General features: G+C 38.3%; 2 protein-coding genes across 2 annotated transcripts; one reads left to right on the forward strand and one right to left on the reverse strand.

Moving 5' to 3' along the window:
* The first annotated feature begins 9,687 nt into the window (after nt 1-9,687).
* LOC128860669 (brain-specific homeobox protein) lies at nt 9,688-76,631 on the forward strand. Its single transcript, XM_054098325.1, has 4 exons — nt 9,688-11,436; nt 20,073-20,258; nt 56,158-56,354; nt 76,424-76,631. Exons 1-4 carry the CDS (start codon nt 10,338-10,340, stop codon nt 76,625-76,627), a joined length of 1,686 nt encoding a protein of 561 aa, XP_053954300.1. The 5' UTR covers nt 9,688-10,337; the 3' UTR covers nt 76,628-76,631.
* Nucleotides 76,632-125,852: 49,221 nt separating this feature from the next.
* On the reverse strand, nt 125,853-136,084 carry LOC128860672 (glutactin-like). Its single transcript, XM_054098328.1, has 7 exons — nt 135,815-136,084; nt 129,351-129,503; nt 127,934-128,449; nt 127,703-127,838; nt 127,440-127,630; nt 127,058-127,382; nt 125,853-126,041 (listed from the first exon to the last, which is right to left on the reverse strand). Exons 1-7 carry the CDS (start codon nt 136,034-136,036, stop codon nt 125,917-125,919), a joined length of 1,668 nt encoding a protein of 555 aa, XP_053954303.1. The 5' UTR covers nt 136,037-136,084; the 3' UTR covers nt 125,853-125,916.
* Nucleotides 136,085-144,179: the final 8,095 nt, after the last annotated feature.

The following is a 144,179-nucleotide window of genomic DNA, read 5'->3' on the forward strand; positions in this document are numbered from 1 at the left end:
TGGAACCAGGGGAGGACGACCACTTCTCTTTCTGCCTGCCACTTCAGACGTTTGGGAAAAATGATTGATTGTGCGGTAAATAACCATTCTCGAAATATTAAGTTTTTTTCAGCAATTCGTAAATCTCACCTGGGCTTTTCGCTCACTTATGCAAGGCAACCACTGCAATGCGATTTCCCTTAGCTCCCCACTCCATTGTTAACAAGCGAAGTTTGCCACAAAACTGAGTATAGCTTATGAGTAGACAATGCATACCAACGAAAGCAAAAATAACGGCACTTTTTTCTGCGAATTCGTTCTCGCCGTACGCCCTGTAAAATTTGTCACAGAATTTATGGCAAGACTAAGTATATTAGAGGGTCTCAAAACATAGCCACTGAGCCGCCTTGAATTGTTATTGATGGGAAGTACTTTGAAGGCATTAATATCACTTTCGAGGAATAAACTTGTATTTTGCATCTTCTGAGTAAATTCCGGGAACCTTTTGATCAAATTGGAATTGTCGTTGACTATAACTAATATATAACTGTCCAAGTACCTAACTATGGCCCCATGCTACACACTGAAACTCTAGGAATTTATGATGATGATCTATCTATGGTATACCTACCATATACCTATACGCAACTATATATCTATACCCTTTACAAATAAGTTTAAAATACTTGCCTGCATATAAAAGCCCTTTTAACAAACTTTATGAGCCCGTAAATTTCATTTAAATGCACATAAATGTATAAGCATATTTTCATATCTAATAAATTTCCAAGCCAATGCTCGGCTTTCCTCAAACTGCCTTTTTTTGTTTGCTTGACTGATTTCCACAAAGGATTGACAGCTTAAACAACTGTATTAAGATGCTTATTTATTCTTAGATATGCGGGCATATAAATTTGTATAGTTCCACCGTATCTTTTAGGTATTAAAATAGTGGCCATTTTTTTGTACCTTTAAGTCTACTTCTTCAACTGTTTTTTTCTCTTCTCCTCTCTCAGCTCTTCAATGCATTTCATGCTTACCACTGCCACTGCTTTCATTATTTTTATAAAAAACGACTTTTTACACTTTTACACGCTATTCTCATATTATTTGAAATCCTCTTTCCACATTACATTCAGTTGTTACCCGCCATCATTAATTATGTTGAAAATTTCCTCATTAAATCTTTACTTAACTTTTACATGCCAGTACCTGTTCCCATTTCGCACACAATAAAGCAGATATGTGTCTATGTAGATGTGTATGTAGCCTTCATTGTTCGCGCGGTAGCTTCTTCAGTTGGCGATGTGCGGCTTAAATCTTTGAATGCGCTCCCTTTACGCGTCCGGTAGCTTTGCGTCCATTGTTGTCGGCCTTTCGTGCAAATCAGGTTAATTACCAATAACTATTGGCCAAGTGGATCGGAAGAGGAGCGACGTTATTTTTATTCTTAATTATGCGCAATTGTAAACCAACGAATAGTGATTTTTTTTCTGATTATTTTGCTGACTGCAGAAAACCATCAAAAGCGCCGCCATGTAAAGCGAAGAATGCTAAGAACTGAGTTCTGCAGACGTAAAATGCTTCTTATAAATAATTGTATTTCTCTATACATACAAATCATGAAGGCACGAAGGAGTATGGCACGTATAACAAATGCAACCTCTGCTAAGGGGCTCGGAAATGTGTTTGTATCCTGGAAAATGGTAATCTTTTGACGTCGTTAAATGTAGAAAAGTGATGAATATTTGCACCTGCCTTCATTTCTATACCGCCAATGAAATCGAAGTTAAACGCTGCAAGCCAACTGCAGCATCAATGGCGGAAGTTGAAGCTATAAAATAGTAAAACAAAACAAAAATCCTTTTAGCTGCCACCGATTCATGTTTGACATGAATAAACACTCTCTAACCGACGCTAACAAGAAAGCATTAGCACTCTTTTCAATTTTGGTGTAAACACCACAAAGCGGAAATTAAAAACTCAAACAGCACACGACCAAATAAATGAAAGTATTCAAAAGGTTTAAGATGTCTGAAAGTATTCAAAATCACGCTAAAGACGGACGCACCTCCTTGATGATAAATAAAATCCACTCACGTTTTAGCTACTGGTTTTAATGTTTGCAGTGAAGTTGTATTATTTTGACCGCCTCCCGTCAAAATCTTGTATTTGCATAAATATGTACACGTATGTAGGTATAGTCAACTTATAAATACAGAAAAAGTCAGTTAATTAGTGTCTACTTGTTGGTGTTTTGGTGTTTATTCTGATGAAAAGTTATTGGTTGCCTTCGGTGCCATTAAATAGGCGCCTTAATGTTGAGTCATTTTGTAAAGTCCTCTGCGAATATTTCTACATGCATACATACATACATATGTGCTCGTTTATGCAGGAAAGAGTGTAGACTAAATCAAAAATTTGTTTTAGGCAGCATTCTGTAATTTTGAACTTACCTGGGACCAGAGTCTGCGTCCTGCATCTCAATCGGGATTCAGCCGTGGTAAAAGGGTATTATAGCTAATGTCTAAAGCCGGAGATTCCACACAATTCATTGGCAATACTGAGAGCGATTCCTGTGTGTTAAGGTACACAGTTACCTCCTTTATGGCTAAAACTTCTGCCTGGTAGACGCTTCAGGAGTCCGGTCTTTTGAAAAAACTCCATAGCCTACTTTATTTTCTAGATTGCATCCATCCGTGTAAAAATGCTTCTTCTCTATGGTCATTGAGTTTGCAACTCTCCTCTTGATGGGATGTTAGTCTTGAAGAGCCCGTCGAAGGTGTGAGTAGTCAATTTCTTGATTATAACTACTCATAGTTTGTAGTAGCAGCGTGGCCGAACTGCCGGGTCTTCCATAGCGCCATACTGTTAAGTCTAACTGCTGCGGCGGCGACGTGTTTTCCTACAAGATTTAGAGAGGGACCATATACTCTAAATACAAAACAAAATCGGTACTGTTTTTGGATGGAAACCATAAAATTTATTATATCCCAAGACTGCTGCCAAAATATTTCGAAAAATTAAGATTTACGTCAGCTAGAGTGATTTGATAGAACCTCCAAAAATTTATTTTTTTTTTAATTTAACTTTTGGAAGTTTTAAAAGTAAAGGCAATTTATGGGCGAATATTGAAAGTGTATAAAAACGTTTCGCCATCCATTAGTACTGTATTTAAACGTGGTCGTACACGCTTTGAAGGCGATCCACGGAAGGGACGTCCATAAACTGCAACAACAACAGAAATCGTAGTAAAAATATTGGAAATCGAATTGGAAATTCTTCAAGCGACTGAGAGAGATTTAGTAGAAGTCTTACACATCCCATTGGGCAGTGTGAGCCATATTTTAATTGAAGTATTGGGTTTCAGAAAACTGTGTGCACAATGGGTGCCGCATTCACTAATAATGAAAAAAAAAAAACAGATTCTAATGCGACTTTCTCAGCCACATTGGGAGAGTTTTGGATAGGATAAAGTGGATTTTGTGCGCCGATTCATCGCTATGGATCAGAATTGGGTCCATCACCATGATCTTAAATCAAAACAGGAGGCTAAATAATGGTGTGAACCTGGTTCTTCTGCTCTGAAACAAGCTTGTGTCCAGAAATTGGCCAAGAAGGTGTTGACAACAGTTTTTAGCGAGCGATGCGAATGAAATTTTATTTGTAAATTACTTCCCAACTGGTAAAACAATAAATTCTGAATATTCTTGTAGCCTTTTAGACCAGCTGAAGAAAAAAACTCATGAAAAAATTCCCAGTTTGCACAAGAAATCCATGAATGTTCCTCATGAAAAAGCTCCTCATAAAAAACCATTTGCCGTTCGGTGTCGGCTTAAAACTGTAGGTTCCTCCATTCGTGGAACAACATCAAGATGTACACCATGAATAGGAAGAAAAGCTCGACCAAATACCCAATTATATGGTCCCCATGTTAAGTGGAGATGGGTTTTTGCTAACTTCAATCATTTTCAAAACCTTTCATAGTGCACGAAGTTTGGTAAAGTTTGATTAAGTCAAAGCACAGATGCACATATGTACTTGACAGTAGGTGGTGCCAGATGGTACCATTCTGAATAAAAATTTAGCTTAGCTGATTACTGAAGCTCTGTATTGTTACGTTTTTTAACATTATATGGAAGATGAGCGCCTGCAATGCCAACCTACCTTTGTACAAGGGCAACGTATGCATGAAGCCGTCGTGTGTAGTCGTTGATAAACCTATTCCTCGTGTTATTTTCGAAACTATGGAATATTTATGCCTATACTCATATATGTATATCAATTTCAATTTCACAACAACAACCGTTTTGTGATCAAATTTATTGTCTCAAATTCTCTTGATCTTGTCTGAGGTGGCTGTTGTTAAGGCTTATTTCAGAATGAACTGCAATATTTTCACAAAATTTTAACACCTTCTGCAATGCAAGTGCCCAAAAATGTGTATCAACTTATATCCATACCTTGAATTTTGGGCCAATTGGAAGGATCGCCAAAAATGCAGGCTAGAAACGCTTTTTAAGCGCACATCGAATTTGAAAAATCAAGCTTCATAATTAAAAATACTTGAACTATGTTCATTCCTGAAATTAAAAAAATATCTAATATCATTATATCTCTAACTTTAACAGCCTCCTATAGATCCATCTCCAATTGCACCCAAAAAGAGATTTGTGTTCAAATTCTAAATTCCCCACACGGCAGGCATAAAACCGCTCAACCATTTGAGTAATGCGTTTTCACCACACTTTGCACTCTCACTCAACAAAAATCGGGCATGGAAAACGAGTTCCCAAAGCATATCGCAGCTTACTCACTCACTTCAACGTGCTATCTCTCTTTCCGCTTCTGCTCAACAATGGCGTCCAAGATGTCGGCGTCGACAGCGTAGCCATAGAGGTGTGGCCAAAGCATGTTTCAATTTTCATTTCTTCCGCACTGCTCAGAGATCCAATAAGAAGGCGATATGTGTGTTTGGGAGTGCACACGCATGCATTTACGCTTGGCAGCTACTTGAATGTTTGTGTGGGGGAATGTGTGTGCAGATTCGCTCCCGTGTATTGCCTGTTGATGTTTTTTGGTTGAGTAAATTAAAATTTTTTTGTATGTAGTTTATTATTAAATGGAGAGCCACACCATGCCGTGGCGTGGCGTGCCGTGCCGTGCTATGCCTTGCTGGCTATAGTGCAGCCATATATAAATTCCAGTGCGGCATCCTACACGCAGGGTCGATTGTTTTTTGCTTTCATTATCCATTCGTGTCTGCATACGCCAATGGGTAAAAATAATGTAATAATTATTATAGTTAAAATGAACTCATAAACAAGTTGCACATAAAAACTACAAAGGATAATAAACAGAGGCCACAAGCTGAGCGACATGCAGGGCGCAGAGAAAGAGCAATTCACTGGAAATGGTATGCGAATTTGAAAATTAAACAGGTATTATTATCCCTTTCTTCTCAATATTTAATTTTCATCAAAATTCGCATTTCGTGCAGAATTTGTTTGAATATTTCCAAAAAATCGCAACTCTCTGCCATTTTTTAACTTCCCTCTTGGCATAATTCTATTTGTGGAATTATTTTCAAAGCTGCCTGCGTAAATATTTATGTGTGCCCATTTGTTGTTAATCATTTTTAATGCAGCACTATAAAATACTAACAAAGCAAAAACCAGGGCAAACAATACAACTCGTTTATATCAACTTCATTAAAAACCAAGCAAATTGATTTTTTTCTGCCTTGTTTTTGTTGCTGCTTCCATTTGTATGCGTCGTGAAAAAATTGCACAATTCACTTAATATTTATTACATTTTAAACAAATAAACACACATGCCTTCTCGCTCACTCATATACCGTACCTTCTTTTGTTTTCGCTCACTGCTTGCTCTCATCGTTGCCACATTAGCAGGAAGAACAACAACAAATATTCAAAATATGCTCCTACTCGCACCACAAACCATTTGGGGCACTTCATTTAAGTCGAACGCCTAAGTTTGCAATGGTGTGCACAGTGTGTGCTGTAAAGTGAATGTGTGATAAAAAAATGTAACTACACTTAATTCTCTTATTACATGAATGGTTTCACTCGATTTGACTTAACATGCGTTAAAAAATCTTTTTTTACACGCATTGTGTTGTTTTAACACGATTTTTAATATTTTAAGAATTTTTCTTGGATCTCATAGAGGAAACAGATGAAGGTTTTTCAACGCATTTAACGTACGAAGCGCTTAAATTAATCTCAGGAAAGGTCTCTGAGACTCGGTAGATTTTGCTCTCGCCGTTTAATAATTTATTTCTTATAATATTTACATTTAATGAATTAAAATGTGTAACCACGAAATAAATTCTTAACTGGACTCTAAAAATAATTCTTTTATTGTTGTTTTCACCTAATTATCTTTTTACACGAATTTTTTCTACCCGAATTTTTGGGAACGTATTTAAAACGAGGGTTAGGCGTACCTAAAACCCGTGAGCTAAGTGAAGCAATATTCAGCGAAAAACTATTCAAAGTGTCATTTTCAATCCATTTCAATTTAAAATTGAAAATTCGAATAGCGGCACCATCGTGTTCAACAAAAATATATTGCTGCTGGTCTATTATATCACAGAAAGGACTTTGCTCGCGTAAACCGATTATCGCACAAAATATATGATATCAAGTAAACGATTTCGTGATCAGACTGCACAGCCCCCGACCTTAACTTTAAGAAAGGCTTTAAGGTACGCTTTCCAAAAAAAACAAAAAAACTACATCATCACACGAGATAGTGGTAATAAAACGGTGCTGGTCACTAATTAGGAGTATTTCAGTGGAAATGTTAAACCACCTTAACAACAACAAACGATTTCGTATGTATAGTTAACATATTACCGCATGCCATGAGATATGCTGGATTCAAGAAGCAAAGATGACCCGTAATTCATAGAAACATTCTACAATGTGCCTTAAATTAAAAGGATTCGATTCGTAAAAACATTTTTTAGGTCAATATTAGTCTCATTATTTTTTATGGGAGCTTTCGAGCTATCCGTTTGTGCGAAGCAATTCGCAGAAAAGGTCAGATTTGTGGCGAGAAAATTGTTCGTTTTTACATCACAATCAAAGTAGAGTGAAGTCATCATGAGAATTGAATACATTTTTGGAAATACAGATTTAACAATGATTTCAAATGAAATTGCATGCGATGAATGCATGCGAGAAATTATTGGTCAATATCGCTTGCATGCGGCAGCATCTACATAAGATATGAATTATTGCTGCCATTTTTATCGTTCGCCATTATTCATATCTTATGCAGATGCCGCCTCGTGCAAGCGATATTGACCAATAATTTCCCATGACAATGTGTAAAGCCACTGTTGACTTTTTTATTCCGATACTGCGAAAAATTGTTTATGACTTCAAGACAAGGAAGAACGTTTAAGCGAAGATCTCGAACTATATATTAGGTTTGGGAGCAAGAATTTTAATTTTATACCTTTTCTCGATAGATGGTGGTAGTAATCGATATCTCGTAAAGTGTTAATTAAACAGTTTAAAGTATATGCTCGTTGTCAAGGTGATATTTCACACTTAAAAAATGCGTTTGCCGTTTTTTGTTTGTTCCTTCCAGTTGCGAGTTCCCAGGTGTTAGCAATGGACGTCAACAAAGAGAAAATTCGGTAATGAAATTGTGAATGGTGTTTATGGTGTCGATACTATCGGTTTTATTCAGTTCAGGTAATTTTAGTGTTAAAGAAAATGTCGACAACGTTGATAAAATCACAAAAATAATCGAAGTTGATGGGCATGTGCGTAATGGTAGCATCACCCAGGAGCTAAAAATCGACTATAAAACAGTTTGAAACTATTTGCGTAATCATTTCACGCGAAAATTATGGATTTCTTTTTAGTTCATTCTAAATTAGTTTCGTTCGATGAACTTTAGGATATTTATTAATTTCACTTTTTTTAAATGCTTTCTGAGAACTTTTGTGATTATATAATAACATAAATATCGTCGCAATTTTCAGTGTATTGCATAAGTCGAAGTTTTAATGAATTTCTTGTGAGTCATGCGGCTATATGAAGTAATCGCACTATTTTTTAAGTAGTTGCAAATCGTATGGTGATAACAATCGTTCGAGTTTTTAAAACATGCCATAAAGTGCTTAAAATAAAAGTAAGAAGCCATTAATTAAAAAAAAAACCACGAATTTATCAATTTCTGTCGTATACCCGAATACTTTTTTGCGAGAGCTTCTAAATTTTTTTCTGTTTCTTAATTTGCGTCTTATTTGGTACTTTCATCAACCTCAAATACATTTTTTTTTTGTTATATTTTATTTGTTCGTCACTCGATTTTGTTTCACTGCCTCAACGCCTGACTTACAACCCGATTACGAGCCCCTTCGCCTCCTGACATGCCGACATTCCGTTTAGCTGCACCACACCGCCTCGCCTGCTCCTCCAATCCGAAATAGTACATTTTAATGACGTACATAATAAAATTCCCATTCGTTTTGTGCCAATTCCATATAATTCCAACTCAGCCAACTCGTTGTATGCCAATCTTATTATTGTTGCTGTTGTTGTTGTTGCTACTGCTGTTGATAGTGATTTTCAAACACTGATTTCTCCACTGATTTACTTACTCGAACTACATTCAAAAGCGAGTGTGGCAAGCCACCACCGTCGAAAGCCATAATAAACGTGGAACAACCCTTCAACATGAACAACACCAACAACAGCCATAAGAGCAGCAAATTGTATTAACTGCACTCAACAAAAAACAACATCAAGAAGTCTGTTTCTACGCTCTCACTCGCACTCACACATTCAATGTTTAATTGAGCCACACACACACGCATTGGCATTGCGCCAACAAAAACAACAATGCAACTGTAATGCTCTGACAGTGAGTCAATGCAGCTGAAATGGTTGGCAAGCAATAGAGCGGAAACGGAGGTGTAGGCAAAACGGATTTGAGGAAACAAAACGCCTTGTGCTTGCTTGCGAGTGCGAGTGTGTAAGTGTGGAGTGTTGTTGGCGCTGCTGTGTTGGGATTTCAATTTCTTGTGTAGCAGTGCTTGGCTTATTGGTCTCTTTGTTATTGTTGCCGAGGTTGCTGCTGTTGCGAACACCGATACAGCGACGGACAAACGGCCATCCAGCTCAGTCGGCACATCGACGGTAGTCAATTTTGAAATCATTCTGTAGTCTTAGGCCTAATCATTCGGACGGTTAATGGTAACGCGCACGGAAGTGTGAAAAAATCGCTCAAGTATTAATTGAAAAATATTTGAAAACAAAACGGGTTAGAAAATTATTCCAGATTATTTGATTTGTCACATCGTCGGTTGTGCTCGGATGTCGGTGATGGCGAACAAATGGATTCTCGCAGTGCGTGGAATTTTAATAAAATGTAAAGTGCAATTTTGAAGAAAAATTAAACTTACGGTTAGAAAACAAATATTGGAATACGAAATTAAAAATCAAATAAAGTGAATTGAGATCAATAAAAGGAATTTACGACTGTAGAAATTTTTAAAGAAATTAATTTGATGATGAAAAAAGTGAGAACCGAAAATTATGCGGAAACAATTTTCAGATTAATGGAAAATGAAACTTTGATATTTATTTGTAATTACTTTGTTAAAATTTCAGAGTTAAATGGTGGTTTATTAGAATAAAGTAAACACTTTAGTAAGTTAAAGATTGTAAATGAAAATAATTCAGAAGAAAATTAAAAAAATTTTAAAACGAAATATAAATGAATAAAAAGAATAAAGTCACAGAGATTAGAAAAAAATTATAAAAATACATTTTTTATTATATGTCGAAAAGTGAGCGAATTCTTTTGATTAGTAAAAGAGGAACAAGCAAATTAGAATAAAAACAAAAAACATTACGTACTTGGCTTCCAACGTAACAGGTCTCCCCACTTCCACGCTGGGTAGTCCTTACCTGTCATCAACGCCTGCGGGCTCCGAAAGCCCAAACGCAGCCGCCACCGCCGCCGCCGCACATATCACAACCGTGCAGCCGCTACCGCCTACAATTCATGCCTACAACCACAGCCACAACGACTTGTCGCACCATCAGCATCCGCTGCTGCCGCAAAAGCATTTCCAACTATCCGAGAACTCCGCTTTCAATTTAGCCGCTTTCCGTCACACACCCACCAGCGCTGCTTCAGCCATTGCGGCTGGTGCCGTTGGATTCTCGTCCACAGCTGCCGCTTTCTATCATCGCCTTAGCAGCTTTGCCGGCGCGAGTGAGAGTACAAGCACCTCATCAACGGACTTTTGTTTGCCGTCATACAGCAGCGAACAACCGCCACCGCTTCCTTCATCATCGGTCGATAACATGGACCTAATCAATCCCTATATGCGTCATCACAGCTTTGCCGCTAGCCAGAGCAACTCACCGTCGGCTATGGCCATGGCGTCGGTAGCGAATCGCAGTTCTCCGACTGGCGCCGCCGCCGCTGCTGCCTTGCATCATCATCTTCCAAATTCCGCAGGCTTGACGAACGGTTTCGCAGAAGCGGCCGCTGCTGCTGCTGCCGCACATCACGACTACCAAAATTTAGCTGCTGCGGCAGCTAGTCGGGATCATCTGCTCGATTATCATAGCGCGGCGGCAGCAGCTGCTTACGCTGCCAATAATAATAATCTTACCAGCCCGCTCATGCTATTGAAGGCCCCGCCCAAGCAGCTTCACAGCCTAGAAGCGAGTGGGACAAAGTCAGCGCGTTCCGCTGAAGATTCCTCCACACCACCGCCCTTGCTGTCGGCGAGTAGTGGTGGCGGCGCTGGAGCTGATCACTCTTCTATCGCCTCATCGTCCCGCCTGCAATCCGAATCACCAGACAACTGTGCTAATTCGCTGCATCAACGCAACCGCTATGACAACAACTCCAGTCCCGGTGTCGACAGTTCCAAATCGTATCCGGTCAGTCAGCGCAGCGGTAGTGGAGGTGAAGAAGCTGGTAACAACAGCGAATCGAGTCCGCCACCGCCTGACTACAGTCCCGAAAACCTATCCGCGAATCGCGCCAAATATGCATCCGCGCTGCAAGTATCGCATCACAACAATAACAACAACAATGGCATTGGAGGTGTTCACCCGTTGGGTGTTCACCACAATAACAATAACAATATGATGGAGCACAAGCTCCCATTGAGTTTTCTTGGACCGCCGTTGGCGGCGCTGCACTCAATGACTGAAATGAAGACTGGCGGAGGTGCGGCGGGCATGATGAATGGCTACGCGAATAGTCAGCATACGCACTTGATCGGCGACGGTCGGGGTGGTGGAGGTGTGGTGGGTAGTGGTATGTCGGGTTCCATCACAACCACAACAACAACGCATACGCAAGGTGCTGCTAATCCGCATGGAATAGATACAATTCTGTCGAAACCGCCGCCGGTATCATCGGCGGGCTTAAGTGCTTTAGCGGGAGGTGAGTTCGACTGGAAACTACTTTTTTTTCGTTTTACTTCAGAGTGGAATGTAAAGTTGAGAAACATTCATGAAGAGTTAAAACTCGGTTTCTTTTTTGGGAGTTTATTTATTTTGATTTCATTTAGCTTGCTAGAGTTAGAGTTGTTAGAGTGTTTTAGTTGGGGGATAATAAAATATTTTTTTCTACCTTCAAAGAAAGAGATAGTATTTGAAAAGTAAAATTGAAATTTACAGAAGAATAGGTAATTTATGAGAAAGATTGCTCTAAAAGAAGTAAGATGATCTTGTCTGGGCCCTGTTGTTATCTTATAATAAAGGGTGTTTTTTTTAGAGGTTAGGTTTTCAAGATGAAATAAAACGTATATAATTTAATGTTATGGCCAAGAATTCAGCTTTATTATAAAGGTAAGGGTTTGCCATTATGTTTTAAAAATGTTTTCGGGCAAGTGGCCGCCGCGGCTGGCTCGAATAAATTCCAGCCGAGAAGCCCAATTTTCGACCACTTTTTGCAGCAATTGGGGCCGTATGTCAGCAATAACGCGCCGAAAATTCTCTTCCAAGACGTCAATCGTCTCGGGCTTATCTGCGTAGACAAGCGACTTCACATAGCCCCACAAGAAATAGTCCAGCGGTGTTATATCGCACGATCTTGGAGGCCACGCCACAGGTCCACGGCGCGAGATAATGCGCTCACCAAAAGTTTTCTTCAATAAATCGATTGTTGCGTTGGCTGTATGGCATGTAGCGCCGTCTTGTTGGAACCAAACGTCGTCCACATCAACATCGTCCAATTCAGGCACGAAAAAGTCATTAATCATGGCTCTATAGCGCTCTCCATTGACTGTAACATTATGGCCGGCTTCATTTTTAAAGAAATATGGACCAATGATTCCCTCTGCCCATAGAGCACACCAAACAGTGACTTTTTGAGGATGTAACGGCGTCTCAGCAATGGCTTGTGGATTATGTTCACTCCAAATGCGACAATTTTGCTTATTGACATACCCATTCAACCAAAAGTGAGCTTCATCGCTGAACAAAATTTTCTTGTGAAAATCGGGATCGGTGGCCATCTCGTTTTGGGCCCAAATTTGCACGATTTGCAAACGTTGTTCAGGTATAAGTCTATTCATTATGAAATGGCAAACCAAACTGAGCATAAATCAAGTGACAGCTGTCAAAAAGACCATCTACGAAAAAAGTAGTGCCAACTTGAAAACCTAACCTCTAAAAAAACACCCTTTATAAAGGACCTTGAAAGTAATATTAGTGTAACAGCTCCCTAAGTCGCCATAAGAAAAATTTGGGTTCTATGCGTAGATCCATAGAAGGTTTTAGCGGAAAAACATAAAATTATATGAAGTGATTTACTTTAAGCACTTTTTTGCAATTTAGGTGTTTATTCTATAAAACTACACCACTACTACTGTCTCAATTTATAGCAATATACATATGTAATATGTAAGGGGACAGATACCTGTAAACGGCCATATTTTCCCTGATTTTTATTAAAATTATTTAAAATGAAGAAGTCGATATATTTTTTCAAAATTGGCATACCGTTTATCAATACATTAAAATAATATACATTTTTTTTTATTTTAATCATTTAAAATGTCGGATGTACACTCAATTCTTCCAGGAATACAAAAAACCAACAATTTTTTTGTATAGTAATGTCATTCGACTATATGAATTGAAAAAAATTGAAAAAAAATCGCGGAATAAAATGCTTCAAAAAGAAGTGAATTTTGGGGCGAATTTTCCTACTATTTTGGCTTCGAAAAAATTAAATATTTTTTCGAAAAATTTTCTAAAACTTATAAATTCACATAGAAAGTAATAGATAATAAAGATCCGTCAATAATTTTTCGAATTATCGTATAATCTTGTACGTCAATTCGAAAAATATAGTTTTGAGAAAAACGTGTCTAAATTCGGCAACGTAACTATACCTCTCCCAGCGCTCGAACGCAAAGAATAGAGTCGTCACGGTTGACGATCTATAATATAAGAAATACTTAAATTTACGGTAAAATTTTTTTTTTGACATATTTTTAAAGGATTATATTAACATTTTATGAAAAAAAAATGTTTTTTTTCGACATTTTACAGGTATTTGTCCCCTTAATATGCATTAATAAAAAATATACGAATTTAAGAAATTAATGAGTTTGATGAAAAGGCTTCTAAAAAAAGTTGAATAATTTTAAAAAATTTTAAGTTTTGAATTTTTTAATAAAAATATTTTTCTGTGATTTCATTAAACTGATTTTGTGATCTCAACAGTATTTCCAAAAATACATTATTGGTATTCTGCGCTTCGTTTGTAGCCACATGCGTGACGATGCGGACTCATTTTATTCTTTAATCCACTTTCATCTATGAATTTCGGCAATTTCAAGCTTACCGGAACATTGGCCATTATAGCCCGATTTCAAAGCTTTCTATTGTAACCAAACTTTCCGAAGAGATTATGAATGAAAATATGTATTTTTCTTTTGAATTCATGGGTAGGTCTCAGTTTCCAACCTAGCAGATTTTGGTGAATATTCTTTTTCAACATTTGCTGAAGGATTACATGGACCTTTCTAAAGCATTCTCATGCAATTATATTACGTACATTAATCTTGCTTGGTTTTCAATCTGTTTTCGTTCAATGGTTGAAATCTTATTTATTCAATAGACGATGTATGGTAATGGTTGAGGCAGAATATTTGAAACCTTTTACTGCATCTTCAGGGGGTGCCACAAAACAGTATTTATGACCTCTACTCTTCGTTCTATTCATTAAAGGGGAACGCCCCTGTGAAAATTCAAAGAAATCGATTTGTTTTTTGCATAAATTGTTAGTATAACTACTCAAGAAAATGTGGTAAAAATTTTAAAGCGAAATTCGCTTTATTCCCGATTCTGTGTGCACTTAAGTGAGCGCCCGTCGGCTCGGTCCCGTAGCGCTTACGATACGACGCTTTATTTCAACGACTTTTTATGATACGGTGACAACGATTTCTCGAAGACTAATGAACCGATTTTAATTTTCTTTCTTTCAAAATTTTTGTTATCGCATTGGCTATCGTTGTACGTAGCCGATTTTCAACTATTACTATAACTATGTTTTTGAGCCTAATTGAAAATTAAAAAAATGGTGAAAAAACAAATCAAACTTCAAATCACCACCATTTCTTAAAAAAAGGCTACGTACAACGATAGATTAATAAAATTTTTGGGTTTTTGATTTCAGATGATTATTCATTGCTGTATCAATGCCACCAGATGGCGTCATTTTTTTAACTCGTTACGTTAACTTACATAAATTTGTCAATTTTCAATATTTTTTAATAAAAATTTACATCAACATAATTAGTTTAATACATATATAATAAATTGCCGTTTGTCTGCGAATACTCATTCCTACTTACAAAAAAAAATTCCCAAAAATCGACTATTTTTTTACCCTTCACAGTGGCATCCCCCCTTAATCTATTAGTACCTGTGATTTATGAACATATGAAACTGAAAATTAGAAATTGAAGAAAATATTTTCTGCGATTAAAAATGCTGAGGATATTCCTATATTGCAATCGAAAATTAATGCGCTCCTTCGCTGGTGCAATGTGAAATAACTCTGTCATCTCTCTAAATATCAAGAAATGTTTTCATGTCACTTTCGCCGAAACTCAAAATGTGTTTCAATCACGAATTTAAAGACCTAGGTGTGATTTTTGGCTCTCATTTTTCAGTTCAAAGTCACATTAACTTTGCTGTATCCACGACTTACTTCATCTTAGCTTTTATACGGCCTAACAGGTTCTCCGAATCTTGCAATCTCGAATTACTTTTTACTTTCTTTGAGCGCTCTACATTAGAATGTGCAACAATTATTTGGGGCCTTGCCCTTAATTTGCAACTTAAAGAATTTAACGTGCACGTAAGGTGTTAAATATGCTCTCAAGTCGTTAAAATTCTCAACCTATCCTTACCCTATAGAGAGTAGAAAGTCTATACTCTCACTGCATTCGGTTTTTAGTATAAATCAAGGGGAATTGATTTTTTATCCCTATTACGGAGCATTAACTTTCATACCCTACTAGATCGGTCGCCAGCATTTCCCCATTTAATATTTGAGTGATTAACACGAATTATGCGCGTAATGCTCCTATTGCCTGCGCACTATGCGAATTCAATAAGATCTCGAGCTCTATTCCGCTTATCTTTTCGGTGCAAAGAATGAATTTTATGAATTTCGACACTTGTTTTTTAATTTATTTATTTAACTATCTGTAGTAAATTGCCCTTCGGAAACGGCTTAAAACTGTAGGTCCTTCCATTTGTGGAACAACATCAGGACGCACATCACAAATAGGAGGATGAGCTCGGCGAAACATCCAAAAAGGGTGTAAGCGCTAATAATTTATTTATTTTTAATAGTTCTACGTGGCCTGTAAAAACCCAGTATTATGTTTTAGACTCGAAATAAACGAAAAAGGAATAACGAGGGACACCTGTAAAATAAAAACACTAATGTAGCGTAAAGTTCTGTTGAGATATTCGGTGTTCTCAAACATTAAATGCAAGAAAATTAAAATTTTATATTTCTCATACAGTTTGCCAAAGAGGGCATAATGCACTTCAATATGGAATAAAATAAGGAATACAAAAAAACAATTCCTTTTAATATTTTTATAATGGCAAACTCATCGGCTGACTCTCGTTCGTACGCATATTCTCTCTCCTGCTCATAAGCTCGTAACAAAATATTTTTACCTTTGTACGTAGCGTGCTCAATCGAGTCCGGTTAGACAAGATTTCTTAAAATAATTTTAAAATTGAAAATGCCAAACAAAAAAGAAAAGAAAAATGACGCGATATTTATGCCCAATAATTTTAAATGTTCAATTACGACCATTTGTATTGCTGGCTTAAATGGTTTAATATTTTTTAATTTCTACCACAACTGCAAACCATTTTTGCTTTATTATTATCTAATATTTATTGTTGTCTACTTTTCATTTTTTTCATCACAATTACTAAATTATTGTGGCGTAATTAAGTGGAGTTATCGAGTGTCGCATAGAAGGTGCAAAGGAGGCAGGGAGTGGCACTAGCTTTTCTTTGCCTTTGCGCTTGGCTTTGTGTTCGTGCGACGGCTGCGTGACAATGCGTTGGCAATTTTCAATTCTGTTTTGATTACAACTCATAACTAATTAAATGAGTGACAACAAATCGAAATGGAGTAAATCAAATCGATTACATCAAGGTGTTGCCTATGCACACACAAGCAGACTTTATTGTATTGAGACCCCATTTGCGAGTCTCTGCATGCATTCCATCTTTCAAACACCTATACGTAAAATAATTTCACGAATGCTTATTTATGTATCTACACAAATTATTGTTGGAAAATAATTGCCTCGCCTCGAAATTAATTCGATTATAATGAAATGAATTTAGTAGTCGACCGAACGATAGTTGTTGTGCTTTATATTTATTGAGCTGAGTATTTTGTGTTTCGTTTAATAAATCAGCCCTCCTATTAAATAAAATTTTAACATTTTTTTTGCTCAGGCACGCCAATTTATTGTTCTGCCTAAATTGGGTAATATTTTAAATAATTTGATGGTAATGTTATCCACCGGTGTATACATGAATATGTAGGTATACGCGCAGGTACTACAAGTAGTATATAAAGAATAATGAATGAAATACGATATAAATTCATTTAATATCGGGAAGCATAGATGCATTGGTTATATATTCCCAAATTTATTATTGGCAAGTATATCATATGTATATTAGATGTTCTGCCGAGTTTCCCCTTCCCCTTTTCGTCCTACAGTTTTTTGAGAAGCTTTTTTCATGGCTGAAATGCATCAGATGGGTTACCATAGCTTACCGAGAGGCGACCGCGGTTAGAAAAACATTTTTCGACTTTTATAACTTGAGGTTTCATTCAGCAAGCTTGGAAATCGGACCAGCCGAATGCTTGTCATGGACAGACTCACTCGGTTGCGGGGAGTTAATAAATATGCGCCTGTGTCTAGAATATTCGCGTATTCATAAGTTATTTTTATATTTTAGGAACATTTCGAAAAGTTTTCGAAAGACTTATCCAAATTAAGTATTTATTTCCCATTATCGTAACACAACTCAGGAATATAAACGAAATTTTAATGCTTTCAGGTTTTGTTTTGAGAAGGCTGGGATCGGAAAAAACGATAAAGATAACGCGAAACGTTATTATAAACTTATGAGGAGACAGATTAACTCTAGTTCAATTAAATAATAGCAAATTCGATAGATCCCATCTAATAATTTTTGATTCAAATGTCCCTCTAAGCCCATAAACATAGTTTTGGTTGATATAATTGCGCGGTTTTAGGTTAGGTCAGGATAAATTGTTGCCCAAGCAGGGCCCACTTGGACAAAGAATCAAATGCGTATACCTGCATTGCGTACACCTTACAAGTATTTTTAAATTGATTATATTGTGTTTTTAATAAATTTATAGTTGAAAATAAATTTTATTTATTTATTCTTTCATTGCATTTTTAAGTTACAAAAGCAAAAGAAAATAGCAAGATTTCTCAATTCATTGTTTACATATCGGTAAGTAGATAATTGCAGCAGCATGTAAATATGGCAACCAGAAAGTCTGCATACAGTTTTAAGGCAAATAAAAAAAGCTTTATAAACAATATACAAAAACGAAAATTAAAACTTTGTTGGATAGCCACGATATTTTAGGATTTCACTCAATCACATTTGTATGTAACCTTCGCCCATTCTGCTCTCGTAACACTTCGCAAAGCCACCTTACTTTTTATTGCATGCTGTAGAATTATATTTTCCAGAGATCCCACAGATGCTCAATAGGAATGAGATTCGGCAACTGTGCGGGAATTTTGATCTATTTTGTAGGATTGTACGAGAGCCAAAAGTCTCGGCTGTGTGCTTCACTACCGCTATTTTGATCCGTTTGACTGTAAACAATGAAACAAGGAATATTGTTATTTTCTTTTGTAACTAATTCTGTCGCAAGACAAAACAGGCTTGTACTTATATGGGCTCCACGACACTCCAGTGTTCAAGGAAACGAAATTGCCGATGAATTGGCCAACCGTCGATAAGCGATTCCCCCCAAGGGCCAGAGCCAATAATCGGAATCAGTTCCGCGGGAATCATGAATTGGATCAGCGATTATGTAGGCAATCTACATAAAGAGCGATGGTCCGGTATAGAACGCTGCAGAACAGCCAAGTATTTTGTGACAAGTCCGAACAGAAAACTGTCAAAATTTCTATTAAAACTTGGAAGGAAAGACGTTTCGTTGATGGTCGGTATTATTACAGGACGCAACCCATGGGGTCAGCATATGACCACCATTGGAATCATTGAGGACCCAATGTGCCTGTCGTGCTTGGAGGAGGTGGATAGCACTGAGCGCTTTCTCTGTGAGTGTTCTGCGTATGGTATAGCACGGCTACGAGTTTTGGGTTCCGATGTCGTGAGAATGAGTAATATTCGTTTTCTAAAACTGGATGATATTTACAGATTTGTCAAAGAATCTGGAAAATTCTCTTAGGACTCTATCTCTGTCTCTATTATTTCCTATCTCTTTCTCTCATACTTTTCTCCTTCCCTTCTTGACTATCTAACCTCTTTCCAGAGCTCTAAATACAATGGGCTTTTTAGCCTGAGTGTTTTAGGATCCACCTGATATTCTGGTGCTCCTTGGCTCGACCTTTTCAAATTTCAATTTCAAAATTTTCAACTTATGTATGGAATGAAGGTATTTAAAATGTATTGTCAACTATAAATTTATGTTGTGCTTTTAATCAATTTAAAATATTTGTAAGGTGTATGCAGACTTTATGCGCTACATATGCAGGACATACCCGTCCTTCATGATTTTCGAAGACTAGTAAAGTTTTCGGATTTCACAAGAATTCACTCAAAAGTTCACTTTTTTCTAATATATGACAAAAAAAAAACAGTTTCTCTGTAAAATTAGAACATAATATTGTTTTTGCAATACTTCACCACTAAAGCAACACTTATTTAATACATAATTTAAATGTATGAAAAATATCACAACAACTTGCATGCCTCATTTCCGCAAGCAGCAAGATGACCATTAGAATGTCAAAAAATTGTGAAGTAGGAGTACTTCAACGATCGAAATAACGTATTGCAGATATAAAGAGAGGGAAGCATACAATAAATTAATATCGGAACCATTAATATTTTCATTCGTCCAAATTCAACAAACATTGCAATTCGTGTATCAGGGTCTGAAAGGGTTAGAGCATTTCACAATATGTGCACCTCTTTTTTGGTGTAATTGAAATTTGTTCGACTAACTTTTTTGAGGTTAAGTTTTGTTTTAAGTTCAGTATACTTTACATTTCAGTTTAACTTTTATTAAGCTGGAGACTAAAGCAACAGCGGCGAATGATTATTAGTTCAAAAATTGCATTAAAATCAGTAATTTAAATCTTTATTGGTAGTGAGTGCTAAGTCGATTTAAGAGGGTTAATTTGAGAACTGTTAATTTATTTGTAAAGGTTTTTAAAATTTTACCGAACTTTTTATATGAGCTTTCAATTAACCCATTATTTGCATTCCTTTCAGGTGGCATACCGCGTTTCTCCATTGCCGCCGCCGCTGCTGGAATGGCCCAGTATTTGTCGCAAAGTCAAGGTGCCCCTTTGAAAACGCACGCTGGCCATATTGTGGAGCGAACGCATTTGTACTGGCCGGGATTGCAGGGATTGGTAGCGAATCCTATAGCGTGGCGTGAACGGCTATCGAATACAAGTGAGTATTACATAAACTAGAAATAATAAGAGGCAATCATTAACATTAAGTACACCACATCGTAACATATAAGAGAAGAAGTATTGAAATGCTATAATCTGCGATCCTGTATGACTTCAAGGATCTGTGAGACGCATATGAAAAAATTTTTACATTAAAGCACTCATCTAATTGAGTGACGAAAATCTTGTTGACTAGTGTTTGGATTTTTGTTTGTTTTTCGTTATCAGCGAACTTATTTTTCTCGAGAATGTAACGAAGTAAAAAACTTGCGTTTACCTAATGAGCTTAAAATACAACCGTGAGTTCGAAGTGCACAACAACATTCATAATTCACTGAAAAAACATTCTTAAAGCAACAAACAAGCAAAAATATGCTGTTAATAAAATAAAAATGTGGATGATGTGACAACAACAACAATAATAAATCTCGTCCACAAATTAATGAAGTAACCATTGAATTGATTTTCAAAATCGCTTCTACACTTCTGGTGCTGCCGCTACCGCTGCGACGCGCAGTTCATTAACAACTGTGTTGTTGTTAGCATCGATATTCGATTGTTATATTCAGGGTAAAGATTCTTGTTGTTGATTTTTGCTTTTGTCATTACATTTAACAGCAGGAGTAAATTAATTTTTCATATGCCTGTCAATGCCTCCAATGTAAACGAAGTGGACTGCGAGCAAACGAGCGGAGAGTGAGTGAATGAGCGGATCGTGCATAAGTGCAGTTGGGAACAAGAAAAGCAAGAGCAGAAGCAGCAGCAGTACTGGCATAAGTTGATGAGCACAAAATGACAAACGGCAGCAGGAATGCATTGCGTACCACTGCTGGTGTTGCTAATGTTGAGTGGGGCATAACAGTGGGGGAAAGTGGCGAGATCAGTGATAGGTATCACCGTCAGTGGCTGTAGTTCGTATCACACACACAATTTCTGATGTTATTGTTGCTCTTGCTGTTGTTGATCTTGCCAGCGGCAATGCAAACAAATGCGCAATAATGATCTGCATAAATTCAAGCTGCTTGTTGTTGTTGCATTGGTTTTTTTGCTCGCGCATGTTTAAGTAGTTTTCAATGGCTGCATGCCAGCATTGCGTTTTTAATGAGTTTGACAAAACACAGAGGCACAAGCAGCTGCGGCGGGGGCAGCAGCAGCTCAGTGGTTGCTCTTGTTCCAACTGTTATTGTTTGTTGCTGTTTTTGTATTATTTATTTGATATTTATTGATTCATACGCACCGTGTTGAAAATTTTTAGGAGAATCAAATACTTGGCAACTCAAAGTCATCGCATCAGACACAGCTCGTCAACGCATTAACGAATCAATGTAAGGTGAATGCAGCAGAAGAAACAACAACATTTACAAAAATTATTAACACGAATTGAGTGTTGTTGGCAGGTGGTGGTCATTAGCAACATCAATTGTCACTTCACTGCGGCAGTACAACAACCTATATGCGTACCTATGCGTGCATGTATCAGTATGAATTTATATTAGGGTGGGTCGTTAAAAGTTAAACTATTAAAGTTAAATTATGCTATTTTGAAAATTAAAAGACACTTTTTTTATTTTGAAATCGATTCATAACTATTAGTGTTGCAGCCCGAATTCTTAGCACTCTTTTTTTAAAACCATGTAAAAAAAAATTACGACCTAATGCTACACCTTCGATATATCGGACCCGCTTTTTACCATCAAGAAAAATATACAATATTATATTCTCTTAATTAATTATTGCCGAGAGTATACTTCTAACTTTTTATTCATATGATTAATTTTTTCTCGACGTCATGTTAGTTTGGCAGAAGGAGGGCATAAGCTGAGTTTATTTTTGAAAAGTTAAACATGTTTCATTTACATAAATACGTGGGCCGATGTAAGTTCTATTTTGCAAATTTGATATCGAATAACTAAAAAATAATATATTTCAAAAGATAAGCGATATTGTTTTACAATAGTAATGAAACTATGAAATCTTAAATATTTTTTACAGGATCGCTAAGTGAGCCCAATAAATTTTCTTATTTGTTAGTTTTTGCTTATATGTAGTTTAAGAAGCTTCAATAAGATTAGAATTTCAAACTTTGACCATTAAAAAATAAATATTAATTTTTAGTAATATTTTTTACATAAAATTTGCAAAAGGTGCCCATTTATTATTGAAAATATAAGAAATATCATAGGCTCTATGGCACCAACAAATACTAACCTAAAAAATTACGTGCTTTTCTTTGTCACTAGAGAACAATTCCGGAGGGTGCCGTAGTAAATATTCACTACTACGACTTTTGGCGGCCGAGCCTAATGTATCTCCAAATATGTATACAATAATGTAAAGATATATATATATATGTGAATATATTTGTAAAGGGTTTTCCAATAACAGTTGTTAGGTGTTAAACAGGAGAGATGATTAACGATTTTTTATGGCCGGAATTGGATGGTATTGATCTGGACAACGTTTATTTTCAACAAGACGGCGCTACGTGCCACACAAGCAACGAAACCATTGATCTTTTACGGGAAAAGATTCCGCACCGTGTTATCTCTCAAAGAGGTGATCACAATTGGCCACTGTGATCTTGAGATTTAACACCTTGTGACTTTTTTCTTTGGGGCCACGTGAAAGAAAAGGTCTACACCAACAGCCCAGGGTCGATTCAAGACCTCAAAGATGGAATTCGTGAGGCTATCGAGTACAGATGGCAGCCACTTTGCAATTCGGTTATGACAAATTTCATGAAAATGATATTGTCCTGGTGGTCATTTGCCTGATGTTATTTTCCACTATTAACGGCATACCTTCCTCTTTATAATGAAATAAACATCCGATCATTTATATTAAAAAAAACCAATTTTCTTTGAATATCAAAATAACACCTCTTATTGGAAAACCCTTTATGTATGCTCTCAATATACTTTAAATGTTGGTTTTGTTGTGCAATGCATTAAACTTCATTGTTATTATTGTCAGTAATGTTATTATTATTTACCGTACTTTGTTGTTACTGCCGCTGCCATTCTTTGCTCTTGTCATCATTAACTAGTTCGCCGTTGCAATTGTGGCATAATTTTTAAACGGAAATGCCTTCAAACTTTCTCATTTATTCAGGTGCCACTGTGCCGTACATAGCCCTACGCACACATGCACAGGAATTTTTGTATGACTAGAGGATTAATGCATCACAAATGCATGACAAATGACCAAATTGTCATTTAATTGCACCAATTGTTAATGGATGTGATTTATATTGGACATTAATGAGTATTGCTTCGAAGAAGTGATGCAAAGGCTCAAGCGTTTTGAAAGCTAGTTTTGTGCCTTTAGGTGTTCTTGAAGAGATTCCAAAGGTGTAGTTTTGTTTAAAAGTTATTGTTTTGGATATACAATCGCCTCGGCTGTTTCTGACAGGCATATTTTTCACGACTTTTCCCATTCAATCAGCTCTTATTCATTCTGCTCATTCTAAGTTGGCCTTTAGTCATAAAATTTGTTTCTTAAAACCATATTTCGCTTATATGTAGCGAAAAACTTGCTGAATTTAGACGTGGTCGTTCATGCCTTCAAGACAACCCATGTTAAGGACGCAAAAAACAGCAACAACACAAAAAATCGGAATGGAAAATTGTCGAGTGACTGAAAGAGATTTAGTAGATGCTCGAGGCATCTCATTGGGAAGTGTAAGCAATATTTTAACTGAGGTATTGGGTTTCAGAAAAAAGAAAAAAAGAAAGCTGTGTCCACAATGAGTGCAGCATTCGCTAATAATGGAACAAAACCAGATTCGAATGCGACTTTCTCATCAACATTTAGAGAGTTTTCGAAAGGATAAAGTGGATTTTGTGAGCCAATTCATCACTATAGATCAGAATTGGGTCCATCACCACGATCCTAAATTAAAACAAGAGGCTAAAGAATGGTGTGAACCTAGTTCTTTGGCTCCGAAATGAGTTTGTACCCAGAAATCGGCCAAGAAGGTGTTAACAGCAATTTTTAGCAATGCGAATGGAATTCTGTTTGTACATTACTTCCAAACTGGTAAAACAATAAATTATAAATATTATTGTAACCTTTTAGACCAGCTGAAGGAAAAAACTCATGAAAAAAAGAGGTTGTCTGTAAAGTCGGTTTACTGACGATAGTTTAACGTGACAACTGAAACAACGTGAAACTTAGAACTTTTACTGTGAAATGTGTTATAAAAGCAAAATTTCCAAAATAATCATTGATCGTGAATTCCATGTAAACAAAACATTCTCATAAATTACCATACAAAACGAATGTTCAATAACTTCTGCGGTTCGATAAGAAAAACAAAATTTTATGGTTTGTAATAGGCTTTAGTGCTCAGTATAGTCTCCCTAAACATCAACACACTCGTTCCAACGAGATTCGAAAACATGAATTCCATCCCTGAAGTGAGAATCTAGAAGGACTAGAAAAAACGCTTCCACAGCTGTTTTTTTCTTTCGCAAACTGGGTCTTTTTGACGTGATAACGTCTTACAATTCGATTTAGCCGGCTGCACGGACGAAAAAATGTGTCGTTACCTTGCTCATTTGTCGTTACCTTGCTCATTTATCGTTACCTTGCTCATTTGTCGTTACCTTGCTCATTGCCGTTACCTTGAATGAACTGCAAGCGAAAGAGCGGAACGAACGACAAAGCAAACGAAAGGCAACGTTCGACATCTTGCTCTCTCCTACTTAAGTGAGCGTATATATGTATGTATATGCGCATATGTAGGTATATAAATTCACATACTTGTATTTGCATATGCCTTCTTGCTGTGTGCATGGTAATGAACCATTTCTCTGTTGAGAATAGGACGAGGATAGAAAAAGTAGGAAATGAAAGGGAGTGTTTCGAGTTTAAAGTGTCTTGAAAAAGGCAAATCGATGATGGTGCCTCTTAGTGTTGTTGACTTATTAACGTCTGATGCACAATCGAAATTGAACATATCTTTCATGAATTTGATAAATGTTTCGTCATTTTTCTCGTTTGTGTAAATGTAACTTGACCTATTCCATTGCAATTCCATTTACCTCCTCCTCTATATCCATACAAAATATCTATCAAACAAATAAAATTAAAATTTTGTTTTGAAAATTGCAACCATTCCATCAATATTTTCTTATGACGTTGTCACGTTAAACTATCGTCAGTAAACCGACTTTACAGACAACCTCTTTTCTCTAGTCCTTCTAGATTCTCACTTCAGGGATGGAATTCATGTATTCGAATCTCGTTGAAACGAGTGTGTTAATGTTTAGGGAGACTATACTGAGCACTAAAGCCTATTACAAACCATAAAATTTTGTTTTTCTTATCGAACCGCAGAAGTTATTGAACATTCGTTTTGTATGGTAATTTATGAGAATGTTTTGTTTACATGGAATTCACGATCAATGATTATTTTGGAAATTTTGCTTTTATAACACATTTCACAGTAAAAGTTCTAAGTTTCTCTACCACGAAATTTCACACTCGTAACTCAAAAACTCGCTAGTTTATGCTGCTCGAAGTTTATAGGCTATGGTTTTTGTTTTCTTAATTTTATAGCCAAAAAATGTCACGTTGTTTCAATTGGAATATAACCTTAGAGTTAAATGCTAATAACTTAATAAAAATATAAACACTAGTATGGACATCAGTCTTAATTACGGAGTTTTTTCCTTCTTTGAAATCCTTCATATAAGATCACTTGTTAATTTGCGCCTACCAGTTCTCTCTAAAGCAAGAATTAGTAGAATGAAATTTCATACTGGATTTGTGAGTTTCGTCGTGCAACACAAGATCTCTTTAAAATGTCAAACAAAATAAACCAATCAACCAAATCTAAATGACTATTTTTCAAGCTTTTATTAAGCGCCCCATTTTTCCGACTCGATTTGCTCCACTTTCCCACAAGAAAACATCCGCATCTGCAATATATTTATATTTAAACAATTTGATAAAACGCTTATGCGATGGTGTGTTAGTATCTTGTACAACATGACAAGCAACATGCGCATAAACAACGCCAACAGCAGCGAACAAATAACAGCACCCACCATGGCTGCTTCACTTATGTACATATGTAGATGTGTATGTATATGTAAATTGTAGGCACAATGTTTACCGTTTACGGATTTATTGTATGAAAATGGCATTAAGAATAAGGACTAACTGTCTGACTGACTGACAGACGGATAGACAAGAAAGGAAAAGCTGTAAGCTGGAAAGATTGTAACTAGGCGAGATGGGTGTGCGGCGAAGAAAGCTCATAGCAACCCCTAAAAGCAGGCTATAGATGAATGTGAAAATGTCTGCCGAATGGAGTACAAATACCCAAAAAGGGGGGATAACTACAGCAATAATAAAAAAATGCCGACTCTCACTTGTACACATGTTTGCACTTCCTTGAATGTATCTGTGTGTGTTTGTGAAAACATATGTATGAATATGTACCTATTTCTGCATAATAATGTGGCAGCAGATTTCACTTCATCGTAACGTCTGCCACGCCACACCGGCTACCTTAAGTATTCAAATGTGCGCTGTTGTTTTTGTGCTATTTTGACTTTTTTCAGCAGTTTTTGCTGGATGTTTCTGCTGCAGCTCAAGTCGCTGCGCTACCATAGCAACCGACGACTTTCGACTGGCGGGCTGGCTGGCAAATGAAAAATGCGAAAATAAAAGTAAATTGTGGCGATAAAGCGGAAATGGAGACAGAAGTCAATATGTAGTGGTGCATGCATGCCCACAAAGCCATACATACGTACATATGCATATATATACATATATACATTTAAAACTATATCACAATTCCAGACAAGCAAAACCTATCATGTTTCTATTGTTGTTGATGCCGTTAGCCTGTGTTGCGGTTAAATATTTTTCAAGCTGCTGTCTTTCTGCATTTATTTACATTTATTTTTAGGTTTTTGTTTATTAAAACGCCGAAATTTGGTGAAATAAAGTTGCAAGGCGAAACGTGTTTAGTAAAAACACAAAATAAGTTATGGAAAACCAAGTGTGTGGCGGCAGCAATAACATACTTAAACATACAAACATACATATAACGCCGCTGAGCTGCAAAAATATTACGGAAAGTTTCAGAAAATAGGTGCGCAGCCACATTGCGAATTTTGTGTGTATATATGAATTTCAAATTATTTATATACATACTTACATGCCCGTTTACAAAAAGATTTGCCTATAGCAGAGAAGTGTGCCAAATGTAGGTCGCCAATCGATTTGCTGCAAAATGATGCGGAAACAATGATGAAATATTGTAGCAGCAAATAAAAAATGTTGATTATTTTTTCAGACTGCTGGAATGGCAACATCGACAAATAACAGTCATATGCAATGATATGGAAAGTGAAGGTTTAAAAATACAATTTTTTATACAATTTTTGAAACGGGTAAATTGTATCCATTTTAAAGGCTTCATTTAATTTTGAATACAAATTTTATATAAACTAATAATAATTACGTAGTTAAATAGCGAAATAAATAAGTGAGGGAAATTGTAACACTTAAACTTTACCAGCTTCCTATTTACAGGTATCCCTCGTATAACGCGATAGTTACGTTCCAGAAGAATTGCGCGTTATGTAATTCAGCGTTATCTAAAACATAGTTTTCATATAAATTTGAGGGTTATGTTCCAATAGGTTTTTTTTAAATAAAATACATACAAAATAACAGATGCACATATATTTCAACTCAATACTAAAGTTCAGACTTTCTTATACAATTAAAAACACCAGATATGAATAATAATACATATGTACATACATATTTCAAAACTCAAAAAACAAAATTTAAATAATTATGTGCACATTAAAAAATTTAAAAACAAACTAAAACAAATTAAAGGTTTATTAAAAACTTTATCGTTATTCTTCAAACTTCTTATGGTAATTAATCTGTTTCACTGTCTTCAAAGATCTTTGCACGTGGGCGTTTTGGGGGAGCAATAGCTTCATCAGAAGATATTTCTTCAACATAGTTTTCGCTATTGGATAAGAAACTAGTTGTGGGACCTTGAGGTTCTTCTACTGGTTTTATAATTTCAAAATCTGTTATCAGTTTTTGGTGGGTGGTTTTTTAAGCTCCTTTTCTGGTATACTCACACATGTTGTGAGGACAAAAAAGGGTAATTCCCGGTTTATATTAAAAATGCATTACATATTATATATATGTGGTACGCAAATTAGTGTTACCAGATTTTATAATTATGTATTTTCCCCTTCGCGTTATATAAGCCTAAATTTCGCGTTGTACTGAAACCTAATTTTTCCAAATCGCGTTATATCGAAACCGCGTTGTATAAGACCGCGTTATACAAGGGATACCTGTATTTAAAATTTCGAGTTTTCGAACTTATTTATGCATATTAATGCGGCCGCCGTGGCCGAATGGGTTGGTGCATGACTACCATTCGAAATTCAGGAAAGAACGTCGGTTCGAATCTTGGTGAAAGATAAAAAATTAAGAAAACTGTTTTTTGAATAGCGGTCGCCCCTCGGCAGGCAATGACAAACCTTTGAGAGTATTTCTGCCATGGAAAAGCTCCTCATAAAAATATCTGCCGTTCGGAGTCGGCTTGAAACTGTAGGCCCCTCCATTTGTGGAACAACATCAAAACGCACACCACAAATAGGACGAGGAGCTCGGCCAAACACCCAAAAAGGGTGTACGCGCCAATTATATATATACAGTATGCAAAGTTCGTATTAGTACACATGTATTTTTAATGATTTAAAGAGTAAATAAAAGATAGAAAAAGACAGAAAATTAATATTTTGTAGGATACCCTCGTTGCCTTAGTACAGCAGACAATCTCTTCGGCATAGATTCCACCAATTTTTTTGTGAGATTTGGAGAAATCTTCTTCCACTCTGATTTGAGGACTTTTTTTAAATGTTCTCGGTTCCTTATTTGATGACGTTTCAGTTGCTTTTTGAAAATCGACCATAAATTTTCTATGGGATTAATATCCGGGCTTTGTGATGGTGTTTTGAGATAATTTGGACAGTTATAAAGGATCCATAACCTTGTATCCAACGTCGTGTGCTTAGGGTCGTTATCTTGTTGGAATATAAATTTTTTTTTGCAACCCAATTTTTTGGCACTTTTGCGTAGATTCTTTTTTAAAATATCAATATATTGCCTCGCAGTAATAATTCCATCAATAAAATGCAACTATCCTACTCCGTTTGCCCCGAAACATCCCCATACCATCAGAGAACCACCACCGTGCTTGAAAGAAGGCTGCAGATTTCGTTTTTGAAGGCTAGTATTACACTCTCTCCAAATTTGTATGCGTCCCTCGGACATTTTTATATTAAATTTACACTCGTCCGAAAAAATTACCCTTTTCCCAAACCGCATATTTTTGTTTAAATATTGCCTGGCGAATATAACACGCTTTCTTCTATTGACTGAGCTTACATAAGGTTTTCTAACCGCAGTTCTGCTTCTAAATCCCAATTTTTTTACATAATTGCGCACTGTTTGAGGTGTAACTTTGATAGAAACGTATTTTTCTAGTTCTGCAGCTAGTGAAACTCCACTGACGGTGGGACCTTTCTTGATAAGGCGTTTCAAATAAGTCTTGTGCCTCTGTCCAAGCTTTGCCCTGTTCACATTTCGAAGCTTTTTGTCAATCCTTCCACTGTTTCTATAAATTTTGACTACGTTTTTTCTGCAATGTTCTCACAATTTCGCGTAAAGACTTTCCGTTTTTGTTCATATTTATTATTAATCTCCTAGTTTCGTTTGATAATTCACTTTCTTTAGGCGACATTGCAAACTAACTCCGCGAACTTCAACAAATGGCTACTAAAACGCAACTGCCCAAGGTTAATCATTGAATGTTTAACACAATCGTTTCGAAAATAACGGTAAATACCAACAAATTGTTTACAAATTCAACGCATACTAAGTGTACTAATACGAATTTTGCCTGCAGTAGAAATAGCTACACTGCTACTAAAGCTATTTTTTTCAATTCTATGCAAATGTTTCTGAGTTTTTGTTATTATTCTATTTTTTTATGAATTATATAATACCGCACTACGATTGAAATCAATTGCTTTAAAGTAAATTTGAAAATATACGTGGTATTTTTATTTGTAAGAGGGTGTACTAATACGAACTTTGCATACTGTACCTATAATGTGGCAGCAGATTTCTCTTCATCGCTTGGTGTAACGTCTGTCATGCCGCACTGGCTACCTTAACCCTTTCGGTCCGAACGGGACTTATATGTCCCGGCACATGTTTGAAGATACCTAGCCTGGAAATTAAGCGAATTTAATGGACTTTATTTATCCCATTTCGTAGTTAATGCCATTCTTAACGGTATTTCCTTCCGTTATTTCAAGTTAAATGGTAAACACGTGTTCATTAGTCAAAAAACAATCGCAAAAGTGGACGCGAATTTTGCAAGTGGTAGGTTTTTTTTGCGATTTTTCGTGGTTTCTTCAAAGATTATTTTTTTTTTTTTTTTTTTTTTTTTTTAATTTTACATTGCGACTAGTTACAAAGAAAAAATTGTATTAACTAACGAGCAATTTGTTTAGAACTTAGAAAATAAGGTATATACAACAGTTAACGCTAAGGTGTGGTTAGTACATTAAGTCTTTGGGCTTTCTGCGTTTCAGTCTTCTTCTCCAATTAGCTGGATTAGCGAGAATAGTGGCTTCCCTATTGACGTGGTTTTTTAACCTTTCATCATGGGCTTTTGCTATCTTTTTTATCGTGTCTACCACCGAGTCAATATTTAGGTCGCGTTCAAGATCGGAGCTACGGATATACCACGGAGCACCGACTGCACATTTAATAATTTTGTTTTGGAGTATAGCTTGAATGTTACTTTGGCTGGAGCAACCCCATAACTGTGCGCCGTAGGACCATACAGGCTTCAGAATTTGTTTGTATACAATCATTTTATTATTGGTGGATAGTGCTGATTCCTTTCCCATAAGCCAATACATATTTCTGTATTTTAATTCCATTTCTTCTTTCTTTTTCTTTACATGGGCTTTCCATCTTAGCTTGGCGTCTAGAGTCATGCCCAGATACTTTGCAGTATTTGAGTATGGAACCTGTCTACCATTTAAATATATTGGAACATATTTGATTTTGTTTTGGGTGAAATTTATATGCACAGACTTGCTTTCATTTAATTTAATATGCCATTTATTGGTCCAGTCATATATTTCATTTATGGCTAATTGTAATTGTGATGTCGATGTGTTTTCCGTGTTTCCTATCGAAAGAATAGCTGTATCGTCGGCAAAAGTAGCTGTTACGCAGTTTGAATTGCATGGCAGATCGCATGTAAAGAGCAAATACAATAAAGGGCCAAGTACGCTTCCCTGGGGAACCCCTGCTTTGATTGGTTTGAGACATGAATATGAATCTTCTTGTTTTACTCTGAAGTAACGGTCGGATAAATACGAATGTAGGATGGTGGAGTACTGCTTGGGTAGCAACGCATTTATTTTCTTCTGTAGCCCATAGTGGCATACTTTGTCGAACGCCTTGGATATATCAAGGAATACCGCAGAGCAGGTTTTTCTTTCTTCAAAAGCATTTTCTATTATTCGCACTATCCTATGTACTTGATCGATAGTCGAATGCTTCGTGCGGAATCCAAATTGGTGCGTCGGTATAATTTTTTTGTTTTCTATTATTATGTTGACCCTTTTGATTAACAATTTTTCCACCATTTTCGATAGTATTGGAAGAAGGGAGATAGGCCTGTATGATGTTACATCGTGAGTATCTTTACCTGGCTTATTGAACATAACGACTTCCGCTGTTTTCCAATATATTGAAAAATATTTTAGCTTAAATGTGGTATTGACGATATTCGTCAATACAGCAATAATATTGTTCGGGAGCTGTTTCAATATTTCAGCAGTAATATTGATCGTCGTGATCATCAGCCATTACCGATCCATATGGTGTGAACGTCTCCTCGAGGTAGTTTGCGAATGTATCTACTTTTTGTTTATTTGTTTTGGCCCACTTATTGCCATGCATCTTGATGGGTGCGTTCTGAAATAACGGTTGTTTTAATTTTTTAGTACATTTCCACAGTGAATAATTTGTCTTCCGTTCATTTGTTAATTCTTGCAGGTATTTTGTGAATAAACTGTTTTTGTACGCTTTAATTTCGTCGCTAAGTGTTTTGGTTATTTTATTTAGCTGAGCTTTGTCAAGAGGTGATCTTGTTTGATGCCATCTTCTTCGTATTTTCCGTTTCTTCAATACCATTTCCTTTATTTCTTTGGTATACTTGTGACCTGAAATGGTTTTCCTTATAGTTGGTGTACTCTGCCAAGCTGCGCGTTGGATGTTATTTGTCAATCGAAGTACTTCGTCATCGAGTTGATCCTTTGTGCTGATTATCGGCAGGTGGTCATCTGGGCCTTCCAAAATGTGTTTAAAGTAATCCCAATCTGTAAGGTGGTTTAAATGGATGTTGTATTGTCGTTACATTTTCGTGCAGTGTTAGATAAATAGGAGAGTGATCTGATGACATATCCATGCCATTCTCAATGTTTACATAAGCGGTTGATACTTTTTTAGGGATGAAAAAATCAATTAAGTCCGGTGTTTTATGTGGATCTGTTGGCCTGTACGTTGGGCTGCTCGTCGATATAGCAATGCATCCTGTCTTCTTAAGTGCATCGTAAAGTTCTCCTCCTTTGGTTGTCGTGAGTCGCGATCCCCAGTGAGTATGCTTGGCATTGAAGTCGCCACCCATTATAAATCTATTCTTGTGGCTGTTTATCAGTTCAATATATTGGGCGCATTTGATTGTATGTCGTGGAGGGCTATATACCGCGGAAATTGATATTTCAGTTTTGGCGTATATCGTAACAGTTGTTACCTGGAATTCTTCCGTGAATATTTTTTGGTCTTCGTGATGTTTCAAGTTTCTTTTGATGATAATTGCACTCCCTCCTCTTGCCCGGTTGCTAGGGTGGATAGTGTGATAAACATTGTAATTTTTAATTTTTATTGATGACTCCTTTGTGAAGTGTGTCTCTGCAATCAAACATACATCCACTTTTTGAGAATCTAAAATAAATTCCAGCTCTTTTTGATGCTTTAAAAGCCCGTTTGCGTTCCAGAGCATTACTTTCAGGAAGTTTGGCATTATGACTTATTTTGCAGATATTTTTCGACGTTCTGCAGTCTTTTTTCGAGTACCAAATTGAATTCATGTTGTTTTGTTAGTTTCTCTAGGATCAGTTTCAAAATGTTATCTTCCTCAATTTTGTTAGCCTTCAATGCTTCTGCAAATGTAAGCACCTTTGGTGCCGTATCTGATGATAGCAGAGTTTGCTGTTTATTTTCTGTTTCTTTATTATCGGCTTCAGTTACTTCTTTGGTTGGGTGTAAAGTTCCGGTAGTAGCTTTATTTTTGTTAGTTTGCTTGTCACGTATCTTTTGTAGCTCTTTTGCTACAATGCAACCTCTGTAGCTAGCCGGATGGGCTTCTCCACAATTGCAACATTTCGGTTGATGTTCCTCCGGTTTTGTGCAGAGAGAAGTTTGGTGCTTGCCTGCGCACTTAACACATCTAGGTTGCTTTCCGCAGTAGTTATGGGTATGTCCGAAGGATTGACAGGACTTACATTGAGGTATAAACGTTGGTTGTCTAACTGGTTCAATATTGACTACTGAATGCAGTATGGTTTTTATATTATACATTTTATTAATGTCTTCCGAAGTTTCAAATGTAAGAAGGAACATATCAAGCGGTTGCTTAGTTTTCCATTTTAATTTGTTTATCGCGTTGGTTATTTTTAATCCCTGTTTATTCAAGACGGAAATTATATCCTTGGGGTCACATGAGTGGTGTAAATTTTTGGCTATGACTTTAATGGGTCTTGAATGCTTATAAGTGTACCATGAAATATTTTTGTTTTTCAGTGCTTTCGTAATTTTCCTATAATCATTTGGGTCCTTGGTAGATACTTTGTAATATTTGTTGCTAAGCAGTTTAGTTTGAAACTCTTCGCTTGCCTCAACTTTCGCTATGTTAAAAAGCTGTTGGTAATTACACTCTATCGAGACCATTATAGGTGGAGGTCGATGGGCCTTTTTTTTTACTTCCTTGGTTTCATGAGGATTTTGAATAATTGGTGAAGAAATCAATAGTTCGGGGGAAAGATTACTGAAAATATATTTATTTATTGTGCTAGTGCTTATATTGAGGTAAGTAAGTAAAAGTTTTTGTGTTATATAAAAAATTACTGGCATTTTTATCCTGGTGGGACGTATGTGTCCCATCAGTATTCTTGTTTGCTCCTTACCATAAGTAAAAACCAATTTTTTTATACTGTATTACTTGCTCATTGTTTTCTTCTTATCACTTTACTGAAACTAAATATATGTTGAATTCATAATAAAACAAACTTTTATATAAAACAATATTGGATCATAAAGTACTAAACGGGACAAATGCGTCCATAAAAATACTGAGGGGACATATATGTCCCAGCCCCTCCCACCGCCCCTTTTTAACCGAATACAATTTTGATGAGGCAAAAGACTTTTATTTCACCCATTCCGATTTCCACAAAGAAAAAAAGACTAAAGTCAATATGAATATTATACAACGAACTAGACGAAACATAATCAGAAAATTCAAAGTTTGACGGATTAAAATATATCTCAGCAGTTGGAAATTCGCAATAGAAATAGGTACCATAGGTAGTAATTCAAAACATATTACTAATATACTCCATCTGGTAACGCAGACAGATCAACCTAACCTAACCTATACTTGCGATTCACACGAATGATTGAAACAAAATGGAGCAAGAAAAGCATTAACAAAATTGCGAGACTGATTTGGCCCAACTATAAAAAGCTAATGCAGGAAAGAAAGCCAAAAGACTGCAGATCCTTGGTTTCTGATGATACTGATTCATTCAAGAATTGTCTGGCTAAAATAATAATTCTACGTCTGATCAGAGCGGGACAATGACATGGGAGGTGCGAGAACGTCACTTCCTCTTCCTCATCTCTACGGCTTCTGCTGAAGCTACATCACTTCGCTATCTTTCTTTTTGTCTTGGCGCCAAACATACACCACTCACTTGTGAGTTCTCAAATCAAAATTCAATGGATATATTCAAGTGCTCCTTGACACACACCAAAAGATTCGCCAGCTAGTTCAAACGGTTTGAAGTTGACTTTGGGTGGTGAAAACAGACGATATCGTGGTTTCCAGGAGGAAGCGTATCAAAATTTTGTTTAGATCCTGGCTTAGTTACTAAAACGACAGTATGATAAGCCAAACAACCTTGATTTTAATTAACATCTATTTGCCGCAACTACTGTGGATCTACCGTCAACTCCGTGCAACTCATCAAAATCCCTTTTACTTTTCTTCATTCACTTATTAAATATTTCTCCTCACCCCTTACCAGAAAAAAAATACAATATTCACTTCATGATGCTCATCATCAATATGTAACAAATGGGCTTTTAATATTTTCAATAATACGCCTGAGGAGTGTCCCAGCTGAAGAACGCGAGGTGTTAATCGACCACCCCCAGAAATGTACCATCTTTTATTGCACAATGCAGAGTTATAATTTCAGCCGCCGTAACATTGTTTATACGCATTAATAATATGCGCTTAAGTTTGTAGTATAAGCAAAAAAACATTTCAATAATTCACATGCATTTGAGACCCATTAAAAGACGAACTGAAAGGCGGAAAATTGTGAGTGCCGCATTTGTAGAGCAAAAGGTACAGCAACAACTGCGGAAGGAAGGTAATATTTGAGACAGTGGCGGCAGGGTGACTTATGTGATTATGACAGCCAACTGTGCAAATGGACAAACATAAGGCCAGACAAGCAACGGGACGGAGAGAACACGGTGAGCTAGAGCAGCATGCAGTGCAGCAGCAACTGGGCTAGGCATCATTGTCACCGCGTCCGCATCCTCTGAAGGGTGTGAGTGAGAAGGATGCGTAGTGCGCCGCTTAGGTGGTAAACACAAATAAACGCTTCATATTTGTGATAATTTATGAGGGCATTGGGACCTAGCCAAAGTCAGCGGCGTGCATACAAACATACGCATATAAGCTTCATGAAGTATCGCTCGCTGCGATGGCGTTAGGACTCAGCTGCGCTTTGCTTAATACATTTTTTCGTTCAGAAAAAATAATAAACGTGAACACAGCAGCAAAAAAGTAATAATAAAGAGCAAATAAGGCATGCTGCATGGCGCAGTGTCAATTTTTACATTTCCCTTTCTTCAGCCACTGAGTTGCCATAGGATTAGCTTTGTTACAGCGTTTATGAACAATTTTTTTTCTACGGTCGCGCTCAAAATAAAGTATCTCTCACCAGGACAATTGAGTGCTGCACTGACTGGCTCACTGTGCATGTATGGGTGTCTATTGATGAAGCGCTTGGCCGTTTGGCGACTTAGCGCCAGCTCATTTTGTCAATGCCACGGGCTTTTACACGATTCGTATAACATTTCCTGTTTTTTCTTTCATGCTTTTTTGCTTATTTTTGTATATGAAAAAATAATATCAGCGTTCTCGGTAAACGGCAGTGAGTTATTGATTTTTTTGTTGGCGTGTTGGTGGGCGTTTTGCCGCACTACGCTCGTGTATGAGCGCGGCATTTGCTTTATGTTTTTGTGCCTCTCTTCTTTATTGTTGGGCTGTTGTCGTGTAAATAGAATCATAAATTTTGTATCTTCACACTTTTATGAGCTGTTGAATATTGTAATTGAAATCTGCGTAATAGACAATAAGAATTTGTCGTAAAATAATGATGAGCCAATTGGCGTTTGAAAAAATTCTACTTTATATGAGAGCTACGAAATTTGAAATACATTTATGCAGTTGTTAGTAATAGATTTTATACCTATACAAATTTGTACTTAAGAACCTGCATTCTTTCAGCACAATTCGAAATTCTTTGTACCAGCTAATGAAGAATTTGCAAAAGACATAAAAAGATAAAATGTTTTTTAAGTTCTGTTCTCAATAAGTAGAAACGCTGGTATATTAAGAGTTAATTAGACAAGTCCTCATATACTTTTATTCATACATATTTCCATATACATACATATATAAAGTAATGGCTTGTAGCGTATTTCCACAGAGTTTAATGTAGGTTAAACATCGCATTTATTGCCCAAATTACCTTGAAATTGTTGTTGCATCAAATTTCTCCAACTCACTCTCAGAACATAATTAAGTTAACATTATTTGTCTAACAGTAAATGTTATGTTAATGTAAATTTGTTTAAACCTTTCGGGCGCAGATAGAGCCACAACTATGCAAACGAGTGGATTTTATTAATTGGTAAATATTGGTAAGATTCTCGTACAGAAATCTACCCTTTGTTTGTACAAGATTTATAAAAATTTGGTAAGTTTTTATCAAAATTTCAATTTTTTAATTAAAATTAGAAAAAACAAATTTGCTCACGAAATTTTATAGCCCATTACATTTTAGTACAAGGAAGTGCTAGCTTGAAGCAGCTCAAAATTCTTGTTGATTTTTTACAATTTTTTCCTTCATATAACGAATGTTCCTGTAAGAACAAATACGGCAATCTGGTGACTGGCGTCCAAAGTATATTCAAGTTATGGGTGGACAACTGCGTATGTCACAGAGAATGTGAAGATCCCGATACCACAATCGTTGAAGACGGAACTGTCGTTTCGCTACTTAACGTCGTCAGAATAGCGATGACGCGGCTAAAGAACAACAAAGTCGCGGGAGCCGGCAGACTGCCGGTTGAGTTATTCAAACATGATGGCGATAAGCTGGTAAGGCGCATGCATCAGCTTCTATGCAAAATATGGTCGGATGAAAGCAATCGAATGGAATTCAAGTGTGCTCTGCCAATTATCGCGGGATTAGTCTTCTAAGTATCGCGTATAATGTTCTAGCGAGCGTATTGTGTGAAAGGCTGAATCCTGGCTTAGACCTGGAAAATCCGCAGTCGACCAGATATTCAGAATACGCCAAGTCTTGAAAAATTCCCATTAAAGAAGAATCGGCACACACCACCTTTTTTTACAGCTGCATTCGACAGCACGAAAAGGAATTGCATATATGCCGCAAAGTCCGAATTTGATATCCCCGCAAAACTATGATGCAAGATGACATTTTTTAATACCAGCAGCGTCATCAGACTTGGGAAGGACCTCTGCGAACCGTTTGATACCAAACAAGGTTTCAGACAGGGTTATTCGCTGTCGTATAACTTTCTTAACCTGATGCTGGATAATATCGTGTGAATCGCAGAATTTAATCGTTCAGGCACAATTTTACAATTGTTGGCGTATACCGATGATATTGACAGCCTTAGCCACCGCGCTATTAGTGCTGTCTTTCCACACTGGATAAAGAAGCAAAGCAAATGGATCTGGCAGTGAACGAGGATAAAAGGAAGAGTTTTCTGTCTTCAAACAGGTAATCAGCGCACTCGCATATCGGCACCAACGTCACTGTTAGCAGTTATCATTCTGAGGGTGTATGAGACTTCGTTTAGCTAAGAACCGGCATTAACGCCGATAATAAGGCCAGCCAGCAAGTGCTACCTTGGACTAAGTAGGCGAATGAGTAGTAAAGTCCTCTTCCGAGGAACAAAATTAACATTGTACATATAAGGCTCTCATCATATCAGTCCTAACACATGGGCAGAAGCTTGGACGATAACAGCATCCGATGAGGAATCCCTTCGAGTCTTTGATAGCAAGATTCTGCGGAAAATTGCTCGTGACAGCGAATATTGTAGGAGATGGAAAAAAAAGTTAGCAGTTTCCATCATTAATATCATAAAACTATCTATCACTAGAAAAAAATTCTCATTTTCCTAACCCTTTGCAATTTCGAACCATTTAAAAAATAGCCTTCATAAGGGCACTAATGATTATAAGGTTTATCCCTGCTGTGTTAGGATCGAATAATTAAATAAATAAAATAAAAAGAATAAATAAAAAGGTTGATGAACATATGCCACAGATTTTTGCGGTAGCCAGCCATAATCCCTCCGACGCGTGCAACAATCGATGATAAAACTGATTGAATTACTCATATAATAATTGCATATTTATGTAGCGATAAGCGTATATGTGTTTGTAAATACATACATGCATCCATACACACATAAATTAATCGGAATGCAATTGAATGCAATGAAATATAAATTTCACGGCAATCACACTCCCATAGTCAAACATAAAAACAGTGAAAATTATCAGCTTGCATGATGAACAGAGCCAAAAGTAGCATACACACACACCTTTACACGAGCAGTAGTTGTTGGAAACTTGTAAATTTTCCCCAAGCTCATTGCACTTACATTTTATTAATAATGCATTTCTGCAATGGGATTAAGCAACAAATATCTGCATATTTACAAACAGACACGCATAAATGCACACACATACACATACATGTTGTAAATGTTTATGTGCGTATATAGGTGTGCACACGGAACAGCACGTGCCGACGCGTGCGTGCAATCTGAGAGGTCGTTACGGCGTTAAATTCCAGCCAATAACTGTTGAAGTAAATATTTGCGCATGTTTGTGTGCGTTGGCGTAGGTGTGAAAGTAAAAAAAATTGTTTTTATCAGCTTCGCCTGAGGCAGGTGGGAAAGTCAATCAAAGTGTTGGCTGGCAAAAAAGCAAAAATATGTGGAATAATAAACAGCCTTTATTATTATTATTATTATGCAATTTAATTGAATTTTATTATCAGCACTTTTGCAAAAATCGAGTAAATAAAATTATAATTATTGCGATAAAAAGATAAAAATTAATTGGCGCGACTTGGTTGCATTGAAATGAAAGTGCAGAAGAAGGATTAACGTAACAAATATAGATATAAAGCAATTAATAAAAATTCACAATAATAACAGTAAAGGTAACTTTAAGCCAGGAAAATCGGCCATCGTGCAACAAATCCAGAAAAAAGCCAAAAAAAAACAACTATCAGTTCAAATAGAATTGGGGATGACCGCTCGGCGCAAATCAGTACTAAGCAACAAAATGGGGTGTAAAGATACTTCCGCATGTGGTGGTTCTCTTCGACCAAACGTTTTATATTCAGCCAAGCACCTCCGAAGGCACTTGCATCTGCCAAAATAACTCCAAATTTGTAGCGGAATACAACAAATCTCTTAACGGGATGACCAACCAGCTTTCTTTTCATTTGGTATTAGTTCTCAGGGCATAGTAATACATATACTAGGAAACGAGGCGGGAGGCCTTTTACTTTCCAGAGCTTTGAATACAATGGGCTTCTTAGCCTGAGTGTTTTAGGAGTTGCCAATCTCTCGGTGCTTCTTGGCTCGCCTTTTTCAAATTTAAAGTTTTCAATTTCAAGATGGAAATACTGTGGCAACTAAACTCATGTGGTCGCAGGCAGGTGAACTTTTTATTCATAATATCAATAAGAGAGTGAAAGAGACACAGGAAGAATGAGAGTACGCTGAAATGGCTTCTGTAAAAACTGTAAGAATGAAGGAGATATACAAATAATAGAAAGAATACGCAAATTGAAGTGGAGGTTTTAGAGTCATTTTGCTAGGGCGGAGATTTAGATGATCCCCCTCACGGAACCGGGATGAAGTCGGCCAACTGGCGAACCTAGTGTAAACTAAAGCGTCAGAAAGATCAGGAGGAGAAGGAATTGGCTTCATTTGGTGTGTCCAACTTGCGCCGATTAGCACGAGAAAGAAACGACTGGCGCACCTTTTTACACTTGGCCAAAATCGCGTAAGCGAGATAGGAGAGAGGAAAGAAAGAAAAGAGTTGTTAAATGAAAAAAAATTTACAAAACTCTAAATTAAAGTCAACTCAGCAACTGATTGTGTCACTGCTCACTGAGAGCCGACCACCACAATAAGTGCAAACTTTTATATTCTCTCTACCCAGAATCTAAATGATGGATCTAAGCCAAGAATACGCAAATGTTCAGATTCGTCAACTGCACCCACGTTTTAAAAAACGAGGTGAAGGAGAAATGATCTAAGCGGTATTACAACTTATCCAATCACGAGATCTACTTATAGTGCGTCGGTATTACACATCGGCAACCAATTTAATATAACCAAACGTATTTACTGGTAATGGCAGAGGATGCAAGCGATTATCGCTTTGGAGTTAAAAAAAAACAAGTTGAAGTCATGTTTCTCCGTAAGTTTTAATCCGATTTCCTTGAAAATTTGGCACAGTATTTAGGAAGCCTTGTCCGTTAAGAGAAAGTAAAAAACCAAAATTCGATGTTTTGAAAATAAATCCATAAAATTGGCTATGCTTCGAATTTCCCCAATTAACTTACTATATTTTGCACATGAAATCTATTTTTGTGCAATATAATTAACATTATGTGCACACCCATGTATGTATATCTCATCGTTCATTACCGATGCCCAAGAATCATTATTAAATGCCACCCTACTTAAAAATGGAAAATTTCACATATTCATGAGTTCTTGTGCTCGTCGAAAAAAACATATGCACGAATTTATTTGCTTACCTCGCAGCTCATAAAAGTAGGAATTATAGAGGAGGCTCAAGGCAAGCCAATTATATATTTTGCGCCATTAAAATTTCCACAGCATTAAGGACCTTGTTTCCTCGCAATTCTCACAATTAATTTAAAACGTTTATGATATGCAAAACCAGCTTTATTAAGTATATGTACATGCACATTAATACACACATACAAACATTCGTACACGAAACCAAGCTAAACGAAAAACATAAGCCGTAAAACTGAAGTGCCTCGTGAAAATGAGCAAAAACGACCAACAACAAAAACATATGCGAATGCCATGAAAATATTCAAGTGTAGCTGTTGAAGTGATTTTATCTTTTTATTAGCCATGTTGGTGATAATAAAATTGCGAAAATTATAATGAAAGTGTAACACGTAAACCCAATAAAATTTTCAAATGCCGGTTAAAACGTTGCAGCTGAAGGAGTTCAATGTGCGACTGTGTTGCAGGTAGTTGAAGGTGGTGGCGAACGTCGCTAACGGTTGAGGAGCAACCAAATGAAAAAGCACCGCAGAATGTGTGCATATTTATATCAAGTGTGTATGTGTGTGCAAGTAGTAAACCCACGCCTCGCCAATGTAATCAGCCATTGGCGGAGTCAGTTACTTTCATACATACATATGTATGTATAATTAACCCCGTCTGCGCCATTGAGATACATTTTCCTAGTTTCCAAATATCAACCCATTTGACACACTGTTGCTTGCAGGCAACGTTATTCATTTGTGTGTATGTATATTTAGCACCCTTTTCTGCATATGGGTTGTGGGTGTTACAATTAAGGCATTACAGCTTCTCATTGTACAAAATGCCGTTATTATTTTTAGCAATTAATTTGAAAATTATACTTACATATGTTTGTATGTGCATTTTTACGCTCGCCTGTATGTGTGCACTCACCGAACGCATTCCCCGTAATGGTTTTTTGGCTCAATCAAACTGAAGAAAATCTCAGGGAGCCATATCAGGTGAATCCCATGGCTGTTGGATGGTATTCATTTCGTTCTTGGTAAAAAATTCACGGAAAGTTATGGAACTGGGGGAAGTTTCGTTGACATGGTGCAAAATCCCCGAGTTGTTTTCCTACAAACGCTTTCTTCTTTGGCGGATCGGTGGACCAAATATTAGTCTTTCTTAACTATCTGACCTTCTGGCAAAAATTCGTGGTGTACAATACAATCTGACGTAGTTTTTTGGTCTTGGTATATTCGGCGCTTTCCACTCACTCGTCGGATTCAGCCTTGGAAATCATTTGTCTGATAATAGCAACGCGGTCCCCTGTTTCCATGAAATTCAGGACCTTTAGAACCAACTTTGCAGCAACACAGCGCAAACCCAATTCATTAACAACAATATCCTCAACGGATTAATAAGCAATGTTCAAGTCCTCTGCCAGCTCTTTGATACTCTGATCGTAAATTTGCATTTATTATGTGCAGAGGATAATTAATTCAAGGTGATGTAACTTTTACAGATGTCAAACAATGGCGATAAAATTTTGGTAAGAATTATCACTGATGTGGCAACCTACCAAAAAAAACCGAACCCAAATCAGTTGATGGACGCGCAATGGGCGGTTGGTCCGAGAACTTTTTGATCAAAGTGTTATTTACACGTATATATGTTCATATATATGTACTCATTTTTATGTATGTCTGTATTATGTAAGTGGGCTAATAATTTTAATGAGCCTTTGCAAATGTGAGTCGCTGCGCCACATTCTTCGCTGAGTTGCTTGGCTTGTTTCTGCTGCAATGCTTTTTAATGATAGCGTTGTTGTTGTTCTTTTACAGGCACTTTTATAAGGGTTCACTCTCATGCAGACATATGCGTGTAAATATACCTTTGGAATTTTAATTAATCGCAAGGTCCCGTAGGCCTTAACTCCATTCTCGGCCTAATTTTAATCAGGTTGTTAGCCGAAAAGGTTTAAATTGTTTGTTTTCGTGCGTAAAACGTGATATTTAAGCATATTCTTCTTATGTTAATTATTTTTGTGTTGTAAGTGCTTTTAATATTGCTGATATGCTTTGCCAATTAAATTATAAATAATTATTTACAAACCCAAACCTTCACATAACCTTTTTCAAATTGCATGCGGTTAATGGGCTGATGAAGAATTACTTCATTTGTCACCAGTTCAATAACTCAAGACACGAGCAATAGGGTGGGTAAAGAAATGAAGTTTTCAAGAGAAAACTATTATTTTTTCTAACAGATATTAGACAAAGCTCAACGAATCTCAAAATAGTATTTTGGAATCTACTACTCAACTGTTTGGCCGCAAAGAGAAAATATGGACCCGAGCATTAGATCGACTTCGTTTCTAAGGAAATGTGTGTAATAATTTATGTGACTTCTCAATGCTCCCATAACTGTTTAAAAAAGTCAAATTCTTACATGAGCTCTCGTAACATTTTACCTGGATTTCGTTTAAAAAAAAGAGCAAGTTTGTCCGCTTATTTTATGCTAGAATAATTTTTGAAAATCCTTCAAAATGTATTGAAATAGGGAAAATATAACTTTATGCATTATAAACAGAGGCACCCGGGCTTATTCAAGAGCAGGGTTCTGGCACTTTCACCTGCATCTACCTACCAAGAGGCCCACAGTCTTATGTCATCTCGAAATGAGATATGGGTTTTTTATGACAAAAGCAAAAACAAAGTAATCAACGAATACTCTCGGTCAGGCCGATAAAAAACATTACAGTCGGAAGAAATTTGAAGAAGAAAGAAGAAGTTCTGCATTTTTTTATTTTACTATTTCTTTTTTTATTTTTTTTATTCAGAGCATTCATTGTCTACTATAGTATAGTACAATATAATTGTCGAAATACCGCAAGAGCTCTCATTCACGTTAATTACTCTACTAAAACTTTCACACTACGCTTCGGTTTCACGGCTCACCTCGTTGTACATATTCACCACTAATCGTTAATTGCATAGATTCAATACACTAAAATTGATTTTCGAAATCATTTCCTATAAATTCCATTTCGTTTACCTATAAAACTTTTTCAATTACACCTTTAACTTTTCTCGCTCATTGAACTTCTAGAACATTTGCCATTTCGGTTTGTTGCAGAACATTTTTAAGGGCTGTGTTTACAAGCTACTCAAAAACTTTCCAAAATTTTAACAATGCCATTATTTCATTATAAATTTTATTATGCGAAGTTTTACACAGCTTAAGCAGAACAGTGATGAGGTAAGCAGCCAAGCAAGGCAGCAGCCAAAACACCAACAGCAGCAACAAGCAAATGCCACCAAAAACTTTGTCGTTTGTTTTGTCATTTATTAATTGTTTATAAATGCGTTGCACAGCTGCTAATTTGCGCGAGGTGGTGGGTAAAATTTACATCCGCACACACTTACATATTATGTGAGGATATGGAGATGAGGAGAGTGAGCGCAAGTGCGTATGTAAATAATGTCGTCAAAATCTTTCCGGGATGACGAAGTTCAGAGCGACTACTCGGCGAAAACAACAAACGAACAATAAAGTTAAAAACAAGTTTGATTTGTCAGCCCCACACAGCGTTAGCCGGCGAGCAGTGATGAGAAGCAGACATTGAAAAACAAGAAGCAAACACTGAAACTGGTTGCCAGCATTTGGTTGTCTTCAAGAGTGTTATGCTAATAAGCCACAAGAGACAGCCATTTTAAAATTATGAAAATTAAGTAGAAATAGCGCTGGAGTGGTGAATTTAATGGTGTTTTTATGGAACATTAATGGCAGGCTGGCCGTTGAAAAAATCGAAAAGAGCTGATGATTTGATTATATCGCTTTTATTACCACGCATTATTTTATTTTTGTTTTTTGCAGGTATTTCCGTACACGTGCAAATATTTAGTTGAAAATGCTTCCATACAAACATACATCTAAGGCAATCTAGTCTTCAGCGCATTTTGCTCGCTTAACTGATCTTTTCAACGCTTTGACGTCAGCGTATTTTTTTTAGTCCTGTTAGTATAAGTAGAAGCTGTTTTAGGTAATCTCTCTATGCTTATTTTAGTAACTAATCTTGATAGTAGATAGGGCAACTAACGTATGGACTAATTTTTTTCTGATTACTTTATTAGAGCGATCCCATGTCAGGTGATCCAAGTACATATTTTAGACACTGTCATAAATTTTTCTGTAAGCTGGTTACTGGTGGCAAATAGGCAATGGTATAATGAGAAGAACCGTGAAATGTTTGTAAAAAATAATAATATTGAGGTATAGAGTTTCTCTACGTAAAATATCTTCGGTGCTTTTTAACATTAAAAAATTTTTGCTTAGTGTTTTTATGATAAAAAATACATCATAATATGTTTTTTGGAACAAAATTAAATTTATTACAATAAAAAATACTAATAAATATTTTTTTCCAAATATGAAAAAATAGGAAACAAATTCGAAGGGGGATATTTTTCATAAATCGCAAATTGCAAAACACTTTTTTTTAAATTAAATTTCATACTAACAAATTGAAAACAAAAATATTCAATACCAAGAATGATAGAAAGAAGATTGCGTCCGTCAAGAGTGCGTGACGTCACGTTTGCCGAGTTGTGCAGTGTTGCCAACCATTTGCTCTTCACAATAAATTTAATGCTTTTTTTACCCAAAATGCAACAATTTTTAAGTTTCGTGTTTGTTTCTTTTTTTTATTTAAAGCTACCGAAACTTAAAGTTAAAAAACAAACTATATTATTAAACAAAAAAAAGTTAAAAAGGTCACTCTGAGAAGATTTTAGTGCTAATGAACATTTTTTTACTCTTATAAAATTTGATAATTTGAAAGTGCAAATTTAATTTTTGGCTCCATTTAAGGTTATGCAAGAATATTAAATCTTCTTCTCTCAACTCATCTTAAGATTGAAAACATTTTTACACATTTTAAAAAGCGTTTGAATTTACTGAATTCGGATAAAACCATCCGGCCATCAATCCTTAATGGGACATAGGACATCAAGAGGTGTATTCATTGTAAAAATAAGCCACAAAATACCAGAAAATACTAAAGAAACCATACTGATATTTTTACAAAAAGAGTACCTTATCTAATAGGACTATCAATAAGTTCGTGCGGTTTTTTTTCGAAATTTGAAACTTTATTGACGTAAAATGGTTACAAATTTAATATTCAAAATATTGTCCATCGCTTACTACTACTTTTTCCCATCTTTCTGGCAATTCACGGATTCCCTTTGTGAAAAATTCGGTCGGTTTTGCCGCAATCCACGAATCGATCCATTTTTTGACTTCATCGTAATTACGGAAGTGCTGGTCAGCCAGGCCATGTTGCATCGATCGGAAGAGATAGTAATCGGATGGCGCAAGGTCTGGACTATACGGCGAGTGGGGTAGGATATCCCATTTGAGCGTTTCTAAGTATGTTTTGACCACTTGTGCAACATGTGGCCGAGCATTGTCATGTTGCAAAATAACTTTGTCGTGTCTATCGGCGTATTGCGGCCGTTTTTCTCGCAGTGCTCGGCTCAAACGCATCAATTGTCGTCGGTAGACATCCCCCGTAATCGTTTCATTCGGTTTCAGTAGCTCATAATACACAACACCCAGCTGGTCCCACCAGATACACAGCATAACCTTCAGGCCATGAATATTCTGCGCCGACGTCGATGTTGAAGCATGGCCAGGGTATCCATACGTTGCCCGACGTTTTGGATTGTCGTAATGGACCCACTTTTCATCGCCAGTCACAATTCGATGCAAAAAACCCTTTCTTTTGTGCCGTTGAAGCAGTTGTTCGCATGCCATAAAACGGCGTTCAACGTCTCTTGGCTTCAATTCATACGGCACCCAATGGCCTACCTTTCGGATCATTCCCATGGCTTTTAAACGTTTGGAAATGGTTGATTGATCAACTCCCAAAGTTTTTGCAACCTCTTCTTGCGTTTGAGCCGGATCTTGATCGAGCAATTCCTCCAATTCGGTATCCATGAACTTTGGCGGCGCACCCTCGCGTTCTTCGTCTTCCAAGCCAAAATCACCACTTTTAAAGCGTGCAAACCACTTCTGGCACGTTCGCTCAGATAGAGCATGCTCACCATAAACTTCCACCAAGATACGATGACTTTCGGCTGCTTTTTTCTTCATATTAGAATAATGAAGAAGAATTCCCCGCAAAAACACATTATTTGGCACGAAATTCGACATTTTCAAGTGTGGTAAAAATATTGTTGTTTACGCTTCAAATAAAAAACTTATACTGACGTTTGTGCCTTACGACAGTAGCTCTCCAATGAATGTTTGGAAATGTGGATCGATGGAATAATAATCAAGTTACGCCATCTGTTGTAAAACCGCACGAACTTATTGATAGTCCTATTAGTTACATAACTTCAAATATAGCAAAAAAGTCGTCCCCTTAACAAAAGAGTCTCGCTTAACAAAAAAAACACATAAATGAAATTGTGCATAAGCATAACACATTTATTTAAAAGAGAGTAAATAACAAAAAAAAGCTAAATCAAGTTACGAAAATGGTAATCTGGCCATACTGGAGCTAAAATCACGTAACTCATTGTCAAATTCGCTGAGAGCAAAGTAACGGGACCACGATAGACGCCATCTCATTATTCTTTCCATCATGATTCAATACAACCCTAATATGAAGATTTCAGAAAAATCTAAAGGGGAGTGATTTGCAAAAATAACCAATAATTTAGTTTTTCCAAATTGGAAAAATTAAGAAAAAAGTTGAAGGGGGTATATTTTTATAATTTATATTAGTTTAAAAAACTCTGTACCAAAATTTTAAACAATGAATAAATCTCAAAATTATTAAATTTTTTCAAACACCCTGTTTGGGTGTTGGCCGACCTCCCCCTCCTCTTTTTCTGTTAATTCTTAATATGCTTATCTCTAGAAATGATAATAGTAATAATAAACCAATTTTCAAAAAAAAAAGTGTGCTATACCAAAAATATTAGGATCACTTGACATGGAGTCAGTCACTCGTTAATTTTATTCCCAGGTTTTGATATTTTACTATCTTAACAGCTTTGCTTTCTTGCTTCTGGTTATGGTAAGAAGGTTGAAATTTAAATGCCAGAAATATTATCGAAGTTGACGTCACACCAGTGGTACTGGGGGCATGCTCCCACTAACACTACAACATTTCTCCTCCTCGGCTGATTTCCAACTTGAAAACTTTTGTTTAACCTTAGGATTCCTAAACATTTTGCACTTAAAAAAATTTATTAATCATTTCACTAAATTCAATAATCAAAATAATGAAAATTTAAATTCCCTTACCTTCTATTAAAGTTTCTACTCGAATATTTTTAAACGAATAAAAATATGCCTTAAACGCCAAAAATTGTCCAAAATGCCTATATAATTACATAAACATCCATTTGCCTACCAAATCGTTCGAAAACTGCCGCATATAAATTAATAAAAAAAGAAAATCGTTCGCTCTAGCCAAAACTAATAATTGCACACTAATTGGACGTTTAAAGTAAAAAATTACATGCAGTAAATCGAATCAATGCAAATGGAGCAGGCTCCTCCAACCGCAAACCAACAACAATTACCATAATGAGCCCCAAAAGTATGCATCCCTATTGGCGCTACAGCGCACAAAGCCCATTCATGGCCGCCCAATGGCTATCAAATTAACAAACGCAAATTGTCCGCAAATTAATTATAGTACGTTGCCCGCATAGAAAATATACATTTTACTAAACACGAGCCTAGTGCATATAGCATGCCAACAACATACAGCATTACAACAAAATATATATGCATGTTTATGTGTGTGTAGTAATTTGTTAAAGCGCCCTCTGGCGCCATTTCATTTTCTTGGAAAACATGAAAATCAATTAGCCAAACAGGCGACGAACAAATCCTCGCAACGAGGCAAGAATATTAAGGTGCGGGGGTGTCAGGAGTGTGGCAGGTGTAGTGGTGAGTGGTGCTTGAGTGGTATATCCGCCAGCCAGTCAGCAGCAGCAATTTGTTCACGTTTATATAAGCCAATAAAATAAGTATAAATAAAACGCCCGCCGTGCCTTTGCCAAGGCTATTCAACGACAATAGCCCAACCCTGCGCGGTAGTATAAATCCAACAATTCGTGCCCTTTCCTAAGGGAGGTAATCATTAGAAGTGGGCAGCAACTGTGGCGCTACCTTGTCAGCAAGTGTGAAAGCTCTTAGGTCGTGCGGATGGTTTTTGTGGCGCAGGGTGTAATGAGTACGGAAAAGGAATCACCCACCATGACACAATGAAATCTCGGAAGGCTGCTTTGACAGCCTTACAGCAACGTTGCCTAACCGCGCTAGTAAAATTCTGACAACGGGGGTTAGCCTACAATGCTTGACACAACATTCCTCACAACTGGTTAATTGTCCTTTTCATTGCAACGACTCTTTGCCTTTGCTGCTGTGCTTTGCTTTTATTCCGTGCTTTCAGCCAATTAATGTCAGCCCATTATTAAATGGGTCCTAATTATGTGAAATGACGTTAGTCACGAGTGAATGCTTAACGCAGTTATTTAAATTGACGGAGATTGGAAGTTGTGGGGGAGTGGGCCTTTTTTATTTATATGTGCCCCTTCTGAAGTTTCAAGCTTCATTAGTAAGTCAAAAATAAATTCTTACAATTGAAATAGGAAAGAAAGTGAAATAACTGGAAAATTGTGAAGGTGCCTTTCTAGGCGCTTTCCGTTGGTATTGAATTGAGCTTCAAGATACTTTAGCAGCCATATGACCTATGACCCATGTGACTAACCGTTAATTTTGGTAATTGCTGATTTTTGACTATACATCTAACGAGCTTCTATCGTTGGAAAGAGATTTGTCCATGCTATTATTGACTGTTTGAGTAGTTATCGAAGAGATGCGTTGAAACTGGCCTTATAGTAACAGATATCGGTATAGATTTTGAACGAGACTTATAGGTAGGTAGGTGAAATGGTTGAAATACCACTATGGCGCACCCCAAGTGGCACTAAAGGCAGACCTCTAATCTTGATGTAATGGAGAAGACTGATGTAATTCAAGTTGGCCCACTGCCACTTTATTCGTCCAGCTGCCAAGCTCGCACATTCACAGAGAAAGTACTCAACAGTCTCCTTCTCTGAAAAGTCCGCACAGCTCCTGCAATAGGGTTTAAATGATAAACTTTTCCGGTGTGTGTCGATCGTCCAATGGCCAGTAGACACAGCTACAAGCTTAGAAATTGCATGGTGTGGAGTTCCCAGAAGCTTCAGAGTGCTCAATCTATTGTACTCTATCCAAAGGGTTTTCGAAATAGCACACGAAGAAAGGGCAGAACAGATTTTTTAAGAAATGAGTTGTGCAGTTCCCCTTTAATAACAGTCAGGAGAATTCCGATGAAGTTATGGAAATGGTTTGCTATTGCGTAAAATTGTAGAAAGCAATCGCTAACTTAGTACTGGCGCTCCAAAAACAACCTGTTATTATCGACATCTTCAGTCTTCTAAGATATTACTACTTTATTAAGCAAAATTGGATCGGCTTTACAAGTTGCGACCCATCTCTCTAACTCTCGAAGGAATTGAGCTAGCGTTCTCCTAAAGGAGCAGTCATTTCATAAACATTTTAGGAATACCCACAAAAATCAACTGCAACTGAAAATGCGTGAGGGAACCTTAAAAAGAATTTTATTGAGCAGAGACGGACAATCTATTGAGCCCGCATACAAAACCCATTGGCCACAGAACACAACTAGACTCCAAGGACATGAGATTTATTAGTAAGCAACGAGAGCGATAGAACGGTATGGCTTCAATCAATTTCATCGAGCGCATAGCAAAGCGCACAAAAGCTCTCTGAACATTTAATAATATATTAACCCTTCGTAGGAGACCCGGGAGTGGCTTTTTTTCGTCCTATTCGAGGATCCTTTTTGAAAGCGCTAGAAAATTAATTTTTAGGAGGCTACCTGGAAGCTCGAGTCGTTAGGTATGATTATTATTATTAGAAGGCCATTACGCACTGCGACCAGAGCTGATCTATTGTGAAAGGCCTATTTTGTAACCCTAGAGTGTTAGGCTTTTTAGAAATTTTAGCACAGTTTTGGGTTTGTTGTTCCAAAGATTGCATGGAGATACTACGATACCACCAAGGTGGTGAAGTCTTTGTCTGCCCAACGCAGGACATTCACAAAGCACATGTTCTGAGCTTTCTATGTCCATTTCGCAGAAGCGGCAGACATTGGTCTCGGATAGACCAATATTGTTTAGATGGTACCTCAGGCTGCAGTGACCTGTAAGGTATCCGGTTAAAAGACGCAGATCTACTCTGTTTAGTGAGAGAAGTTTGTCAGATATTCCTTTGTTGGGACTTAGGAATAGTTTGGCTTGACGCTGACCGGCGCAGTTTAGCCAGTGTGCGGCAAGTTTTCTTTCCTCCCATTTCCTAAGGAATTCATTAATGTGGCCTTTTGTCAGTCCACAGAAAGGCTCAGGACCAGTAAGTTGCATATTTGCTCCTTGTTTTGCAAGGTCGTCAGCCATTTCATTTCCCTCTTGTCCTTCATGTCCCGGAATCCAACATAGTGTTACTGTGTTCAGGTTTCCTAACGTGTTTAGGAGGTTTAGGCAATCGTTTACCAATTTAGAGGTGATGGTTGTTGATAGAAGGGCTTTTAAAGCCGCTTGGCTATCTGAAAGTATGTAGATGTGAGTACCTCTCATTTTCCTTCTAAGGCATTCTCTCACACATATTTCAATGGCATGTATTTCTGCCTGGAATATTGTTGGGTAGGATCCCATCGGAATCGATTTTTTGAATTTGGGCCCATTGATTCCTGCCCCTGTTCTACCATTTTCCAATTTGGACCCATCAGTAAACCATAGCTGGGAGCCAGGTTTGAAAGTGATAGAGTTAGTTCTCCAGTCTGTTCGTTCATTGATTATAACTTGGAAGTTCCTGAAGAGTATTGGTTTGGGTGATAGTATATCATCCCTATGAAGAATGGGACTATGTAGGAAGTCTTCTAAGATCTTTAAATGTCCTTTCATATCCCCACTTTTAAGTTCAGATATACCTTTTAGTCTTAAGGCACTCGAGCGAGCTTCCCTTTCAATTAGAATTGGAAGCGGTGGTATGTTCAGGAGCACACCCAATGCATCCGTGGGACATGTTTTCATAGCCCCTGTAATACCAACACATACCAGGCGATGCAGTTTGCTTAATTCGTTTGCCGCCTTTCTTTGCTTGACCTTGGGCCACCATGCTAAGGATGCATAAGTGACTATGGGTTTTACAACTGTGGTGAATGTCCAGAAGGTCATTCTAGGGCTTAGTCCCCATGTCTTACCAAAAAGCCTTGTACAGGCAAAGAATGCCCTTGTGGCTTTTGAAGTAACTCTCTCAATATGGGAGTTCCACGTAAGCGTTTTGTCAAGACTAACGCCAAGATAGTTCGCTTCTGTCGAGAGTTCAAGTGTTGTTCTATTAAGGGTGGGACATTTGAGATTTATGTTCCTTCTCCTAGTAAACGGTACAAGTGTTGTTTTGGATGGGTTGATGGAGAGCCCTTTTTCCGTGCACCATTTGTTTATTATTGTAAGGGCTTGCTGCATGCGATCCGAAATGGTTTCCTCATGCCACCCTAATACATAAACTACTAGGTCATCAGCGTAACCCTGAGTGTGAAATCCTAGGTTATTCAGTTTGTGGAGAAGTTCATCTATAACTAGAGTCCACAGAAGAGGAGAGAGTACGCCACCTTGAGGGCAACCTCTTGTGGCTTTGATAGATTTGATTGTTCCTCCTAGTTCGGTGCTGATCGTCCTAGATTTCAGCATGAATATTATCCATCTAGTGATGGGTTCAGGTACCTCCTTTAGATATAGGGCATTATAGATTGCCTCATAGGAGGTGTTATCAAAAGCTCCTGATATGTCAATAAATGCACATAGAGCTATCTGTTTGGACTCAATAGCCTTTTCAATAACTGTTACTTTTGTTGATAGGCAAATTGAAGTCGATGCAGTGGGAATTTAGCTAGATTGTATTCCCTAATATACTGATCAATTATCTTTTCCATTGTTTTGAGGAAAAATGAGCTGAGACTAATTGGTCTGTATGATTTAGGCAATTGTTCGGGTTTTTTCCCTACCTTTGGAATAAATACGACCTTAACCTCAGCCCATTTTGTAGGCAAATACCTTGCAGTAAGCTTGCTTTGTATAGTCTGGTCAAATTAGGGATAATATGGTGTGCCCCCTGCTGTAAAAGACAGGGGAATATCCCATCAGGACCAGGAGATTTGTATGGGCTGAATGTTGATATCGCCCATTGTACCCGCTTTTCATGGAATAGCTTGTTTGCTAGTTTTAAGTTCTCAGCACCCGCAGATGTAGTAGTTTCTGCCGGTACAGAGATCTCGTCTAGCACAAGTGATCCAGGGAAGTGAGTGTCCAGCAGAAGTTGACTGGTTTCCTCTGGATTCCTTGTGTAGCTTCCGTCTGGCTTTTTCAGGGTACTAATGCCGTTTGAGTGATCTTTTAGTAGGGCTTTTTGGATACGAATAGCATCCGGAAGACTACAAATCTTTTCACAGTGATTCCTCCAAGTAGCCCTTTTAGATTTCCTCAATTCTTTATTGTAGTTGGTTAGGGCTGTTGAGTAGGAGGACCAGTCCCCCATTGCTTTAGCTCTATTCCATAGGGTTCTTGTTTCTTTACGCAGGTTGGAAAGTGTACTATTCCACCAAGGAACATTTCTTTGTGGCTTTTTCACTTTTACTGGGCAACTTTCGTGAAACGCAGATATTATGTTTGAATGTAGTTCGTTCGATTCGAACTCAAGCTCAGATATAAGCTGAATGTGACGCTTAGAGCAGTTGACACTTTGTTCTAAATAGAAGTGAAAGTAGTTCCAGTTAGTTTTTCTGGGGTTTCTGTAAATTGTCATTTGTGGTTTGGTTGCACCTACATCGAATCTAATATGTCTGTGATCCGACATAGATGTTTCCTCTGACACATGCCAATTTGAGACTTCGGACAAAACATTATGGCTAGAGAGAGTGATGTCAAGGACTTCACCTCTGATTGCATTAATGAATGTAGGTTCGTTGCCTCGGTTTAGGATAGATATATTATACCTAAGTAGAAATTCAATAAGGTACTCACCTCTTGGATTGATGTTTGTGCTTCCCCACGCTGTGTGGTGCGCATTTGCATCACAGCCGAGGATCCACCGGAGACGTTTTTGCTGACAATATTCCACCAGGGCTATAACCTCCCTTGTTGGAGCAGTGACCTCATCTCCTGGAAGGTAGGCGGAGGCAAGTACTACCTCATGTTCACCTTTGCTCGTTGGCACTTTTACCCAAATCGCCACCAGGTCTTCTGTAATGAACTGTTATATTGGGATAAAGGTTAGTTGATTATTTATTAACAACGCCGCTCTGGGACGGTCTTTGTTGGCAGCATATATCAAGGTATGATAGAAATATTTCAAATTCACGTCCAAAGTCGAAAAATCTGGTCAGACCTGGGTGCCCAAAGAGGGGTAATTCAATATAAACTGCATGAAACGGTGTTCAAACGAATACCGCGTATTCTATCCTGGACCGAACTAAGGACGAGTAAAACAGTTTGAGAGTAGAGGGATTAGAAATCGAAGAGCAACTTCGACGAATAAATACCAGCCTTGAGAAATATTTAGAAATAATATAATTTATGTTTGTGGTGAAGTTGAGCTTGGAAGCACTCAGACAATCAGGTATTTTAATTCACTTATTGTCTCTAGCGGCAAGTATGAGATGTAGTAAGTTAGTGGAACATTATTGAGAACTTTCGCGCAAGAAGTTCATTCCTTTTTCTCCTACAGCAGCGTCATAAGTTAGGGAAGACTCGCAATTATATCTTTAATATTTAATGAAAAATTAAATGTAATGGAAGTTATTTTTCTTCAACTATTAATAGTTTCAAATTCTTGAAATCAAAGCGTTAAAAATTACCATCTCCTTTTCATTTTCAGAAATGTGCGAGATATGGTGCAGAAATGATTTCGATGGCGCGACTTACTCGTATATGATAATTTAATCTAACTTAGTGTGAAAAGTTGGGAAGCAATAGAATAGGTTTGAATAAGCTTTTTCTGCTGAAAACGCAAGCCACAGGCGGCAGCGTCAGGTTGTTATTTTGGTTCATCCCATTTTGGTAGCCATTGATGAAAAAATAACTTCTAACTTTTTTAATATTTTTTATTTAAAAATCGTCGCTTTAACATTTCTGCATATTTCTCAAAAAATTTCAGTTTTTTATGCAGCTACATAAAAACATTCCTTTACCCCTGAATGACGTTTTCGTTCTTTCTCTTCCCACCAGTGTCAGCGAGTCTCTCACAGGCGCATCAACACCATCAAAGCAGCGATAAGGATGGCAAGAAGAAGCACACCCGCCCAACGTTTAGTGGTCAGCAAATATTCGCGCTGGAAAAGACATTCGAACAGACCAAATATCTGGCGGGACCAGAACGGGCGAAACTCGCCTATGCCTTAGGGATGACGGAGTCACAAGTGAAGGTAAGAACAAGCATGTATGTATGAATGTGCATATGTATATTTAAATAAAAAGTTGCATAAAAGTAAATAAATGGAAAATGAAACTCCAAGCGGAGAGGATGAAGATAGTGAGGAAAAGCGCTGGAAAATCATGCAATTCAAATTTGGGGGAAAAAATAAGTTTAGTCAGAGCGTTTTAGAAAACTCCAATTTAAAAAAGATAAGAACAAAACAAAAAAAAGAAAATAAAATAAAAAGTACTACTATAAAAAATCTAAACCTAAAAACTTCAAAGGTGTAGCAGCATAAAACTGATAAAAAGGACATGAAATGCAAGCGCAAAGAAAATGCGTGGAGGCGTTGAAAAATTTGCATTTTTATTGAAAGGCAAATCCGAGTGGATTTTCTCGAAAATAAACCAAATGAAGTATGGCTTGCAAAAGTTTTTAGGGTGAGCAGGGGAATTCGCGTGCACGAAGCGCAGTTAACTCACATTCCAAAATTAGATGGTGTAAAAATGGCGGCCGCAATAGCAGCAACCTATAAGTGTGTATGTATGTATATATGTATGTATGTATGTACGTGTGTATGTATGTATATGCCGAACTTCAATTTTTTTGTAGCAAGTGCCAGAACTGGTGGCTTCATCGTTTTCGAGCGCTTCATTTGCCATCCTTTTATGTGCATTTTATTACATCCTTCATTTTATTTTGTTGTTGATGTTTTCGTTGTTTTTGGTTTACCGCCGCCTGGGATTATGTGGGTTGCTGCTACGACGGCGGCTATTGGTGCTGCTGCTGTTGAGCGCTTTGTGCCCGTAATACCCCATAATACGCGTCGCATGTCTAACTCTTACAAATTCCTCGTTTTTTAATTTTAAATCGCACACTGAAAACTCAAAATCTAAAAATCCATGCAGGCATTACCGTCGGTTGGCACTTAATGTTGAAATCCACAGCATCAACTGATGAATGTGGAGTTTAAAATGTTTCAATGTTGTTGTTTTTTGGTTTTATTTGAAGGGGATATGTTGCTGTGACATTTCATACCGTTAAACACAAATCTCTTTGTCGTCGAATTTGTTTGGTGCAATTGTCTGAATGTTGAACGCTTTACAAATGTTGCTGATTTGTAAGCGTTGCAGGAGATATGTATTTGTATATGTATGTGTGCATGTGTAGGTTGCGGTGCACGTGCAAAGATTGCGTGCCCGTGGTTATTGCACACGCGGTTTGTTGTCAGTCGGTATGATCCACGCCTTTGCTCCACGCTGAAATATTACACATTTAAATTAGTTCTAATCCAGGCGATTAATTTGTCTTGGTTTCACTGCAAGTAGGTTAGGTACATATGTGTTTACATAGTTATAATAAGAGGCATAGTTGCATATGTATAGTATATGTTTGTGGAGGAATTCGTGCTTCAATTAAAGCGTGATAATGTAAATATTTATAAAGCAATTTCCGCTATTCTTGTCACAAACTGTATCCTTAACAAATTGCTAACCTGTTGTGTGAAAACTTCATGGACAAATCAGTAACAAATTGCACCGATCGTAGGCGTTCTAGGTACTTAAATTAAACGCCCACGTCAATCTATGCAATGTGCACGTACACTACATTAGGGTGGGCATTTCGTCAACCAAATTGTTTTTGAATAACATTTTTACTAAATAAAACAAACATGAATTTGGGTGATGGAGATCTTTATCTTGACCTTTACGCACTCCATTGCTTGTCTGTTTGTATATTGCAGCTGTCTAGATCACAAGTGTCAAATATAATATGATTTTTTTTTAATCCATTGCTCTAACTTAAAGCAATTTAATTAATTTAAGAGAACTAAAATATTTACGTAATAGACCTATCGTCTACTAATTTTATGATAAATAATAATTTAGACTAATTTATTATGATATTAGCAACCCGCCCAGCTTCGCACGGGTATAAAATATATACCCTATGTCACTCACTGAAAAAATGATTAAAATCGATCCAGTAGTTTTGGCTTATTCATTATTGCCCGTGGCCCGCACGCGTTAAATTTGGAGTAAAACAATTCCCCTTTCTTTATAGCATGAAGATTTCCTGCTATCTTTGGGATATCTAAATTCATACCCTACATTTTTGCATATTAACTTTTTGCATTTTTACATATATATTTATTTTATTTTTACAACAATTACTATATTACAGAATGTCTTTATATACAACGTTCATAGCCTTTTTGTCATTAGACAATACAAACATGTTTTCTCTAGAGGTTACTCTTGAAAGAGCGACATACAGTTGGCCATGTGAAAAACAGTCAACACTCAAATCTAAGCCTGCAACGTTGAAGGTTTGATCCTGAGATTTATTAATGGTCATTGCAAAAGATGTCTTTACCGGAAATTGTAAGCGTTTAAATTGGAATGGTAGATCCGATGGTATCAGAGGGATTCGGGGAATCAATACATCTTCTCCGGTACCACATCCTGTGAGTATTGTGCACTCTATTATGAAAGTTTTCAGTGATTTTACCAGCAAACGCGTGCCATTGCAAAGTTTAGGTGGACTTAGGTTTCTTAATAAAATAACAGGACAACCTATCTTCAGCTCCATTTTGTGAGGAGGGAGTCCAGACGGTTTCAAAGAATTTAGAAATTCTGTAGGAAATTGAACAGCTTCTTCCAAATCGAGAACAGTATCGACCGAGTAGTATATTTTCGTCGGCGCATCAATCTTTGAAATAATCAAGTTATTTACTTTATCTACTTGTTCGTTAGTTGGTGACAGAATAGCTCTTTCTTTAAACCAAGATATTGTCTTATAACTTATGTTATCAATGTCAGGATAGACATTGTTGACTAACTCTTGGATGTTGTCTATCAAAACACAAAGGTTTTCTAGGTTAATCCTTCCCTCACTTTGTGTTAATTCTCCATTGCCAACTTTTAGCAGCATCTCTGGAAATAGCCTGTTCTCACGTGAAGATGACGAAATCCTCATATTAGTTTTAAGCTCTAATTTATTGACATACGACTAAAGGTGGGATCTTTTTAGCGAAGCATTTATTTCGTCAGTACGTGTTCCTCGAGCCACAACTGGTAGGATTTGACGGAAATCTCCTGAGAACAGAATTGTACATCCACCCATAGGTGCATTTTTGTTGCGCAAATCGCGCATTGTCCTATCCAATGCTTCCACAGACGTCTTGTTTGACATGGTAGCTTCGTCCCAGACTATTAATGAGCAGTCACTAATTACTGTTGTAATATCTTGAAAAATATTGTTTTTAATTATATGCTGTAAAGAGCCATATACATAGATCTATATGAAAACAACAATGTATTTAAGGTATTTAATTGGATAAGGTTTAATGTTGTACCCATTTGTTGAAATCGCTTCGAAAATAAGCTATTAGTTGTCGTAAAAAGTAAATGACAAAAAATGTTATTGTATGGAATTGATAGCAAACTAAACGCGCTCCGAATCAATAAAAACTATTCAAAAACTGTATTTTAATTATGTGCGATTTACTAATATAGAACCTGAAAATAGCGTTTTATTTCGCTGTAAAATTGTATGTACATATAATTACATGGAATTCAGTACATACATAGATACATATGTACATATGTCCGAAATGAAATAATGCGAGCGATTCGTAAATACATACATACATACGTCACCATATGATGTAATTCAACATTAATGAGGTGTGGTGAGATTATCGCTTAACGCCTATTGCTTCATTCGGTTGACAGCGAACACACACACAAACAGCTTTTTTTGGAAAAAGAGCTGCTTTTGTTTAAACAATTTTGGTTAAATAACAAATAAATCAATTTTTTTTTTGATGCAGAACGAAAGTAAATATTTCAAAGTTAAACTTCAAGAAAGTTTCATTTTAATTGGTTGATTCGTTTATGATTTATGGCCGTGAAAACAAAAAAATTATGTTTTTTTGCCACATTTTGACCGATTGCCACGCCCCCTTTATATATTTCTTCACATTATATAGATATAAACCTTCCTCTTCAATCAATCTATCTTTAAAAAAAAACCGCATCAAAATCCGTTGCGTAGTTTTAAAGATTTAAGCGTATAAGGGGACATAGGGACAGAAAAAGCGACTTTGGTTTATAATATGTAGTGATGAGGTATTTTGTAGACTTTCTCTGGAGTCCGGTGAAGGTTATGGGATTTGCAATTATTTCTGTGGCAAGAAGGTTTGAGTGCGATTGGGGTCGTGTGTAGTGTGATGTGGCCTGTTTTCTTATTTCTTCAATTATTTTGGGTACTTTGATAGATTTGTGAATTTGTGATATAAAAAGGGGCGATTGGGATCATTCTGAGGGTTTTCGACTCGAATCTTTAAAGGATTCCTATGTCGGAGTTCTCTGCATTGCCCCAAAGTTTAATACCTTTTCTCAATACAGTTTTCAAGATAGCTGAAAGCTTACTTTCGAGAATTACATGAGAATTGCGATGTAGTAATCAATTTTGTGTAATAGTAACCGATTTTATCTTCCTGTTGGAGGTCTCATAATGGTATAAAAACGGTGCTTTAGTGCTACTTGAGGAGTGCCAGACTGGCACATCAACCATTTCACCTACCTAACCAATTTAGGTTTCTGAGTTTTATTCCTAGAGCCTTGCCTTTGGGAAAATATGGGTTTTCCTTGCAAGTTTGCTAACAAGACGCATACCAAGATATTTTGTGACGTTACTTTGGGGGATGATTATATTATATTATTGAGCCTTAACGGGTGGGCAAGCCATTTCTGGAGGTTTTGTGAAGCCATATGGGGGTGGGAGTCAATTGTGAGTACGGCAGTGTCATCTGCGAAGGTTCCGATTATTGTTTCTCAAGAAGCTTGTATATCGAGAGTGTATATCAAGTGTAGATGGAGCCCTGCTGCTAATACTGCTTTGGGGTGCATCAGCTGAACTTTAATTTACTTCGGACTGTTCTTCGCCTTGTTTGACAAAGAATGTAAGATTTTTCGATTTTTTTAAGTCCTACAATAAACATGTAATAGTTTATTGGTAGAGTGTCTTTAGTTTTATAGAGTAAGACATCGTGCCAGACGCGTTCAAAGGCTTAAGAGATATCGAGAAAAGCCACTGTGCAATTTTTTGTTGTTCAAAAGCTTTGTGTGTGCTATTTATGAATCTATCGACTTATTCGATGGTACTGTGTTGGTTTTTTGTTTTTTGCTGAAGCCGAATTGGTGGTTTGGAATTATTTCTTCACTTATAGGCATCATCATTTTGAGGAAAAGGGATTCCATTACTTTAGCAGAACTATAAGAAAATATAATCTTCCGGTAGAGTGACTAAATTTGCGCCACCTTGTATATGATTACATTACTTTTTAACGGTGGTTATTGCCATTTTCCACATAACGGAGCTAATTGAAATTTTTTCTTTTTTCTTTGCATTTTGTATTTTTTTGTTTGTTTTTTAAATAACAGCTATGCGATACAGATGTTTGTTTCTTCTCCCGCAATATATTTTTTTGGAGTATTTGTGCGTTCAGATAATTTTTTCAGGTTTATAAATTTTCCCACTGGATTAAGAACGCGCTGCCCTTGAGAAAAAAATGACAAAGTCGATATAATCTTCTCAAAAAATTAAAATTATGTCTATAAAACTACATTCCTTTTTAAAACATCGAATTAATATGCCTCCTTTTTCATCAACACTTTACTTGAGTGTTTAATGATCAGCAACAATAAGTTGAAAATTTCCGCATTCCGCCAAATAGTATTTTCGCTTAGAATTTCCCCTACTAAGGACAACCGGCATTTAGAGTATTCAAAATGTGCTTGAGAATTCATATCATCAACACAACTCCCGACAGTCATTAATAATAACAGCAAAAACAGAGTAAAATACCCACGCACAGTGGGTATTTATGTATGGATGTGCAACCGAAAGCTTGACAGCAAATCTCAGCCAACGGTACATACATATGTACATAGCAGTAGCGTGATGGCTCCCAGCAACAATAATAAAATCACAACGATATGACCATTATTATTTTCATTGCGTAGCACTTTAGTAATGTCATAGTTGGCATTTGTTGTTGTTTCCGTTTGTGGCAACACAACTGCTGCTGTATGCATAAACACATACACGTATGCATGTATGTATGTGTGCGCTTACAAATGGTTTTAATTATGCTAACAAGCAATTATTCTTGTCAAGATCATTTCTCATATTATGGAAAGCTATCGTTACGCTGTTACAAACAACCGTTAGTTGCATTGGAAGTAGTGAGCCTCAAGCTGCCACCCGCTTGAAAAGAGGGGAGTTGTGGGTGTTTGGCAGCTTTGCATTCGAATAAAGTCTATCTGTCTGCGTGCTCTTCTCCACCTCTCTCTCTTCTATGTCACAGTGTTGTTGTGTCGTGTGCGTGGGTGTGCCTGCCGCTGCCATATTAGCTAATTTGCATTTCTGTGTTGTCTATATCCGGAAAATAGCCGGACTGCTGATGCGTGGAATTGCTATTGTTTTTGCAGCAATTTGCATACTATCGCTTGCAACATGGCTCCGGTCCACAGGCGAACATTCCAGCTTACATACACACACACAAGCCACACAATACGAGAGGCAAATAACAATCATGAACATGATTTGCCTCAGCAGCTTCATAGATGTGTGTGCCCTTTTTTGCATGCGACCTCTGTCCGACACTCGCTCACTCGCCAACTTACTCATTTACTAATTGAATATGTATGAAGCGGAGTAACAACAACACAAGCGCAAAACGCAGGAATTGCGTAAACAGTACGCACACCAACAATAAGTACGCTTGCTCTTGCCAGACTTTTAATTTACAGCCAAATTGTAGCCACTGTCCTTTTGCACTAATAATATCATGACCACATACATCCAAAAATATGTAGGTGTGTACGTAGCTACACGCACACAACATCGAGGTTCATTTGTCGTTGCAGTTGTCGCACTCAACCCATCTTTGTCATTTGCTCGACAGTCTGTGATCCTTGAAAGCCATCCATTCAGCCCTTCTTTCATCCATCAGTGCATTCATCCATCCAGTGCGCCAGTCTGTGCAACTGTCGCTTCAATTCAATTCCTCATAAAATCATAAACATTCATCCTCCTCATTCTTCGGCAATTAATCATTTCTTCATCATAATCGCATAGTGTTTCTATGTATGTATGCATGTGTATAGGAGTATGTCTCTTAACGTTGGCGGATTTCTTGTTTTTGCTACTTTTTTGAGCTGGAGTGTGTTTTTTTAGGGTGGGTGGGTGGCTGCCAAAGTTGGACTTGGCAGCGGAAGTGCTCCTATGGCAGCGGAAAATGCTCGATTTTTATTAATATATATATTTTTATTAATATATTTTATAATATAAATGTAATATTTGATTGAAACTTCACACAAAATTACGGAAACGTTTACCTCTCTAAATACACAAAAATTCTCGATTATTATTAATATTAAATATTATATTAATATTAAATAACCAAAAACTTCTAAAAATGAAGCTTAGAATGTTCCAGAAGCCACGGTCTGACAAATTCTTCAGAGAATTGTTCTCAAATAATCTTCCGTTACCTCAACACCTCACCATTCTGAATAGATCATTGATAGGTATCTGCAGACTGCTGGTGTAAGTGCGTTCCTATAAGAAGGCCGACGAGCATCGCACCTTCAGACCTGGGATTCACCAGCAGAATGATTGTGCTCTTAAATTTATATTCAGGCAATATGAATTTGGTAATTATGCTGCCGTACGGTACCTTGATTCGATTGCCGATGAGGGCGAAGGGAGATACTGTTTTTTTTCTAATCTATTCCTTGCTTAAGATCATAGAAGAATCTACTTTGGCTAGCTCATCAGCGAGTTAGTGATCCGAAACCCAAATTAAATCTGCAGTTAAATGGTTTTAAATGCTATTGAAAAGAGCTAAGCGTTGCTTAACTTGGTTGTGAAAGCGACCAGACCTAAAATAGCAGACAAAATATTTTAAAAAATGATGACGGCCTACGCACCAAAAGATCTTAGTCTTCGGCAATAGAAAATACTTATAAATTCAAACAGATGAAAGAACCTTCATACGCCTAGTAAAGAGAACTACAACACTACGATTTATTTTGTAGCGGTTGGTATATATGTAGATCAATAGTAGCAACACCAGGCGTGGCATCACCATTAGCAGCAGTGCAGTGGAGACTGACCGAAATTGACGGGCCACAGATACTTGAGTAATGACGTACTACTTGACGTAGAGATACAAGAAGACGAGCCTATAACATGAAGCTGACTACAAATATGGTGGATCCATACGTGGATGAATAAAATAGGTCCTTTTTTATGGATTGCCGTTTCAGGACTTCGGAAGTAATGCAGAAAATAGTCCAGTGAAGGGTTTCTCCTCAGAAGTAGAGGAGGCATTGCTTTAGTAGTCACACCACTCAACGCAGCAGGTGATGGTCGCTGCAAGTGTTAAGTTATTTTGAGTCCTACCTCACCTACCAAAAACAAAAAAACAAAAAAAGGTTATTGCAGTATTGTTGATGTAGTGTGTTTTTTATGAAGATTAGTGAGAATCTTACGAAAATTAATAAGAAAGAAATAGTCATACCATTGAGGGCCTATCAGGGTACTCTTTTCCCATTGCAGCTGTCGGACAGTGCGTGTCACCAATATTGAGCGAGCTATGGCGGTGAACATTCCAAAGTCGTAAAACATAATAAACAACTAAACTGAAACGAAAACGTGAAATTCTAGTCGCTACTTCTGTTTTCATAATTTTAATTCTGTTTAATTAATTAATAATAATAATTAGAAATTAACGGAAAAAATGTACCAAATTCAACAAACTGTTTACTCGCCCGAAACTTCAACAATTAAATTTAAAAAACTATGCGCAAACACATCAAAGGGATCAGCATTAACACTTGGCATTTCCTTTAAGTGGCCACACAACTTCAAATACTTAGGAACCAAAATAAGAAAAAACAAATAATTCATAGCTTAAACAAGAAGCCTTTATTTAAATGTCACATTCTCTTATTAAAACTCAAGCCATTATAAAAATATCATAACTAACAACAATAGCGCAATTTAAAATGCTAAATTATGGGTTGTTCGCGTCGAATTGGTGTTTGGCTGTTCCAATGAATGTGGAGCGCTGCTTGTAATAATGAAAATCTGTTGCATTAATAGCTAATGAATGCCCATTATAAATTTTATTTAATTTGTTTCGAGCGAAAAGTTGAAACCAATTATTTTGCCAAACCACATCTGAGGTTAAAAATTGTATGGCAATCAGAATTGTATTGTTTATCGACAGCCATTAACAGTTGAACATTACAATGCTTAATGGGTGTTTCGGAAATTTTCAATGCTGCTATATGAGCGGAGTGGAATGAGGAGATATTTATTTTAATTTGAAAATAGCACAAAACAAACAGAAAATGCATATATCACATCTGAATTAGATATTTAAGTTTATAATTTCGGTGATTAAAACATATTACATAAGGACTCTGTTATCAGAAACAGCGCAAAGAACAAAATGCCTTTGGAGAAGCTTCTTGTTGTTCAAGAAGCCTGGAAAATAGAGTCTGGAATATATATTTTTTCACCTAGATCACTCAGAGAGCTGGTTTGAAGTAGTTTACTGGTTTTAAGAAACATGGCAGTGCTGGCCGTAGTAGAAGAAAGGTGAGGCCTTGGCAGATTCAAGTAGTGAGACCTCATCTAGTGCTTCTTGTGGGCAAGGTAAAAATTTAAACGAGGTCGGCTCATCACAGTATATATAAATAATAAATAAATAATTGGCGGGTACACTTCTGTTAGGTAGGCCGAGCTCATCCTCCTCCTATTTGCGGTGTGCGTGTTGATGTTGTTCCACAAATGGACTCCGAACGGCAGAGGAGAAAAATGTTTTTATTAATTTTGCTTTCACCGAGATTCGAACCGACGTTCTCTCTGTGAATTCCGAATGGTAATCACGCACCAACCCATTCGGCTACGGCGGCCGCCTTTACATCACAGTATATATAGAATTGGTTAATGCAAACTTAACTTGCTCGTATATATTTTCCCGGATCGCAACTAAATACTGAATTGAACACTGAAACCCGGACACTATGGAACATCTAGGTACAGCTGGTATATTGCTAGTCGGATAGTGACAAGGGAATCGATAAGGTTTTCCTTATCTTCCTTTGAGAACTTTAAGTCCCCTGGACCTGACGGAATATATCCAGTAATGCTTAAAAAAGGAGGAGACAGGCTGATTGAGGCCCTGAAAAGGATCTTCACAGCCTGTCTTGCATTTGGTTATATAACATCCCAATGGCGACGCGTAAGAGTAGTATTTATTCCAAAACCAGGAAAAGATGACTATTCCCTAGCAAAAAGTTTTAGACCAATCAGTTTGACATCGTTCATGTTGAAAAGTCTGGAACGAGTGGTGGAGAAACATATTCGAGTGGGGGTATTGCCGAGAAGTCCACTTAGTAGAAATCAACACGCTTACCAGAGTGGAAAATCATGTGAATCAGCCTTACACGATCTTGTTAGCAAAATTGAAGCTGGGCTGGAAGCTGACGAATACACAATGGGCGTGTTCGTGGACATTGAGGGGGCTTTTGATAATGCCACTTTCGGCTCGATATGTTCTTCTGCCGAACGACACGGAGTTAATCAAGCCATTATAAAATGGATATACTCCATGCTCTCTGAGAGGCTGTTAACCGCTGGTGGGAGCGGCGACGAGCAAATCAGAATCAGGGCCAAGCAGGGATGTCCCCAAGGGGGTGTTCTTTCTCCGCTGCTGTGGTGCTTCGTCGTAGACTCCCTATTAGCGGAGATGCAGGATCTCGGCTTTCACGTCCAAGCATATGCGGACGACGTCTGTGCGCTATCATCGGATAAATCCTTAAGGAGGCTTTGCACGAAAGTGCAGAGGATTCTTGACAAAATCGATGATTGGTGCATGAGACAAGGTCTTTCCGTAAATCCGAACAAAACAACCATAGTCTTGTTTACGAGAAAACGGAAATTGGATGGACTCAGTCTTCCAACACTGAAAGGTGTGACACTTGGTCTTTCCAACGGAGTTAAATATCTAGGAGTAATCTTGGATAAGAAGCTGACCTGGGAGACACACGTTTCACTGAAGGTGAATCGTGCATTGAAGATTTTTCAACAATGCCGTAGAGCCTTTGGCAAAACTTGGGGTCTGAAACCTGCTGTGGTCCTATGGATATACACGGCACTTATCAGACCAATCATCACTTACGCTTCTTTTGTCTGGTGGCGACGGAGCATGGTTAAGTCCACAATCCGGGAACTATACAGGCTGCAAAGAAGTGTATGTTTATGCATCACGGGTGCCATGAGTACAACCTCTGGTGATGCCCTAAATGCTATGCTTAATTTGCTCCCCCTGGATCTTAAGATACAACAGGAAGCAATAAAAGCAATGTGTAGACTCCATAAATATGGTTTCTGGCACGAAGATGGAACTTCGGGACACAGAGAAATCTTTAAGTTGCTGTCGGAGCAGTATTCGCTGTTTTTGGCACCTAAAGATGACCTGATATCCACAGTTTCATTCGGAAGGAAATTTGATGTCAGATTGCGTGAGCAATGGAGCAATCCAGAATGCATGCAGGGAGGTTTGACGGATATTTTCTTTATCGATGGGTCCAAGACTGAAATAGGGTCTGGAGCCGGATGATACTTAAACGATAGTAATAAGTATCACTATGCTATGGGGGGAATGGCAACTGTTTTCCAAACAGAAGTTTTTGCCATCCTAAAAGTAGCCGAATGGATAATCGAGAGGAGATGGAGCGGGAAACAGATTGGAGTCTTCAGTGACAGTCAGGCTGCATTGAAGGCCCTGGAGAACGCGAAGCGAACCTCGAAGATTGTTCAAGAATGTAAGAAGAAGCTTAATTCTGTCGCAAGACAAAGCAGGCTTGTACTTATATGGGTTCCGGGACACTCCGGTGTTCAAGGAAACGAAATTGCCGACGAATTGGCCAACCGTGGATCAGCGGTGCCCCCACAGGGGCCAGAGCCAATAATCGGAATCAGTCCCGCGGGAATCAAGAATTGGATCAACGATTATGTAGGCAATCTACATAAAGAGCGATGCTCCGGTCTAGAACGCTGCAGAACTACAAAGTGTTTTGTGACAAGTCCGAACAGAAAACTGTCAAACTTTCAACTAAAACTCAGAAGGAAAGACATTCGGTTGATGGTCGGCATCATTACAGGACACAACCCATGGGGTCAGCATATGACCACCATTGGAATCATCGAGGACCCGGTATGTCTGTCATGCTTGGAGGAGGCGTATAGCACTGAGCACTTTCTCTGTGAGTGTCCTGCCTTTGCTAGAGCGCGACTACGGGTATTGGGTTCCGATGTCATGGGAATGAGTAATATTCGTTCTCTAAAACTGGAGGATATTTACAGATTTGCCAAAGAATCTGGAAAATTCTCACAGGACTAACTATCTCTATCGCTGTCTCTATTCTTTCCTATCTCTTTCTCTCATACTTTTCTCCCTCCCTCCTTGACTATCTACCCCCTTTCCAGAGCTTTAAATACAATGGGCTTTTTAGCCTGAGTGTTTTAGGAGCCACCAAATCTCCTGGTGCTCCTTGGCTCGACCTCTTCAAATTCAAATTCAATGCTGTAAATAACCGTTAAACAAGTTAATAACGAGGCTGTGGCAACAAAATGGTGCGTAAGCGCTAGTTGAATTCTGGATGGATCAGTACTTCAACCGACCAACGACCAACCAACCTGGTGGAAATTGTGATTTATTTACTAAAGGAATACTTTTAAAGTAGTAATTTTGCTGTTTGAAAGTAAAAATAAGTTCGAGGAAAAATAAAACTTTACTGTAGTTTTCGCTATGTAAAGTTCAAATTTGAATTTTATCATTTTCGCTCTTTTTTATGGTTCGACATGTTCCGCTTGTTTCAAGACTTAGCAATCGCATATTAAGATAGCGACAAAAAAAGGTAAGGGAACTAAGTAGCACCAACATAATTCCAGGCTTACCAGACTCCATTCATTTTTCACTTTTTTTTGGATGAGGTAAATTCTATTTAATAAATATTTGTGTTCAAACCACCGCAATCAGCTCGAATAAGGCCCAAACATTTGGTTTTTCTTTGTTTCCAACGCCAATTTTCAGAAGTTAAAGCCCTTCAAAACAGCTTTATTTCACATTGAGGTTTTTGATCAGTGTCTGTATCCAAATTTCTTCACTTAACTGCTCCACTAGCCCTATTGCCATTCATTTAGACATTCATCAATTTTTACAACCAATTTTTCAGCTTAATAACTGCATGATTGAACTTCCACGGTTCTGGCGTTCATAAACCCAACTTAACTGTCATTTTATTGAACATCAACTAAGGCGAAAAATTTATTTCTATCACCTACTGAGTAACTTTCAGTTAAAAATTAGTCAACTGCTGTCAATCCTTAGGTTTTTGCATGGAGTTTATAACTTAAAACCGTAATAAATCAGTCAAAAGTAAACTGCCATATTTATGTACGTACAGGTATGAAGTCTCTCTTATGTAGTTGAAGCACAAATATATAGGCATTTGCATGCATGCGTGGACATGTACGAATGTATGGGTGCTTGAATAAAATTTATTGCCTATATCAAGCAAAATAACCTTTTCGAGCGCAGCTAACAGCGTTTGGCCATACATTTACGTATGCGTGCCTGTGCATAGGAGGCACAAATAAAGGATCAGCTTATTTAGAATTCGATTTTGGTGCTGCCAAATTTAAAAAAGCCGCATGATTCCTATGGACACCTACGGATAGGAGCGCCGTATATTCTGAAATATTTCGTTATATATCTGCATGCGTGCACGATCTCATAAACTGCACGAGTCTTAAATAATAAAACTTGGAATAGTCGTGTATACCTGCGAAATAAAGCAACAATGGCTTTAATACAGACACACACGTTGGCTTATTCTCGTGCCCAATGATAGTTCATCTATGATATTTGCATCGCTTTTTATGTGAAATATGTGTGCACACACACACATTTATATACATCTTTGGGGCAGTTTATATTTACACCACAAAGGGGGGTACAGTTATAAATTTAAATTTTTTATTGGGTCCTTTTGCGGCACATCTTTTTTTATGTGCCTGTCGCTTTCAAGTGAATTTACATTTATATATGCAACAACAACAACACTATTGGTGGCATTGCCCAAACACCACCTGACGGCAACATGTCAGCCATTTCGTTTGTGTTGACTGATTTCTCATCGTTATACCCGGTTTGTTTGCCGCGCATGCGCTCGGCTCATAACAAATGTAACGAAAAAGGCAGCAATATTTTGACTTTATTTTTTACGCCCTTTAGCATACCATGGCGACCACCACCACCAAAAAGCAATAAATATGTGAATGTCTCAGTCGTTTGGTGTTTTTTGTTTTTGTTTTGGTTTCCGTCGGCCTTATGTTTTTAGCCATCTCGATTGTGCCAGGTATTCACCCAATGCCTTTTATGCTGTCCATGTGGTCCTTCTTCTCGTCCCGCTTTTGTGTGCGTGGGCCATAAATCTATCGAAATTCGGCTTGATTTGGCTCGAATGGCAGCGGCGCAGCAAATTGATTGCACCCGGCGACAATGTTTGATTGACTTTGACGAGTTACTGTCATAAAATGCCTTGGACCGGTTGCGCAATTGAGTGTCCAAATGGTTATAAATAGAAACGAACTTGAATTTATGTATGTGCATACACACACATACAGCAACGAGTGTATCGATGTATGTATAACGTATTTTCTTCGTATTTTAGTGTTTGACCCTTTCATGCAGTTTTTATCTCTTGAATTTCTGAACTTCGCATGGCCAATCGATTCAGTAGAATTATATTAGGAATATATGAATATATGTGTAAGTATATATATAGGTGCATATAATATAAACATGAGGTTATTTATGCTGCATGCCTATAAAGTTTCTAAGGATCTATTCACTTCACCATAAATTTAGATATGTAACATAGTTTAATCGCAGGCCTAAATACTACAGATTCAGCAGATATTCTAAACATTTTGCGCTTCTTTAGCAAACTCAATGATTGACTTTAGGGAGAAGATAAAAAACGTAGTCTAGAGCTCTCCCTTCAGCCTTAATACAATGGGCTAAACAACGGCGGAGAGCCTCCATAAACTTCGTAAAAAGAGACAGCCAACCCAGTCTAACCTAACTAAATTGGGAGAATATTTACATAAAGGGTCATCCCCAAAACGGCTTCCATATTTTAAAACAAAACAACAAAAAAAAAACTATCTGGTTTCACTATTTTTATTGAAAATACGGCGCTTAACAATTATATGTGGAAAATGGAATCATTTATTGTCCACCATGAGCACATTTACAGGTAAAATCCGCCAAAGAGTTCATGAATGCCTAATTGTTGGGAACGTCGAGATGTCGATGCTGTCGTTTAGGTTGATCAGCAACACTTTGCGCCACAGCAGCGATATTCACAGAGCATTAAACAGAACGCCCCTTTTTTAGGCTACCAGTTCTTCTTCTATTGTCAAAGAACCAGTTTCTTCAAATTTTTTCACCACTCTTTGAATTGTCGACTCCATCGGGTGATTATTTCTATGAATTTTGCGATATATTCTTCTGCAAGATTCACTATTTTATTATAAGTTTCAATAATTTTAACGCGTTGTTCTATAGAGTAAAAATGTACATCTGCCTACTTGACAAACGTCAAAGGTAACATAAAAAAGCTACTGTCTAGGAATTATTCACTACTGGCATCTAGGCATCACTTTTGGAATACCCTTTGCTTATGTGATCACAAAAACACTTATCATTTATGGAAAATTTATAACTTTTCTGCTGCAGAGTCTCAGGCCAGTGGACCACTTTGCGATCACGTGCAGATGAAGTCGCAGTCTGCAGTGACTTGTGAGAATGCCCGTGAGCATGCTCAGTTTATCCTTCGGGATGGTTATGAGTTCTTTAAACCTCTTTTGATTATACCACGACAGTAAGAATTTCGCCTGGTGCAGCCCCATAATTTGGTGCCAGTTAACTTCCTTTAGCCTTGGCTCTTCACTCATAAGCTTCTTCTTGATGGTGTGCTGCCCCATAGCAAGGAAGAACTCGGATCCTGTTAATGGAGAGACCGCAGCCTCTCTCGCCTATGTGTTCGCTACTTCTTTCCCGGTTATACCCCTAGGTCCTGGGACCCAGCTTAGTCGGATGCGATTGTGTGTTCGTAGTAGATTCAGTTTCTCGACACACTCAAGAATCAGTGAGGTCTTAGTTTCACAGCAGAATAAAGCTTTAAGTGCCGCCTGACTGTTACTCAGAATGGCAATCCGCTCATTCCGAAAATTTCTGTTTAAGTTTATCTTTGTACATAGACAGATGGTATACGTCTCCGCTTGGAAGATGCGTCGAAAACTACCCATGCGCACTGAGCGCGTGCTTCTGAGGCCCTATATGCCAGTGTCTATACCTTCTGGTGTGTTCGAGCCATCTGTGTACCAGTGCAGGGTACACACCCAAATGCATTACTTAGATCCTCAACAAATCCCCATACATTTTCATCTTCTTCGCCAAGGTACGACAAATTTGTAAAGGGATTATTATTTCTGGCTCTTTCAGCTTTCTGCGATTTCTCCATAATTGCAGGGGACTCTCACTCTTTCTGCGTAGGCCATTATATAATCCGTTAACAACTCGATGCTGTAAATAACTATTTTCTATCCAGCCGGTGGAGCTTCTGCAAGCATTTCATGCTCCACGTGTATGTTTTCTACGAGTGTTTCCAACTGAGACCTGCATCTTTGAGGACAATTTGACATATTTGATTTTAGTCTGGCATAAAACTTAGCGAAGCTGCTCATAGCGAAGAACTATAGAAACATTGTGAAATCCCTTAAACTGTGGGCACCATTGCTATGTTCACTCGCCCAGCCAAGGCTGCGAATTGGCAACAGCCAAGGTCCCGAACAATAGCCATGCAACCTGTGTGTAATTAGCTATTGAAACACATTTATTTCATAATTTACAACTTCATTTGCACGTTTGCGTAATTATTATATGCAGCATTATGCGCAAATAAAAATGTAATTAATTTCCTTTATGATGGCAACAAAATATGTGCCAAGTAACTTTGGCTGAGATTCAGCGGTGGATATGCACTTGAATGTATGCGTGTATGTGTACAAAGGTGCGTGTGAAGAAGCTGCAAAGTGTATTGAATACAATTTTTTCTATATGGCTTACTCATACATACGTACATACATACAAACATTTTCGTTCAACGAACAAATGTTGCCAGTAAACCAGTACTCAGCCCACAGCAGCTTGCGAGATGCCACGAAAATAATGATGCAGCAGATATACGCAAAAACAACGCTCTTGGAAGGCAACACACCATTAGATGGCATCATTAAGGATGCTTTTCATGGTCATTATTTTGTGGCAACAGCTGTGGCCAAAAATCTCCAAGCAGACATACACAGGCAGAGATACCACAGATACAAATGAATTGTGGCTGCGTCTGCATGTAGTTGTAGTATAATTTAGCGTCTGGTGCTTCAGGCTTCGACTACGAAGCTTTTTCACTATTTTCACATAAATATGTGGGCATGCATTTATGCGCATTTTTGCGAGTGATTATGTATGTCTTTGGTAAGCATTGCTAGTGGCGAAGGCTTCACTAAAATGCCGAAAGTGTCCTCCTTCTACTATTTCTGTAGTGAATATGTTGCTGTGATTTCAAACTTCATATTCGTTCACATATTATATATATTTACATTCTGTTATCTATCTCACTGCCCTGCCTGTATTATCGTACGTGTGCCTTCTTTTCTATCAACCGTTGCGCAGTTCCATTACTGCAGGCACGTCCCGCCAAACGGCGAGTGTAAATTTTTTAGGCTTGGCGTCTGTATGTTGACCAGACAGACAGTCTGGCAGAAATTTCGTTCATGGGAGTGTAAATAAATATCCGTAGTGAGCGCATCGCAGCCAACAACAACTGTGCACTGTTTAAAAACAAAGAAATCGGAATAATAACCTGGAATATAAAAACTCAGATTTACTTTACGTACGAAGGGCGTTTGAAATGTGCGTGCAAAGTCAGAGATATGGCATTACTGGCGCGTGTCGAAGTTGTGTTTAGTTAGCAACATCTCTTGAAAGAAAAAAACACAAAGTTTCAGCCCGATCGGTATATTTCTCTGTCTTTGGCATTCGTTTGAATCGAGGAAGTCGAGTTAATATTATTTTCAATCACGACCGGGCACCAGCTCACGCCTCAGCAGTTGTGGTCGAAAAATTAAAGGAAACAAGGTTCCAACTCGTTTCACATCCCCCCATATTCTTCAGTCTTGGATCTCTCGAATCTCCGGGCTACTATTTGTTCCCCATTTCGAAGAAATGAAAAAAGTGAATGCTGAAACGAAAGGAAAACGAAAAGAAGGGATCAACAAACTAGAACAGCGTTGGACGAAGTATATAAGCCTAAAAGGAAACTATGTCGAGAAATAAGAAAAGGTTTAGCCCAAACAATTATGTAGTTTTATTTTTGCACGAACTTTTTAAACGACCCTTGTATATATAAAATCAGCATTTGCGCGTTGCAAACACTGTTTTGTGTACCCGAATTTTCATTCCAAAAATAAAGGTTCTCTGTGCACCAAAACTCACCCACAACTTTAAAAACTTGAAAAGTAATTAACCGTTGCATTGTAACCACATCACAACAGGCAACAGATGGCGGCCATAAACTCGAAAACAACAAGGCAGCAAGCCAACAGTCAATGGGCAGAGTTGACTCAGAATTTGGAATTGGCTTGCGGCAACACAACTGCTGCCGCCGGCTAATGATGCGAGGGCACTGAATTGTCTTGCACAAAAGTGTGTTAATGACCGCCAAAAGTGGACACCAGGAAAACGGCTACCAAAATCTCACACACCTACATATGCAATACAATACATGCCACACTTGGCATGACGAAAATTGGATATGCCTTTGGTTGTCCTTTGGTTAGCAAATTATGTCGTCATCGCCGTCATTGGGAACGCTCAATGAGCTCGAAAACGTGCTGCAAACAATGCTTGAGTAACTGTTGTTCAGCTCATTGTGACTGCCACAAAAACTTACGCACAGCCGTAGTTTGCATTACACAATGAGACATGATTTTCAAGCAAGCTAGATTTCGGGCGCTCCGGCAGTTGAGTCTTCCATTCGTATTCGTGTAGTTGGCAACATATGCTGCATGCCACACTATTAAGGTCGCCAGTGATGTTGCTGCTGCTGTGGTTGTTGCTGCCGCTGCTCTGCAAAGTGAAGCCTCTTCCTTCATAGCCACAGCGCAACCAAAGTTGTTAGTCATGGTTTCGGCTAAGCCTTGCTGGGCGTGCTTTTTTCCTCCAACACCCTGCTTTGTTTTTCTATAGCGCATTTTGGGCGGTTGGTGCTTTATTTTGTCTTAATTGAGGGTTAACCGGCGTTGATTATGCTGCTTATGGGGTGGTGACTATGCCTGCCGCAAGGCCAACTGCGCCACTTGTGCTGCCTAGAAGCACCTCAAAAAACACGCTGGCTGCTGCCAACCTCGTCATGGCCTTGTGTTGTACACCAGGGCGTTCTTCTGTCAATACTTATGTGTTTTTATCCGCCTTAATTCCTGCACCGACTTAATGACTTTACACATGTTACCAACATTGACGTCGTCAACGACTTTCGCATCAGCCTGTGTAGGAAGAAGTGAACTGGGGTGCGGTGACGTGCTCATAAAGTTTGTCAATGTCGTTTTGTGGCATTAAAGTTGAAAGTTGATTTAGAAGGTCGACATTTCGTTTCAACGCTGCCATTGCCCACTTTAAATTAGACAAATTGCAAAGTTTAGATATTCCACTTCCGAATTCAGCGAAAAGCACCTTTCTTGTAGTTCTGCCGTAACCCATTTCACATACCCTTGTAATTAAGTTAAAATTAAATTTTATCCTCCTCACCTCCGTTTTTAATGCTTACTAATTTCACAACGCTTTTTCTCTTCTATTTGCAGGTCTGGTTCCAAAACCGGCGCACCAAATGGCGCAAGAAACATGCAGCTGAAATGGCCACCGCTAAACGGAAACAGGATATTATGGGTGGGGGTGAGCCGGACGGAGACTGCAGCGAAACAATGGACAGTGACAATGAAAGCCTGGATATGGGCGAGAATCCGGCGCAAAGCAAACGTTGTCGTATGGGTGATAATTACCGTTAGACTCTCTCACCATTCATGTGACATGCTGAGAATATAGTATGTTGCGCAGAGTTGGCTGGTCTGAGGCAGATCGCTTTGTATTCCTCTTGAGTGAAACGCGAAAGAAAGAAGAAAAAATATTAATTATTAACTAAGTAGTTATAAAAAGGTTTAATTATTTCCCAACAATTACGTACCGACGGCACGCGGTGATAACCCACAATTACTGAGTTTTAAGCAGTCTTTTGAAGGCTTGCTAGGTTGGGCTTGAATATTTTGTATAATGAGTAGTTTGTGTTTTGATTAAGTTTTTGTTCCCTGCTCTGTAAATTTTAAAGTTTTTTGCATCACAACGCAATTGTAAATATTTGTGCGTACTTTAAAACTACTTTTTAAATTGTAAATTGTGTATTTGTATAGCTAATTAGCATAAAGGGGTAAGCGTTTCAATTTTATTGACTTGACTTTAAAATTGCAAAGGCAAACAATTTAATTATATTAAATGAAAGTAAAGCGGCTTAGCAGTTAGTATAGTAAATAAATTATGCGTAAGTAAAATCGATAGCAACAGACAAAAATGGCTCAAAATAATTAAACTACTTCAAAGCCGTCTTCTTTTGGAACTTTGGCATTGATCTCATTTCAATAGCAAATATAATTATTTCACTAAAAACTTATTATCCGAATTAGTCCGCCAGAAATGTATAATTCCGAACAGAAATTTTTAATTTGAAATTTAAATTATTTCACAGTTTTGCCAGAGATTACAACAAGCCCGAAAAATAGTATTTTATTAAAAACAAAAAACTGAATTTATGCCTTAGTATTTTTGTATGTAAAAACACAGCACTTTTTGTGCTCTCTCACACTCTGAGTTGTCTATTTTTACTATTTTTTTACGGTGTACATTTCTTTATTTTAATATTTGAAGCTAAGAACAATTGAATTTTATGTATATTTAAATTTAATAAATCCACGCATACATGTAACTACTAAAAGTAATTAAAATTTAATCAATAAAAACTAAAAATTATGTATTTAATGCGAATACACGTAAAGAAATGAATGAATAAATAAATAAAATATGCATATGAATATAATTAATTTTTTGTTTCAATTACACAGTTCAAAAATTTTAGCCATCACGAACAAGCGCTAATAGTTGTTAAAGAGAATATCTCCAGGATCAACTTTGCCGCTGGACTAGCCAGAGGCTCTGAATTTTTTACGGAGGGTTACAGTTTTAAAATTTAGAGCGAAAGTGTGATCATCTTCACTGTTAGCTCAACGACCCGGTCCGCGTCTTGCCATGTCGTAACATTAGTATCCAGCTCGATTCATTCCTTGCTTGAGTTCTCCAACAACGTATCCAAATAGCTCAGCGCCCCTACTGGCGCAGATCCTACTGGCGTAGATCTTCTTCGGTGGGAATTCTTCGCCTGCCCTTATAATGTGAACAGCCCATCGTAGACAGTTAAACTTAATGGTCGTGACTGTACCCAGGTGGTTATATAGTCTTTGAAGATCGTGATTGAATCGTACGATAAATTGCTCTTTTCAATGGTTTTCCAATAACGCATCGGTTCACGGCAGGTGTTCTTTCATCAATTTCAGTCTTAATGTTGTTCTTGTGTCGATTTTGACACCGAGATATTTCAATTCCTTAATTATTTCGAGGCACCTATTTTGAGACTTTGGCCAATGTTTTGCACTGCTTGTCCTTGAGGTGAAGACATCATTGACTTCGTCTTGTCTGTTCTAACATAAGTGATGATCCCATTCTTCTTGCCGCTCTATAGATTTTGATAAGGGCTTCTTTAAGGCCAGCAAGAGAGGTCGCTTAATGTACAGATGTTTAAAACGGGTTCAAATATAATTTCTGCCCTCAGACTTTTATAATAGAATTAAGCGTCGAGTTTTTTGTAGCACATTTTAACCTTCTACCTAAATAGGTAGTTTTGACGCTTTCTCAAAACAGATGTAAGAAAAGTCCATTGAAAAGGCAGTTGGAGGGTTAAATTGTTCCACAAAAATTTAAAGCAGACTATTTTATTGGCGGTCGCCGAAAACGAAAATCTCTTATGGGTAAAGATGAGTGGGCAAGATCAGCATTATCATGATATTGGCATTACAGTCCGGTTGGTCTCCCTTTCTCGCTTCTTTTGGTTTTGCATCTAAAACGCTCATTCTTAGGACGGGTCCCTACCAACGTAATCTTTCTGACTTTATAAACCACGTTACATTTTCGTCCCGCGATTAAAACACTGAGTTCGTGGTTATACTGTATACGATATATACCGTCTTCTAATCGTATAGGGCCGAATATTTTCCTAATAACTTTTCTTTCAAATCGCATTAGCAAATTTACGCCATCAGCACAGCGTTGGTTAATAGAAAAAAAAGCAGTAAATATCATGACGTGATGGACCATTTTAAAGACCAGATTCATATGCAGCGCGAAAAAATACACAAGAAATATACCGGACTGTTCTTGTAACTGACTCTCGCAGGACTGTGTTTTTAAAATATTTCGTATTAGATATCGAGAAATCGAACACTTTTAGCACTTCGTTCTTAGCTTGAACACAACAGATTTAGTTTCATGACGGCTTTATACATTGATGTGAGAGTTTCCTACCACCATTACTTTAAAATAGTTTCAAAATCGCTGTCATCTTAAAAAACTAGAAAGATCACTGCTCAATCAGTACTGAATGTCGAATTTCGAGTGCGTGAGTTGCTCACTGCGTAACGCAGCTTAAGGACTACAATTTTCATATATATACATATATATATCTGGCACGTACACCCTTTTTGGGTGTGACCGAGCTCCTCCTCATTTTTGTGGTGCGCTATTATATATTGTGTGGGCTATTAGAAAACACGTTTTCTTAATTTTGATCTTTCACCGAGATTCGAACCGACGTTCTCTCTCTGAATTACGAAGGCGACCACGGCGGCCGCCAAGAAATAGAATTTCATAGGCTATTTAATTATATCAGTTGTAGGAAGCTACAAACTTATTTGAAATAATTTTTCAAAACAAACTACTTTTGAGTTTTTACTCGTATATAATTTTAAGATATGAATGTTTCTTGAATTTTGATTTTGATAGAAGTTAAAAAATATTAGCGAACAATACCTGTAAAGCTCTAAAGATATGTGATATTTAAACTATATCCGCAGGTGTAGCAAAAAAGTGAGAGCCGATAATAGCACGACAGCTGAGGAGAAGGTGCTGAGATGATTCCACCTCACTCTCCAGAAAGCTGCTGCATGGATACCTAAAGGATAATGTCCGGTTAGAATACCCACAGTCACAATCTTAGAGCTGCGGGTTTGTTAATCTTAGAAGTTTTCTCAAGCAACTTAGATATAAATATATACCCGTGACTGCACAATGCTCGCGACTTTGCACGTTGCTCGATGAATTTTATCAGTAACTTTAAGCGATTAACGCAAATGTAATTAGCCATCGTAGGGGGTCATCCTCCTCTAACTCAAAATCCCCCTTCTCTTTTCACGGTTCTATTATTTCACCTCTGTTTTTCTCTGTATGGTGTTACAAAGGACGAGTTTAATTCAATTGGGCTTCTGCATAGGCAGCTATTTAGCCTAGCCTAACCTAAGGGGTGATACCACTCAAGTAACTGAAGAAATTCTACCTTTTGCTGATTTATTTTGGTAGTATGGAAAAAATATCAGAATTTCTTCCCAAAAGATTTCTTTAATACACATTGAAGTATGAAAATGATGTTCTTCTTAATATTCTCATGCAAAATAGCGGAGGCAGATCAAATCGTTATCTTTTTGAAACTTCTTCACGGGCAGAGGGATTCCTCAAACAAGCATTTTTATAATCTGTATGCCATTGCATTTGGAAAAAATAGAAAGTTTTTTAAACTCAATTTCGTAGAAAATATTTCGATTTCTAACCAAAAAGTGAGTGGAAAACTTAACGGTATAAAGAAGAATAACGAGTAGCTCTGAAATACTACAGCAATCTCTGCAGGACGAAAATAGGGTAGTAGGTAGAGTTACAAGTTATGATTCCATTTAATTGAAATCAAATTGACATTTTTTGCCAGGAATTGATGCGTCTTAATAATTACTTTTCAAGTAAATAAATAAAATATGAATAAATACTTTGAGTATTGATTTTCTATTATTCATAAGCCAGCTCATGTATTATAGCTTTTCGGTTTCATGTACATGAGTTCAATTGATTAGAATCCTCAAATACAGATGCATAAAAAATGCATATTTACACAACTCACTCTTCCTACGCATTAGTCATTTCCTCTGGACATGCTCGCCGCATATCGCCCTCAATTACCACGAACATGCTAATGGTGTGGATATTTGAAAGTCTCAAATTAAACAGTAGTTCGAGGTAATGAAAACAGTAGACTTCGGAAAGAAAGACACCGGGTCTGGTTGCTGTACGTGTGTCCAGCTGATGAGCCATTAGCCAAATACTTCAAAAAGGAAAGCAAAGCAAAAAAACGTTCAAAAATAAAGAAGCAAATGCGCGCATACGCAACCATTAGCGTTTCGCCCATTGTTAGTACAGCGGACGCGCGTTCGTTGCGCTCAACTATAGAATGATTAATGTCCATCAAAGACGCGCGAACAGGCATTAACAACAGGTACTGCCAAAAGGCAATAATCACAGCAACTCTATAGTAGTACTATGGCAGCAGCGACATGAGTAATCTTAGCTGCTTCAGTTGCTGGGCTCAAACTGCTAACCAATAGTTTTTAACTACAAGCAAATGCCCAGAACACTAGGAGCAGAGATCGTTTTCTCTTTTTAATAGTTGTGCACATGTGTATGTGTGCTGCAAAGCTAACATAAGTACATACATATTTACATATATGCCGCTTTGTGAGGCACTCTGTACGACACTGACGAAATGTCTTTAAATGACGTATTCACGTATTCATGTGCGTGTAGAGTGAAATGTATGGTTAGCCTATACGTCACTCATTCTTTCACTTATTGCTCAACGGTGCTTAGGTATTAATATTACTATTATTATTAATATTTTTTGGGTGTTTTTTTTTTGAAGAAAATGCTTTCAATCAACTTTGGTGGCACTCACTTGTGAGATTTTCAGACCCTTCCTCCGTTCTTTTTTGACATAACTGCTGTTTGACAGGCGTAACCAAACGTCATGCGCATTAATAATTCGATGATTATGTTTGTTATTATTATTATTGATTATTGCTGCTGAATCTCCTACTTACAGCCTACAACCGGTTGTACCTTTAGAGAATTCATGACAAAGTTATCGATTATACTCTCATGCATACATGCACATTTATATATTTATTGTTGTATGCATAACCACTATGTAGGTGTAAATGTTTGTATGTATGCCGTAGTATTTTATTTTCTTCATTTGCCATTCCAAACGCACTTCATTCATTACAATTCATTTCATTCATTCTTCTCTGCGCATTCAATGCTCGAAAAAAACTATTCATTCATTGACTGCCTTCGTTCTTTCATTACTTCACTTGATTGACATTCAATCAATCTACAGTCGGTGTTCGAGATTTATACACCTTCAGTTCTGTCCACTCTTTGGAAAATCCCTTCGCACCTCGTTGCTGTGGTTGTTCAATTTCTTTCTTTTTAAGGATTACCTCGCCTTTGGTTGCTTTTGTTCCGAATTCTTTCTTTTTCTTTTTGCTTGTCTTAATCCTTTTGACTTTTTCTAAGCAGATTTCCGGTCTTTAATGGTTGATACTAGCATTTGAAGGATTTGTAAGTGAAGCAGGTCTGACGGATTAGTCAACTTTGCAGTTTTGTCGTGAAGCAAAGTTGATGGCCAGTGTGTTTTGAATATCATAAATAAAAAATAATTTTTAAAATGAAGAAGAAGAAGATGTGAGAAGAGTGATTTATGTTTTTAGTCTAAAGCTTCCTTCTCGTCTAAGCGAAGTGCTCACTAGTTCAAGTTTTATCGCAAGGACACCGTCGTTGTCGCAGCTGAAGAAAATTGTGATTTCTTGCGAGAGTGGAAAGTGAATTTATAGCCTGGTTTCGGCCTAGTATACGAGGGTTGAACGCATGATGAGCTGTAGTTCGATATTTTTATCGAAAAGTTTGGTATTTCTTAGCATAAATTTACATACCATGTTTTTACTTACGAGTCTTATTTGTTCCTCTTTCAATGAGTTCAAAAATTTCGTGAAAATTTTCGTGCGATTATTTACTATGATTTTTGAAGTATTAGGTGCGCAACAAAGTTCTCGCTGGTTTTTTGATGAAAATACAACTTTATTCTGAAAACTTTCTTACTTTTCCCCATCTTTCTGGTAGATCTCGTTAACCTTCGCGGTAAAACTATTCATCTTTTGAGGCTATCCACGGATCAAGCAATTTTTTGATGTCTTCATATGAATAGAACTGCTGGTCAGCTAGACCATGTGCTATCGATCGGAACAGGTGATGATCGGACGGCGCAATATCTGGAAAATATGGCGGGTGGGGTAGGATTTCCCATTTCAGTGTTTAAAGGTAGGTTTTAACGGGTTTGGCAACGTGAGACCGATCGTTGTCATGCTGTAGAATCGCTTTTTCATGCCTTTCAGCTCAATCACATCAGTTGAAGCCAATACCGATCCCCAGTTATGGTTTTGCTTGGTTTTAATAGTTCAAATTAAATAAAAATGATTATTCGACCGAGGCGACGACGTAGAAGCATGACCGGGCAGTCCCCATGATTTTCTTTTCTCTGGATTGCTGTAATGAATCCATTTTTCATCACCTGTCACGATGCGTTGAAGAAAACCCTTCCTTTTTTGCGGCTGGAGCAGTTGTTCACAGGCGAAAAAACGACGTTCAACATCCGTTGGTTTTAACTCATAAGGAACTCAAGTCCCCTGTGTCTGAATTATTTCTAAAGCGTGCAACCGCTTGGAAGTAGATTGGCGGGTAACTCCTAATACTGAAGCAAGCCCTTCTTGCGTTTGGCACGGGTCCTCATTGAGCAATACCTCCAATTCAGCGTCTTCGAAGGTTTTTGGCCTTCCTTTACGCGGACGGTCGTCAACATTAAAATCACCGTCTTTGAAGCGACGGAACCAATCTCGGCACGTTGTTTCACTTAAAGCAACATCTACATAAACTTTTTGTAGCTCCCGATGCGCTTCAGCCGCCGTTTTTTTGAATGAAGGAGGAAAATCAACACTTCCCGCAAATCACAATTATTCGGCACAAAATCAGACATTTTCACAAAACCGAAAGTATATAATACCAAAACAAAATTCCTAATGTGTCGAAGCAATTTGTTTACCATATGTCTAAGCTGGGCTTATGACGTTTAGGTTACGTTAGAATCGACTAGCACCACTGCTGGCGGCATCTATTGACAACTTAGGAACTTAGTTGCGCACCTAATAGATTATCGATATAAGATATAAGATGTATTTTTTCGACTTTTGGCATTAAATCACCACACTTAGCTATTGTGAAACGGTAGTAAAACGAATTCCAACGTGGCCGTCGATCCTTACTGGATGAATTTCGTGAAGGCCGTCCAAAAACAGTTGTCGGGCCAACTCAACATCTGCGTTAAGAACATCTTCAATTACAAGCAGGAAAAGGATTGGGGGCAGAATGTAATCCTGCCGGACCCCGGTCAGCACGTGAACGGATTCCGATAATTTCCCTTTATGGAGGACGTTTAAAAGGGCTACAAGTTTAACTGGTACTGCTCTCCTGCGTATAGCGGTTCAGATACACTCCCTATTTACGCTATCGCTTTTTTAAAATCGATGAACAGCAAGTGAAATTTGGACTTACTATATACTCGGTGCATTGTTCTAAAATAATAGATAAATCGGCTGATTTAGAAAGAACCGCTTCAGCAGAGAACATGGGCTTTACACTGCTGTAAACTGTACCAAGATAATGACCCTAAGCATAAATCCCAAATTTTACGAGAATGGCTGTTTTATAATTGCCCAACCGTTATTGCTACCGCTCCCCAATCACCCAATCTAAGCCCTATAGTCTATATATTTAAGAATAATTCAAATTTAGGATCATACAATAAAAATCCCGAATATTAAAGTTACCCACTGTAATTAGATTCAATGATCTTTAATATCTGTGGGAAATAACATAGCAGTGGAAAATGCTCGAAATCATTACCAAGCTAAATATAAAATTCCCATTACTCGCACGTTCTGTTCATTAAATCGTGGAAAAAAATGCCATATCAAATGGCGGAACTTGAAGATTATCAAGTGAAATTTTAGTACACTTTTAAAAGCAATTAATCCAATTCTCGAAATTATAGAGCACGTTGCGCATGCGCAAATCGCATAATAGACGCACCAAGGAAACCATAACAAATCGTTTGTAATGCTCTAAAAATATGTAATCTTTTCATTCCACTCAGTTTTACTGCCGCAACGTGCCGTTCCGATGATTTTGCACAATTTTAATTTGGCACTATCTGTAGCCTAATGTAGGCAGGATGAAGCGTTTTCTAATACCTATTTCCTGTGTTTCCCTCTTCCCGGACACAAACGACGCAGCAGGACGCCAAATGGGAGCATATAAACACGTTGTCGGTGCGAGAATGTAATGAACTGACAAAAGGTTGAAGAATGAAATGATCGCAGAAATAGTTGGACGGACACACCGGCCGGACTCGAACGAAGCGTACGTATGTAACTATAACAGTGACAACAACAAAAGAACAAATAAACAAATGCAATTCACAGCCGCGTGTAAATCGAATGTGAAATTGCCAATAGGCCAGCTGCGTCACTCACTCGCCACTCACCGCAGCCCTAAAAGTACAAAAGTTGCCAGCTCTACGGCTCGACGTTCGTGCGTGCCTCCCGAGAGATTTGGCGTACACAAAGCCACAGTTGAATCAGTCAATGAGGATTGTGAAAAGTCAAAAAGTCGCTGCGATCACCTACATATGAATGTTTGCATGTACGTACGTCACAGCTCCCATTTGCGAAAATTCTGCTCATCTTTTGCTTACCTGCTCACCGGTAGTCTTTTTGGTTGCAATTTCCATTAACTGCCTCAAAATTCAGTTCCGATATGAGGATTTATGTCGTTTTTAATATTGTGTGAGTGTATTTTTTTTCAGTACTCTGCATGAGTATGCGTGCATATGTATATGTGTGTGTTATTCTTGAGCGATATGTCAGCTCAGCTGGTAGTCTTGGTGTTGTGCCTTTCCTGGGTTTAATTTGGATTAGTTACTTCTTACTACTTTGTATGTGTGCGTGCGTGCGTGTGCGGTAGTATTTGTTATTTTATTTGAGTTCATGCGAAAAATGTTGATTAATTGCCTTTAATTGTTTTATTGTTCATTTGCATTCTATTTTGACACTAATCTGTATGGATCATCGGAAAGTCAAAAGATTTAACGTTTCTACTCGTACAATACTTGCAAAGAAATATGGAAATATCCCTGCAGGGAAAAGCCAACTAGTATGAAAACACTCTGGTTCAGATCCTGGTATTTAATAGAGGAAATCAAACTAGTTCGTTATTGACTAGAAAAATACCAGTAGTAAAATTATCAATTCGCCTGCAAATTAGTGGATGATTAAGAATATTGGTTTGGCACAAAAAAAACGAATGTATTTAAGATGAATGAAAAAGGGATATGTTTCGGCATACTATCTGTTGTAATATATAAAAATATCAAAAACGTGTTTAGCAAAAATAAAGGGTGGTAAATTCAGAAGTATTGGATTTTAAATTTAAATAAAGCAACGACGCAACTGCGCCGTTATTCAGTCATCCGTAAGCACTAATTTTGAATGACTTGCAGGAAGACCTCGGTCAGTATGTCGAGAATAACTTTAGTAACGCTGGCTTCCAACGACTCAAGCGAAGCTGGTTTATCCGCAAAGCAGTTAGACTTTACATATATCTATATATATAAAAGAATGTCATGTTAGTTACACTACTTATAACTCGAGAACGGCTGAACCGATTTGGCTAAAACCAGGTGGAAAGGTAGCCTAGAACCAGGAGACAGACATAGGATACTTTTTATCCCATTCAAACGCCTTTGCGTGAAGTCATTATAAAATGTGGTATAACAAAAACGCATCTGATATGGAATAACAAAACGCAAATGACAGCTAAACGTAGTTTTGTCTATGGTTAAGTAGAAAATTTGATAATATAAATTTTGTCAGAAATATATAATCACAGAAATTTGTATTCTCTTTGAATCATCATTATCAATGCCGCGATCAAGACGATCGAATCTTTCCCGACAAAGCTGTAATGCAAGAAGGATACGAAACATTGCGAATGAAACGACTTCGTGCTTCTCAGTCACAAGAGCAAAGCGAGGCAGCCCGTGAAACGGCTCGGTTGGCAATGCGAAATCGTCGAGCGAATAACAGAGATCAACAAGTAGATCATTTTCGACGCACAAGAATAGAATTATCAAGTGCTGATTTGAATCGAGCATCATTTCGATATGATTGCAACACTGATTACTGCTTGCATCCTAGCGTTTGCATTGGGCCAATGAACGCTGCTAGCGAGTATTTTGGCGCATTGAAGTTTCCCGGAGAAACGTCCGGATTATGCTGCCTTAGTGGAAGAGTGAAATTTCCATTATTGACTCCGCCACCTGAGCCATTGCATTCATTGCTTCGTGGCGAAACACCAGAATCACGTCATTTTCTTGCAAACACTCAAAAATACAATGGTTGTTTCCAAATGACCTCATTTGGGGCAGACATTATCGAAGAACGAGGATTTAATCCGACATTTAAGGTACTTATTGATTTGTTTTTGAACTTACAATAATTATTCATATGTATTATGTTTGCTTAGTATAAAAGAAGTGTTTATAAATAAAAAATACTGGCTTTGCTTTTTATAGATACAAGGATATATTCACCATCGAATTCGATCATTGCAACCTTTCGAAGATGCGCAGCATAAATTTTTACAAATATACTTCATGGGCAACATAGAAGAACAACTTGATCGACGTCAAAGGAACAATGCAGCAATGAATAGAGCAATTCTTAAAGATCTGCAGCAACTACTTCATAAACATCATGCGTTGGTCAGGATGTTCAAGAGTGCTTTGGAACGCATGCCAAATGATGACTACAAAGTCGTGATCAGGGCAGATAAACGACCATCTGGAACACACGAACGCACATTTAACGCTCCAACAATAGATGAAGTTGAAATCCTGCTTGTTGGTGAAAACTTGGAAAAACGCGATATATTGCTTACACGTCGTGATACTGGGCAACTGCAACAAATATCTGAAACACATCGTTCTATGACACGTTGCATGTTCACGGGTCGGAAAACCATCTGCGTTGTTTGTTCTTGTTGTTGGTGCTTAACTGAAGAGTGCAATCTATTAAAGCTTCACTGAAATAGTTGACTACTAAAAAAATTAACTTAATAAAATCAAAAATCTGCTTTTTCATTGCCTCTAGGGCGGAACAAAGTTAGCCGGGTCAGCTCTTCTTCTTCTTAATTGGCGCTATAACCGCTTACGCGATTTTTGCCGAGTTTAACAAAGCGCGCCAGTCGTTTCTTTCTCGTGCTAACCGGCGCCAGTTGGACACACCAAGTGAAGCCAAGTCTTTCTCCACCTGATCTTTCCAACGCAGAGGAGGCCGCCCTCTTCCTCTGCTACCACCAGCTGGTACCGCATCGAATACTTTCACAGCCGGAGCGTTTGTATCCATTCGGACGACATGACCCAGCCAACGTAGCCGCTGGATCTTTATTCGCTGCGCTATGTCTATGTCGTCGTAAAGCTCATACAGCTCATCGTTCCATCGTCTACGATATTCGCCGTTGCCAACGTGCAAAGGTCCAAAAATCTTACGCAGAATCTTTCTCTCGAACACTCCAAGCGTCGCTTCATCGGATGTTGTCATCGTCCAAGCTTCTGCGCCATACGTTAGGACGGGCATGATGAGAGTCTTGTAGAGTGTTAGTTTTGTTCGTCGAGAGAGGACTTTACTACTCAATTGCCTACTTAGTCCAAAGTAGCACTTGTTGGCAAGAGAGATTCTACGTTGGATTTCAAGGCTGACATTGTTATCGGTGTTAATGCTGGTTCCTAAATACACGAAGTCTTTTACAACCTCAAAATTATAACTGTCAACAGTGACGTGGGTGCCGATACGCGAGTGCGCCGACTGTTTGTTTGAAGACAGGAGGTACTTCGTTTTGTCCTCGTTCACCGCCAAACCCATTCGGCTCGGAGAGGTCCTTCCCAATTCTGACGGCGCTGCTGGTGTTGAGCAACGTCATCTTACATAGCCGTATTAGTTTTGCGGGGATACCAAATTCAGACATCGCGGCATACAGGTAACTCCTTTCCGTACTGTCGAATGCAGCTTTGAAGTCGACGAAAAGATGGTGTGTGTCGATTCTCCTTTCATGGGTCTTTTCCAAGATTTGGCGTATTAAGAATATTTGGTCGATGGTAGACTTTCCAGGTCTGAAGCCACACTGATATGGTCCAATCAGTTGGTTGACGGTGGGCTTCAGCCTTTCACACAATACGCTCGCTAGAACCTTAAAGGCGATATTTAGAAGACTAATCCCGCGGTAATTGGCACAAATTGCAGGATCGCCCTTCTTATGGATTGGGCAGAGCACACTTAAATTCCAATCGGCAGGCGTGCTTTCATCCGACCATATTTTGCATAGAAGCTGATGCATGCACCTTACCAGCTTCTCGCCGCCATGTTTGAATAGCTCACCCGGCAGTCCGTCGGCGCCCGCCGCTTTGTTGTTCTTTAGCCGCGTTATCGCTATTCTCACCTCGTCATGATCGGGTAGCGGAACGACAATTCCGTCGTCAACGATTGGGGTATCGGGATCTTCACTTTCTCGGTGACATGCGCAGCTGTCACTGTTTAATAGGTTCGAGAAGTGTTCCCTCCATAATTTAAGATTGCTCTGTACGTCAGTCACCAGTTCGCCATCTTTGTTCTTACAGGAAAACGCCCCGGTCTTAAAACCTTCTGTAAGCCGCCGAACTTTCTGGTAGAATTTTCAGGCGTTGTTCCTGTTGGCCAGCATCTCAAGCTCTTCGCACTCACGTATTTCGACCTCTCGTTTCTTCTGTCGAATAATATGTCTCTCTTCCTTTTTCAGCTCTCTGTAGCGATCCCACATGGCTCGCGTTGCGCCCGATCGCAGCGTGGCTCTATAGGCGGCATCCTTTCTTTCTGCGGCAGCATGACATTCCTCGTCGTACCAATTGTTTTTTCGGGCTCGCCGGAATCCGATTTCTTCTTCGGCAGCGGTACGTAGAGAACGAGAAATGTTGCTCCATTGTTCGTGGATGCCGGTTTGTTGGGCAGTACTCTCTGAGAGCAGGAGTGAGAGTCGAGTGGCGAATCTTCTGGCTGTCTGTTGTGATTGCAGCTTTTCGATGTCGAACATTCTTTGCGTAGGTAGATGCACGTTTTTTGCCGCACAGAGGCGTGTGCGCAGTTTGGCTGCAACAAGGTAATGATCCGAGTCAATGTTGGGTCCTCGGATCGTACGTACATCTAATACACTAGAAGCGTGTCTTCCATCTATTACAACATGATTGATCTGGTTTCGTGTTTTTCGATCAGGAGACAGCCAGGTGGCTTGGTGAATTTTCTTATGCTGGAATCTGGTGCTGCAGACTACCATGTTTCGGGCCCCGGCGAAGTCGATCAGCCGCTGTCCGTTACCGGAAGTTTCGTTGTGCAGGCTGAATTTTCCGACTGCGGGACCGGGTCAGCTAGTATATATATAATTGGCGCGTACACTTCTGTTAGGTGTTTGGCCGAGCTCCTCCTCGTATTTGTGATGTGCGCCTTGATGTTGTTACACAAATGGAGGGACCTACAGTTTCAAGCCGACTCCGAACGGCAGATATTTTTATGAGGAGCTTTTTTATGGCAAAAATACACTCGGAGTTTTGCCATTGCCTGCCGAAGGAAGACCGCTATTAGAAAATTGTTTTTCTTAATTTTGGTGTTTTCACCGGGATTCGAACCGCCATTCTCTCTGTGAATTCCGAATGGTAGTGGCGCACCAACCCATTCGGCTACGGCGGCCGCCTACATACCCCCTCAAATAAATATCCAAAAATGTGATATCACACGGTCATGGTGGTGAATCCCTTGGTCCGAGACGAGAGATAAATTGCTGACCGAAACAACGACGTAGTAAATCCATTGCTTCACGGGCTGTATGGTAAGTTGCGCCATCTTGGTAGAACCAGGTAGGATTAACTTATAGTATAACTACTTTTTTAATGTTTTTCTAGTTACTGTAGCTGAAAGTAGTTTCATTTAATTTTAAGGATTTATATTTCGTTGGACATCGCTGAAAAAAATAGAACTCATACCGGTCGAGCTGAAAAGTGAAGTGTGGTATTGTAGTTCACAATTAGTATTTTTACCGACGGGGATGCTAAGAGAAGTTCGGAGTTGCATACAACTTTTGCAAACATGTCGTAAAGAAGAGATGAATGGCTTTTAAATACATACATATTTATATTACATACATAACAAAACAAATTGAATTTTTCGGAGTTTAACTCTAATATGTTAATGTCTTTCATATCTTTAATTTCTCTTCAGATCATAGCTTCTTCTTTAGCTCTAGTGTAATTGATGTATAGTCCATCCTCTCAATGTATCGCGTTGCTTTCTCGCCCATTCAGCGGGTTCTCTTCCATGAGCTTTTTTGCAGTATCACCGACTTTTTTGGGTTTATTTGAGTTTTCATTGGTTCCAAGTTGGCTTGCAAGTAACCAAAGGTGGCATAGGAAAGCGTTAAACTTCAAATTTTATTAACCAATTACAAAGATTGAAGGATTCAACTGCTCTAGGCGGTTCTCATTGGCGATTCGCATCTTTCAAACTGTATGGAAACTTCTAAGGCTAATAACTTCTCTCCAGTTAATTGAGGGTTTTGAACGAATGTTTTGTGTATCAAATGTTTTTATGATATTTTTTAAATACATACATATTTATATTACATACATAACAAAACAAATTGAATTTTTCGGAGTTTAACTCTAATATGTTAATGTCTTTCATATCTTTAATTTCTCTTCAGATCATAGCTTCTTCTTTAGCTCAAGTGTAATTGATGTATAGTCCATCCTCTCAATGTATCGCGTTGCTTTCTCGCCCATTCAGCGGGTTCTCTTCCATGAGCTTTTTTGCAGTATCACCGACTTTTTTGGGTTTATTTGAGTTTTCATTGGTTCCAAGTTGGCTTGCAAGTAACCAAAGGTGGCATAGGAAAGCGTTAAACTTCAAATTTTATTAACCAATTACAAAGATTGAAGGATTCAACTGCTCTAGGCGGTTCTCATTGGCGATTCGCATCTTTCAAACTGTATGGAAACTTCTAAGGCTAATAACTTCTCTCCAGTTAATTGAGGGTTTTGAACGAATGTTTTGTGTATCAAATGTTTTTATGAGACTTTTATAGGAAATCTTAGGATATAACACTACCGAGAGAAAATCAGAGTATGAAATAGTAGCATTCGGACTCACACTTCACAGTGTTCAATATAATTTTTTTTTATTCAATATTTATTTACTTATATAATGTGTACACAGGTTAGTGCAAGCATAGTTCCACAAGGACCGTATTCACCAGATTAAGCTGAATGCAACTTCAGATTATTCAACAAAAAAAAAAAATGCCGTTCCCAGTCTATAGAAAATATTCATAATAAACTTTCTGCACGAAATGAAGGAGACGAGGTAGGTTTGGAAGGCCAACCTTCCCATTAATATTTTTAAGAAAACCATAAAGTTTGGCAAGCATTTTTTACTATGTTTCGAAACTATTTTTACCATGAAACGGCAAACCTCCCAGTGTATTCCTGCCATAAAAAAGCTCCTCATAAAAACCATTTGCCGGTCGGAGTCGGTTTAAAACTGTAAGTCCCTCCATTTGTGGACCAACATCAAGTCGAACATCACAAATAGGAGGAGCAGCTCGGCCAAACACCTAACAGAAGTGTAAGCGCCAATTATTTATTATTATTTTTATATCGTTATTATTATCCTCTTCGATCCTCAATCCCTTGTGGGACGTAGGGCATCAACCACGCCTGCGCGCCATCTTTTGCGACGCTTGGCAATGTACTAAAATTAACTCCAGCTCTTTCCGATGCTTCGCCTCCCACTTGGCCTTGGTCTACCAGGCTTGAATGCAGCATTTGCAAGAGGATTCCACTCAAGTGCCTTTCGGGCAATGCAGACTAGGACATACAGTTGACAGATATAGACATAGTTCTGCTTCTCATTTGATGTCTTTGATATATATCTATTTACAATAGTCAGAAAAATTAAATAATTTTCAAACTACATATAAACTCACTAAAGGTCACTAGACATTATTCCCACAGCTTTTTAGCATTAAATAATACATAGCAATTGGATGTTCTCACATCAGAATTCGGTAGAGATGAATGTAAATTGGCAAATTTGTGAAATATCAAAATCAATGTGGAGCATAATCGATAATCCAAATAAAAACTACATTGACACAAGCAGACACAAATATTTCCCTCACAAAATGGCAAGAGCAGCAAACAAAAGAAACTGAAACAGATTTCGTGCAATTGGGATGCAGGAATCGCCAGCCTCTTTCACTCTGAACCGCTGTGCCATTGACGAAATTTGCTACGGGCGTAGATACTCGCAGTGTATTTGTGCAGTGAGTCTATTAGCATAGTCGATAGACTGTGTTTGAATAGGCCATTGTGCTCTGCTCACTGCACCTCTAACGATTGGCGGAGTGAAGAGAAACTTACATCGTAAATTTCCAACGCTAACATTTACTACACTTTTGAAGCGATTGAGCTGAATTTATCTGACAATGACAAGCGATTTGCTGCATATGTTCATATGCATGAGTGTGAGTGTATAAATGCCTATATACATACATATGTAGACACATATACGAATTGATGGCTAGTGCTATCAGGAAATTCCTCTCAAAATGAGCTAAGTTCACCAGAGGGATTCCTATACTTACTTGTCTAACAAGCCTTTCGTATCGTTGGTGAGCTGCTTACCATGCGCCGACATTGACACCGACACCACTACACCTCGCAACGGGAGCAACCTCCGTTTGTCACTTCAACGCTGTCAGCATTGATGATATTCGCGCTGCCTATCAATACCACCACCAACAACAACAACCACACTCATCAACGGCAAATATTTGGAACGAGTGCCTCGAGTAAATATGTCCTTGCGAACATGAAGTTTTCCCAATAGGGAAACTAGGTAGGGGGTGTAGTAGGAGTGGAGTAGGGTAGGATTAGGGAGCGTTAGAGAAACTGCAAATTCGAAATCGATAAATGATAAAAATCAACAAAACTTCATGGTTGGTTGGCAGTTTGTGCGCGCGTTCATGAAGCGTTTTATAGTCTTCGGCGCTGCGAATACAGCAACAGTAGCGGAATAGCAGGAGCAGCAAAAGTAGCAGCACACTTCATATACTCACAAAGCACTCTAGCACACCACACATGCACAGACACATATGCTTGTATATGTATATGTGTGCATGCGAATGTATGGATAGATCCCCAATCGCCTTACTTACTGCTACAATTTATCTGCCTTTGAGAATATAAGTGGTTGTGTACGCCCGTGTGTGTGTGTGAGTGTGTATGTCGTACTTTCATGGCGCATTTGACGCCATTTTCTGCTCTGAGCCAAATGTTCAAACAATAGATATCCAGCCGTTTGTTGTTGTAATAGCTTTTAGCTCCACTACACTGGCTACTACCGCTGCTGGTGCTGCTGCTTTTAACTCGTTCGGGGTGGATAAGTTTTGAAATATTGAGTATGGATGCCATTCATTCGGATAAAGCTGTGAAGATAGCCAAGTCCAAGTTCTTTTGCTGCGAAGTGAATGGTCTGTCCTTTAGCTGAGCGCATGTAATGAACACACACACATACATACATACATATGTATGTAATATACACAGATACATAGGTTGAGATGTTACTAGTTTTAAGTGAGCCTCCGACCATGATTAGGTTGTGTTTGCTCGAATGTATTGATGTGCATTGATACATACATCTGGGTACATGTATGTGTGGATACGTTGACTCTATGATTACATTTTATGCAATGGGTTTTTTATGACATTTGATTTTATGTTTGTTTGTTATTGGAAATACTTATGCCTATATTTGTATATTTTGCTTAGCATTGACTGAAATTTTATTATCCTACCAGCGTTTTATTGTTTTTCAAAAGCATCATAAATCCTTTGTACTTCTAATGTAATACTGATGTAATATTTGTAATCACTTTTATGCGTTCATATTTTCAAAGTCTGTAAGTTTTCAATTTAAGCCCAAAATAATATTTGGTGCAACTGAAGATAATGAAAAAAGGTGGAGATTGAGAAAGCATTTGAGTAAACGAGAGGCGGGTTTCTAGCACTTTTGAAAAAAATAATAATAATAACAATAATAATAGTAATAATTAGCACCAAATTATAAATTTTGCTTTTTGTATTCATACACGGGTCACATAGCAAATGTATATTTCATGTCCTTTGTTCTTTCCTAGCCATTTTTCTGGCAAATTCCAATTCATGTCCCAAAACGATGCATCTTGAAAGGCTATTCAAGAATATTCTGAGAGTGGTTAACTAAGTTCAGGAGCGCCAATGTCATTTCAACATGTCACACCCCAGACTGATGGAAGATGATGATTTAGCTTAATGATCTCGGGTTATTCGCCTACGAATTCCAAAGGCTCAACGATTTATGTCGCACTGGCCAGCCATTTTAATATAACTTCGCAGTTTGGCCCTAAGAGCATCAGTTCGACTAGAACGTAAAATTTAGATTTTCATTTTATTTTTCTTTCCTAAGCGCACTTTCATCTCGCTGCTATGTAAAAAATCACAATATTCGCACCTGACGATAGAAAAACTCGCACGTGATTGTCGAGAAGTCAAAGTTTGACTATTTTCAACGGTCAGCAATGAGTAATGTGTATAAAATACCAACGATATTATCCTTAAGGGTCTTGGAAAAGTGAGTTGACTGGATACACTACTGCAGAATCAGTTGTAAGTGTCACATAAACGAACTCGTATTCCATACACGAAAGTAGTAATTAGATACTCGAAGGCAAATAATAAAATATATTTACTGTACAAATTGATTTTTACTTTAGTTTCTCAAAAAACGATCATCGCCATAATAGAGCCATATATTCACACACACAACTTTCCTTTGCACCATTCGCTCTTCATCCCATTTACTTTTGTACATGTCTGTATGTATGCCCAACCTCCGCTTTACATCGAGACAAGTGGCATTAAAAGTGCTGACAATAAGTTCAAAATGACACACTCGAAAAAACCCAGCCACAGCGAGTCCATAACTACCAGCAGCATCGCCGGCAGCCATGAACTGGTTGGAGTAACCAGAATGCCATAAAATAATTCACCACACCATGGCATTGGACTGAGAAACCGCCGCGGGGAGTAAGCAAACTAAAGCAGACGTAGAGAATATATCCGACAACAATAAACTACGCGCCGCATATGAAAAATATTGCAACTGTTGAGTGGCTTAGCAATGGTTGAGTTAATGAGTGACGCGAGTGAATGAGTGGAGTTTGCGTGACCACGCCTTCGTGCCCTTCGCTATGATTTTGTATGGCCGCTCATGAAAGACCAAAAGCTGGTTAAAGAAAAAAATTTCATAAATAATCTGTTGGCTCTTTTAATGCGCAGGTCTCGGCAATGTTTCATTACCATAATGTTCCTAAGGTCGCTTTTATAGCTTGAACAGGTACCAGAGAACTACTGCGCACGTACTGAATGTTGTAGGTGTATTTGTTGTAAATTGTTCTTACACAATTCTTGTTGTTTCATTACTTTAATTTTTAATTGGAAGGGCAAGAGGAAGTGGTAGTGGAAGGCGAAACTGTTCGCGCATGAAAATGAGCATAAAATGTTCCCAACAACAAAAACACCAGCACACTTCGTCGACGAGAGTGGCAGCAGTAGCAGCAACCACACACAGCAATAACAACAAAGAAGCCAACGTCAACGACAGCGACGATGGAGTCCATTTTGAGTTTATTGTTTGATGATTTGAACATTTTATATGTTTTCGTGTTGCTTGTAGTTGCTGTTATTGTTATTATTGTTATTTCGTGCTTGAATATTTTTTTAAGATATTTGTTCTTGTTGCTGTTATATTTATTTCATGTATGTAGTTTTTAATAACTCTTTTGCCGTTATTATTTTTGTTCATTTTTTTCGTGGTATCTGTTTTGGTGGCATTTGTACATACATACATACGTAAATATGTGTATACATACATATATCCCCGAAAATGCTTTAATGTGAAAGTAGTGTGTTTACGAGGGACGTTCGAAGAGGTTTTGTATAAGCTAGAAAATTAAATTAAGATGTGAGCTTAGCTAATCGATTATTCAACTACATAGACTTTCTTTTTACTAACAATGAAGCTGGAGTAAGAAACCCGTTTAATCGGAGCGGCACTCAGTATTGGGTTTTATCTACCTTGTTATAGAATCTCGTGATGAGCTAGATTCTGCTTAAAACTAAAGGCCCTTTCGAAAGACGCGCCTAGATGTTTTTAAAATAAAACAAGTAAAAATTTAGATTATTTCAGATAATTTCAGTCGCTTCATGAACGCCTAATTGTCGAGAACGTCCAGATATCGATGTTGAAGGTGGTTCGGCAACACTTTCCACTACAGCAGCAAGATTCTCAACAGAACGTCCAGTTTTTGGTATGTCAGTTCTTTTTCTATCCTCGGCAGAACCAGTTTCTTCACATTTTTCCACCAATTTCTCAATTGTCGACTCATACGGGCAATTATTTTCTCAAAACAAATTACGAATTTGGATATGTGCCGTTCTTAATGATCAACCATTTTCTTAATAAATTTCAATAATTTTAACGCGTTCTCCTATAGTGTAAAATTGATAACCGTCCAGGAATTTTGCACTACTGACTTCTAGGAGCCACTTTTGAATAGCCAATCTGTATGGGTCTCAGAAGATGGTGGTGTGTCGGAAAACGAGAAAGACAAGTGGCCAAGATAAATGTCTGAGTGCGAACTTGAGGTGTCGAGGTCTTTCGCGTTTTCTGTTTTCACAAGCTGGAAAGAGGGCCCCGACTTGATGACGTGCAGCGCTGGTTGGCCTTTCAGCCAAAAAGTCGACAAATTCTTGATATGGAGTAGCGCTATTAGAATATGACTAATCTAGACATCTGTAGGCGGCCGCTGTAGCCGAATGGGTTGGTGCGTGACTACCATTCGGAATTCACAGACAGAACGTCAGTTCGAATCTCGGTGAAAACACCAAAATTAAGAAAAAAAAGGCAAACCTCCGAGTGTATTTCTGCCATGAAAAAGCTCCTCATAAAAATATCTGACGTTCGGAGTCGGCTTGAAACTGTAGGTCCCTCCATTTGTGCAACAAAATCAAGACGCACACCACAAATAGGAGGAGGAGCTCGGCCAAACACCCAAAAAGGGTGAACGCGTCAATTATATATATATATAATGTAGACATCTGCAGACCATCGAGTTCAATTTAGCCAACACTCGAGGAATTTAAAACATAAGAACTTATCTGAAATAAAAATAGGTCTCCTACCAGTTATGGAGACCCGTGTGGGGATCTCGGTAGAAGTTTTAGAGAGGCATTCTAAATTAAACGCTTTTCGAAGAAAGAACTGCAGGATAGCTGAAGTGGCTTATTGAATTTTAATAGAAAATATGCGAATGATTTAAAGATATTTTATGATGGTACAAAGGAGACTTTTTTTGCTTTTTAGTCTCTGCAGAAGTTCGCTATTGAACTCCTTTTAAGAGGAGTCCATACAAAGTCCATCTAACCTAACTTCACCCTTTACATTCTCTTGACTTTGCATTCTCTAGAGTTCAAGCTGTTAAACAAACATGCAATATATACATACGTGCATATGGATGTGTATACTTATACCATGCACTCTATATGGTCTTAAATAAAATCTGAAAAGCAAATCGAGTGCAAACAAATGGAGCGTAAAACATTTTGCAAATCTTCTTTGTGTATAATTTCAATCATTGTCATAAGCAATACCCATGCGTTTGTATGCGGCATTGGCATAACTCACACAAAAGTCACATACAGTCAGAAACATATACATACGTACATACATTTCATATGAAATTTCGCATGGCCAGCCATATAAGCATAAAAATTCGAACATCTGCAATTAATCCGCATGCGAGCAGAGCGTCACAGTTTCCGAACAAGCGAAAAAAAGCAACAGCAATTTACCAATAAGTGAAGCACAAATAATTTTCCCCTATTTAGTGTGGAAAAACAGGCAAAGTTGAGGAGAAGACAATAAAAAAGTGTCGCACAAATGAAAGTCAATTGAATTTTATGCATTCGTTTTTTCGCGCTATTTACCACGTATTTTTTGCTACGGGGTGCATTTTTTATCAATAATTTCGTTTGGTAAATGTGCAAGAAAAAATATTATACGACGACGCGAAACAGTGAAGAGAATGCAAAGGATGTTTGTGTGATGTTAAAGAAAGTTAGATGACAACAAATCGCGTCGCAAGCAAATTAAAATAATTTTCTCGAAAAACTTAGAATTATGCATCATAAATACTTATGCAATTGTACATACACATATACATAAATACATAGGTACATACACCAACAAGTTCATGCTGATGTCTTTGCTTGCCAAATTTATGGCCACAGCGTAACTAATATAATGAACTGCCAGTTTGCCACCGTTAAGCCAACAAATCAGCAAACATTGAGTCTCTCATAGTCGCAATTAAATGGAATATCACTACTGAACTAGCCACTTTCCTGCTCTTCCATGTCCCACGTCCGATTGTCATTAACATCCTCCTCCTTTGTTCTGCACTTTTACGAGTTGGGCATTCAGTCAAAAATGCAATAATTTCACGAATTTGCTCATCACTTCTTTGTTATTGGCACTAGTGCACTTATATTTGTGCGTATGGATATATGTGCGTAGATATGTATGTATATATGTATAAGAATGCCCAACCTAAACTTGAGAGAGCTCAACAACTCGGATACTCGACATAAAAGTATCGCAGCCCAGCCCATTAAATTAAAAGTCCATAAAATAAATGGTTTTAATGGCCTGCAATGTTGTCTCCTTTATTTTTTCCCAAATATCTACTCGTATGCGTATATATATGTACATATGTGTATGTAAGTATGAATGGTTGATGCAGCACACCATTTCAGGGATTATTTCAGAGCTGCAATGCGTACGTATTTGTCCATTACTACTTTCTGGAGACTTTAGCGCTAAACCTAAGTGGAATATGCAAGGAGCCACATAATAATTCAGTTATGCGTTCATGAAAGCTTAAAATGTATTTTGAGAACGAGAGAAGTTCAAGAAAATAGACTTTTTGCTCTTTATTGCATTGCTTTATTAAGGGAATGAACACTAGATGAGTCGAAAATTTGAATTTTGAAGATTGAGAAAGTATAGATTGGATATGAGAATAAGCGTGTATTTTCAGTTTTTCAGCTAAACCTTAAGTAAAAGCAGAAGTGGTTGAACGTCCTAAGTGAATAACTCGAGATACTCGTGCAAAATTATCATCGAAATGCTGCATGAAATGTGGAGATCGATGTTTCGAGTTTGCGTAACGTACACTGCTGGTCTTAGGTTAGACGCACCATCGTTTTTTTTAAACAAAATCAATTATTTATTATCATGCTTGTTCTAATTGTCCAAAATGTTTTTCTTATCAAAGTGCGAAACTTGTTCGAAAAAAAATGCTGACAGCTGGTTGATTTGCGAAAAAATAACTGTACATTCGGAGTTTATAGAAATTTCTACGGCAATCACATGTGTTTTCGGTTGGTCATTGAATTAGACGCAGCTTAAATTTCTTCGTATTTCGTGGACAAGTGTAATCTTTCGTATTGAAAAAATATCAAAAATAAACAAATAAAGTGTTTTCGAGCTACATTTGAAGAAAAAAATGGGAAAAGCTGCTGCTTATTGGAACGTCAAAAAGTAGACTTTATTCACTCCCAAGGACTGTCCAATCGGAACATTGCCAAACAAATAAATCGCAGCTCCAGAACTGTTGACAGATATTTGAAGGATCCAGAGGCATATGGAAATAACTTCAAAGGGAAAAAAAGACACTATCAAAACAAGCAGTTGTTAGAATTGCTTCGAATTCGACTAAATCTGCTGCTAAAATCAAGGAATTGGCTGGAGTAAAAGCAAGCCTATCAACTGTTCAGCGTACGCTCAGAAATTCAGAACACCTGAAGCATCTAAAAATCAAGAAAAACCCCTTTGAATGCAATACGCAAGGAAAACCGGCTTCAATTCGCGAAAGAATACATGACGGGGCCTGTCCAATCTGACACTCGACTAAATGATTGGCGTTCAGTTGTATATACTGATGAAAAACGTTTTAATTTAGATGGCCCTGATGGATTTCAATATTATTATCACGATTTGCGGAAAGATGAGCTATATTTAAGTCGCCACCATAGCCGAGATGGGGGAATAATGGTGTGGGGTGCTATTACGTTTTATGCAACAATTGACTAGATTTTTATCGATCAAAAGATGAACGGCGATCGCTTCAAAACATTGTTGGAGTCCGTATTTCCAAAATTAAAAGATCTCTTTGGACCAATTCCTTGGATTTTTCAACAAGACAATGCTCCTATTCATAACTCTCGAGTAGTAAAATCTTTTATTTCGAGTCAAAACGTTAATATCATGACCTGGCCACCATATTCTCCAGATCTTAACGTAATTGAAAATGTTTGAGGCTGGCTAACACGGAAGGTATACGAAGGAGGAAAGCAATACGAAGATAAGGAAACATTAACTGCAGATATTAAACGTGCATGGAGCGAGATTTCCTTGAACTACATAGATTCTTTTTCTCATTCTATGAAGGACCGGATTTATGAAGTTATTACTAACAAAGGAGGCAGTACTCATTACTGAAATTATTATTATTTTTTATTTCAATTAAATCAAATAGTAATTTAAGTTAAAATCCAAATACTTTTCTAATAAAAATTAAAAAGCCAAAGTGCGTCTATTCTAATGACCAAGAAAAACTCGCCTTATTTTGATTAGCTTTAAGAAAATGTTTGAAAAACACAATTTTGTTAAATATGTATAATCATTTGAATATTATATTTAAAGTATCATTAAATAAGAAATGTTTTTGCATTTCAACTTCTTTTCTATCGTCCTTTAATAAATAAATATGAAGCAAAGTTATATGCAACTAAACGTGCGTCTAACCTAAGACCAGCAGTGTAGTACCCGCCACAGCAATCACTATCTCGTCGATTTACATGATAGATAAAAGCCTTTCTTTCAAAGTACACTTCGAGACTATGAATGATTAGAGGCGTCTGAAAGGCACCTGTAGCACCTGTTATTGGAAAACCCTTTATTACTTGACGGTTGTCTCGCGGCGAGAGGTGATGGAAGTAGACAGGCTTAGCTTGGTTTCAGATGGCCACTTGAGGGTACCACAACGCCTATGAAAAAAAAAAAGATAATTAAACACCGTACGACAAAGAAAACCATGAACGAAGAAAGTCATAGACTTTTGGTCCAATTTTACCTATTATCAGGTGCCGAGGGTATTTCATTTGAGCTAAAAATGATTTAGAATAGAAGCAACTAGACAACACGAGTGAACATCTCTCTCGGATGGAGAAAAGTTGACTCATGGTGAGTGTCCACCCAAGAAAGGACTAATAGAAAAAACTTTTTCTATCATTTTGGGGTTTTACGAACGAAGATTCGAATCTACGCACTCCCCAATGGTTGTCACGCACCAACCTATTCGGCTACAGCGGCCCCTTACGAGGGGTGCCTTTTATATTTCGGGATTTGGCAACCCTGGTGTTGCAATCTGGCAACTGACAGCTGTATCGCAAAGTTTGACATTTTTTGGCTTTTACGTACTCAGAACGTTTTGAAATACCAGCCCTATTTGTGTTGTTTACAGTAACTTAAAAGATTCATCTCGGTCCAAGAATGGAATTAAATCGTGAACATTTTCGTGCGATTATTTTTTACAACTTTCGACGTGGATTAACTCAGCAACATTGCATGGATGAACTAAATTCATTTTTTGGCGATGAAGCTCCATCAAGGACCAGTGTTTATCGATGGTATGGTGAATTCAATCGTGGTCGTAGTTCACTCCAAGACGAATTTCGTGAAGGTCGTCCAAAATCAGTTGTTGTTCCAAAAACCATTGATGCTGTGCGCGAACTGATATTGCAAGATCGTCATGTGACCTATCGTGAGATTGAGACAATCTTAGGCATTAGTGGGACCAGCATACATTCAATATTGCATAAACATTTGACTGTCAAAAAAATTTGTTCGCGTTGGATCCCACACAATTTGTCAATCGCTTAAAAAAGGGTTCGTGTCGTTTGGTCGAAGGAAATGCTCAAAAACTACGATCGTGGGGCTTCGAAACACGTCTATGACATCGTGACAGGTGATGAATCATAGATTTATGCGTATGAGCCCGAAAGTAAACAGCAGTCGACTGTATGGGTGTTTCAAGATGAGCCGAATCCAACAAAAGTTGTTCGCGCACGAAGCACTTCCAAGCAAATGGTCGCCTGTTTTTTCGGAAAAACTGGACATGTCGCAATCGTACCACTAGAACAACGCAGAACAGTAAATTCTGAGTGGTACACAACCATTTGTTTGCCAGTTGTCTTCCAAGAAATTAGGAAAACCAACCGCCAAAGACGGATCACTCTTCACCAGGACAATGCGAGTTCTCACACATCGGCTCAAACAACTGCATTTTTGAGCACCCAAAACATCGAAGTAATGGATCATCCGCCGTATAGTCCTGACTTGGCACCGAATGACTTATTTTTATTCCAGTACGTAAAAAACAAACTGAGAGGTCAACGTTTTTCGACACCTGAAGAAGCGGTTGCGGCATTCAGAATGAATGTTTTGGAGGTACCTCATTCAGAGTGGCAAAAGTGCTTCGACAAACGCATGCAAAAGTGTATAGATCTTCATGGAGAATATTTTGAAAAACAATAAAGTGATTTTCGATGATTAAAATTTGTTTTTGTTCTCTAATCCCGACATATAAAAGGCACCCCTCGTATATGTGTAGTTCTGTGTAAACTTTAGTACACGTTTAAATCGAGTTCCATCGAAAGGCTCCACTACATCTTCCTCGTCCGAAGCTCCGTATTATTTGCTTGTCATCTCGCGTTCAAAGTGGTGTCCTGAGTTCATGGTCGCCCAGGTCAAAGCCAATGGCATTTCTCTATTACGGAATTCATGGACTAAATTCAATTACTGTAAGTGAACAGACCAGCTGCTGTAACAGAAAATTATAATCTGAAAGACAAACAAAAAGTTCATAATTCCTAGGATAATTAATCCGCAAAGTCAACAAACAGTTACTATCGAAATTGAAAGTCAGAAAAATATGTTTCCTCATCAACACTCACCCCAAAATCTACCAGTTCCAATTTATGTAGAAGAGATCCCAGCAAGAGATAAATAAAATATCAATTACTGAAATCATTTACGACAAAATTAATTGCATTAAAATCAGTATAATAATCGAGCAGCAATTGAAAGAGAGCAAAAGAGGGAAGATATAAAAGGACAAATTACCGGCCGTTTTGTAGCGCCGAATCATAAATAGTTAACGTCAAATGCTTTGCTTTTAAAAGCGCATTCATCACACGAAAACTCGCCATGCAGCAATTAAAGAGCGCAAGAAAGGAGCTCAAGTATCTGCTGCCTGCATTGGCACTGCCAGTCAGTTAGGCGCTCAAGGATAACACATCAGCCGATTGTCGACTAGCTGGCTCGATGTGTTTGTGTGTGTGTCATTTATTCACCCATTCATGAACAAAAAGTCATTGAGGTGCGAAATTAGCAGGGATAATGCTAATTAAAGGAAGCAGTAGCTGAACAGGCGCAAGCGCAGAACCACTAAGGTCGCTATTCCACACATGAATATGTGTGTATGTATGTATGTAGGGATGTGTCCTCTGTACTTCATTCATTCAATAAAATCCAATTGTTTGTCGGAATTTGTGAATTATGCGGAAATAAAAGACCAACTACGCAGCCAAGCGGGCAATCTGGTTTAATTGCCTGCACATGCGCTAAGAGATGGGGTAAAATCGAATGCAAAATCACACGCGCAGTCGATGTAGTGGAAGGAGAAAGAAGAACAGTGGAAAAGTGTGAGTACGAATGAGAAAGGAGAACCACTAAAGGTGCTACGCGTCGAGGGCGCGGCTGGATTGCTTTGGCAAAACACGTACTCCAGTAGCGAATGCTGGCAGTGTGTGGCAGTGGTAATGGCAGCGGCTGCGATTTTGATGGATCACCGTCAACTAATTAGGTTGCCTGTCGTCCTTGCTTGCCTAGATCCTGCATGCAGGCTGCATGAAGTGAGTAACAGTTTGCGATGTGCTACTGTCCAAATCACACTGACAAGCTCATAGATAGAAAGTGTGTGTGAGTAATGAAAATGCAGTTAATTCTATTTGGTGACAAAAAGATGAAAACAGACAATTTTTGAGAATGCACGCTAAAAAATTATGTCACGTTGGCGCATAAAGTTTGTTTTTTATATGGAAAATCTTAGAACCGGTCGGTGTCTTATTTCCATAAAATTCTATCATAGACGACCTGCCGCCCTTCTGACTTAGAGCCTTTGTAAATTTGTAAAATTATCACATTTAAGTGTGGGCCACTTGTCCACAATCATCGAAATGCCCCAAAAATGGCACGGTTTGTTATGGATGAGAGTCTTATTCAAGCCTTCAATCAAATATAATACAATCGGGTCTTGAAAACCAATGGGCCCTCTATAGAACACCTCTCAATGATTTTTATTCCCAAAACTGCGAGATCTGGTCTGGAAGTTCTTTAAGTTCAAGAAGACGATTCAAACTGACGACTCGCGACACCATCGAATTATCGAAGCATGTAATGGGTGTCCTTCAAAATCATGTAGGTGACCTTGGGTAATTTTTATATATGTATGGATATAATTGGCGCTTATACCATTTTTGGGTGTTTGGCTGAGCTGCTCCTCCTACCTGTGGTGTGTGTCGAGATGTTTTCTACAAATAGAAGGGCCTACAGTTGTGTACTGCCTTACTGCCTTTGAACGGAGGATAGTTTTTTATGAGTAGATTTTTCATTGCAGAAATACACTCGGAGGCTTGCTATTGCCCGCCGAGAAGCGATCGCCATTAGAAACAACTTTTTATATCAGTTGGCATTTCAATCTCAAACCTGTACCACCGTTGGCCATCACCCTCAAGTCCAAAGCCTCTTCTTGCTTTTCTCCCCCCGTTTGGTTGTTTTCTGTATGACATCAGAATAGATGAATTTTGATTCCATGCCCAAGTGGACCCCTCGCGTGATCAGTAATTTATCCTAACCTAACCTAATTTCCGAATGGTATTCATGCACCAACCCATACAGCTACGGGGCCAGAAGCTAACATGTAACGCCGCGTGCTTCTTTGAGAGCTCCGTAGTCAGGAAAACTTTCGGTCCTTTACCCATTTACAGCTCTCGTACGAAATTTCTCCCAGTGTACTCGTACTCCTGTTTCCCACCCCTTATTACTCATCACATTTAAATGCCATAAAATGTGGCTCCCTCTTTAAGCCATACTCGTATCATTCACCTCCCCTAATGACATCGCCAACAAAGCGAATTAGCTGGCACAAATTGCCTTTCATGCACTGTCAGTCCCTCATCAACAATGTCCACGTACATGCAATACATAGTACTCGTACATACATACATACTCACATACATGCATATACACACCATCCATGCCATTCAATTGTGCGAAAACGAATATACTTTGGGTTAGAGGATTTTTTTTATTGTTTTGTAAATTAATTTTCCCAATTGACTTTTGGAAATCATATGCCTTGAAAGAGTACAATAACAAAAAACAAAAGCAGTGTAACAGAAAGTCAAGAAAGTATGAAACGCATGCGCAGTTCTTTACATTTCATTTTCGTGCATTATATTGTTGGTGTAATTTATTAATTTTTTTAAGCGCTTTGCAAATGCAGATCATTTCATGTTCATCATTAACTGATCACAAGGATATCAAATGCAGAAATACAAAACAAGCGGAAATAAATATAATTAGGGGTTGTTTGGTTCACAAAAGCAGTCGGGTAAGTCGTAAGACGGGTGTCGCTTGGATTTTTAATAACCTAATCCCTGTCGTTCTGGGCAATAATTAATTTAATTCTGCCATCAACAGATGATAATGCACAGAAGTCCTGGATATATTTAAACGTTCAACTTCCCTTTTGAGGTGGGGTGGGGTGGGCTGTTATGCGCTTTTTTGGTCGTTTTGACTTTTCGAAAGATAAAAAACCAAGCAGAAATTAGGTAAAAGATCAATCAAGGAGATAAGGAAATATTTGTTTTTTTCTTTTTATTTTTGAATGAAAATTCATACAGATTATATTAGAATTCATAATTATCTAACTAAAGTTAGGATCCTGTTCATGAGGAAATCACACACCACCTAGATTTCCTGCTAGCTCAATAGAAAGGTTTCTTTATCCCAATCGATTCATGTTTTTGGCAGTTCTACGGTTTCCACTCGGCCGCCGCTGTCGCTGAATGGGTTGATGCGTGATACTATTCGGTGATGCACGGGCTCCAAACGTTGGGCATGAAACACCAAATAATATTGGGTAGTGGTGGTATTTCTAATCAAACTTCAACTCATTTTTTTTATATTTATAAAGAACTATATTAAACCAAATATGTACCATTTTGGTAGACCGACTTTTGCCATTTTCCTTCTAGAGACATTATTCCATCAGTGTAAAACTTTTGAGGTTTCTCGGCGAAAATCTGCGACAAGTAATTTTCACAGGCTTCTCTTGAAGCCAACTTTACTCCAATAAGGGAGTTATGCATTGACCGAAACAAATGGTAGTCCGATGGTGCAAGGTCTGGGCTATATGGTGGATGCATCAAAACTTCCCAGCCAAGCGCTCCCAGTTTTTGCCGAGTCATCAAAGATGTGTGTGGCCTAGCTTTGTCCTGATGGAAGACGACGCCCTTTCTGCTGATCAGTTCTGGCCGTTTTTTTCGATTGCTTGCTTCAATCTCATCAGTTGTTGACGCTAAAGTGTAGAATCAATCGTTTGAGCAGGCTGGAGCAGCTCATAGTGGATGATTCCTTTCCAATCCCACCAAACACACAGCATAACCTTTCGAGGCGTCAACCCTGGCTTTGCGACCATTTGTGTTCATACCCAAGGCTGGCAAGAGCTCACATGTCTCCCCTAAGGATTTTAGGCCAATCAGTCTCTCATCTTTCTTGCTGAAAACCCTTGAGAGGTTGATTGACCTACACATAAGAAGCGAAATTCCTCGGGGGCGTTTGTCGCATACCCAACATGCTTACTGTGAGGGCAGATCAGTGGAATCTGCTCTGCACACAATTATTAAAGATATTGAGGAATCTCTATATCAGAAAGAACTCGCAGTTGGCGCCTTCCTCGACATTGAGGGGGCTTTTAATAACGTTCTCCCGGAGGCAATCACGAAAGCTCTGGGTAGGCTGGGGGTCGGAGCCGACCTTTCCAGATTTATCTACAGAATGCTCAGCGACAGAACGGTCGTGGCAGAGTGGGGCAGCATCTCTCTCCGCCGGCAGGTGAGCAGAGGCACGCCGCAAGGCGGGGTTCTCTCACCATTCCTCTGGATCATTGTTATCAATGACTTGCTGGAGGAGCTGGTGAGGAGGGGCTGTAGGGTGATTGCCTACGCGGATGATGTGGCATTAATTGTTAGAGGAAAGTTTATAGATACCCTGTATGATTTAATGCAGGGATATCTGAACGTAGTTGTTCGATGGGCAGCAGATTGCGGCTTATCGGTGAATCCTCTTAAGACGGAGCTCGTCCTTTTCACGAGGAAATATAAAATACCCAGAGCTCAACTCCCCTCGATGGGGGGCGCTCCGCTGGTGCTTTCTGACAAGGTGAAGTACCTAGGTCTAATCCTTGACAGTAAGCTGACGTGGAAGCCCAACATTGAGGAGAGAGTAAGGAAGGCAACAATCGCCTTGTATGGGTGCAAAGGCGCAATTGGCAAAAGGTGGGGCCCCTCGCCCAGAGTTGTATTCTGGCTCTACAATACCATAATAAAGCCAATTCTGTTATATGGAGTCACTGTCTGGTGGAACTCACTGGAGAGGACGACATCAGTTAAAAAGCTAGAGAGAGTCCAGAGGTCTGCACTCATTGGAATCAGTGGGGCGCTTCGAACTACTCCTACTCTGGCGCTTAATGTAATGTTAAACGTGGTACCTATAGACATCGCAGGCAGAATTGCCGCTGCTCGTACCGCAATCAGACTGAGGGGCTTGGGCTATAAGCTCAACCTCACATATGGGCACTCAAGCATCCTCAGAAACTTTGAGTTCATCCCCTCGTCGACGGACCAGTGTGTGCCTTCGCTAAGTCCAAGTGGAACTTTCTCCACCCATATTCCACCAAGGGAGGAGTGGACCGGGGGCAACACCTGGGGGCAGGGCCTCGTTAACCTGTTCACGGATGGCTCGAAGTTGGACGGTAGGGTTGGAGGAGGAGTATTTTGCAAAGAGCTCCCCATCAAACTCAAATTCAGGCAACCGGATCACTGCAGTGTGTTCCAAGCAGAGGTGGCCGCAATTAAAGAAGCAGCTGACTGGCTACTTACTTGCGTAATAACTGTTAAGAAGGTAAATATTTACTCCGATAGCCAAGCGGTCATCAGGGCCCTAGGCTCTATTATGGTGCATTCAAAGCTGGTCAGGAAATGCCTGGTCTCACTCTCGATTGCATCAGAATTCTTCGACATAAAGATAATTTGGGTACCTGGTCACAGTGACATTGCAGGAAACTGCGAAGCCGACGAGCTGGCCAGACAGGGGACCTGTGAGGCAATGTGCCCGCGAAAGGAGAGGATCGGGATCCCCTTGACAACCTGCGCTCTACTCCTGGAAGGATGGGCTATGCACCAACTCAGCGAACGCTGGGCAAGTACACGAACGTGTAGGGTCGCGAAGTCCTTCTGGCCACGTTTGGATAGGAGGCGTTCGAGGGATATCCAGGGAATGACAAAATGTCATCTCTCAAATTTCGTGGGCATCATCACGGGGCACTGTCCGCGAGGTACACATGCCGTGAGACTCGGAATCACTTCGAGTCCTTTTTGCGTCAGCTGCATGGAGGATGAGGTGGAATCATCTCAGCATATGCTCCTTAGCTGCCCAGCCTTCGCGGGACTACGATTCAAGAATCTTGGTTCTCATTTCTTTTCTGCGCCTGCTGATATAGCAGGTGTTGATAACAAAAATCTGATGAACTACATCAGCAGCATAATGAGGTTAACACAACCGCGGACTAGTCACCGTTCGTAGTCCACAAACACTCACCACTCCCCCATCCCTTCCCTTCCTCCCCCTTCTCTGTCCTTAAATGGTATCACAAAGGACGAACCAAACTATTTCGGCCAAGTGGGCCCTACTCTCTGGGCAACCATTATAACCTAACCTAACCTACTCGTACCATTCGCTTCAGAAATGGTTCGATTTCACTTCGTTTCAGCAAAGAATCGCAGATGTTAATTCGGTCCATTAAATTTTTCACCGACAATTCATGTGGTAACCAAACATCGAGCTTAGTTTTGTAACCAACCTTTTTTAAATGGTTGAAAACCGTTTGATAATGAATGTTTAGTGCCTTGGCGATGTCATGGCAGCTTATGTGACGGTCCTGGTCAATCTTTTCCATAATTTCATCGACTTTTGCAACGATAGGTCGACCGGAGAGAGGTGCATCTTTCACATCGAAATTTCTCCGTAAACTTCACAAATTTCATTGGAGGCTTGCGTGACATTCTTCCCTTTTTTATATAAAAATTTCAAAATATAGCGAATTTCTTCATTATTTTCACTCATTTTTGAACAGCTATAACTTTTTTTCAACTTCTCCGAATTTAATTTTTTTTTTTGGTTAAATGAAGCTTAAAATGTCACCTTTCTAACACCATATGATATGACACAATGTGATTAGATGTGTGAGATAGATGACTCCAACGACATCTATTGACAAAATACGAAAAGACTTTTTCGACTACCCAATAGCAAAAGTGTTCGCTCCTCGGCAGGCAATAACAAATCTCCGAGTGTATTTCGTGAACATTTTCAGCATCGAGTTAATTTAAGCCATCGATCTGAAATCACTTCTTCATCATGATTATAAATTTATTTTCAAAATTAGCTAAGCAACGATTTTTGGTTCAGTCGGTGGAAGAAATACTTTTTATTGAACACATTTGGCCGCTAGCATGAAACATAAAAATGTATATCAATGGTATCGCTTGGCAAAATCGATTTTTTTTCCAGAATACCCCGGACGATCTCAAAGAACGATTCCTCTAAGGATGTCAGTATAAGTGGTTTGGGGAGATTCCAAGTACACAAAACGCCTTCCATTCATTGACAGTTCCGGGCAGTACGAACAATTTTTGGTCATTGGTAAACTTACCTAGAATAAATTGTGCGCATACATTTCGATGGCCTAACTAGAAGCGGAACATCCATTTTATTGGCGTATGCAGTGCCAGTACAGAGCTCTCAGACAGCCTCACTAAAAATGCTTGTGAAGTCCAGTTTACACTGAAATTTGCCTTGTCGCATCTCTGTTCAATTAGAAAATAAAATTGCCACCTAGTTTCGTATTATTTAAAAATATGGCACTGAAACTGTTTAAATAAAATTGTAAAAATTTGTAAGTATTTGCATTTTTTTCAATCGCGCCAATGATTCGCCATTTAGCTCCTGCCTGACGCAATTTTTCATTTCATTCGCTTTATATTCTTTTCCCCCGAATATCCGAATAGCAACTCATACATTTACAATTCAATTTTTCGTTTATGATTTATGTAACTTTCAATGTTTTTTCTCCACTTTGGCATATCCCCACCTTCGATGCGTTGCGTTGATTTCTTTGCTTTCTTACAGAATATTTCGAATGCCTTGGCATTTCATAAGGAAATTTACATACTGTTGTTCCATCGAATATGCTTATCTATAAAAGCTGTGCGTCCCAGTGAACGTCTGCTGCGTCCAATCGAAGTTGTTGGTGGGCTGGTCGCTGTGGCACAACTACCAAACCACCAGCGTCAATTTCAATAGTGAAACGGGTGAGGTAAAGGAGGTAGCGATGGCAAATTGAATTCTTTGCATATGAATTTGAATTGTGAAATGGTGGATAGTGCTTGGTGATTGGTGTATGGAGAGCTGCCCCACGTTGAGCAGCCTTGCACTGGAGGCCTGGGTAGTTATCAGTCGGCACAGTCGACGTATGGCAGCAGCTCGAATAAATCATACAAAACGATGATGAAATCATGCGATACCAGTAATCATGCGAGAGGGGAGTGGTGGGGCACGGAGGTGGTGGTACTGGTCGGTTACAATTTGGTTACTTATACGACGATGCGGTTACGCATGTGTACGGGGTCTGTTGGGATTCAGCCTGTGTAAGAGGCAATTTTGTAAATAAAATAATACATGCACACCTACATGCATACACATTTATATTCTTTATATTAATTCTATACATGCATATAAATAATAATAGGACTATGAATAAGTTCGTGCGGTTTTTTTTCGAAATTTGAAACTTTATTGACGTAAAATGGTTACAAATTTAATATTCAAAATATTGTCCATCGCTTACTACTACTTTTTCCCATCTTTCTGGCAATTCACGGATTCCCTTTGTGAAAAATTCGGTCGGTTTTGCCGCAATCCACGAATCGATCCATTTTTTGACTTCATCGTAATTACGGAAGTGCTGGTCAGCCAGGCCATGTTGCATCGATCGGAAGAGATAGTAATCGGATGGCGCAAGGTCTGGACTATACAGCGGGTGGGGTAGGACATCCCATTTGAGCGTTTCTAAGTATGTTTTGACCACTTGTGCAACATGTGGCCGAGCATTGTCATGTTGCAAAATAACTTTGTCGTGTCTATCGGCGTATTGCGGCCGTTTTTCTCGCAGTGCTCGGCTCAAACGCATCAATTGTCGTCGGTAGACATCCCCCGTAATCGTTTCATTCGGTTTCAGTAGCTCATAATACACAACACCCAGCTGGTCCCACCAGATACACAGCATAACCTTCAGGCCATGAATATTCTGCGCCGACGTCGATGTTGAAGCATGGCCAGGGTATCCATACGTTGCCCGACGTTTTGGATTGTCGTAATGGACCCACTTTTCATCGCCAGTCACAATTCGATGCAAAAAACCCTTTCTTTTGTGCCGTTGAAGCAGTTGTTCGCATGCCATAAAACGGCGTTCAACGTCTCTTGGCTTCAATTCATACGGCACCCAATGGCCTACCTTTCGGATCATTCCCATGGCTTTTAAACGTTTGGAAATGGTTGATTGATCAACTCCCAAAGTTTTTGCAACCTCTTCTTGCGTTTGAGCCGGATCTTGATCGAGCAATTCCTCCAATTCGGTATCCATGAACTTTGGCGGCGCACCCTCGCGTTCTTCGTCTTCCAAGCCAAAATCACCACTTTTAAAGCGTGCAAACCATTTCTGGCACGTTCGCTCAGATAGAGCATGCTCACCATAAACTTCCACCAAGATACGATGACTTTCGGCTGCTTTTTTCTTCATATTAAAATAATGAAGAAGAATTCCCCGCAAAAACACATTATTTGGCACGAAATTCGACATTTTCAAGTGTGGTAAAAATATTGTTGTTTACGCTTCAAATAAAAAACTTATACTGACGTTTGTGCCTTACGACAGTAGCTCTCCAATGAATGTTTGGAAATGTGGATCGATGGAATAATAATCAAGTTACGCCATCTGTTGTAAAACCGCACGAACTTATAAATAGACCTATTATATAAATATATAAAAAGGGAAAAATGTAAACTAATATATTTTTTGGCACGCGGCGGGTCCGCTGCTTAGTCTGAAGAGTTCAGCCTAATAAAATTTGTCTATAACTTTCTAGCAGAGTCGAGGAAAAACTTTTAGTTGCGATTTTTTTTTATTAAATTATTATGATTTCTTTTTAAGTAAAACTATTAATTTATACTTTGTGAAAAAATGTTCCTAGTAAAGTGGAGCCAACGCATGAAAATACCGCAATACCACTCGAATTATGTCTGCAATGGAAATACCTACGGTACGCTTGCACTTAAAAATCCTTCTTTAACCCTCGCTCACATCAACGTGTGATTTGAGTCCTATGAGAAAAACGTGTGCCTATAACTCATGCATTGCTTTCGCGAATCTGGCGAATTCGCCTGCCCACCACCACAATCGCCTGCCTGTCGGCTGATTTATAGCGCTATTTAGATTGCGTTCGAAATTCAGCGTGCAACAACAACAAAAAATGCCAGAGGTTCGGTGATGGGTATAAATCGAAACTAAAATGATTTATAAAAAACACCACATAAAAATAAAAAAGTATGCCAGCGAAAAACTACAAGTTAGCGTTAAGGTCCAATAACTTCGACCTCTTTGCTGAATTATTACAGTTTTTGGCTATGGAAAAAACAGAAAATTAATTTTCGTATACAAAACTAACTGCTTTTTAGTGCACTTTCGCACAGCTGCAAACATGCACAGCCTTGGAGTTGATGATATCCTTCTAACTATGGCAAGCGTTCGCTTACTGTATAAGTAAATCCGTGAAATTCGCCAACTGCCGCATCATCCACCCATGCAACCGAGCAAAATACAGAGCTATTAAAAAATTCGTCGCACTTTTATGCGAATTCAAAATTAAAAGTTATTTTATCTATTTCAAATGTTTACAAATTCATACATACATACATGCAAATGAGTATGTCACCGAACGCAGTGAACGCTCTCATATTTGCCGTGAAATTGCAATTGCCCGCACAGCGCGCGGCAAATGCCATTAAATGCGCCAATTTGCATGCAACCATTCCAAGCTCAATTTCGCCTCCGCCCTACACTTAGACACTCCCGCCCACTTAAGTACGATTCTAATGCTTGATTGACTTCTGCGCTGTCGGCAGTATCCTTTCGCATGTCCTTTGCATATCTGCACCACCTGCAATTGACAGCCGAGCATAATGGCGCTAAGCTTCACGGCTTAGTGCTGTTGTCTGCACTCGACGTCTCCTCAACTGGCAATTGCTTGCCTATAACTGCTCCAGTTATGTGCAATTGGCTTCCTGACATTTCTTAGCTCATTTCCATCTCGATTGCTCTATCGATTGCGATTTGCGCATCTGTGGCGTAACGTTTTTAAATATGTAATTCATAATGTTTATCGCTGTTCCATTTGCATTGATTTCAACTGTTCGACATAGATTTATGCAGATCACTTTTTGTGCATGTATTTGTGAGCATGTATGCATTAGTATGTGTACATTAGAGGGGAGGGTGGAAGTGCTTCTCGTTGTGCGGGCAATTGAATTAACAAATTGATATTTGCGCTTTATTTTCATTACCCCTCCATTGAAAATTTCTATAGAATGTGTTCTCGTGTGCATGTATGCATATATGTAGCTGGGCAGTGTATACAACTTTACTGTCCACCTTCATCGTTAATTGCTTGTCCGACAAACTCATATTTCATAGCTTATAGTCCATATTTCCACATAATTTTATCCATTTCCAGTATGGAGTAGGGGGATGTGTTAATATTAATTAATTCGCTTAAATTTGCGATATCCATTAAAAAAAAATAACCTTTTAATGTATGAATCTAAGCAGCTGCGTCTTCTTTCCTGAGTAGTTTCAGCACGAAAGACACGAATATGAGAGCAAGCTTGAGATGACTGATTTAGTTTAAGTGACAGCTAAGAAGGCAGCTAACAGGCATCATTTACATTGTTGATATCAAATTCTATACTTTTTTTAAGCTATAAAACAGAACTATGTAGATATGACTGTCAAATACATACAGGGTGACCAATTTAGAGGCATCGCATTTTAAATTGAAATAAAACAATGAACATGCAAAGCGATTGGGCAATATTTATTATCTTTGAATAGAACCATTCATAAAATTTACTTTTTGAAGATAGTCCCTTTCAAACGATACGCCGTAATCTTCGGTTATCCGTAAACATCAATTTTGAATGGCTCGATGTAGGACATTGGTCGGTAGCTCGTGCATAACTTTAGTAATCTTGGCCTGCAACGTTAAGGCTTGGCCAATTCACAGGTCCGAGACGAGAGATTAATTGCTCACCGAAACTGCGACGCAGTAAATCCTCTGTGTCTATGTAGGGCAAGTAGCGTAGTCTTCTTGGAACCAAATGTTGTGGGGCACGGGCTTCAATTTCTGACATCAAAAAGTCGTTTCCCACGGCGCGATAGTACTCACCATTCACTGTGGCATGGGCACCAGCCTCGTTTTTGAAGAAATGTAGGCCGATGAATCCTCCAGCCCATAAGCCGCACCAAGCGGTTGTTTTCAGTGGATTGAATAGCTTCGGGTGGCTCTTCGACCCAAATACGGCAATTTAGCTTATTGACGTAGCCATTAAGCCAAAAATGGGATTTACCCCATAAGTTGGTCTAAGCGCACGATTAACACTTTTCACAGAACGTAGATTTTCGTAATAGAATTGTACGATTTGTAAATGTTGTTGAGGCGGAAGTCTTTCCATGATGAAATGTCAATGCGTACTAAGAAAATGATGTATTTAGTCTGGCAGTAGGCACGCGTGATCTGTCAAAAAACTCAATGGGAAAAATATCTCCAATCTGATCATTCTTTATACTTTCATAAAAAAAATTATTAGAATTAAATGAGAAACCATTGAATTGTCAAAACTTCTCAATATAGTCAATATAGTAAAACAATAGGGAAAAAGGAGAAGCAAAATTGAAATCGTAAAAGTAAAGTTCACCCACCACACTTCATTCCGTTTACTTTCAATCAAGTTATTACAGAAAATTCACTTCAATCAATTATTTTTAATTTTCATAAGTTTTCCCTCAAGCTGCTAAGTAGCGCACATTTGTACATTTCCTTTGGCACGATTCTACATTTTTGCTTACATAGTCAATAATTAATTTTGGTTACAATAAATTCAGTTCTCTGCTGATATTGCAAATAATATTTAATCAAGTACAGCAACACAAATGCGCAGCATATCATAAACCATTCGATCACAGCCATTGAAACCAATATACTCGCAGTCAATGTACAAGTCTAAGCTCACACATATACAAGTGCGTATTCACCCATACACATAGTTTCATTTGTCATTTTAGCTGATACATCCAATATTAACACAAACGCGATATCATGAAATGGCGCTGCCTCTAATAATATTGCCACGAATTTGCTAATCGGCTCAATCTTTATTGATATCGCCAAAGTTGTTGTACACGCAACCCATACAAGCACTTAAATAATAACGCACATGCGTACATATTCAAATGGGCACATATTTATTCGCATTAGAACTTGTATAAGCAGATTAATTATGCGACTTTTGCGCCAATCGCCTCGCCTCTGAGTTTAATTGGCTTTTGGGGGAAAGTGGATTGTGCAAATTCTGATTGTTTGTATTCGGGGAAGTTAGTCGAGCGCGGCGAGGGAAGAAATGAACCCGATTAGGTGTATGGTCTGCTAGATGAGCATTAATATTTATATTACCACCATGGAAATGCTGTGCTTGAGCTCTGATTGCTGTTGTGATTATGGCATTTGTGTATGTGTTTGTATAGCGAGGATGTACTTAGATATACTTAGGATGTACACATACACACGTACGCTCATGAGTGAGTGTGTGCCTGATTACATATGCACATTTATAAAATATGCGTAATGTTCATTACATGTAAATATGGGCCGTGTGCACGGGTGTCTAATTATACCATAAAACATTAGTCGCTAAATGAACCAAGCGTGGTCCTTTGTGGACTCTGCTCAATTACTACCTCGTACATAAATGTTTATATGCATACATATACATGTATGGAATGCGTCCGCATATTTATGTGTGGGCGCCGAGCTTGGCTGAGGGGCTTACTATTACCTTGGTTGAGCATAATTTAAATGAAAAATATCAGATATGTATACCCTAGCGCAGAGATGTATGTATAAGTATGTGTTTATCAGCATATGTATTTGTATCAGCATATATACCCATTCATGTATTATAGGCTATACTTCGATACTCAAATATCAAATGATAGGAAAAGTTTTTTCTAAAAACGATCGCTCCTCGGCAGGCAATGGCATACCTCCGAGTGTATTACGGCCTTGAAAAAGTATCTTATAAAAAATCAACCGATCGGAGTCGGCTTAAAACTGTAGGCCTATCCATTTGGGTAACAACATCACGACGCACACCACAAATATAAGGAGGAGCTCGGCCAAATACCCAGCAAAGAAAGTTTTCCTTGAAAGTTGTGTAGGTTAGGTTAGATTAGCCAGGTTGCGTGTCTAAGACAAGACACTCGTTGCCCCTAAGGCTCTTTGTGACATTTGCATTTAGTTTCCATCCCCTAACTAGTCCCTCCAATGAGACATTTTGCAAATTTTCCTGTTCATCAAAGAAATAATCACCAAGATATTTGGCACGGCTTCTTTGAAGTGCAGGATATTCACAGAGAGATTCACAGTAGCAACTCAATTTCTTCTTCAACTTCACAACTCCTGCAGAACCCATTGTGAGGTACGCCCACTCCACTGGCTAGGGTTCCAATAGTGCAATGACTCGTTATAACATCTGTGAGGACACTGGTAGTTGATCTGTTGAAATCGAGCAGGCATTTTAGCCAAAGCGCTTTAGAGGCCCTGCAGTTAGTAGTCAGAGATCACCTTCTATTGGTTTCCGCGATCACGCTTAAGTCAATCGTAGTATACAGTTCGCTTAGAGTAATGTTTACGTCTTCTACCACTCGCTGAAGATCAAGCTCAGAGATTTCCCTGGCACACTCATCCGATCTTTCATTTCCCTCCACATTTCCCCTCAAATGTGCCGAAGACCCATCAAAATATGTTCTTGTATTGTTGCGCGCTGAGACCAGTGCCTTGATCGCTGTTTGACTATCAACAAAAATGCTAAGGCTCCGGCAAACCTAGTCCAATAGTCTTAGTTTTTTTGCTGTTTTGTCTATAACGTAGATCTCAAGGTGACAGACGCAAGACGCTACACCGGTCTGGTAATTTAAGGGGGTCTTCTGGTCTCGAGGCCCTGAAATGAAGGGTTTTTTTGGGGATTGATTGTGACAAATCCTGTGAATATTTAAAAAATTTTTTTTTTTGTATTTTAAAGGTCTTGGCTTTTAAAAAATGGTTTTGACTTTGAAAAAAATTAACACCCGCGACCTTGAAATGGCGCTGAAGACGTCCACCTCCAAACGAAACAGGTCTCCATTTTGGTCACGGTTTTTCCACCTGGGTAATCAGAAAGCAAAAATTAGATATGCGTTGTCTTCAGAGTTGCCCTGGTTAAGTTTTCCCGTGACAGATTTTTTTTTTTAAATTTTTTTCAAAAGTTATGCAACAATTTGCAAAAAAAATTTTTTTTTGCTCATTTTTTGAACTTTAAAAGGTTATAAAAATGGAATGAAAAAAAATTTCAAAAATCGTACACGGGAAAACTTAGCGGTAAGTTTTCCGAACCTTTTAAGACCAAAACCATTGAAATCGGAGTATAACTACTATGAAAAGTGTGACCAAAATGCTTAGAAAACACGATTTTCGGGGAAACGCGTTAAAAATAAAGTTTATGATGAAAACGGCCGGAGGAGGGTACACTTCGGTGCCCAGAAAAATGTGAAAAAATTCGATTTTCAAAAAATCCTTTCTGTGGCGTATTCTCGCATACACATACAACAAAATTATGCAAAAAAAAAAAAATCGATTTTTTTTTCGCTGGAGACCAGAAGACCCCCTTAAAGGAGCAATTCAAGGATAATTGTTCCGAATACACTCCCGATCCAGTACTATGGTCCATCTTTGAGCCATCAGTATAAATATCAACTGATTTCACTCTGGTCTACCAATCCTTTCAGTCGGGCATTCTTATTTTATAGTCTTTTCTTTCATTTGTAGTCAACTAAGCGAACTTTTTCTCCAATTCGTTCACCGATTTGAATTTCTTTAGGTACGAAACATGATTTTCTTGCAGGAAACATATTTATTATCGGTAAAAGGCTGCATTTATCACACACCAAATTAATTGAAAGAAGGCAAATGTTGCCAACTTTGACCACAAAAATATTTTTACAAATTCGCATTCATTAACCCATTCTTTAGGTAATTCAATATAACTTAGCAAAAATAATTTGTTTGTTTACTGTACATTTCAGTTCGTGACACGAACACACACATATACATTAGTTCACAACTTTTTAGTGCCTGAGTAGTTTGAGAGCTTTGGCTGGCGAGTGGGGCAATTAATTAGCATAAGACATCCACTGTATATGAAAAGGGCTACCCAACACACTCACACCAACTTTAATTTCCACATATGTAATTAGTAAAGTGTCGTAAAACTTCAATTTGCCCATTCGGAAAGGCTAAAGCTGCTTTTATTGCGTTGGTGTGGTAAAAGGGATGTTTGCGCCAAGTGAATACTCACCGACTTACCACTTTGGCAACACTTTGACTGTCGCCGCTACACCAAATCGTAAGCAAATTCAGTAAATTACCTACAAATGCAAATGTAAAATTAACCCAACCGCTGCGCTCCCCACACCCAGCTACTCCACTAGCACAAATATCCTCTAACTCACACATCAACCACATTTTACTTTGCACAACTCTAAAAGCTCACATATTCCAATAAATGTACATACAAAAATGTAAATATATATGTACAAATGTATGTATGTGTGTGTATAACTACATATGAAATTGGCAATTCATTCCTTTAGAAATAATTAAGATGTATGAGTATGAAAGTGGTAAGTATTTCGAACGCATGTTGGATTTGTTAAAAGGATAATATTTCTTAGTTGCTGCCATGTGTGTGTGTGTGTGTGGGAAACTATTCTCCGCAGCATGTAAGGCCAGTCATTGGCATGAAGCGACGCCATTGCACTCTTCTCTTTGTTCTAGTTGTCGTAGTGTTGTTGCCATTCTAATTCAATTACCACACACATACATACATACACACTGCATACATACGTTTGTATGTGTTCACATGGCATTAAATGGCACTAAAAGCCTTGTCAACAGCAAGCCCAACCAGTCACACACGAAACTCGTAAAAGCTGCTTCAGCTCTAACGCATATGCGCCAAAAAAGGGGAAAAAAGTCCAAGTGCGAATTAGTTCGAGTCGCGGTGGGTGTTCGCATGTGTGTGAGCTGCTCGGCTTCAACTCTAGCAAGAATTTTCCTAATTCTATCCATTTCGGCTTCGATGTATGTTTGTATGAATGTAGGTGTGTATATAGGAATAAGAGAAATTCCTTAGTTTTAGATAGTGAGGCCAAGAAGAAGCTCTTACAATATACTCAGATGAAAAGTTTGTTTCAGTAGATTGTATTTGTTTTTTAAACCCAAACTATAAATTTAAATAAATGAGCCTAGCTGAAGTTTGCTTAAAGTGGAATAACAACAAACTATATGTACGGGAAATGCTGCTGGAGTGACAGTCCCTTTCCGTATATATATCCGGGCCGTTCAGGTAACATAGAACTGACTGTCGTGGAAACGCCGATCTGCCACCTCTTCAGCGTAGTACTAATCTCGCGTTTCGCGTAAAATGGGTGTCAAAATCCATACAAATTGTATTGCTGTGAAATATAGGTCAAATTTCATATGTATCTCACGGCAATGTAGTTTGTTCAGATCTACTCGCCCAAATAAGTTTGAATGTTCCTAATAGAGTACTTCGCTCTTATAATCCATTTTATGTTCTAACTATCTCCGTTTTGCCCCTCTTGGGGTCGTGATCTGGATTTGGCGTTGCCAAGCCCTCCATTTAAGTCACTTTTTGTGTCCTATTATTTGTCAAATAAACTATATATTTAATTTTAGTTCGCACCCCTCGACAGGAAATGGCAAACGTCGAAGTGTATTTCTGCCATGAAAAAGCTCTTCATGAAAAATATCTGCCGTTCGGAGTCGGCTTGAAACTGTTGGTTCCTCCAACATCAATACGCACACTACAAGTAGGAGGAGGAGCTCGACCAAACACCTAACGGAAGTGTACGCACCAATTATTTATTTTTTTAATCTACTCAATACTTTAACGTGGGCCAATACTTTCAAGTGCACTCCGCTTCTGCTGCGGCTAAGCAAATGAAATTTGGGTACACAATTTTCCATGCCTGATCCAGATAACATTTAAAAACCTGTCGTCGCGTGCACCAGGCACAAAAAGTTCAGTTCTAACTGAATTTAGATTTCCTGCCTTATTTTTGGTAGTTTCATTCACTCCACATTCTAATTACTAATTCACAGCTCACACGCAAAATTGTCAAAATTCAAATACCGCAAAGTGTAAGTAAAACAAAAAGGGTAATAAAGATGCTGGTAGTAAAATATTTCGCACACAAAGAAGATACAAATTTCTCCCAAAACACTAAAAGCGATTGGCACACACACAGCTCTACGCATTCTACATACTAAGTAAGCATCTCCCCTCTCACATTTCACCTTCATTGCTTCTCTGTGTACTGTCAGTTGGTATACTATATTGCAGTCGCTGCCAATTTCAAGATGATTTAGTTAATTTGTTTACACTGTGGTGTCGTAATTTTGTCGCTGACTGTTGACATATGAAAATTACGATTTAGGAATTACCAAAGACAATTACAGAGTGGGGTAAATTGTTGAGAGCTGCAGCAAGAGCAGCAAGGTGGAACGAGGAAGACTTCATTTTTGTGTGTACGTAGAAATTGTTAGTTTGGTTTCGAAAATATAGTGTTGGCAAACAACTCTTGGACATTTGTGGTTAACGCCTAAATTGAATTTAAAATCTTTTTTGGCAACTGAGTGAGAGGGGAAGAAGAAGAAATATGTTTGATATGCTTAAAATAGCAGTAATTTTAAAACATGTAGATTTAGACTCGCACAAAAATAATTTTAGGTGTATAAAAAGCCTTGGCCAGCAACTCATTTGAAAAGGTTTAATTTATATTAGGACATAATTTAATATTGTGTTTATATATTTTAACTAGCGGACCCGACAGGCTTCGGTCTGTCAAATAGATTTTGAATGTGGCAGTTTATATTTCGACTTTAAGACGTTTTTACTCTGCTGACCCTCACACACCGCCCTATCATCATGGTGACGGTTCTGTTCAGAAGAATTAAAGAAAAGTGTCAGCTCGGGTGACCTAAGTATCTTCGCTTCCACGAGCTTTGGCCACCCTTTTGGATCCTACTAAAAACCCCGACTGGGATGTTTGCTAGAGGGCTTCAAACTAAGAGGGGAACTTGAACTTACGGTTCAAACCTGATTGAAAAATAATCTAAAGGGATAGTGCGAACCTAACGGTGACAAATATTTATAAAGTGGGTGCTTCAATGACAAAACATAGAGATAATTAATAATATTATTATTATTAACATAGGGCTAATAACCGATATAATAAAGCATAATGGAATAAAACGTATATAATTATTTTCAGTTTCTTAATTGGCGCTATAACCGCTTACGCGATTTTGGTCGAGTTTAACAAAGCGCGCCAGTCGTTTCTTTCTCGTGCTAACCGGCGACAGTTGGACACACCAAGTGAGGCCAAGTCCTTCTCCACCTGATCTTTCCAACGCAGAGGAGGCCTTCCTTTCCCTCTGTACCACCAGCTGGTACCGCATCGAATACTTTCAGAGCCGGAGCGATTGTATCCATTCGGACGGCATGCTCTGAAAACTTTTTTGGAAAAGTTCGAAAATTTCTGTTTAATGCACATTTGGTTAGGATTAAAGTTTAATAAAATTAAATGTTTTGTGGCAAGTCAGTGAAGCTTATATTTGTTATGCCGTGTTTATGTTTTGTTGTCTCTTTTGTTCGTTGCGTTCTGGAGGTTTTCAGTTGTAAAGGAACTTTATAATTTTCACCGAAAATACGAAATACAAACGAGGTAGTTTATATCGAAAAATCATTAAAATAAATGCCTTCTTATACAGAGAATTCACCTTGTAAATTAAGCCCAGTTTAAAAATTAGAAATAAATTTAATTTTTTTTTGCTCGCACCTATTATTTTATAGTGCTTTCTTAACTTTCTAGCATCGGCAGATCCACTTAATGAGAGCAGTGGATAGGAAGAGAGCGGAAGCGTTACCTGAGCTTCAGGAGCTCTTAACGACCTTTTTTAAAATTTATTGGGTTTTTTTGTTCAAGTGTCGCACTTATGGATTGTTGTATGCACATCCCGATGTTTGTTGTAGCTGTAGTTTGAACCACAGTTTGCATTAACTACTTCGTAGCAGCAATATCAACAAAAACATTGCTCTGCTCCCGGCACTACTATACCTGCAATCTACATTACATTATTTTTCGGCTCAATTATTAGCAATGGGAGTAGTAGCAGAGCAAAAGATGCGAAACTGCGCTCGCTTTAGCGGTAACTGGAGCACATATGAATAATTTTACAAATAGCGCTCCGGCCGACTCCAAGCTTTTCGCTATTACTATAACTACAGAGAGCACTTAAATTTGTTTGATTATTATTCTAAGCTACTAAGCAGCATATTGAAGCAGATCTCCCCTTCCTTCTCTGATATTCGCACCGACCTCTCCATCCGCAAACTGTGCTTTGAGGGTTGTGCTAGGGCTATCTTTCCGAGCAGGCAAGATTGGAAAGAGGGGAGAGTTGTTGCGGATATAGATGCCTCTGTTTTCACTGACGGATCCAAAATGGAGTCTGGAGTGGGAGCGGGGGTCTACTCCAAATCAGCCAGCATTTCGATCTCCTATAAACTGCCGGAGACAAGCAGCGTCTTTCAAGCAGAGGTCTTCGCGATCCTGCAAGCATGCAAAATGCTTCGGGATCGCTGTTGGGAGGGAAACATTAAAATTTTTTCCGATAGCCAAGCTGCAATCAAGGCACTGTCGTCGCCGTATTGCAGCTCTCCTCTCGTGAACTCCTGCAAGGAGGAACTTAAACGCCTCAAACGTGCAGGACACATTTCCCTCATCTGGGTTCCTGGGCACAGGAATATAGAGGGAAATGAAATTGCCGATGAGCTTGCCAGGAAGGGGGCGGCAGAACCGAATCCAGCTGCCCTCTTCTCAGACATCGGTATCCCCTTGGCCGTCGTTAAAGGGAAACTACACAACTTCTTTCTAAGAAAAGCGCAAGACAGATGGAGGTCTGTCTCATCGTGTGCCGATCGCTTGAACGCCGATCGTGTACAGAACGCTTAAGGTGATGGGAACCCCCCGCCATTCAATTTCCAAACTTATTGCGGTGATCACTGGCCACTGGGTGATCGGCACTCACGCGGAGAAGCTTGGAATTCCGTACAACCCCCATTGCAGAAGCTGTGGGGATCCTACAGAGAAAGAGACTGTGGAACACTTTCTCTGCAGATGTCCGGCTTTGGCGGCTAGGCGCTTGAGATTCCTCAGCGTCCCCTTTGGGGATGACTTGATGAAATTCTCCAGCCTGGATCCCTTTTCTCCCCTCCGCTACATCAACAGCACTGGATGGCTGTAGACGGTCTTATCTCCTCCCTTAATCCTTTCACAGGTAGTGGTCCACTTTATGGTATCAAAACGGCACGTAAGTGCTACTTGTAGCGTACCTGGGGTATTCTTGCCATCTTACCTACCTACTCTAAGCTACTAGCAGTCACAAAATGTAGTTTGGAACGGAATAAAACAGTTGACTCCGCGTTTTGCGCTACCTCCTCTACTACTAATCTATGCAAGTTTAGAGCAGTAGGGAGGACAAAAATGAAAACTAGGAAATAGCGAAGCAATTTCAATCCCAGATATGAACAACCTGGGGTTTATTATAGTTGTACTTTCTATTTTACCTTTTCGTAAGCCATACAGAGGGAGAATATTAAGCATAAGCTACCTCGCTTCGTGTCCATTAGAGGTCTTTAAAAAAGCGAATATATTTTTTTATGCTAGAACCAGTAAAAAACATGTAGTTTATATAAAAGCAAAAAAATGTGTTTTTTTAGTACAATCATATATTTTAATTTCTTATCCTACTTAACTGATTTATTTTAGCCAGTCACGAGGCTGGCATTCTAATTAATTTGTGACTGTCGGGATCATTAACAGTAACTGTAAGTTCCGATAAAATGTCATAGCCTAAGTTAATTTCTTTATTTATGTGAAAGTAAGGACCCGATTCAGCTGAAATGAAAGTGAAAATAAAAAAATAAATAACAATTTTTTTTAAATATCAAGCGCGTTACGTTGTACTAGACGGCAAAATAGAGGCGAAAAATAATTATACGTTTCAAACAAAAAATAAAGAAAGTATATGTTTCGGCTGGCAGAAAAAAAAATAAGGCGTTTCACACTTACACTTCATTATACTAAAACTCAATTGGTTATAATCCTGCACAGCCAACATTTTTTTTTAATTTCGATTAAAATGCTTGAATTTTTGATGAGAATTTGCTACTTATAAGGACTTTGGAAGCATTTTGGAGCAGATATTCAGAATTTAATTACATTTTTAAGCACTTAAAATCAGCTTTTTAGAACATATTTCAGGTGGTCCTACTTATCATAAATGAAATCTCGTCGAAAACTTCTAACTTCTATAATTCCTGCTGCCCTTTTGTCTTTCAATGCACTGATATGAATTCGTTTGGGGAAATAATGTGTGCATATGGCTTAAAGCTGTTTTATAGTCGATCTTTGCTCCTGTCGGACAACTTCGATTGTTTCCGTAATTTTAACGACATTTTCGACATCTTTCAACATTTTCGGTGCATCTTTAACATCAAAAATGCTTCAACGAAATCGTCGAAACCAAAACTGCATATAATTATCTGTTACAGTTGCGACACCATTCACGATTTCAGGGACCTGGCTTACATTTTCATCTTAACCAAAGAAAAACTGTAAAATGTACTGAATTTTCCCGTTTGTTGACTTCCATTGTTAACACCCTGTAACTCACAACTGAATGGAGCAAACAAAAAATAGGACAGACATTTTTTTAGTGTGAAATGTCACCTTGACAAACAGCATAAACCTTAAATTGATTGCTCGATGCTTTACGAGATATGGATTTCTTTTCCCCTTATATTATTACAAATGAAAGGAAATATTATATGTTTAAATAATATATATAAATTAAAACAAAAAAAAATTTTCTCTCTCTACTCTGATCATAGTTACTAGCATATCTTACGTACTTTCCATAGGTTTAATGTTCAGCATTGGCTGATCTTCAGCCCTCGGTTCACCATGCACCGCGAAGGAGTACCACAAATCCACCATTTTCTTTGCAATTTGTGTGTCATTCGCATTCAAGTGGTGTGTGGCGAATAAATAGATATTATCATTTGAATGATGTATGCCACCCTCAAAGGGATACTGCGAATTGCCGAACTCATAGCCGAAGCGCGTGTGCTCGCCTGCATAATCAAAGGTATACGCATAAAAAGGGGTCGCACTTATTCGCTGCAAGCCGTTCACATACGCTACCACCGGAGATTTTATAGCTATAGTATTGGCAATCTAAAATAAATAGTTCAAGGTGAAGATGCATAAATGTATGTGTGTGTGCGTACATACGTCAAAGTATGCCGGCCACGCTGCGGTGTGATTGTTCGTATCCAGCAATTCCCGCTCAAAGAGCATGTGCAGGAGCAAATTTCTAGATAGACCAGTGCTGTCTTTGCCTAAATCGATCAGTGTATTTGCGAATTTGCGCACAGTTAATTTAGAAATACTGCCATATAGCGCCACAAGACTGTCGTAGAGTGCTTAGAGGTTAGACAAATTTGATTTATTATAGATATTTGTATTTCCAATTCGTTCAATTGACGGACACCTACTTGCCAGCACAAATGAGCCATCATGCTTGGTGAAGCCAGCCATTAGCGGCACGGTGCGATTGAGATTGTCTAGCAGCGTTTTCGGTTCCGCTGGAAGCACGCCAAGTATATCGTTGATCACTGGGCTAAAACTTTCCTTAAATACAAGTGCATACATATATTTTATTATATTTATTGTCAAATATAATTTTTATGTAGATATAATTTTTGCAAGTTCAGCCCTTAACTCACCTCCGTTGTAACTCGCAATAAGTCCAATACATTTGCTTTCCTCAAACATTTATGTTGCTTTAGCAGATTGTTACACAGACTGCATTTGAGTGCTTCGCAGATGCGTTTTGCCTGTTCCAATGGTGTTCGATTGATAGCCCAAGGTGCTAGTATAGAAGCTGACTGCACGATTGATCTTTTAAAATGCCCCTCAGGTGTTTTGGGACTCAGCAGCAAGGCACCAGACATAACCGCACCTGCACTTTGTCCAACTATCATCACCTGCGCGGGATCGCCGCCAAACACATGAATATACTCTTGCACCCAGCTCAAAGCAAACAAGAGATCCATTACTGGTGCATTGCCGGGCATTTGTTCGGTGAGCGTGGTCAGCCAACCGAGTGCGCCAATGCGATACTGTGGTACCACTAATACAATGTCCTTTTCCAGCAAGTGGTGTGGTGGGTGATCGGAGGCGGAGCCATTGTAAAAGCCACCGCCGTAAATATAGAACATCACCGGTAGCTTGGCCTCTAACTATAAATGAAGTAATATTTTCAGAAAAAATTTGTGGACTAGAATTCGTAAGCATGTATCGGGTGTTCTTTTAGGTGCGATATTATATTAAAAAAATAAATGTCATGAAATTATCTACCAGATTATAATAAAAAAAACTTATTTCAACAATATTTCTATTTCCAATTATCATTTTAAGAGGACAGATACCTCTAAAATTTCGAAAACAAATATGTTTTTTTTATAAAATTTTTAGAACGTACATTTAAGTATATCTTATATTATAGATCGTCAACCGTGCCGACTCTATTCTTTGCGTTCGAGCGCTGGGAGAGGTATAGTTATGTATTCAAACTTTAAACGCGTTTTTCTCAAAACTATATGTTTCGAATTGGCGTACACGATAACTCGAAAAGTTACTGACCGATCTCCCTGAAATTTTGCACACATCTTTTTTATGATATTTTTATTTCTATGTGAATTTACAAGTTTTCGAAAATTTTTCGAAAAAATAACTTTTTCAAAGCAAAAATAGTAGGAAAATTCGCCCCAAAATTCAACTTTTTTTAAGCATTTTATTCTGCGAATTTTTCCCCCTTTTTTTAATTCATATAGAAATTATGACATTAATAAACAAAAAAATGTTTGGTTTTTTGTATTCAGGTCACTGACATCTATGCTACAATGCCCCCCGCTGCGACCTTCCTGGAAGAATTGAGTGTACATCCGCCATTTGAAATGATTAAAATAAAAAAAAAATGGTTATATTATTCTAATGTATAAATAAACTGTATACCAATTTTGAAAAAAATATATTGACTTCTTCATTTTAAATAATTTTAATGAAAATCAGGGAAAATATGGCCGTTTGCAGGTATCAAGCTCATAAAAAACACCCGATATATGTATGTGTTGTATTTACGCTTTTGGTGTACACGCTTAAGTTTAAGCAATCTTCCAGGTCCTCCTTCAGTTTTGTAGCATTGAGTTTTGACACAGTTGTTATGACCGGGCAGCGTTTGCCAAAGTTACGGGCATCGAAGGTTTTTTGCCAAGCCGTGCGTTTTGTTGGTGGCTGTGGGAAAATAATTAAAAAATTTAATAATTCCAGAATATATTTTATGATTTACTATTCAAGAACTTTTTTCTAGTTTATTATGGTTTTCTTATTTACTGTTTCTAATTCAATTTGCGCCGGTCGCCGTAGCCGAATGGGTTAGTGCGTGACTACCATTCGGAATTCAGAGCGAACGTAGGTTCAAATCTCGATGCAAATAAACACCAAAATTAAGAAAAACATTTTTCTAATAGTGGTCGCCCCTCGGCAGGCAATGCCATTTAAAAGCTCCTCATAAAAATATCTGCCGTTCGGAGTCGGCTTGAAACTGTAGGTCCTCCATTTGCGAAACAACATCAAGACGCACGCCACAAATAGGAGAAGGAGCTCGGCCAAACACCCAAAAAAGGGTGTTGGCACCAATTATATACATAGGTATATATAATTCAATTTAGTTGACGCAATTTTTTAATTGAATTTTTTTTTTATGGTGGAATAAGTAGTTCACTTCCAAGATGTGACGTGTCTTCATTTTGTGTCTTGCAATCTAGAACTCGACATGGGTTTTCAAGGGGGCAAAATTCTCTTTCAAATGAAAATAATTTTACTGATATTGAGAATACCATGAACTTAGCCCATCTACAGTGCTTGATTCAGTTACTGATAAGCGAACTATATGACCGTGACTCAGCCATTGCTAGTTGTTGACGGATTGTAGAAAAACGAACGGCAAGTATGAGGATGTTCCGCCCAAATGAGTAGTATTTAATTCTACCAAAACTGAAGCCCAGTTAGGCCTGACTTGCATTTCCGCGCTATATTTTAATTATTATAAAAAGTCTTTCTTCCAATGCAGCGGCCCTTGAAGTGTTTGAGAGAAAGTTTCGGCGGAAGATTTTTGAACCTTTGCAAGTTGGCGACGGCGAATATCGCAGACGTTGGAATGATAAGCTATATAAGCTTTACGACGATATAGACATAGTGCAACGAATAATGATTCAGCAGCTACGTTGGATGGGTCATGTCGTCCGAATGGATACGCTTGCTACGGCTCTGAAAGTATTCGATGCGGTACCAGCTGCTGATAGCAGAGGAAGAGGAAGGCCTCCTCTGCGTTGGAAAGATCAGGCGGGGAAGGACTTAGCTTCGCTTGGTGTTTCCAACTGTCGCCAGTTAGCACGAGAAAGAAGCGACTTGTTGAACTCGACCAAAATCGCGTGAGCGGTTATCGTGCCAATCAAGCAGAAGAAGACAGGGTCTTTGTTTGACATTTGGCACGAAGACAGATGCATGATTTCACATGATAGAATAACGCGTTAAAATTATTAAAACTTATAATAAAAAAGGTCGAAACTTGTAATTTTTTTCGTGGAAATAATAGTCCCAATGAGTCGATTCAAAGGATGGTAAAAAAAATTCGAAAAACTGATTCCGTGGAGGATAGTAAGAGGACTGGCAGACCAAAAATTGGACGTACTGTTTAATGTTCTGTGAATATTGTTACTGTAGCACTGTGTGGCTGAACAATCTTCATCACTGATATCACGACGTTCTCAGCAATTAGGCGTGAATAAATCGACTTTTTGGTGGATTTTACCTGCAAATTGAAATATTGAAACCTGAAAGAATCTATTTTATATGTTTTATTTTAAAACATCATCTAGGTGCGTCCATTGAAAGACCCTTTACAAATACTTACAGATAAAAGGCAAATACGTAAATGCCTGCCGTCAGAATTGCATATACAGTGAATCAAAAAGTATTGGCACACGCACTCAGTACTGTATTTTTTCTTTTAATGAAAGTATAAAAAATAGATAACGATAATTCCTAAATGTATTTATTCATTACGTATCTGAACAAAAACAAAATAAATTGCGACTTAGGTTTACAAGCTCAACCTTGAAAGGTAAAATAAGGCGCAAAAACACACCTTGGACTTCAATTTTCTTTAAGAATGTCGCGCAACACATGCTTATCCATCGTCTCATCTATGAACACGAGCTTTCCGGCACCAGATGCCGCGAAACACCCCCAAACCATCACATTTCCTCCACCGTGTTTAACTATTTTGAGCGGGCTTTATTTGGCTTTTGCCAAAACCTTTTGTGCTCCATCTGACCCAAATAAATTGAATTTTGATTCATCACTAAATATGATGGTGTTCCAAAAAGCGTCGGGCCTATTTAAATGCTGTTTAGCAAATTCTAGCCTCTTTTTCTTATTTACCTTCGAAATGAAGGGTTTGCGTTGAGGAACCCGGCCATGATACACAGGTGTATATAGGGTATTCCGAACAGTTTGGAGGTTGAAATTGATTTCAAATGAAGTTTGAAGGCTCTTGCACAATTTAACAGACGAAGTTTTGGGATTTTGTGCCACCGTGGACACCACAATTCGCTCCTGTCGTTCGGCTAATTTTTTTGGGCAGCCAGATCTGCTCTCCCGAGCTATTTTGCCAGTATTGCAATAATGCATAACCATGTTTCGAACGCTGGACGATGATTTAGCAAGATAGGATATTTTTTCTAAATACAGTTTTATCATTAATTGAGGTAGGTCTAGGGAAATTTCAACTCCACGGCCCACTTTGGTCTATGTCCGTTGAAATCGCGATCAAAAGTGATTGCAACCATATGCAAATCCGAAACGTACGAATAAGTAAAAAGCAAGAGTGAAAATAACGGCAGTTTACCGTTACGACGCCAAAAGCATACGCTAATATATATAAAGAATACCCCAATACTTTTTTGATGTGAATTTGTGCCCTATTTTACCTTTCAAGGTTAAGCTTGTAAACCTAAGTTTTTTTGTTTGTTCAGATACCTAAGAAATAAATACATTTAGAAAATACCGTTTCCTTTTTTCATACTTTCATTAGAAGAAAGGTTATAGCACTGAGAACTTTTAACTCAATATAAGTTAAAGAGAAGTCCATCCAAGTTACTTTCAAAATATACACAGATCCACACTGCATCCGCCAGCTGTGAGGACCTCGGAAAATATTTAATTTGGCGTAATATTTGGCACTGTGTCTTAGCTATCATTCCCTTGGCTATCAGGTTTTCAACGGATTTTGTGGAAATCATTTCAGTTATCAAAATATACTATAATATAGTAAATCAGCAATAAGTTCCGGAACACAAGATTTGTTCTGCCTTTTGTCTCGCTTGAAACAGCTCAAAGATGTGGAATGGCAAGCCATAATAAACTGGCCGTTGCTAAACCAATAAGTGTTCTTTGGACTTTTAAGTGGCATGCATAAATGCTTAATTAACTAAAATGTATTGTTTTATGAGCTACTTGTGTTACTGGGAATGGAGCGCGTCAAATGCTCAAGCACGTGTGCCTATGTACGTATAGTACAGTTATAGTAGGCAACACGTCTCTTTTCCCTGCTTGTTTCTTGCACCTCTTAAGTTGTTATCAATTCAATGAGATATCAGGCGAGCAATTAACTGCATGTGAATAAACAAATATATGTATATATTACGGTGTGCCGGTTTGTTTGCGAAAAATATCGCATGCGTTGTGGTATTAGGTAACAATAGCTGAGAACAAGGTATAGTCAAAAGCGTGTAGAATCGAGAGGGGGAGACGGTTTTTTGTGTGTTTCAGTCAAATGGGTTCATTCCTCTTTGAGACACTGCCAAAAAAACATCACCTACGGAGAAAATTCCCACTAAGCAAAGGAAAGCACTTCAGATTATGATGAAATAAATTCCAACAGCTCATCTGTTGACAGAGACTTTTGCCTAGGAAAAATAAGGATTTATAACTCGATACGAGTGTTCGCGCGAAAACATGGCAGGTTTATCAGCGGGTCGAAGCAAAAATCTATGCAGTGACACAAGAAGTAGATTATGGATGTGGATCATTTGTAGAGAGAAAGGAGTTAATATTACGGGAAAATACTAAGCTGCACTTAAAAAAAAGAAAATAAATGAAAAAACATACAAAAATTACCTCAAATCGTGGTTTACCAAAGCGTTTCGAAACATGTAACCTGCCTCCCTGTGGCCTACTATTCAGTCCGGCCATTCTGATCAATATTATTTTTGCTTATAATTTTTGCGCAAAGGGTTTAAAAGTAGTTTATGGCCGATGCTGCGACTACTAACTTGCCGGTCACCTTCGATTATTTCTGTGATTTTAACGACATTTTCGAGACAATCGACATTTTTTTTTTAACATTGAAATTTACTGAACGGAATCGACGAAACGAAAATTGCACTTAATTAACTGTTACAATATCGGCACCATTCACAATTTCAGCGGACTGGCTTGGATGTTCGCCTTTATCAAAGAAAAACTGTACAATGTACCGAATTTTCTCGTTGTTGACTTCCATTGTTAACACCCTGTAACTCAGAACTGAATGGAACAAACAAAAAGTAGGAAAGGAATTTTTTTAGGGTGAAATGTCCCCTTGGCAAAGGACATAAACCTAAGATTGCTTGTTCAATACTTTACGAGATATCGATCAGTACAGCCACCTACTGAGAAAATAATGGATTTCTTTTTCCACAAACTAATATTATGAGAAAATACTAAGCTGCGCTTAAAACAAACTAAAACTTTACTTTGAGGAAAAACAGACGAAAATGAACTCTAGACGGGGTTCACCAAAGCCGTTCGATACACTTAACCTCTCTGCCGGTGGTTTAGAATTACTTCATTGTAATTAATATTTATTTCCAAAACTGTAGAAGACGAAATGTATTGCTAACACAATGTTAAATCGCCTATTTCTATTACTTTTAAAAATAAAAAGGTCCTAAAATTTTGCCTTAGTTTTTTTATAAGTCATTGTAACCGACCCTCCCTAATATGCAAGGCCGCAAAGCTGCAAACAAATAAATGAAATATCTGCAATGACTTTGTAGCTACAATCGCAGTTAAATTACGGCAATAAAACAATTGTTTTCTATTTACTTCAATGAACTGTCAAATCTTTCTGTTTTTTTTCTTCTTCTTCTTCTTAATTGGCGCTATAACCGCTTACGCGATTTTGGTCGAGTTTAACAAAGCGCGCCAGTCGTTTCTTTCTCGTGCTAACCGGCGCCAGTTGGACACACCAAGTGAAGCCAAGTCCTTCTCCACCTGATCCTTCCAACGCAGAGGAGGCCGCCCTCTTCCTCTGCTACCACCAGCTGGTACCGCATCGAATACTTTCAAAGCCGGAGCGTTTGTATCCATTCGGACGACATGACCCAGCCAACGTAGCCGCTGGATCTTTATTCGCTGCGCTATGTCTATGTCGTCGTAAAGCTCATACAGCTCATCGTTCCATCGTCTGCGATATTCGCTGTTGCCAACGTGCAAAGGTCCAAAAATCTTACGCAGAATCTTTCTCTCGAACACTCCAAGCGTCGCTTCATCGGATGTTGTCATCGTCCAAGCTTCTGCGCCATACGTTAGGACGGGCATGATGAGAGTCTTGTAGAGTGTTAGTTTTGTTCGTCGAGAGAGGACTTTACTGCTCAGTTGCCTACTTAGTCCAAAGTAGCACTTGTTGGCAAGAGAGATTCTACGTTGGATTTCAAGGCTGACATTGTTATAGGTGTTAATGCTGGTTCCTAAATAGACGAAGTCTTTTACAACCTCAAAATTATAACTGTCAACAGTGACGTGGGTGCCGATACGCGAGTGCGCCGACTGTTTGTTTGAAGACAGGAGGTACTTCGTTTTGTCCTCGTTCACCACCAGACCCATTCGCTTTGCCTCTTTATCTAGTTTGGAGAAGGCAGAACTAACAGCGCGGTTGTTAAGGCCGATGATGTCAATATCATCGGCATACGCCAGCAATTGTACGCTCTTAAAAAAAATTGTGCCTGAGCGATTAAGTTCTGCGGCTCGCACGATGCTCTCCAACATCAGGTTAAAGAAGTCACACGACAGGGAGTCACCCTGTCTGAAACCTCGTTTGGTATCAAACGGCTCGGAGAGGTCCTTTCCAATTCTGACGGCGCTGTTGGTGTTGAGCAACGTCATCTTACATAGCCGTATTAGTTTTGCGGGGATACCAAATTCAGACATTCTTCTACGAATGAATAAATTAGAAGGCCTACATACCAAACGAAAGGTTGTTTATCTGAGAATCGTTTTCTTGATACCCGGAGATTTACCAGAGAACGAAAAACAATGTTAATCCAAGACCTACAACCGGTATGCCACATACAAGCCTATGCGCCCAGGTGGGGGGTCTCCAGAAATGAAAAAAAATTTACACAAATTTCACTGCACTTAATCATTTCATCGTACCTTCACACAATCCATCTACTCGCAATTATTTAGCACCATCACCACTTTTCTACTTGAAAGCTAACCTGAAAACGTAGCTTCCCACTCGGGGACTCCGCATATGGTATGCCGCGGAATGAAAGAAACTTCTGCTTTGTCCACAATGTTTCGTCATAGCTGCCGAGCACTGCACCTTGGCCCGGTAAATTCACTTCGATAGAATTTGTTTTTATGGCTTTTGATGTCGTCGTCAAAACGACAATAATAACAAATACGACTAAGGCCAATATGCCCAGCACCAGTTTCATTGTGTAGACGTGAGGCGTTTCGATCGATAACTGAGCGCAATAAATCTGCTGACATCTTTTTAAATGAAAAGCAAACGGAGTGAAGCGTTGATCAAATGCTATCAACTGAATGTAGCAGTGATAATGAAAGCGCTCTGAGAGAGGGCTTTTGATTCCACTAAGTGATCGTTCTGATTTTTAAGTTTGGAGAGCAACAGCTTTTAAAAGGTAAACACATAAAAGTGGGATACTTAACGAAGCGAGTAACCTGTACTTGCTTGTTAGCTGGGGCACTCTCTTTGCAACGGAATATTCATATGCGGCCATAGCTGATAAGCTGGCGCTTTGAGTTAACTACGGAGCAATTAATATGCAAATGAAAACATCTGGGCTAGAGATATAACGGCAAATACTTTTCGATGCATTTAGCAATTTGCTGATTTGTTTGAATTTCTAATTTTTGAATTTTTACTCCGAAGACTTTTTAGCTCACTTTTAGCTGAAAAAAAAAGTAAATAAAAAAACACTTGCTTGTGAACCTCTTTTTCTACCCACCCTAATCAATCACAGAACTAAGGCATTTTAAAAGTCCATATAGCCATCATTAAGAAGGGTAGTTAAGTAATTTTAAAATCAAACTATGGGAGAGTCGCCTGTGTCTGGAATGGTTGACATTCTTATCGGGCAATCGATTTAAAATTTGCTCATAATTTATACCACAAAAAATCGACGGCGGGCGGTGGTAGTAAGAAAACAAGAGATAAAGTCCAAATAGGAAGTTTAAACACATGGGAAAATTTCGAAGAGGTGTCGCGAAAAGCATTCGCATGAGGCCCCTTGGTGGCTGGATGAATGATGAGCCGGCAGACACGCGTCATTCAACCACAAACACCAACATCGACATCGACATCAACACCACCACCAACACAAACAACAACTGCAGCGTCCTCACTAGAAGTGAGTGCCGAACCAACGTAACGGCAGCAGCAACAACAATGCTCTCAAAGGATCCCAAGGACATTATGCAACAACAAACCGGTTTGGTCGATTGCCGGCGGTTATTGATGCCTGTACAGGCGCACGTAGCTGTAAGCCCAACTTGCCGACACGCAACTATTAATGCTTAATGACAATTTTATAACTATTGTTGTTTGTGTTGTTGTAATTGATATTGTTAGCTTTCATAATTTGTTGGTACATTGTTGTTGTTCTTGTAGATGATAACATGCATTTTACACGCTCTCACGCGCACAAATTGCAACCAAACCAATTGAGTATGAAATCAGGAACAAATAAAAAAAAAAATACAGTGTCTTCAGAAAATTAAAAGCGACTAAAAAAATTAAGGTTAGCTGAAAGTTTCAGTTTTTGTAAAACTTATTTAGCTACGTAAGTTAGCTGCTTACTAACACCTTGAATATACCTCGGAAAATTATGGGGATCGTAATATATTAGCACGGATTACTGAGCATAATTTAAGCTATTAATAAAAACAATATCAGAAAGGGCCTTTTTCAAAACTACAAAAAAATTGTTCCCAATCATTTTCAACAAAGCAATATAATTTTGTTGAAAACAAATTTTTTAAACCAAAAAAACTTAACACCAAAACCGTATGGAAATGTTAAAAAAACCCGAAGATATTTGACTAAAAACTCTCTAATTTGATTAAAAACTCAAAATTATTACTTTTTTTCAAATTGTCATACAAAAGCCTGCAAAATAGTCAGCTTTTACAAAAATTGGTGACAATGTCCAAAATACTTGAATCACTTGATATGTGCTTCAAGTGCTCATTTGATGTAGAAGCACACGCCATGGTAAAAATTTGTAAAACTGATGAAAATTATGCAAGTTCGTTTTTTGTTCGATTGCTAGACTGTTCTAGCTGCCGTTCAATTTTAAGTGGCCAGTAAGATAACTTAATGAGAAGCTCGGTATGTTAATTAAAAGTCTCTTAATAAAGGCGATGTAAGATGTCTAGCTTTCATCCTGTGTCGACCATCTTGAGCTGCTTAATAAATCCGTAAAGATGGTAATCTTGGAAAAAATACTTTTATTTAAGAGCAAATTCTAAAGGAAAAGTACTCAAAGTACGCATGGAAATGAAAAGTTTTGCTAAAAGAGTTAGCAGGCAATACAATTTTTGTTATGCCACAAAAGAGCAAAAGAAGGCGTTAAGTTTGTTCATGTCCCAAAATGAAAAGAAAAGATTGTGTAAAATCATGTGGCGAAAACTTTGCGAGTATTACTTTTCGTTGAAGGATTTCGAGATCGGGCCAAGTCAGAAGAGAGGGACGTTGTCCAGTGATACTCTTCCGACGCCTATTAAAATTTTTCATTGCGGGAATGGGTCCGAGACGGTCCAAGCTTGAGTTGACGCTTCTACGCAAACATAAAGTGTGTTAAAAACTGTACTTTTATTTATTGAGTGTTTCACGTAGAAAAGGAATTGGCGCATCTCAATTAACGACTTCTGGAATTGAATAAATTCAAATCCAATGCCAATCAAATACACTCTGAGGGGCAGATTGAAAAGTTGGACGAACAAACAAAAGCCATCGTAAACACCAATTTTGAATGACCTGCTGGTGGACTTCAGTCGATATATCTTCAATAACATTAGTAATGATGGCTTCCAAAGCCTCAATCGTAAGTAACTGTTAATGAATACAGAAAAAAATTTTGTATTTAGTTTGAAAGTAGTCGCGAGTGATCTGTCAAAAAAACGCCTATTGCAAAAAGTACCTCCAATCTAATCACTCTTTACAAGTAGCGTGGGATTTTTATCAATAAGCCGGTTGAATATTACAAACGTGGGTGCTTGGCGAATGAAATAAAAAACACGTGGTGCAGCTCCCCTAAACTTACTTCTAAATCAAAAACAATCCATTTTTTCTTTTAATTTGCAATATTTCTCATAAACATTCCGAAGAAGTCGTGTTAGTGGGAATCGCTGGAGGTGCCGGGTCGTTCGAGCAACGCAAAACCCGATTATAATGAAATGAAGCACCACCTATTCTGACTCTTGCCAAGGATACGATTAGTAGTATAGAACAAAATTTGGACCAACAAAATCAGCGACAAAGTTTGTGCTATGAGTTTGAGTTTGAGTTTATATTCCTTCCTCCTAAGACACAGTGCACGTCTCAACTCCCCTGCTTCCGGCCTGTTAACAATATGCAGGATCAACTTGGTGCGGTCAATTTGTCCATACTTTTCCAAAGCGATATGTTGCCGAGTAGGATAACACGCTGCGCATTAGAGTGGCAAACGATAGGATGTGAGCAGCAGGAAGGGAACAATCGGCAGTGTGAGAACGACGCCCGGACACGTGGCGGAAATACAACAAACTTACAATGGCGATGAAAACAAAAATTAAAACAGCAGCCACAACACGCTTAAGTCTACACAACAAACATAGGAAGAGTATAGACTCTGTGTGTTTTTGTTTTTGAATGAGAATCAAAATTGCAACACGCGCCACGAACACCAAAGCAAATCTCCCCGCATCTCAACCTATCGAGCCAACCATATTTTATGTAATTGAGGGTAAATAATGAAATATTATAATTTTGCATGTTAAAATCATATCATTACGTCACTACAACAATGCCACGGATTTATTATAACAACAATAATGCTGATTAAAAGTGAACAACGGCTCTATTCGTAGTAATTAAATACGATTACAGCAGCAATGATGTAAAATAAGTCACTCAGACCTCACCCGACAACCTGACTGAGGAATTAATTTTCGTGCAGAATCCCACGCCCGTATTCCGCACTCGGTTTGGCTATCCACTGCATATCATTTTGAATGCGCATCATTTCAGCTGTTCGCATCAAGCGCCACGTAATTTGGCCGTGTGACATGTAGACAGCGCCGAAGATTGCGTCTCTCATGTAATCTGCTTGGCGGCTGATGTGCTGCTGTGATTTAAATAAACGTCGCCGGGCACAATCATAACAAGGACAACAGCATCAACCCCTTCCTGCGACAGGTCATCATTATGTGCCCAGGTCGTTGGCTTGCTTGGCCACCATCTCGCCAGTATCATCATTGGTCTCGGTGGGTGTCAGAGTAGTCACCGCGTAGCTGTCATGTTGTGCCGCAAACAAATTACTTTTAAGCTCACAGGCGACGTTCTCCCACCTCCCCCTCTCTTCTCGTTCTCTTAGTTTACTGTTGTTCGGCAAGAGTTTTGTTAGGCCTCTGTCCCAGCGGGAATTGCGCACAATTTCATCACTTGAGCCGCTAATGTCACGCTATGGTGGGCGCTGTCAGACTTCCAGCGGTGTAAAAGAAGCGATGTATCAGACAACCAGTACACCAGCATTCATCTTGAGTGCCAGTATCGCATACCACTTTCAAATATTGTTTCAATTTGTTTAATTTTGCCGTAAGTATAGTTGGAAAGAGTTTTTATTCGCCCCCACTCTACTTTTTCTGCACACGCACTGGCTGGCTTAAGTATATTGCGTTCACCCTCGCAATTCGGGCAGCAGACAGCTGTAAGTTTGTTGCTGTTTTGGCTTTGTGCACGTACCTGACACATCACGAACTTATTTAATTTGTTTATGATAATTTACGGATTATTTAGACCGCCTGTCAGTTTGTTTCTCAGAAAAATTATACTACGAAGTAAAATGGATTTAAATTCCTTTTGTGTCACAGATATCCCTTAAGCATGAGCGGTACATTGGGCTATAAGGAGGCTAAGAGCCAAAAGCAGCTCATCTTCTTCGAAATATTAGAGTTCCCGTGCCTCGAATTGCACAGTTCGACAACTCCAAACAGGTGATATCAAGCATTCAGGAACTTTACTACTGTCAAAAAGTTCCCCTACTGATCATTCTAAGTAATGGAATCGGGGAAAAAACCTCGACCTAATCTAATAGAAAGCTTTTCTTCATCTTGATTGTCACGATAACCTCCGAGTTTGACAATGCGCGCCAGTCGTTCCTTTCTCGTGCTAACCGGCATCAGTTGGACACACCAAGTGAAGCCAAGCCTTCTCCACTTGATCTTTCCAACGCAGATGGCGCTTTCCTCTTCCTCTGCTACCACCAACTGGTACCACATCGAATACTTTCAGCATGACCCAGCCAACGAAGCCGCTGGATCTTTATTGTCTATGTCGTCGTAAAGCTCATACGTACATACCTGCGAGAGATCAATATCGGAATAAAAACCCTCTATTGGTGAGCTGAAAGCTGTGAAGAAACCTTTTTTGCACAACGAAGCTGCAGGAGTTGGCAGCCGCCTACCGATTTTTAAGGCATACCATATCTTTTATTGAGTTGTATAGGGTTGTTCAATAGGCGCGCTTCAACTTTTTTCCGATAGGGAGGGCGAACGACGCAATATTTTTTATTTTTCGCTTGTCATTTGTAAACTTCATTAGTATACATTTCATCATGGAACGCTACACACTTGAGCAACGATTGCAAATCGTGCAAATTGTTTATGAAAATAATCGTTCTGTTGCTGCTACTTTAAGAGCATTACGGCCATTTTACGGTCCATTTAACAAGCCGTCCCGTTTTGGGGTTATGTGAAGTCATTGGTCTACAGTAACAAGCCGGCGACGATTTGTGAGCCCAGAGCCAATATTGAACGCGAAATTGCTGGAATTTCGGCCGATTTATGCAAAAGAGTGCTCGAAAATTGGGTTCAACGATTGGACTTTGTAAAACGTGCACGCGGTGGCCATGCAAAAGAAATCGAATTTCATACTTAAATGTATATGTTAAAACTCGATAATAAAAAAAAATTAGTTAAAAAAGTCAAACCGTTTGTGTTTTATTCAAAAAAGTTCAAAAGTTGTAGCGCTCTTACTGAAAAACCCTATATTAAGTATGGAAAAACTGAGGCCAATCAAATAATCTAGTGAAATATGGAAAAAAAATTTCGAATGTTAGGCATGTAAACACATTTTAAGCTAGGTCATGGAGTATATCATAATTCGTCCTAGGAAGATCTGCTGCTAGAATTGAATAACAGGCGAGATAATTCACAACAGCAGGAGAGCTAAAGTATCACCAAAAATCACATGCCAGATGTCATTTAAACCTTATTTTTGGAATATCTCTTGGAAATAATGAGGCGAAAAACAGAACACTGCAAATTGGAAATTAGATATTGACCAGGCAAAAGCCGTTTTTGTCTACTCTTTTCTTGCCTGATACAAATGATGTTTTCTGTTTCTTGTTACGTGACCTTTTTCTTTAATACAATTATCCAAACAGCGCATATTAAAATATGTTCTTTAAAACACAATCTATACTATAAAGGTGAATGTCTGTACGTTGTCGTTGATCGAATATTTGCTTAAATTTAATCTAAAAAATCTTAGTTTTTCCTATTTCCCACTATTTATAGCACACTCTAGACTTCATAATCCGCATAAGCTGTTCAACTATGACCCAAGAAAATTAATAAAAATAATTTTGCTTGATATTTTTCTATTTGGTTGTTTTGATTTTATTCAACGAGGCATAGCAACGGATGCCAGGTATTGTAATATTATGGTTATTAATAAAAAATTATTTTCTATGAAATTATTCTTTGTAATTCTTTTATATACATATCCTAAATCCCTCAAAACTACTCCTACGCGACCGGGGCCGCGGGGTAAAGCTAGTAAAAAATATAAGTGAGATTGCTGTGCGCTTATAATTATGCAACAAGATGTATACGAATATACAGACATAAATTAGAATTTTGCACTGTCGTTCCATAACTCAACATACCAGGCACATTTTTGAATTGGTTCTTTATATTTACAATGAACTTAACCAACCGCAACATTTTCAACTTCTTCATCAGCATGCTCATCTTCTCCAACAATACCGTCTATCAAATTTATTTCAACGTTTTCCCCTCTTTCCATTACTTTATCCATCGTTTCTTCAATGAATTTCTCCAGATTCGAATCATATAACTCTTCTTCTTCTTCCTCATCTTCTTCATTATCAGAATTATTCCAATCGAAGTTTATTATCTGTTTTATTTCTAGATCTGTAAGACCTTTTGGACGCATTTCTAAAAGAATAAAATACAAAATATTATTGCTACTATGGCCAAATGTTGCCTATAAGCAACATTGTGTTCGCGAAATTCCCGACATAAAACAAAAAACTGTATTTTAGTTTTGTAAACTTTATTTGATTTTCTTAACTGTTATTTATAATAAAATTCACTTTTTATAAAAAAATCTTACGAATTAGGGGAAAATGGGGAGTTGTGAGACACAGGGAGTTGTGAGACATTGTTACCTTTCGGCATTATTCATTTGTTTACATTCGATTTTAAGTGTCAACAAGTGTTCTCGATGCGATCTCACTTTTCAGCTAGCATTGGTCATATTTACACGCATTCGACGCGTCTCTCCAGTTACTGTGTTTTGGAATGTCTCGGTAAGTTTTTTTCATCATTTGTTTTGCGATACATTCGATCAGTTGTTGGAGCAAATTGCAAATGTTGATAGATAGAGTAGAATGGGGTAAGATAGGTCATTTTTTTTTTGGAGAGCTCTTGCTACGGTGTTTTTGCATTGATTTTGAAAAATAAGCAAGATTTTGAAAGGTTATTTATCTGCTAACATTTTGGTTATACTGACTTATGTTTGGCTAAATATTTTTTGGAAGCTGCATTCAATAAGACAAAGGTACTTTTTTTCGATATTTTCAAAATCGGGGGGCACGATAGGTCACTATGTGTGAGAGGAAAAGAACAATGTACATGGCTTGGAAATTAACGTTCTAACTTTTATTTGTAGAGTATGAACACTGCACATGTTATAAAAGTTAGGTATTTTTCTTTAATTCATCACGCGAGCACGTAATGTTTCGAACGGAATTTTAAATTGTTTAGAGGCTGATCGAACACTAGCGCCATCTCGGACTGCCGCGATTGCGTTTTTTACATCCTCTTCATTTCGTTTCGGCGTTTTTCGCACATAATTACGCACCATTTTGCTGCAAAAACAATTAAAATTTATTTTATTCAATTAAAAGTAGTGACCTATAATGCCCCCAGACGGCTGACCTATAGTGCCCCCAAGCACATGTTTTATGTTAGTGTCGATATTTTTTTTAAAACAATAATATCAAAAAACTAACACATTATTCGTGTTCAGCATTATTTTCTACGTAAAAT

The sequence above is a fragment of the Anastrepha ludens genome, chromosome 4, assembly GCF_028408465.1.
Source record: "Anastrepha ludens isolate Willacy chromosome 4, idAnaLude1.1, whole genome shotgun sequence".
Taxonomy (NCBI): Eukaryota; Metazoa; Arthropoda; class Insecta; order Diptera; family Tephritidae; genus Anastrepha; species Anastrepha ludens.

Coding starts and splice junctions, on each gene's coding strand:
- LOC128860672 (XM_054098328.1), bottom strand. CDS start 136,036: ATGAAACTGGTGCTGGGCATATTGGCCTTAGTCGTATTTGTTATTATT. Junction 128,450..129,350: donor TAAGCGTGTACACCAAAAGC/GTAAATACAACA, acceptor CTTCATTTATAG/TTAGAGGCCAAGCTACCGGT. Junction 127,383..127,439: donor CGTGGCCGGCATACTTTGAC/GTATGTACGCAC, acceptor TATTTATTTTAG/ATTGCCAATACTATAGCTAT.
- LOC128860669 (XM_054098325.1), top strand. CDS start 10,338: ATGGACCTAATCAATCCCTATATGCGTCATCACAGCTTTGCCGCTAGC. Junction 20,259..56,157: donor TGAACGGCTATCGAATACAA/GTGAGTATTACA, acceptor TCTTCCCACCAG/TGTCAGCGAGTCTCTCACAG. Junction 56,355..76,423: donor TGACGGAGTCACAAGTGAAG/GTAAGAACAAGC, acceptor TTCTATTTGCAG/GTCTGGTTCCAAAACCGGCG.